Source organism: Nesoenas mayeri, assembly GCF_963082525.1.
Source record: "Nesoenas mayeri genome assembly, chromosome: 1".
Taxonomy (NCBI): domain Eukaryota; kingdom Metazoa; phylum Chordata; class Aves; order Columbiformes; family Columbidae; genus Nesoenas; species Nesoenas mayeri.
Genome location: NC_137541.1, coordinates 36,695,350 through 36,839,528, shown reverse-complemented (window position 1 = coordinate 36,839,528; position 144,179 = coordinate 36,695,350). Strand labels below are relative to the sequence as shown.

At 42.4% G+C, this 144,179-nt stretch overlaps 1 protein-coding gene across 1 annotated transcript; it reads right to left on the bottom strand.

Annotated features, from left to right (window-relative positions):
* Positions 1–26,822: 26,822 nt before the first annotated feature.
* HMGA2 (high mobility group AT-hook 2) lies at positions 26,823–143,012 on the bottom strand (the record flags this gene model as incomplete). The annotated part of the gene is made up of 5 exons (XM_080357995.1): positions 26,823–26,870; positions 48,113–48,145; positions 132,486–132,536; positions 140,199–140,285; positions 142,902–143,012. 5 exons carry the CDS (start codon positions 143,010–143,012, stop codon positions 26,823–26,825), a joined length of 330 nt encoding a protein of 109 aa, XP_080214121.1.
* Between the last annotated feature and the right edge of the window lie 1,167 nt (positions 143,013–144,179).

The window sequence follows — 144,179 nt, the reverse complement described above, 5'->3', positions numbered from 1 at the left end:
TGTGCTGGACCAGGAGCTGTCCTCCAGCTTGGCCCCTGCAGTTCATTGCTGCCCTCCTGCAGAGGGCAAGTCCAGCAGATGGGTTACCCAGATTTTTCTTAACTCAGAAGATCTCGTTTTGAGAAATCTCAAGTTGAGGGTCCTGGCTAGTGTGGTCTTTGGTCTGGAACTGCTTTGGCAGTGTTCCCCAAGCAGGAGCTGCATCCCGCAAGTGATGAGGGTCTTGGTCCCATGTCATCATGCTTTGCCATCCCCATGAGCTCCTTCGCCATGGGCTGCCTGCATGGGCTGTTATCTGTGATCCATATCTAGCTGCTGGATACATTATTCATCTCCAGTGACTATAGCTGCAGGCAGGGCTATGACGGTCACTGATCAAGCTGAACCTGAGGTGTTGTCACCAGGCAAATGCACAAAAGGTCAAAGATACTGACAAACTGTACCTTTTAAAAATCACTGAGGTATCTAACCTGTGCCACCAGAAAAGAATTAGATGTGAAAAAAACTCTTGGGTTCCCCACAGGGGCTTTAACCCTCTGCATGAGTTGAAGGCAAGCGGCTCTATTCAAGAAGGGTGCCTGGAAACTGAAGTTAGAGGAAGGAAGCATTGATTTAGGTAGGGGTTGGCAATGCATGGATAGGCTGTTGGTAAAACTAACAGCACCCCCAGAAAGAAATGTTTGCTCTATAGGGGTAGAAAGAGGGGAGGGCAGAGGTCTCCTGGAGAGGCAGGGAAGGAAACTCCCGCAGCCTGCAGAGCGTGACAGAGCAGGGAGCAGGGGAGCACCTGGTCACTATTTGCCGCTTTCCTGCGCTCTTTTGCCCTCTGCTCCATTTGGCTGTGAGCGGTGATGGTGTTTATCGCTTTTCAAAGATGGCATTTCTTCTGCATGACACTATTTACTCTCGGTGTAGGAGGAGGTGACCCACTGATTATACTAACAGACCAAAGGAGCAGAAAGTCAAGTTTCGAACTATTGCTGTGATTTAAGAAACATGCAAGGCTTTTGCCTCTGGACATAATCAAGTCAATGTGTTCAGTATTGGTTTATGCTTAAAAAGCAAAGTAAAAGCAGATGAAGTGTATTTATAGGCTCATCAGCCAATGAATGGATGAAAGGGAAAAAGAAATTAATGGGAAAATGTCAGCCAGGATAGAGGAGGGACTAACTGTGAAGTTAATGTCCAGAACAAGTTTTAAGTTAATTCCAAAGACCAGGGTATCTTGATTTATAGTAGAAGAAAAATCGACACTTTATCAACTCAGAATTAAAAGAACAAAACCAAATAACAACAAAAAACCAATAAACAAATAAACAACTGAAAAAATGGTAAAAATAGCCTAGTGCAAAGGAGATCCTCTTGTCAGACTACCTCAGGCTGGAAAAGGCTAAGGGACACTTAGGTCTGGCCACTTGCAAATGTGTGTCTTTGATTGAAAGCTCAAAATCTTAAATAAAAAAGGGAACATAGAAAGCAGTGCTACAACAATGAACTCTAGGCTCCTTTACACTCCTCATCCTCAGATAAACCTGGGTATAACTCTGAGAGTGATGAAGAGGAAGGAAAAGTGGAGGAGTAAAATACTGTTTCTCTCTTTCTTTGTGCTTTTCTGCTCTGCCGAAATCGCTGCTTTTTGTGTAGGCAAAAGTCTCATATTTAAAAGCTATTCTTGGCAACATGAAATACAGGGATGAGCGGAAAGAAACAACAGCCTTGTTAATTGCAATGTGAGGGCAGGCTAGTAACACAAGATATGATCACTGAACCATCCCCCTTTTAAAAGTGATTTAGGGAGCTGAGAAGAAGACTTTACGTTTCATAAAAATCTCATTGTCTGATCTAGACCAGTATTTAAGAGAAAGGGATATGAGAAAAGCAGCATAATGAAACCCAGCCCAAGGAGGCCAGACTAGAACAAAGGCGTTGCTGTTGATTTCGTGTCAAGCTTTGCCACGGTTTGACTGTGTGATCTGGAGCAAGACTTTATGTCCATGCTGCCATCAAAGGTGTGATTGCAGCTCATATAATCATGCCCTCAAGCTCTCTTTGCATCAGTTTAGCCATCTGTACCAAAGCCATCATACTCTTTTACCTCTTTTAAGGGCTGTAGCAACAACTGACGCACTGCAAGTTCGCAAAAACTTTTGTGGTCCTCTGATGAAAAGCATGGAAGTGCAAGACACTGTAATATTTCTATTCATTGACCCTACTGATAGAGGCATGTGTCTTACCACTGGAGGAATCCTTAAAAAAAAATCAATTCATTGCTCATCCACTTTCTTCTGGCTGCAAAACTATTGCTGTGAATTGACGCAGGCTCAAAAATGTAAGCCAGAGCACAGAACTGAGCAATAATACGCATATATGTGTTCTTGGCAGTGCCTTGATGCAGATCATGACCATGATCTGTTTAGCAAATGTATATTATTTAATGGTCTCATCCGTTGTTGATTTAAAAAAGAACAAATTGGAATATTTGTGCTCAAATGGCAACTAGGGGAAGATGACTCAAAACCAAACCATTCCCTTAATTCTGGTAGAACTCACGGCTAGAAACAACCCCTTGAAATGGCTTTAAATGAACTCGAATGGAGTTTACACACTGGTGTTCACAATTCAATTCATGTTCCAGAAAAGCAATAACAGAGAACACACACACAATAGAGGCTCAGTGCACAAAGCTTGTAATGTATTATTTGTGAGGAATATTTCTTTAAAAATGTAGAGCAGGGGTATCACTTATCGTTCCCACATGGAAAAAGTGGTGAAAAGATTGTGGAAATCATTTTTATTGTTATCATATGTTTTCCCTAAATGTTGCTATAGGAGTAAACCTTTTTCGGTATTACTTACAATATGCTATTGTTTGACATCCAACATTACACTTATGTTTGAATAGCTTACCCTTGTAGCATCCTTCTTTTCCTTTGTTGATTAAGTCTGAGATAAATATACCATTGTTCTCATGAAGGCTTAGAAACTATTCAGTCTCCTGCTGCATGACTGAATATTAAAAGAATGGCAGGAGCAATCTCAGTGGAATAACCCACTCAGCCAATTGTTCTTCAAGCTGAGAGATCTGGGTTTGATGGTCTGATCTAATTTCCTTCAATTCCTGTGCCCCAGGATGGTGCACCCAACTCCTGGAGTCACTGGGTGACTGTATGACTCTTTCTGCTACCCAGCTCCACCAAGAAGCAGGAATTTGCAGTCTGGAGCAGGTCTACAGGATTTGGGGATGAGTAAAGCTTCCTATAGTTGGTTTCATTTGACTTGTATGGTCAAAATGAATCGTCATGGGTCTTCTGTGGAAGAGGATCAAGAAGGCTGTGCTGAAAAATGTGTGTGTTAATGTCTTGCAGAATGTATTTCAAGTTTTGGGAAAATACAGCTTAGAGATGTAGGGGAGGTGATAGATTTCAATGTTCCATTTTTCTGGTTTTCAGGAGTATACCTGAAGGTTCATTAAAATAAATACGTATATTTTGATTTTTTGTTGTTGTTGGAAAATCTCATTTTCTGACTATATATTGCCACTTCCATGTGAAGACTATAACAGGTAGCACTTTTATTCTGTGTGAAACAGCTGCAGCAAGCCAGGCAGACATCCTTCACTAGATCCCAGCTGCTGAGAAACATTTGTGTTCTACTGATGTCAATGGATTATGATACTTAACTATATTTTAAAATACATTCACCTCCATCAAAAGTTAAGAAGTCTGTTACTGTCTGACACAACTCTTCTTCACTCTTCCCAAAGTGGGAACCAAGAGTGATTTTCTCATGCTTAAAGAGATACAATGCATAAATACAAACAGACATTAATATATGTAGATATTCATGTTTTAAAAGCTCAGTGAGTCTCCAAGGGCTTTAGATGAAGCTAGTGCTCTCAAGACACTGGTGGGATCACTGGATGAGATGCAGAATCACAGGACCATTGAAGTTGCAAGGGAAATCTGGAGGTCATCTTGTCCAGCTCCCCTGCCCAGGCAGAGCCACCAGGTTCAGGTTACCCAGGACTGTGTCCAGATTGCTTTGGAATATTTCCAAAGATGGAGACTCCAAAACCACTCTGGGCAACCTGTGCCTGCGCTCTGTCACCCTCACAGTAAAAAAGTGTTTCCTGATGTTCAGGAGGAACCTTCTGTGTTACAGTTTGTGTCCATTGCCTCTTGTCCTGTCACTGGACACCACTGAAAAGAGCATAGCTCTGTCTACTTTACACCCTCCCTTAAAATATTTATATACATTGATAAGATACCCCTTGACCCTTTTCTTCTACAGGCTGAATAGTCTCAACTCTCTCAGCCTTTCCTCATGGGAGACATGCTCTAGACTCTTCATCATCTTAGTGACTCTTCACTGGACCTGATCTACTATGTCACGACTCTCTTGTACTGGGGAGCCCAGGACTGAACTCAGCACTCCAGATGTGGCCTCACCAATGCTGAGTAGAGGGGAAGGATCACCTTCCTCAATCTGCTGGAAACACTGTCCTTTTGTTTTATTGCTACCAATGTTCCTTTTGATATAATTCAGCATCTAGAGGGTTTGCAGTGTTTCAGTGTTCTCACAGGTGGCTAATTCTCTGATTTGTTCTGTTGATCATGCCTAGAAAAAGCATGTCCAGGATCCACTGACAGCAGTTTGCAAGTCAACCACTGACAAAAGAAATATCTCTTAATCTAGAAAACTTAACAGGAAGAGGGAAGTGAAGCAAATTTATAAAGAATTTTCTAGGGGAAGTCCAGCCCATGCAAGCAAAATGGGCAGCATCCATCATCCACAAAAAGGTGAGTCCTTGATTGCTTGACACTGGCTCAGGCCAAACATTATTGAAGCACAGGTGGGACCCATCCAACCCAATGGCTTCCATGGTGTCCCAGGCACAGGGGTCAGTGCAAGCCCTAGAAAAACTTTAATTAGCCTTCCTGGAAAGAGCAAGTGGAGGTGAGGAGATAAATATTTTCTCTGGTCATCTCAGAGAGACACAGCACAAGCCAAAGTAGAGAGCAACCTGCTGCATGGCCATGCCGAGGCCCTTTTACCTGTTTAGCCCTCCTTCTGCCTTCACACACCTCCCTTGTCATGTGTCTTTAGTGTCCAGTATGCTGGTGTGATGCAAAGAGCATCACCTCGTACTGCCTGTATGTGCTACTACACAGTATTTCTTCCTAGACCAGGCTTGGTAGTACAAAAATGCAAAAGAGCAGGAAACATTCCCTGCAAACTGCCCAGAGACCGCTATTTCCCCCACCTTTAGGGGCATGAAGGGCCACAGAGGAGGGCCACAAAAATAATCTGGGTGATTGAAGCACCTCTCCTATGGTGAAAGGCTGAGAGAGTTGGGGTTGTTCAGCCTGGAGAAAAGAAGGCTCCTGGAAGAGCTTATTGTGGCCTTTCAGTACTTAAACGGAGCCTATGAGAAAGATGGGGACAGACTTCTTAGCAGGTCCTTTTGCAATAGGACAAGGGGCAATGGTTTTAAACTAAATGAGAAGAGATTCATGCTAGACATGAGGAAGTATTTTTTACAATGAGGGTGGTAAAATACTGTCCCAGGTTGCCCAGAGAGGTGGTAGATGGCCCATTTCTGGAAACATTCCAGGCCAGGCTGGATGGGGCTCTGAGCAACCTGATCTAGATGAAGATGCCCCTGCTCAGTGCAGGGGGGCTGGACTAGATGACCTTTGAAGGTCCCTTCCAACTCAAATGTTTCTATGATTCTATGAAGTAATTCGGCTTTGGGGCCAGTGGTACAGAAACATCACATCTCTGAAGGAATTGGCCATTAGCTGTGAATTACGTGCTGCTCTCTGATATGTGGGCTTGCATCCACAAAGAAAAAAGGGGCTAAAAATCTGACTGAGCCCACAATCACATTACACGTAGCTTCATGTCATGCCCTCTGAGGTGTGTTGCAGATATTTTATCAGAAAAGTAGTCCCTTGTGTTGAAGTGTATTGATTCAATAAAATTACATCAGTCTTGAAAGGCAACTTGCTTTAAATAATGGTGCATAATGGCAAAAATACAAGTTGTGTAGCTTACGTAAAGTTTTCATCTCATTTTCAGTAACCGTTTAAACAGAAATGTTTCATTTTAGGTAAATGTTAACATTATGTTAAGCTGTATTCTACTGCTGTGTACTAACAAAGGTCATGAATAGAGTAATAAGTGTTTGAGGTTTGCAAGATTGCTTTGATGTAAATTCTATTTGCCACCGGTATTCTCCATTTACCACATATCCCCCTGGTGAATGGCTTGCCTCCATAGCACATAAATTTGTTATAAATCATAATTCTTCTATTACATCATTTCCAACCTATCCAAGCTAAAAGCGCAGTGTGATTTTAATTGTTTTTTTTTCCTATGTAGATTTTCCAGTTTGGTGGCATATCTACTGCATAGTAAATTCTAGACAGTCATTCTTTCATGGTATATCTAACGTCTGCATTTTGGACCCAACCTAGTTGATTATTGAAAACTGTGAGAGTTTACCAGCAGTTATAGCGAGAACAGAACTGCATCCTCTCTGCATCTAACTTGCCTTTGTTGGAGCAGCATGCTGGTTTGGAACCAGCTTCTAATGAGGGTGTATCTGGAGCTGCAAACATCAGATGTGCTAATTGTCTGCTGAAATTCTAGGTTTGGTGCCAGCAGTAAGCGCTGGGTTTCTAATCCAATGCTGTTTGTTTTCTCTTATGATTTAGTGCCACAAAATTCTTCTGTTACAATTTGTAACAATGGCAAACGAGGAAAACGTTGGCTTACAATGAACAAGTCGGCAATATGATAAAATAATGACAGTGATATACGGTATTTCTGTTACGTTTCTGCTATGCATACTTTCACACTAAAATAGAGAAGGGAAAAAAATTATGTGATTTTATGTCACAGTATTAGAAACACTAGATATTAAATCTTGTTGAAAGATAAGGCTGTTAGCCAAGCAAACTGTAAAGTACAAGCTGCCATTTGCAAGCATTTTTACACACAAGTTAGTCTCCAGACATGCACATTCCATTGAATTCAGTGGAATTATCCATGTGCATTGTTATTCAGTTGTGTTCCTGTAATATTGAGACTTTGTTTGTTAGGAAGCAGAAAGCTCCGATAAAACTGCTGATTTATAGTATTCCGAGTTACATTAGCCTGAGGAGAGCAAATGCATCATAGTCATAGTAATCACATGCTCTGCTTTTGACCAGGGACATAATTTGGTGCTTACATGTGAGTCTACCTGTTTTCTGTTTATCTCCGAAAACAATATGATGAAGAATAAAACTAGCTAAAAAGCCCGAGTAACAGAACAGTGTTAACAGAACAGTCTGTAAAAGTGAACAAGTACAGCAGAACGTCCATCTTTCCTCAAAATTTGTACAGATCTCATTAAGAAACAAAATTGTATCAGGGAGGCCTTAGTTGTTTTGGGCAGTAAGATGGTGGAAATTTTTCACAGTGATTTTTATGAAAACATGTTCTGAAAAAAATGTTGAAATACTAGTTTTTTATTTCTTCATCTCATCCCATTCAGCCCATGCAGCACAAATGGAGCAGGATTTAGAATAAAGAGGTGGGACAAGCTGCCTCAGGCAGTAAGACTAGTGTAAGAACTAGGACAAAGGTGTAAAAGATAAGGCTTTTTAATGAATATTTTGGTATGGTGAGATGGCCAGGAGTGTGCAAGGCCTAGAGACTTTCTGGGTTTCGAGACAAGGGCAGCTTTGCAGAGAGCTCTCCAGAGATGAGTCTCTGCAATGCAGCCATCAGCAGAAGGCTGCCTGTGCCCAAGCGTTTTCCAGTGGACCCAGTGCAGGGACACAATAAACCATGGGAAATGCTTGGCCCACTGTGCTTAGCACAGAAAAGCTACGGGGAACCCCATGTGGTCCCTTTTCCACCTCTCCAAAACACCATACAAGAGAGTGATCTACCTGCAGAGCTGAAACAAGTGTTAAAAGACGTACACAGCAACGGGTCAATTAGGTACATTTTTGCCAGCAATTGCCCACAGATACACAAGCTTCATTTAAAACAGGAATCTCCTGTCAAGCAATCCTTTGAAAATATTTACTTTGTTATGGTTGCAAATTATGGCAACAAAATACCTTTAATGAAAACCCAAATAAGTGGCATATGCTGCAACGTGTCTACCTTTATGGCTTTATGGTCTTGATTTCTTATATCACATTCTGGTTAAAACTTTGACTTCAGTGAATGCTTTGGGGATGTAGAAGAGCATATATAGTGTTTTATGAAGGCATAAACTGATAATGTTTATTTTAAAAGTATATTATCATGCTGAGAGAGAAAGCAGGGGAAATGTCATAAATAATGAAAAGATTTATTGTTGCAAAGAGTTTTACAAGAGTTACTACACATTAAAAAAGAGTGGTCCCCAGGAAAGGTGCTGGCTGCGCAGGGCAGTCCCACTGGCATGGCAACAAGTACCACTAAGATCCTGTGAACTGGGGTGAAGTGGCAACATGATGATCTTCAGGCTGATGGCTTGTGGCAGTGAGCATCTGCCCTGGGGCTGTTTTGTCCAAAGGGATGACACAGAAATTTAGGCGTTTATGCAGACGGGGACATACGGGGCACACCTGGGTGTATCCCTATGCCTTGTTGGGATGAACTGTTATTAACTATGTTTATGCAGACCGTGACATCCTTATGAGTGTGCTTAGTGCCAGACCATAACCAGGCTTCAGTTCTTGGTGGGAGCCATTTTCTGCACATATTGCCAAGTTGAGACAACAGTATGTGACTGCTTCAGCTGGAAATGTTTTAAAACCAACTCTGGTGTGGCTCAGTGTTCTCAGCCTCTTCCCATCCCATACTACGTTTGTTTCCTTTTTTGTTTTAAAATAGTGTTTTCACAGTACCAGAAACATGATTTATTTTTCCCATTAACAGTTGAAATGAAATTCCTTTACAACGTAATAACTATCCCATGTATAACCTTCCCCTCCCCAAAATGTTAAGATCCCACACTGTTATGAGACTGTTCCACAACTGATGTATTTATGATCAAGCATTTCTTGGCCATATTTGGTGTGTGTTTAGCCATTTCAATATGTGTTCAGTCCAGATATACTCAGCAATTGAACAGTTGTTGCATGTGAAGAGCAATTACTTTATGAACAGCTTTAGTGATGGCTTTCCTATGGAGAGCCAGGCCACTGCCATTTCAGTATCCTACCCTGGTCCCACCCAGCAGAAGATACTGGGAAGGTGTGAGACTCCATAGGCATATAGAGATTAGGATTTGCAAAGTTTGTGGAGGAGATGCCAAGTCATTAGTGAGGAAAACCAGAAATCATCTATGAACCTGAATCCAGTTCTAGCCTGTCCAGGTGAATGCCTTAACTTTGTTACCAGAGTCATTTTTAGACCTCTTTAGACCTGTACATGTCACCTGAGCTGTGCTGAAGTGGCAGATCCCCCACACTGCAGTCCTGCTGATATCCCCAGTGGATCCAAGCCCCCTGGCGTGATCCACCTCTGCAGATGCACAGACACAGCAGGGCATCCCCAGGGTCAAGGTGGCTACTCTTCAGCCAGTGAGAGGAAAAGACAAGGTTTTTCTCCTGCTCTGAAAGAATGAGTCTGGCTGAGCTCATCACTCATCCCCAGCAGAGGGCTTGTGAACCTCGCCCAGGAGGGTTCAGGCTTTGGGCAGGGTGTGTGAGCGGCAGGAGGGGCTGGCAGTGATTGGAAATTATAAAGATCAGTGCCTTCGCCTGCAGAGCAGGCTCCTAAATCACAGAGTCAGAGAATCATTTTGGTTGGAAAAGACCTTTAAGATCATCAGGCCCAACCGTTACCCATTAATCATCTGAGGAAGGCATCTGACAGCTTTACCCTAACCCAACACATGTGGGATACTGTACACATTTTTCCCAAATAACGTTTTATGGGGAATACAAACCAGAAAATGCTGACCCAATCCTGCTCTGTGCTTCTACTGCTGCCCCCCTGCCCCCCAGATGGTGATGCCATCACTTGCCCTTGTGCCTTAGTCCAGCAGCCAAGATTCCCCACCATGTGTATGAAGCACCAGATGATCCTGCTAACAACATCTTTCAGCTCCCATTGCTTGGATGGCTACAACAAACATATCTACTCCATCCCTACACGGTGAGGGTGGAGGGCCTGCATTTCGGGGATGGGCAGCTGGTGGTCTTCTCCTGGGTTTCTGGGCACAGAAGCAGGGAAAAGCCCAGGGGGAAACTGCATCTCAGCACCCTTTCTTATAGCAGCCCCCAACCTGCCCACAGCCTGCCATGCAAAAATGATCTCCCGTTCTCCCTATATTTGGGACTGAACCAGTGCTCAGAACCACTAGTGTAATAGGTGCCCCTACTCTCTGTGGGGAAAGAAGAAATCTTGGCTCTGGTGAATTTACAGGCAAAACTCAAAGGCATTTGCTTTGTTCTAACAGCACATAGCAGATGGGTTTTACTGTCAGTACTGAAGCCCTGTACCTCCTTTCAAACTGTTCTGTGATGTGACTGCTAAAGTACTACAAAAACAGCATTTACTATGAAGTTGAAATGCTAATGTTTATACACTGTGTCCATTGGGATGGAGTAATTAATTTTTTATTAAGCAGCTATTAAAGAGTTTTTCTAAATTACCCCAAATAGGTTTCCCACCTTAAACAGGCTGTTCTTTTTTTCCCCTCTAATGTCTTTTTTCAGTGTATGGCTTTGATCTTGTGTTTGACTTGTGCTTCACAGAAAAATGCTCATAAACCTCCACAGAAAGGTTCTCTTGGCTTATAGCTTTATTCAGGAAATATGGTGGATCTGTAGCAAAACCATTTTAGGAGCACTTAGGAAGAGAAGTCTACTTGCTGAGTACCAGAACTAAAATATTTGCTTCCCCAAAGGTTTAGAAAAACACTTTCCAATACAGAGAAATCTATTCCAATTTTGGTTATGGGTTGTATCACACTTTATAAAGCTTGGCCCTTTAAAGTATGAATGAGATTTCATGTACTTCAATTCTTAAAAAGCTTTCAAGTATGTTGCAGCAAGCCCATGCAAGTCTTCCTGACCGCTTCTCTGGTTCAGACAAGCAGAAATCCTATGGCTACAAACACATCCCCGCCTGCCATAACGCTGGGGTAGGAACCAACCACAGAATAGGAGAGTGAGAGTTAGTAATTTGCTGTAATCCAAGATTACTACAGTTTTATTGCAGGTCTCCACAAATTACAGTTGTATGTGGAACTAATGTTTTTTCCAATTGCCAATATGTGCTCTGCTCAGGGGTACAGAATTAAGAGCAGAAGGATTATTTCTCAACAATTAGCACTTAAGCCCCTATTACTGTAGTTTACTAATAAAATCCAGGGAGAAACATTCATTGTATCCATATTGTTCTCTTTCTATTGTGCTGCTTTAGATTTTTTTGTTGTTGTTTTGTTGTTTTTGTTTGTTTGTTTGTTTTGGTTTTGTTTTATAATTTCACTTTCTTCTGCTAGAAGCAAATACAATGAAAGCAGTAATGAAAACCCAGGGCATGACAACACAAATCCAAAGCACTGTTGATGATCGTGTTTTCACGTTCAAGCTTTTTAAGAGATACTGTTTGCAGGTGCAGGAGAAAGACAGACTGGCCACCCTGTGAGGCCAAAGGAGAACTCAGGCAACAGGTTTTCCTTCACTTTTATCTTATCCCAAAGCCTTTGAATCGAAGTTAGACCCCGACCTCTGAAACCATCCAGGGAGGATGTCACTGAGTGCCATGGAAGACAGCCCTCAGCCTTCTCCACTTGCAGCTTTGGCTGCTCACATTGAATAGAGAAATTAGACTTGAGAATCTCATCTGGTTGCAGTATCTAATGTTGGTTAGTGGATGTAGGTGCTAAAAAGCTGCTCTTGGCCCAGGGACAAGGAACCATTCTGAGAAATGCACTATCAAAGTGGGCTGAAGAAAAAAAAAGGAAATAACCTTTAAAATGAAGTCTTCTCTTTCCCATGCAATGCCTCTACAGGATGAAACAGAAAAGAGTCTCTTTCCCACGTAATGGCTCTACAGGATGAAATAGAAAAGAGCTGTGTTTTTGGAGTTCCCCGGAGTTCAGAAATCTTCTTCTGTAGATTAATAGAAACATTTGTGCCTCCTGCTGAGGGCTGTAGTCTAATTCAGAGGTGCTGGAGAATATCTGTCTCTCCATGACACTCAGCAGGTTTGCATGACACCAGGGTCAGGGTGGTCTAGAGATGTAGCTGTTAAATTATGCAGGGTGCCAACACTGGTGACTTCGGGCTTGTGCACAGTTGTGTGTGCTCATAGGGGTTCTGCAGGGGGAGATACCTGAAGGGAGCAGAGTGACTGTAGAGCCCAAGATCCTCACTGGAAAAACCCATCCCAGTACTTTAACCAAGGAGTCAGTACATTCATAGGGTTTCCTTTTCTCATTGAGGTAGGTGCCAACTAAGATGAGCTTCTCTAGATGGTGTTGCGAGCCATGGCAAGGTGGGTGCTGGCAGGGCTCAGGATGTCATCTTCAGCCACACAGGAGTTACCCTGAGAGCCCCAGCTGCTCCTGGGCACTTGAATCCGTCAGAAACCCATTGCTGTCCTCCAAGCTCCCACCATCAGCTGCTGATCCCCCGCGCTCCTGCCTAACCACACAAACCCTTCCATGGCTGCTCCTGAATTGCATGAGGAGATGGTGTCTCTATTTCTGTAGTTTTGGTCATTTTCAGCCAGCTCAGCTTGAGCAGGGAAGCGGTGGAAATGACCAGAGGAGCCAGGAGAGAAGAGGCTGCCCCCAGCAGCAGCACAGATTTGTGCCCAGCTGAATTGGCTGTGCAGCTCTGACCTTGGGTTCCTCCACACCCCTTCTTTTGTTTTCTATTTTTCTCTTCTGATTTCTGAAATTTCAGGTCTAACTTGGCTTTTTCTTCGTCTGTCTCGGATGTTTCCTTTATTCCACAGCTTCTGTCGCTCACGTCCTGCCATTTTCTCTCCTGCAGACCATCAACTCCATCTCCTCTATCTGGCACTGTTTACTGAGTGTATGCAGGGTAACCTGTTTATGGGCATACAGCTGGGTGTCTCGGCAAAGCCCAGGTTGGTAGGTAGGTCCATGGCGCTGGATGAGGTATGGCTATATGAAAACAGGCATGACAGCTAGCACAAAATATGGTGGACAGCACACGAGTGAAGTTTCCATTTTGCTTCTTCAGACTGAATGGCGAAAAGACCTGAAGGGAAGAGACAACGATAACTGGCAAAACATTGTAATTCATGTAGTGTGTATTCCAAAATGCCTGGAGTTCTGTGCAAATCTCTGTATTTACTCCAAGCTTTGGCTTGAGAATTGTGGGTGAAAAGTGAGCCCATGAAACTGAATGAGAGGGCTCCCACTTCGCCCTTGGGCTTTGTCCTCTGTGAAGAAAGGGTGGTGGGACAGGGCTATGAGGTACAATAAAGGATACAGGGAAGGATGCTCGAGAATTTTATGTGCCCTTCATCACACTATGTGAACAAGGAGAAACGAAGTGGCTGGAGATTGAAAATGGATTAAAAGAAATACATACTTTTTAATCCTTTGCAAAGACTGATATTAGGATAAAAATTTTAAACTCATGGATAACAGTAATACCTGTATTCGTAGCAGCTGAATTGCTGGTTGTCCTAGTAGAGTTACAAAATCTTCAGCTGAAGTTTTTTCTGTACTTGCAGCATAAATGCTGACCCTTCTCCCTCCTCCCCAGTTAACTCTGATCCTATAAAATGGATAAGATACATTTCAGATTTGTCCTGGAAAAGTACTGTTGCACTATCCTAATGTTCAGAAGAGAAGTTGTGTTTATTTAACATACTAACATTAGCAGCGAGGCAGGACATTATGATCCATGGAGATCTGCACTTTTAAACTCAGGAAGTACAAATCAACCTATTTCTCATTAACCTTATCTCAAAAATCTAGTTGATGGGACATGCTCTTAAGTTTACTCCTTTTTCAAAAAGTCTTTCCCTCCTCCAGGACTGCTGGTGTTCGCTGCTTAGATCAAACTGCCGAAGTCAGCCATCAGGTTATCTGCTAACTACTTCTCGGATTAAGACACTCTTCTCAAATTGTTTATAGGCTGCTCCCCTCCCTTTCTACTCAAGTCCAGACCTCCGATTTTTAAATTACATACTGTGTTAGGCATCTTATCCCATCAATCCATGAGATCTTTGCCCTCTTGGTTTCCTTTTATTCTAAAATAGATGGGTGCCATATGACCAATCTTGCAACACAATTCATTTCTTGCAAACCTGTATAATTTTAGTGGTTTTCTACCACACCTTTCTAATCTTAGCAATATTCTTCCCATAACAACAGAGCCGGCCTCATGCGCGTGGTGCTCGAAAGGGCTCTCATCAGTGTGTTTGACACTGCTGGAATAGCTTCAGTGGATTAACATCAGGCCTATATACCCAAAGAGCTCGCTTGGCTTTCTGACAGCTGCCTAGCAGGGTGCAGATGGTTTTAATTTATTCCCCATTTACCACCAAATGATTTCCCCCTTAAAATTAATAGAAGAAAAATATTTGGAAAGTGATAGCTGGTTGTTAGATATTACTTTTAGTGTTCCTGTTCGTACTTTTCTTTCTTTTCTTTCCCATGTGCGCTTGTTCTTGTGATCTTGCAGGGTTGTAAAGCTATGATTCAGCAAAGCTCTGAAGGTGAGAGCATGGCCCCACTGATGCTGCAGCTGCCACTGCATCCAGGACCTTCTGCCCAATGTGCCTTATTGTGGGTGCTCAGCTTGGTCATCTCCATGACAGGCACCCTGGCTCTGAGGTCACCATCACCTCCAGGATATGGAGGAGGAGGTGGCACATGTGGAGCTGGGTTGTAGCCAGGAGGTTGGCGCCATCCCCATGTTTGCCATGGACGTGGTTTTGTGATGCAGTGTGTGGATAAGGGTGGTTTTCAAAAGGTTTTCAAAGGAGTGTACAAAGAAACCCCCCGTTGCTTGTGGTTTATTGCTTTTGAGGACATCCAGCCTCTCCATCCAGACCATCCCAAGGCTGGAGAGAAGAGGAGGCTTTTGGTTCATACCGCATTGATAGCGTCTATTGAAATTAATTCCACATGGGGAAGTAAGCACTGTCTCCGCATAGTAACAGCCAGCGTGGAGTATACTGCTGAGTTCAGGCTCTGACTCCAAAAATGCTTGAAGGCAGAACATATGTTTCAGGGGGTTTTGAAGATACCACAATCCATGAGATATCTAAGGCAGTATGAACGTGTTTCATATAACATATGAATGCAAGAAAAAAAAATCTCAGAAGGCTCGAAACTTTTCTCATATAAATTGTGCTCAAACAAGTGTAGCGGTGGTTTCTCCAGGGTCACTCCTCATTTATCACCATGTAATGAGAACACACCTTTGCCTTTCAACTAGATCTTGTTGTGATCTAATCTAGGTGTTTGGATGGGTGTTAGAGTACCTGCCCCCAGCTCCAGATATGTGCTGTTAGATATTACCTCTGCTGCTCCTGTGTATCTCCCCTCTCCTCCTGTCAGTCGAGCGAGGAGGCTCTGAAAGTGTTTTGGCCTGAGTTTGATTGTCCAACTTCTTCAGTGGCGTAAGGTAGAGAGGTTTCATTGATTTCCCAGAGCTGCACAGATTCACACCATCTGGGAAGCTGACACAAAGGATTTACAGTGAAAAAGGTACATCATATTTTTATTATTTCCTGATGTTGTTTTATTGTCATGACATCACGTTTGGGACAATGATAATTCAAAAACCTCCTTTTATAGCCTTTTTATGGGGCTGCCTAGATGGAGGTTTAGGCTCTGTTCAAAGGCTTGACTGTGTAGTTTTCACTTGAACTCAACCCAGCACAGGCAGAGTCGGAGCAGCAGGACCAAGCCTGACGGTGGTGTTAGTCGAAACGAACATCGGCTTTAACAAACCAATCCAAATCACAGGAAGTGTCTGGCGTGTTTTGATATGTTTAATCACGATATCATCTGTAGCTGAGGGAATCTGATCAGATTTGGGCTTGCAGTCTCCTATGCCCTGTTGCCATCATCTGCTCCGAATCAGAACGAGCAGCGCTGAGGAACTTTCCAAGTCCCAGAGAAGTTACTGGCTCTTATTTGAAATATTTGTCCTTGCTGTCTGTGACATAAATGCACTCACTGAGCAGCAGGCCTCAGATGAGATGGTTGTTTTCCATCAGAAATGTAAAACTTTGAGCACTTTTCCTGTCTCTTCAGCTCACAAGGAACATGACTGGACAGAAAGAGCCTGAAATTGTGTAGGTGCTACACTCACTGCAGTGAGACTTTTTTGGGAAGAAGACAAGGAAGCACGTCTTGTGGAGAGGTATATTTTGGAAGGCTCACTCGTGACTGAAGACACACAGATCTTTTAGTCTGTACCTCTAATTAGCCTTTCACATTCAGTGAATTGTTCCAGGTGATTCTAAGTGGAAACTCATTGAAAAATTAGAGAAATCAGATGAAGAAAGGCCAGAAGACAATTGTTTTATACTACACAAAATTATTCCCATTGACCTCTCAGTTGGTGCAGCCCACCTGATCCACCCGTCCTTTGGGAGAGACTGCAAGCTCCACGTTACCTCTGCTATTTGTTGTGACTGTTGATGCTTTGCCCCACTTCTTGAGTGCCTTACCAAGCACTGGACAAATCATAAGCGAAGTGCACAATGGTAAGCAAGTGTAGTGATACATGACACTGTATATTTGCCTTTTATTTCAATTTTTTAGATGTATATTTATGTTTATTTGAGGCTTGCACTGACAATATAACAAATGAACATCTCCTTTCAGGTATGTGACAGCATTATATAGCAGGACTTCAAAGCATGTAAGATCTTAGTGCCCTTAATGTAATGTGGACATCAAAGGAGGGGCTGGTGCATGTGAATAAATACCTCTAAGTTTTAAGTTTGAAATTACCCTGGCCCTTGATGAGTATCATTCAAGAGCTGGCTATACAAATGCCTGCCTCCTCCAGGCAATGGGTTGTTCTGGCTCAGATGGGAGATGTCTCTCTGTACCAAGTCTGTCCCTTTCCCAGTCTGTAGTTAGATATTTCTGTCAAATTGGGATGCAGAGCCTGAACTGTATTCTGAATTATATGCATATGATGAAGACAACTGGCTTATCTCCCCTTGGAGATAGAGCTGAAAGATGGCAAGGCTTAGAGCAATTGCTCATGAGTAGGAGCTCTCAGCTCAGCAATGTAATTGGAAATGACCCATGTTGCCATTTTTGGGGGCTAGGTTAACATCATTGTCTCAGCTTCCTGAACAGTCAGTGGGGAGGGATCAGTGATTCATCCCACCCAGCTTAAACCCATATTTTAGGAAGGAATGAATCGCCCTCTGGCTGATGAAAACCTTAGATGAGACATCCAACTTTTAAATGACTAAAGCTTGGTGACACAGATCTCCTTGTAAATGCAGAAAAGCTGTTTAATTCGGCTACTCTTTTGACCTTTATCTGGAAAGAAACTCACTAACTTTTCATCAACACCAAACATTTAGGTTTGCTTTTTATTTACTGCTATCCCACTGCTTCCTTGGGTCAGCCCTCTTTAGTGTGTGGGCATTTGCCTCTATTGAAACTATGGTGTAGCTGCTCTAGTACAACCCCCTACACTTCCACAGGCTACAAGGGCACCCGCTCATTTTATTGATGCTGCCAAAGAGTCTTCAGCTGTCCTTGTGCACATAGTGTGGGAGAAAAGCTTATCCCAAAGGTTTGTAGGGCTCTGCCACTGAGGGACTCAGTCCCCTCAGAGCACTGAAGCCTTTGGATTTTTGTCATTGGAAAACAGAGAGGACTACACACCCAAGGTGTCTGCAGCCTTACATCCCTGTGCATCACCTTCCCAGCAGCGTGAGATCATGTCAGTACATCTCAATCACCCCCTGCAAAACTGTGAGGCTGATGCAGGTGCATGAACGTACAAAAATAAGATGCGTTTTGGAAAATTCTCGGGTGAAGGCTGGCTTTTCTCTGTTTAGTCACCACTGGATGATTTTACTGAAACCTACAACAATGGGTGAAAGGGAAACCTCATGAAAACAAATTTAATGCTCTGTATGCAATACAGCAGCCTTAGTGAGGGAACTAAAGTGAGGCCAATTCAATTCACTCTGCGAAGTGTGAAGTCTCTCAGGTCCCAGGGGCAGGATGATCAGCATCATCTAGAATGAGGTCCCTAGACTGTACCATGCTTGTTGGGCTTTCAAAGGTACTTCAGAAAACGTCCTGATCCTACCAGCAATGGTATTTCAAAGTGACTCTGTTGTAGCATGTAACGGAGTTAGTGCCTCAGCTGTGGTAGCGTGGGCCAGGCAGGGAGATGTTACTTCTGAATGGTTTATTGATCTGTTTTCTCATTCTTAACTTTCTAGAGTAACTCATAGCTGTGCTTAAGCAAACAGCAGAATGTTAAGTTTATTAGGAGCTGTGTGTTAGCCTCTGAATTTCCATGAAGTATTTTAATGGAAGAGAAGCAAGGCATGTAAATAGCACAGTGTCAGCAGCCTTCCATCTCAGATGAGGGGCTGTCAGGAGGACCAGCGGTCTCAGCCTGGTTACCCACTCTGGGTTGCCCTCTGCATGGCTCTGCATGTTTGCATGTGACTGGTTTTGAACACTTTGCCCTTTCCAAGACAAGCAGTTAGCCAAAATTCAGGGCCATGGATGCAGTTTCATTTAGAAAGAGAAATCAAGTGAGGTATTGCTTGCTCTAAGCCTGCCTCTTCATCAGGAAGGAGCTGAGTCTGATCTGAGCAGAGCAGCAATGGACCAAGGAACTATATGCAGCTTATTTGCTCACAGGTTTAGTCTTTCTAGTCTGAACTTGGGCCAAAAGCGCTCTTGCCAAGCTTTCCTCCAGCCATGCTCCCAGCACCATTTGTGTCGGTCTGCTGCACCTATCTCCACTTCCGTTTTTCTCTTTTCTTTTTTTTTTTTTGATATAATGTATTATAATAACAGTAAAATGTGTTTCACTATTTTCTCTGTATGGAGAAGAGGTTGCAGTTTTAGCTGGTCTTAGATTTCATGAAATAGATTTATTATTGCTAACTAACACTCATTGCCATAAGCAACTCCAGTAAGATTTCACCCAGCTCTCCAGCAATGTTTTGTTTGCTGCCTCTGTCATTTGTGTGCATCCCTACCTGTGCCTGTTCAGCCTTATGATTTTGCAGGTTTTGATTTTACCAGAAAAGTCATTACTCATCCATAACCAGTTACTTTCAGGGCTGCACATCCCAGGAGTGTATTTAAGACCATAAGGTTCCCCATAATGTAGAGTTGAGAAAAGTACAAAGGTAAATCTATGCACAAATCAAGACTTCATGAGAGAAAAGCAATAGTAGAGGTCATCCTTTCCAGGTCAAGGCTGATTACTGAAAAGAATGGAAACAACCTTGAAGTTGTTAAGGGAAAGGGGATAGACAGAAGATTATAAATGCTTCCTGTGTTCCATAGGAAATAAAAACCTCCTATTTTCCATTCTTAAGCCCATTTCCTATTGAAATCAGGAGCTATACCATTTAATTGTGTGTATTGGTTTAGAAAGATGGGGACTATTTCCATGTAGCACACACATATAAAGCAAACTCAGGTGTTTTGTGTCAAATTCTGACAGAAGGAAGCCAGTTTCCATTCCCAGCAAGGATAATTAAGTGCTTGTGAAGCAATTTAATTACAAGTATTTTAATCAGAAACTAACTTTGCCCTTATAAAGCTGTGATGAATGATGCACTGAAACATATTTATGAAACAAATGTCCTTATTGATCTGTATAATTCAAGGCTTCTGGCATTCTTTCTCATCTCCTACCCTATGCTGTGTTGTTTTAAATAAAATATAACACTTTGCTGAGAGTGCCAGAGGCACATGTGTTGGAGAATCTCCAGAAACTTTTGAAAAATCTAAAAAATAGATTTATTTTATAAGGGTTAAAAAGAGACAGTCACAGTTATGGTTCTGCTGTGTAGTTTCACGCACACAAAGACAATCAGAGTTGTGTCTCATGATTGTAAACTGTTCGCAAAGGTGAGAGGGGGGTTTTATTATGGCCACCTCAAACACAAGTTCTTTGTCATGAGTTTTGCCACACATGGTGTTGTTTAGGGCAAGACCCCTTTCTCCCTGCAAAGAAGCAAGGTGACTTGTTGACCAGTCATGGTGGTACCTCTGAGACCTACGGGGAACATAACTGGACAGTGAGGTGGATCTCAAGAGCTTGCTAGTACCAGAAGAACAGCCATATGTAGTCCTGCTCTTCTTTTTTTTTGTGCTCTGGGGAGACCAGAAGTCTGGATCACAGGGGGAGACACCAGTGGGTGACATTCTCCAGGTCTTGGATCTCATTGAAGTCACTGTGTGTTTGTTGGGATATAAATGCCAAACCTAAACCATCCAAACTGAGCAGATTATGGAACTTTGTCAAAAATGGTCTTTTAGCAGCGCCTCAGATAGAGATTCATTTGTCTTGGCCTGAAGTGCAGCTGCAGTCTAGGAGTGGTAATTCATTGTAAACACCTTCAGAGCGTGTCAGGCCTCATAAAACCCCTTAGACTGTGATGCAGCTTTAAAGACAATACTCTGCAGTTATGTAGGGTCAAAGTAACTCCTTCTACGCATCTGCTGAGATGATTTGTTTTCAAATGTTGATTTAAATTTTTGTTTTTATTATGTGATATTGCTAAAACTATAGTTTTATGGCAAATGTGTTCAATGCAATAAAAAAGTGCTTATTTTTCTGCCTACTCCCTGAACTAAGAATAAAATGCCTTAAGGGACTATATATATTTAATAGATTTTCTGAATTAAAAACTCCTACGATTAAAATCATAATCTTTGGTGGTCCCACAGAATATTTTGTAGCTGACATTCATATGTAATGTAATGTAATCTTGTTTTTTGATGGGACTTCTGCCTCTGCTAAGTTTCCTCTCTGGCTAATTAATGTTTCTGCCTGCCATTGGTTTTTCAGATCCACCCAGCTTTCATTTGTTATTTTCTTTCACTGATTATTTTAATAGCATGCCTTAATGTAGCATGTGTTTGGATTGCTGCTCCAGTTTTACCCTAGCCATTATTAACAATGTAAAGCTCCTCCTTTATGTGACAATGCTAATGTTTCTAACTGTGCTTAATTAGCCCCATCTCAGTAGAGAAGCACTGTTGAAGACTTGTGTCTTTATCTTCTCATGTTTCAATTTCCCCTGTTGCTAGCAGATAAAAACTGATGATAATCCCATGCTACAGGTTTGGGGCACAGCCGTCTGCAGCCTTATTTAGAGTACAAACAGGCAGATTGCTTCCCACTTAAACTGCCACTGCATTGGACTGTTATCTGCAGGCTAATTGTAATTACATTCGTCTGTCTTCAGAGGATGTTAATTACAGGAAGATGCCTTCTTTTTCTGCAGCAATAAGGTGAGGGGAAAGCATTAAATCACAGATGGGAAGTCAGAAATGACAAGAATTCCTGATAGGCCAAGAGGTTGTTTGGGTGGCAAAGGGAAATAGAAGGTGGGCAGAGAAGAGACATATTAGACCTCACTGTCACATGGAGCTGAATCAGCTCAGAGGGTAAGAGCAACAGCAGAGCTCATCACACCAACTGAATGGTGTGAGGATGGTTGGAGCAGCAACTCAACTAGAGCAGGAGCTGCAAGCTGGAGATGTGCCTGAGCAAGGAGGAGTGAGGTGGGTCCCTGTCACTGGTGCCTCTGAGCATGGCACACAGCCCGTGGGTCTGGGAGCCAGGTGGGAGCAGGTCATCAACCCATGTGGGCTGTGCTGGCTATGGAATGTCCAGACAGCAAGGATGTCTGTATTCTTCAGACAATGTGTATCACACACAGTGGCAAACATTCAGTGTGTGACTGAGCAAGTAAATGTAATAAGGCTTCAGTAAACCTTGGTATTATTTCTGAGCCAAGAAGGCATATAGAGGTTGGATGTTTATTTGTATGAAGTTCTTTTGTATATTTAAAAATTAATGTGATCAGGAATATGGTAGGTGATAAAAAGGATTAATTGTGAGACAGGAATTCTATGTCCCTGTATGCAAAGGTGCCAGGGTGAGAAACACTGCTTCATCCAGGCTTCAGGTGAAGTTTGAGGTGTGATGAGTCTGACTCCCCTCTCGTGATCAGAGGAACACGTTGTTGCCACTACGCTGGATCCTGTCTCTGATGATGACCAGACTAGATGTTTTGGTTTTAAAAAAAGCTACAGACAATTAAATTACTGTGCCAGGCACTGGCAGCACCGCCTTTCAGGAATTCCCCATCTTTGTGTGGATGTGGTGTGATGGGAGTGGAAAGCAAAAGCAGAAACTCAATATGACCCTTGCCACAGGCATCCTGGATCAAGCACTCCTGGCTGCTAGACAAAAGCAGACCTCGACCCTACAGAAGCCAATTAGTTTTATACACACAAATAGTCTCACTGTGGCATAAAGCGTGCAGAAGTTTATTGGAAGATGCCCCCAGAAGGGAAGTGGGAGTGAAGCAAGCTAGAGGAATGACTAATAAGCAGTAGAGGGGAGTTAAGCACAGGGCAGCAGAAGTTCAGCCACTTGGCTGGTCCTTCAGGTGGGTGGGTTACAGCTGGAGCACCACATCACATAAAATAACAGGAAGAGCCAAGTGATGGCAACCACGGGAAAGAAGACCACCAGGAAGACTGAAAAGCAGAATGATCCTTTAATACCACCAAGCAGGGTGAGAAAGGAAAGGAGAAAAGGATACATAATATGATTAATGCAATTACTCACATGTCTGACTCAGGACTGAATGGGTGTTACTACTTAATGCTTTTTTTGTGATTGTATTTTGGTTATTTTACAAGTAATCAAGTCCAAAGGGAACATGCCATGAAGCCCGTGGGAAAGCAGAGGTTACTAGGCCAAAAGAGATGAGGTGGGAGAGTTTGCAAATGAGTGAACACAAAGCATGTGTAACCCTAAACATCTGAGGAATCAATATCTGAACAATCACCTTAGATGAGAGGCATGGTTGCAAATATGAATGAGCAGACATGTACCACAATCTTTACATCTCATTGCTGCACGCATGGGACCGTATAAGAGCAAATGAAGACGGGAAGCCACAAGAATCCTGTCCAACTTGCCTGTGACAACTTCAGAGGGATGGGTGTTTAATGCAGCGTTTCCTGAGCATCTCCAGTTGTGCCCTAGACCATACCCAGACACATCCCTGTCTCTGCTGCTCTGAGTACTGGCTTTGTTTAACCTAATAGCTGCATAATGGAAACTCCATAAACTCAGACACAAACTGTGATCTTGCCTAAAAACAGAAGGCGCATCATCTTGGTGGACGCCTGAGAGACATGTCCAAGACCAAGCTACAAAACCCATTTCAGCCTGGTCTGTGATATGGTGCTTCCCATCTGGTGGGTGGGATTGATACTCTCCGGTGCGTGGCTTGGCCCTTAGCTTGGCACAGTGGGTTCCACATGGGGAAGGGGCACCTCACCTTTTGTAGAGCCTCACAAGACATGTCCCTCTGCCGAGAGCCCATCCCTAGGGCCCCTAACAGCAAATGCACTTCTCAGGTACACACCTAAGGTCCTAGGACAAAAAAAGACTACTTGCATGCCAAACTTTTACAAATTTGGTCACTGTGACCAAACTTTATTACCCATTTTATGGAACTGTGACAGAAGTCTAGGAATCAAACAACATGGGGATCACAGAGGCTATTATGTTTATTGTGCTGAACAGACTGTGATAATCCATTAAAGGAACATTTTCAACAAGCAAGCGATTCAAAGTACAATCATAGACAGCAGCTCTACACGAAGAACAAAGCAAAAAGTTAGAAGACACTCAAAAGAAAAAGTAAACTGTAGTTAAACATCTTGAAGCATTTTTTTTTTTCCTGCAAACACACCTCTCTTGCAGAAATGGTAGACGAGTTCAATGTCCAGTCTTAGTTAGCAAGGACCAATGACAGCAAAGAACAGTCGTATAAAATTTATCTCCCACAAAAATAAACTATATATATAAAAAATTTTATGATGTTCTTACTGATTCAATGGCCACATGCAATTTTTCAGTCTGAAAAAATGAGGTATAGTAGGCCATAAGAGGTAGTAATGTGTTTTGATTGTACTACAACATATAGAAAATACAAGATTCAGTTCATCAGACTGGTAAGTCTCTTGGAGGTTGAAGTGTGACACACATCCAGAGATTATTTCTGTGTCATCCACCGAATACTGTGGTTTTAAAAAAATGCAAAAAGACAGCCCAAACTCCAAAAGGGACTTGCTAAGGCATGATTCCATGCCCTTTGAAGCCAGCAGAATTCCTTCTGCTGCCTTCATGTGACACGGGATTTGGTGTGTTGGAGCTACCGTATAGCTAGGATTATTTCCCTTTCACTTCATGTGTCTGGTTGTAACACTCCAATCAGCGCTTTCACAGCGATTACCGTCACTGAACCCTCTGCGGGCTGTCGAGGAGGTCCGTATTTCTTGACACTGCCTTTCGGAAGAAGGCAGTAAGTAGTTATCGCTAACTTATCGTTGGCTCGGTACTAAAGCCATCCCAACAGATGCCTTCCTGAGAAGCTACCCCTGGCCCAGTTATTAAAACAATGGTACAAAGTACTGACTAGGAAAGAGAGGAAGAAGGGAAATAGAACAGAAATAACAGAGAAAACAAAGTAGGAGGAAAGAGAGAGAAAGAACAACAGAAGTGAGAGAGAGAATAAAAAACCTCTACATAAGAAGCATTTAAAATAAATCTGGCTGAAACATATTACAAAAATCACATTTGTGTAAAATACACGAAAATACTTGTCAAGCATTTTCTTACAATCTACTAATTTTTTTAAAACACATATTTGTGATTGCATTATGCAAAAGCTGAGCTTGTTGCTTCCCACCTACAAAGCTTCAAGTTTCTTTGAAGGTTTTTTTTTGTTCTTTTTTTTTTTTTTTTAATATGAAAGTAATTTAAAATGTGTTCATTCTCAACAAGTTATTTTACAAAAATAGTTTTGAATTAGGGATTAGTTGCAGTCCTAACTGTTTCAAACGTCTCAAAACTAATGCTGAAAGTAACAAGTTCATTCCATTTAAAGTCTGGAGGTAGGTCTTTGTCAATCAATTAGTCCATTTCTTTAAACAATTCACTTGAGGTACAAACTTGGACAGTAATATTTAAACATTACAGCTAAATTTTTTTCTATGTCATGTAGTGTCATTGAAGAAAATTATCCTCACAAACCTATCAGCAATTCAGTACAAAAATATATTCAAGTTAACAGTACATTACACAGAAGTCTAGCAGAGAATAGGGTAAGTACATTAAAAACCAAAACAAAACCAAAAACAAACCAAGAGAAAGAAAAATACATAGTCATGCTGAAACACAATAAAGACATTGCTTCCTTAACTGCAATTAAGTGTTGAAGTAGAAGTAAGGGGAAAATGCAGATACTCATGATTATCTTACCCAGTAAAAACTTCCTGCATTGAATGTGTATAGCAGCATGTATTTATCAGTCTGTTGAGTTAATTGTAAAAAAATCAGAGGTAGTATTGAATAGTGGGGTAATATTGCATCTGGTGCTAAAAGTGCTGCTTCGAATGAAAAGATGGAGAAACGCCACTGACACAAAGGTGCTCAGTGAACCATCCTATGTCAAAATATATTGCTTAAAGTAATGCATGAACTTAGCTGAGGTATGTGGTGCTGGTTCTTACATCATGACTGATGAGTAATGAGGAGAGATTCAATTCTTTTGAAGTTCTGGTACGGGGCGAGGACAATTAGTCAAAATGAAGCAAAACATCTGGATTATTTTTGATCAGAGAAATTCACGATTAATTTCGAGGTACCTTTCTGTATGTTTGAAAACACTTTTCTCGATAGAGACTTAGTAATTAATGGCATAAGAGTGTTTGGTGTCAGTCATTTCTCTTTCCATAGAAAAGGCCTGGCTCTACAGAAAGCCGACTCCATCTGGCTTCCTGTTGTCCAGAAGATAAGGGCTGTTCGCTGTGTTTACTACTGCTTCTGCTGATATGTTTGTATCTGTAACTATACAACGTATCTTTGTCTTTCTTCCCTTTTGCAAAATGAAAGTACCTTTTTCATATTGATTTCTTTCTTCTGATTACCAGCTGAATGAAGTGAAAGATCAGCTTTCATTTTTTTCCTGAAATAACAGTAAATCTTTAAAAAAAAAAAAAGTCAAGTACAAGTCTACAAGAAGGTTACCAGAAAAAAAAAAAGGAGTAGTATCTATCCCTTATCTTTGGTGTTCTAAAACAGGGAGTTCACTAAGTAGGGATTGGGTTGCTGAAGTGTTGCAAGGCTTCAGCGTTTACACACTGAGCCTTTCGTATTTCAATGCCCATTATAATGACTATGTTACAAGTTTCTTGTTCATATGCAGTGCAGTGAATGATATAAACCTGATTCGGAGCTCTTCTTGACCCATTCACCCTTACTTAGCAGCTCAAACAAACTATTAGTAGGTTAAGAAAAAAGAAAACACTAATTAAAAGTTGCATCGTTAATCTGTGTCCCCTTTGTGTTACAGCAGTTTTTCACTAAACCTGGGACTGTGAAGGGATTACAAACAAGACAATTAGTCAGATCCTTTTTAAGGTTATGTGTTTTTTTTTTTTCCCCCCAGGCAAAAGTGGAAAGACCATGGCAATAGAAAATAAGTGGTCAAGGCAGTGTCTTCTCCCTTCAAAAGACCCAACTGCTGATGAGGTAGAAATTGCATGGTGCAGTCTCCTAGTCTTCCTCTGCAGACTCTTGTGAGGACGTTTCTTCAGTCTCTTCCTAGAATATAAAAACAGAAAAAATGAATACTGTGGCAACTGCTGCCAGCTCACTCTTCTCTCATGCAGCTGACAATTAGTCCTGAGCTGACAAAATGACCTTTACAGCTGCTGTGACATCTCAAGAAGCCACCTGGGGGAGGAGGGGAAGGTCTCTGGCTCTCCAGTCACCCTGCTTTGGTTTGCTGGACTTCCCTCCTACCCCAGGGGTGTCACAAAAAAGTAATTTGTACCATGCTCCGTCATAGCCCTCTTATGGCCAGCAGGCAGGGGCCACTAGAAAATGAAAAGCATTTTGAGCAGCTACCCAACGTTAAGCTTGTGCTCGAGGAAGCCTTCTCCTCACCAGCCATCCTCCTCTGGCCCACTGCTGCTGTTGCGTTCGACTTCAGCAAGCCTGCCCAAACACGATGCTCTTACACTGCTTATTTAACAAATGTGCAGTGCCTTTCAGGACGAGGGTAGTAAACCGGGGGCAATAAGCATTTCTGATAAAAGGGGCTGTCAGTGAAAAGTTGTTTTTTATCAAATGCTGCACATCATCGCCCGAGACAGCACGTGAAAAAGATCTAGGAAAAAGAGGAATTTATCCCCTCAGCCAACTGAGACCTTTTAAGAATGACCAGCTTAAAACAGCTTATAACAGTCTTCATACTTTAATAGATTTGATTTTCCACATGGCTTCATTTTGTCTGGGTAGCTAACTGACACAATTTATAACTCTCTTCCTTTCCCAGGCCACTACAGTGCACCATTCAGCAAAGCATGCCTTCAAGCTTGCCTGCCTTATCCGACCAAACTTCCATTCATTAGTGTTTGAAACACCTCAGCTGTGAAGGGCTCCTAAATGCTACCATGTGTGACACTGCTGCGGAGGAGCGGCATCAAGGAAAAACACGGGGCTTTAATCATCAGCCACTGCTCACTGCAATCCCTTTTCAAAAGGTTTCACTGCCCCTCCCCGCCCCGCAAGAAAAAACTGAAAAAAAAAAAAAAAAGAAGCTGTAAATCCAGGGAATAAACATAACTATAAATGAATGGATGACAGCTTAAAAAATATAACCATAGCAGCATCAAGCCATGAGATTTCACACTGGTTTTGTTTAGTCTGCTTTGGGTTATGTAGGAAATGTGAAAAGCATGAAGCAAATGCTCCCCCCTCTCCCTTCATACCCCTACCCCCCGCTAAAGCTTGAGCCTCAGATATTTAAGCCAGTAGGTTTATACCTCTTGACTAGGAAACAGGCCATGACCCTGGGGTGCTCTCTCGAGCACCAGGCACAAAGAAAGATGTTGCATGATCAAAGCCATGGACGGAGGAAGGAGAGCAAAGTCAAATGTCAGCCGCCCTCTGACTTTGAATTTTCAATTAATATTTAAATTCCAGAAGACTATCTATCATGTAGATGAACAATTTCTTCCTCTCAACAACTCATGTCCACTTGTAGCAGGGCTGCATTTCCAGTGCTGCTAGGAAAATGATCCCCAACTCACAAAATGATTAAGCGAATTTTACTCCGTCGCTGGCAGCACTGGGGGACCTGCGCTCACACTCCATCGAATCCCATTAACGTGTAATGCATTTTCCGTGCTTATCTTCCCTGCAGAACGGCACTGCGACTGTTACAACGTCAAGAAGAAAAATGGTATCTACAGGCACCTAACGAAGGGCTGATGTGGGCATGTGGAAAGAGTGTAAAATATGTTGGTTTGAGCCTTGGTAATTCAGAACTCGGGATGACAGTGGCAAACACCAGCTTTGCCTCCAAACCAAGTACTTCAGTTAAAAATTATGACTGTGGATTCTGTGCCCTTAACATAACACAGGTAGCCATGTTGTGGTATTTGATGATGATCACATGCTGAATTCCTTAGAGCGCCACGGTCAGCCCGGAGCCTCTTGTCATCGTCTCCCAGAAGACGGCTGTGCACACATGGGCGCCGAGTGGCAGCTCGCTTTGTTTTATGCTTGGCTTGCCAGGAGACTACTGAAACCTGCTGGACTCATTTTCCATGAAGGCGGGCTCCCTATCACAGAATAAGCAGGATGGGGGAGAGGCAAAGTATGTGGAAAGACATACTTCTTTTTAATTAGGGTTGCCCATTCTAGTGATTTTTACTGTGAAACTCACAATACTTTTTTTTCTTGTAGCTCTTGCTGCAGTGACCGAGAAAATCAGCGAGAAGCTCTTCCTTTTTGTGTATATATATATAAGTTCATGTAATGAAGGATAAGTTTTTGTCATCTGCATATGTACATGCAAATGTGTGTCCCTGTAGTACCTGTAAAGATGAGAAACCAAATACCAAGCTAAAAATCCAAAAATATTTAAATATTAAACTAATTATAAAAAAAACATTTAAGACTGGCAGACTTCAAATCCACACCAGTCTTGGGAAAGACCTTTTTCATGAATAAAAGCTTGCAAAGGAATCAGATTGTTGTGCAGCAAAAAGAAAACTTTCCTGCATTAAGTTCATTCCTTGCAAAAGCCTAAGATAGCTCAGTTACAGGTGGTTTTAAGCCAACCTATCACGTAAGTTGCCTCTGAAGACACACACGGAGACACATCTGCAGCTATGAAGGGCTTACAGTTCAAACAAAGGGATAATACAAATCAGACATGTGCATGGACCCAACAGAAGAAGCGAGTCGAGGTTCTGATAGAGGAAATGCAGATGAACAACACAGGAACAGTAGGTTATGCAGCCATGATGCTCAATCCTTTGCCTCTACAGCACGCACATGCACTTCTTCCCAAAAGATGGAGGAAGGCAGTTGTTTTGAAAACTGTGCACCCCCTAGAAGTTGCAAACTGGCTCTGCATTGAGTTCATTGAGTTCACAGAGGGTTCACTGAAGTGCACTGTGTGGCACATCAGGGCATTGGGTGCCTCAGGGGAAGGATGCTATACCATCACTTGGCATCCTCCAGGCACTTACAAGTCCTCACAGACCCACCAAGGTCAATGGCATAGCCACGTATCATAAGAGTAGTCCCTGAGTCAAAAGCCGATGGAGGAACTGGGGCTGGAGTTAAATACTTTGTAGGTCCAGACGTGCTTCCACTCAAGTTGAAGAGAAGGGCAAAAATCAAGAAGGAAAGCAGGGTCATTAGAGCAGACATGAGAAATCCAAGTCACTCAGTCACAGCGGGATAGCCATGCAGAGCATAAATTCAGCAACACCACCACAGGAACCGCTCAGCCAAGAAGCAAAGGTTTCAGGTTACACGGCAGCCTTAATTCAGGTTGTTCTCACTTTTGAGGTGCATTCACTGTAGTTGTGGAGCCAGAATGGTGACATGTGTTAATTGAGCGTAAATGTTCATCGACCCAGTTTTGCCTTGAACAGCTACTCCCCTGGTTATTTGTTTTCTGCCACAGCAAGCTCACAACAGGCTGGGCTGGCAGACTGCAAAGAGAAACCTGAGAAAGCTTCAAACTAATCAGGTCGGACCCAGCTAACAGGGAAGCCAGAGCCACGCAGAGCTCAGAGTGAACAGGACACGCACCCGAAGGGCAGGGTAAGTCCTCAGATGCACAGCTCAGGCTTTTACTCCCTGATACTAAGACAATATCCCAGGTGGCTCCCTGAACATCCATGTGCCCCGCATACATCCTCAGGGGCTGACACAGGGATGCACTGCTGAAGCAGTTTTACTTGGCACAACCTGTCCTTGGTGGTTGCACCTATCGGTACGTTTATTCTGAGTTACTACAGATCAAAGTGTGTTTTTATAAGACAAACTGCATGCCAGCACTCAGAGCTGTTTCCACTCTTAATTGCTATAACTGCCCTACCAAGCTGGGAGTGATAGGGAGCTGCTGTCTCTCCCTAAAAAAAGCAGCAAGAAAACTTTCTCCAAAGCTCCTAAGTGGACAAATTTTTAATGGGTCTTTTCTTGAGCGATATCACTGGTGAGGAGCTGGCAGACACGGACACTGGACTGAGAACCATCAGTGCAGCCCCCTCACTGCAACACCCTACTGCTGCTGGGGTGGGTCCCAGCAGGAGAGAAAAGACAGACGTTTTCCAGTGGCTCATAGCAGGTATCTGCTCTCAGAATGGCTACGCTGCAGTGGGCTGACACTGCTGTTGTTAGCCTGGATTTAACAGTGGTGAAGACAACAAAAAAGAACCAGGAGGCAGGACAGCGGGCTTCAGTTAGAAGTGCTATCTGCAGCCAGTATTCTTATTTGGGCTTGCCCAACACAGGATTTCAAAGTATGACATCCTTGGTGGGATCTGGTTGCTTGAAGATAGGAGCCTGGGTCTGTTTTAGATGACCTGGGTATCTCATCTGGCATCCAGCAGCCAGGTCAGAGGGTGCTGGTCTCCTGTGTCATGCCCACCTGCTCTGTGTGGATGTCTGTGATCCCCTGGGACACCTAAAAGGGCATACAACAGCAATGCTGAGATGCACAGACCCACTAACTCTGACCAGAGCCATGATGCTGCATCTCTGCTTTTGAAGGTTCTCTGCTGTGGAAAAACAATCTGGTGTATACTGTAGGAACATGGGACTTGGTAACCACTAGCACGTGCACCTCATTCCTAAAGCTCAGGGGTGGCATCATCCAGAATGGAGCTACTACAGTATCTTTTCAGGTCACAGCCACCTCATGTTCCAAAAGACCCCTTCCCAAGACCTCCATTTGGTGATCCACATTTGGTTGGTGAGGGCTATTTTTCTGGTAGTACAAGCAGCCAGTAGCATCCTGTTATCCTCAAGAAGAGACAAGCTTAGTTTGGTCGTTGTATGTCCTCTGCATTTCTTTTTTTTGGTGCATCCACACAAAGTGGTCACAACAAAACTCGATGACAAGACAATTGTTGGTGTTTGAGAGAAGTATTCCCTCCACCTGCAGAAGGGCAACCATTTGGCATTTTTGTAGAAATGTTGGTTCTAATACCCTGGTGCAAAGTTCCTTTATGGCTACTTCAAGTTTAATTGTCTTTGCCTTGAGAAACTCACTGGCAATTGTTTTTTTTCACTTTCTGCACATGAATTTCTGAACCACAGATTTTAAAAACTAGAACCGATTTTGTGAGATGAACTGCAGGATCACGGTAATGCTACATATGGAGCCTCTGAATTTGTCAGAGCTTTTATCTTATAACAAAGTATTAGCTATTGGCACAGATTTTGCTGGCTGCTTTCTAAGCCCGAGAGGGTATGCTTGAATAGATATGTCAAAAAGAACTGCTGACAAGAGCAACTTGCAAACTGTGGGCCATTGTCTGCTGTTAACTTGTCTGAAATCCCCTGGCATGCAAGCTAATATTTTCAGAGGAGTCCTTGAAGCCAGTGTCTCCTATTGCAGATGCAGGGGCCCAGGCTGTGCCCAGCTGAGACACAGTGACAACCCACAACTGCTCCACGGGCCAGTGCATCAAACGGCTTTAGAAATTCTTCGAGCACTGACAGACATCCAGAACAGGCTTGCTCTGGGTGAGGATTAGGGTGGGATCTCCTGCTTCGACCTCCTTCACTCTCTGCAAAGCTCACTGGCGAGCTCAGTGACATCTGTCACTTAGTAGTAAGGCAGTTTAATTTAAGAAGCTGGATTCAGAGCTCAAATTGTCACAGGTATTTACTTCATAAATCACAATTAAAAATTTTATTAGGGCAGAAGAGATCACCATGAGCACATATAGAAAGACCACACAACTCTTCTTGCTGCTGGATTAAAGCATGTTTTTAAGAAGGCCATCTAAAGAAATTATTTCAACACAGAAACTGTGCCTGGATACAGGTGAGTTGACCAGCCAAACAGCAAGCAACTTCTGTGCACTGTCACTGCTAGCATGTAGGAAGGAGCACAACTTCTCTAGCCTGGTGGTTACAAGCACAGTTAAAACCTCTGCCTACAGAGCAGTTCTGAGACCCCCTGCCCTCTCCCAGCACTGTTTCCACAGTCAGTGACTAAGGCACGGGACAGCCCTTGGAGCAGTAAGCAGGCAGGTACCCCCAAGGAAGCAAAACTCTCCATACTTAAATGACATTAAACAGAGCGATAAATAGAGAGGCGGCAGCTGATGGGGCAGGTTTGGGTTGAGATTTAAGGGGTGGAAATCAATATTCTTGCTTTAAATGTCTCAGTCTCTATGGACTTAGCCTCTAATGGTCCACCTTGTCACCTAAGGACCTTGGCCTTCAAAAGACTACAGACTTGGCCATAGTGTGAGTCCAATATTTCGATATCCGCAAGCACTCTTGTTGACCTGTTACTTAACTTTCCCAATGCCCAAGTGCATGCTGGTGGGCACGTGCAGAGATAACTAATGCTCTTGAGAGCAGTCTAATGGCTGGCAAGTCTCAAAGATCATTTTGACTTGGAGATGTCCTCAAAGTTTCCACACTCAGAAAGGCAATACACAACCAACAGCAAGAATATTTTGTGAGGGATGGAAAGGGAGCAGAAAGAATAAAGCAAAACACTGATGCTGTCCTGCAGGTGACCAGCCTGTGCCTTCTGGGCTGCATAGTTAGTAAGCAAATGAAGGGTGTCCTCTCACTGCTGGAACAGCACTGCTTGACTAGCAAAAACGCTGCTCACAGGGATTACTGGATAATTCGCATCCCTAGCTGTCGAAGGAAGTGAACAAGATCGGGCAGCCATAGCGAAGTTGCTGGGGCTGCCCTGGAACTCTGCTGCTGTTGTTGGCCTGGGCCTTGCTCACCAGCAGCTGAGGTCAGAGAGAGCTACACTACCATCCTTCCACAGCCAGGAACCTGTGCAATCTGCTCTAGGTGAACTTGCTTTAGCAGGTGGGTTGGACTAGATGATCTCCAGAGGTCCCTTCCAACCCCAACCATTCTGTGATTCTGTAACCACTCCTACATATCCCCTTCTTCTGCTGGAGGAAGTGTCTCACAAGGCTTGGCCAAGTTTTAGTTCTTGAGTAACAGGTTCAGATAACTGGAGGGGACCAGGACAGTGCTTAGGAGGATCCCCTCAGGAGAGGATGGGTCAGGACCTTTGTCTTTAAGTTAGAACAGCCTGCTTTAAACATAGCTTCAAGCTTCTTCTTCCTGTTAGATTAAGGGAGATAGAAAAACATTTCTCTATCTCCTAGCTTATCTCCTAGGAGGAGATCTGTTTGATGTAATGGAGTGATAATGGATGAGTCTCTCCGGTTACTTTGAGAAAAAGGGCTTATCTGACACAGGATTTTTAAATCTAGGAGGGCTCACACGGAGAACTTCCAGAGAGAGGAATGAGGCTGGCCTACATTTAGATACCCTGAAAAGTACCTGCCTTAGGCTCTGCCTCTAAACATTTCCTACAGATGAAAGCTTGAATGAACCTCAGCTCCAGGTGCCCAACTTTGCCATGGATTTTAGAGCAGCCCTGAAGTTAACTCAGCAATGAGGTTTCTGCAAAGCAGCAGGTCGCTCAGCACTGAAGCCTGTGCTGCTGAAGCCTTTTGAAACTGAGATTCAGCTGTCTAAATTACGTCAGGCCAGATTTCTTAAACGTGTTTTGGCATCTGAGTACAGCAAGTGCCTTTTTGACCTAAGCAGGTCAAAACACTTTGAAAAAATCTGTTCCCCATGTGATTAAAAGGGGAGTGAAAATTTCCAGCAAAATCTCAGTACCAGTCAGAATAATTTTGCAGGAAGCACCATTTAAAGTCTGCAAAGCACAGACCTAAAGTGAAAATGGTGCTTGAAGCAATCAAAGGTGCTATGCTAACACTGACAGAGATGTGTGTTGTCTTGGAGAGCTTCAACCCTACAAGATGTAAACAGTTGTAAGGGAAGGAAATAAAATATTAAGGAAAAGAAGGCAGCGGCACCGTTAGAAACATATACAACTGAGTTGGACTAACCCCAACTTTGAGAAGCTGCTCTTACAAACCTCTTGTGGAGGCTGTAAACCAGAGGAGTGGTAAACTGCTCTGCATTCACACAGCACACCACACTCCAGAGCCAAAATTCGGAGCAGAGGCTCTGATAATAGTCTCTAATTGCTACCATGTACGTCCATAATTAGACAAAAAAGCAAAAAAAGGTGGATTCCAGTCTTAAAAAATCCTTAGGCTTGTAGGGTCCACTGAAACGCTGCGGGTCACTGCATTAGCTCTGTTTTCTTGTGGCAATGGAGACGCCAAAGCCCAAAAGGACACTGGAGCCCACACAGGTGAACCTGAGGGAGTGTGGCTTCCTCCTGAGCCCTGTGGTACTCAGAACAGCACTGATTCCTGTGCGTATTTTATGTTGGGCGACAGAGGAAGAACTACGGTGAAGTTGTCCCAGAATGGAGTAGGGAATGGAATGCTAGGACAGGCTTTGAAACAAAAGTCAAACCCACTCCGTTTACCTTTTGATGCCCCACTATTTTAGGACATGAAAAGGAGAATAAAGTAAGGCCTGTTAGATTTCTATTCTCCTTTTTTTCCACCCCCTAAAAATGACTGCTTGTTACAGACAGGAAGGAACTGCCAGAAGTTATTCACCTCCGATCCTTTATCACTTAAAAAAGCATTTTGTCTCGGTCAACAGAGCCACTGGCAACTGCGGTTTGGGAACAGCTATCTATCTGTAATGATAACTAATAAAAGAAAGTGTCTTCCCCTTTGAATCCCAGCTGAGAGATTTTGCCAAGTGATCAAACTTGTCTGAACCTCGGAGCAGCAGCTTTGAAGTAATAAGAAAGAGATTGAAAACCTGCAGCCAAGAGCCGCACACACCTCATTAGGGCCCAGCCATGCGGGAAGGACGAGCGGCAGCCGCCGGGCCCAGGCCCGCGCACCCGCTGGAGAGGGGCTGCGGGAAGGGGGGATAAAAGAGCCTTTCACATGGAACTGCACCAGGGACATTTTTATGAGCGCCAGCCCTGAGGCCAAAAGGCCTGTACAGCCCCACCATGCTCCTGCCTGCGCCATGGTGCTGCCCATGCCCTGCTCCTGCCTGCGCCATGGTGCTGCCCATGCCCTGCTCCTGCCCACGCCATGCTGCTGCCTGCACCACACTGCCGTCACCCTTCCTCAGCCTCCCCCGGTTTTGTTTGTTTGTTTGTTTTTTTCTTTCTGAAGGACAGAGTTCAACATACAGGGCTCTACCTTCCCCAGGTTATGCTCAGAAAAGCGTCCCCCACCCCCCAAAATGAGAAACATATTTCTGCAAGATAGCGAGCTGGGTTCTCCAATCTGGTTCAGCAGATTTCATGTGAGACTTTGTGGCATAATTCAGCTAAATGATTTTCTTCTGAAAACAAAAACCTCAAACAAAACAAAAGCACTAAAGCTTGACAGACTTGTAAAATGCTTTTAAAAACGTCTGAAGAGTTTAATCATAGATCTTGCCACACAGACACTGGTGAGGCTGTGTGCTGGCAATAAAGCAGAGTATTTCACTTTGAGAGCTGAAGTTCTGGGTTTAATTTTCAGTTTCAGACTAAACAGCAGGTCTGCAGCACAAGGCAGGGTGAAGACTCCCGAGCAAAACACGGTAATGGGAATGCTTTTCTTGCAAACTTTACTGACTGAGTAACCATGGATCACCTCTTTGTGCAGGCGAAAATGCAAAATCAGAGAAGTTTGTGTTGGTTTTAATAAATTTGCCCCCCCATCCCCTGCAAAGAATTCTGCTTCTATTTTATTATGTAATGCTGCAGGCTAAAAATATATCCCTAATTTAAGCCATCTTGCCAATAAATGTACAAATACCAGGTAATCCAAAAAGGGTAGTTATGGTTTAATGACATACTCTTCTTATCTTCTTAATATGTTCAACTCCTAAAGGATTTAGAGCGATGCATTTAAAGATTTTTTCAACTTATTGAATATCTCCACAGAGTCCCGTGGAAAGGGTGATAAAGGACGGTCCTCGTCAGCATGGAGCAGCAACCCAACTTTTCAAGCTCCAGCTGCACCACAGTCTGTGCTACCACAGGGCAAAGCTGTTTCTTTCTCTAAGCAAGACAGTCTGATTCAAAGGGAGTGGGGCTGTCCAAGCAAACAGTTAATGATTATTTCCTTTTGATTACAGAACCTTTTATGGGAGTTTCTTTTCCAGTTGAACACATCTATATTCTATAATCAAATCAGAAAAGGTATCCTGGTGGAAATTGTGTTCAAAACCTTTTTTTTAGGAGCAAGGCAGATTTACCGCAATTTATATCTTAATATTAATCTATTCACCTCTTCCTAAACATAAAAAAATGCTAATATAAATTACAGTTAATGCCTCATTATTATAACACCATTCTCAGGAGACTATTAAAGTGATGGGCAAGCCGCCTAACATACTGTAGCTGTCTCTTTGCTGTTCTGATTTCAGTTTCCAGATTTTACCTCAAAATAAGCATGAGAATCAGGGAAAGGGAGACGGTAGAAGCCATTCACTGCCCTGAATCTGATATCTCCTGGGTCCTAGAGCTCACATGTCCCTTCCTTCAGACTCAAGTCTGGTTTCAATGGAGCTCTCATTTTTCTTCCCACTAATCCTGCCGTGAGATCAACCATTGGTAACTCTGTGAGAAATTAAATACCAGGATGTGGGAAATCTGAGATCTGAATTCGGGCAGAATGTGGGTGATTCATTTTTTAATTTCTCTCTTTCCCATGGTTGTTGTGTGGCAAATAACTCCACAAACCTGAGATCAGAGATCAGCTCTGAACAATGTGGCTACAATTGACAGAGCAGAAGCAAAGCAAGTACATTCATGATATTATATCCCTTTTTAATCTAAGCAACAGTCACTTCTAAAGGGAGATTTTGGCTAACATTTTCTGAAAACATTCTAGCATTTCCAGAAGTGCCTTACAATGGGATCAGCAGCAGAACTTCATCATGGTGATGCTCACCATCTGTTGGAGCAGACTTCATCAGGAATTTCACATTTATGGCATTGTGATCCCAATGAAACAGGATCCATGAGGCAGTTTGCTATGGTGATGTGAGTGCTATGATGTCCAAGTCAGGCAGTCATTTTGAATGGCTTCTTTCCTTCCTCAGTGTCAGAAAAGCACATTTATTTATTTAGGTCCTATAAGGATGAATTCAAGATTCTTGTAAACATTGGACTGCCCAAAGGTTTAGATCCTTCATACACTGCTTGGCAACGTGCTGATGTCTGAAAACCACCTATGTACCCCTGTAGCCTTCAATATGAAGTACCTAGGGGCACAATTCTCACTGCATAGTCTACTAAGAGGTTATGACACTCCCAAACTTTTTACTCTATCTATAAACACAGCAGCACCATGCTCACAAAATCCAAAGAGCAACCGAAGTGTCTCTCACAATTTTATTTCGTGCTGACTTTAATGAATCCTTTGCCTGAGTTGTTTTCTGCGAGCTGCAAAGGAGGAGGCATGCTTGTGGGTCCAGCTTTAGCATTTGGCACAGGTGTCACAAGCTGCCCAGAGGGGCCAGATGTCACCCGAGGGGATCATGGCAGCACTGATTTCAAGAAACTAAATTCACCGAATTCCACAAATGCTCCACAGTGACTGACAGAGTAGTTGAGAAATGCTGCTTCTTCTATTCCAAGACTGTTATTTCGGACTACAAGGGGATCCTATAAAACTCCCCAGATGTCATGGAAACTCCAGCATAAAACACGATATTGGCTTCTTATTACTTCCTTCCAGAACATGTTTAAAGATGTATATCGGTTAATAAAGGCTGAGCATATTGCTCTTTTCCCTAGCCAAATCTTTAATAGTTCTGGTAGGCAAATACTGTAACTGACCATCCTCACAAATTATTTAACAGATACAAAAATGTATTTTCATCAGTCTTAACTTCGATTTTCACTATGTTTACCTTTTTCCACTTCCATTGCAGCATACCTCATTTTGAACATACAATTTGCAACAGAATTTCTATGGCCCTGAACTGGCACAGAAAAGATGTAGCAATTTCTAGAAAAGGCTGCATAGAAGGTTCACATCCCCTGCTTTTCAGTGAGGCAGATCATCTGGGTTACAGCCCTGGAGTATCGATTAATAACATTTATGTCAGGAAATCGGGCATCTTTCAGTGACTTCAGACGGGTTTGGAGGAGTAACAATGATGCTGACTGTGAAAGATGTAGAGCTTTTATGAAAAGCTCAGTAACCAAGCTCTCAGCAAACAGCGCTTTCTTTCTGTGCTGCCTTCTGACAAACCTCATCTTTCCTTATTAGCGTTTTGATTATTTTTGGTGCTTTAAGTCCAGAGGCTGATCATTCTGGTAGTTTCAACTTTGTGGATATCATTTTAGAAACATCTTAAAATAATCCAAATTTTCAGAGGGTAGCCAAGTACTGCCTAGAATAAGATACCCAAGTGTTCACAGCACAGACACTCTTGTTACTTTTGGAAATCTTGGTCAAAATGCGTAGCATGTATATGCAAAAGTAGCACTGTTTAATTTACTCTTGACTGACATTTTTTTAAACACTGTTCCCGGCCCAGCCACCTTCCTCAAAGGTGTTTCCCCAGCACACGTCACAGCCCGTTCTCTTCTGGCTTAGCGAGATTTTGGTTCATGTCAATTGGAGCCAAGTTGTGAACTGGATGGAGTATCTCCCTAAAGAGCTTCTGTGGCCACAGCCATGGGGTCAAACACAAAACCATCCTATCCACAGCCATCACAGACTGCCTTGGACTTCTTCCCTAAGTAGGGAGGAGGCGAGGAGGGGGCAAAGAGGGGCACTGCTGACTTAGGGAAATGTTTTATCTCACCCCTTCAGCCTCCAGCCTTCTACTACCAACTGCAGCACCTGCTCCAAGTGCTGCACAAGGAGTGAATCAACAGCTGTAGTCCCTCAATGTCTCTGCGTGCTTTTAGGGACAGGTATTGAGCAGCACACAGGGAAAGAGCAGTGACCTGAGAGCATGTCTGTATTGAAAAACGTGTGACCAGCACTGCATTCAGAAAGCTGCCTCCTGCTCCAGGGCTTGTCTCATGGGAATTAAGTGTTGCATCTCTGAACAGTCAAAATAGCCCTTTTTTGCCTTGTCACTGTTCAGAGCTGAAGGTTCCTCCTGTGCCAGGCTATGCCATGGCACTTCTGCTCTTTGACTGACTCAGAAACTGGCTGACAAGGACACAACAGCTCCAAGTGGCACGTTCCAGCAGGCAAGACTCTCCGGCTCCCAGACCATCCCTGACAGGCCATGGAGCAAAAGTATCTTGCTAAATCTGATTCCTTTTTAGTCACACCAAATCAATGTGCCCTTGTGGACAAGAAGGCCAATGGTGTCCTGGGGTGCATTAAGAAAAGTGTGACCAGCAGGTCGAGGGAGGTTCTCCTCCCCCTCTTCTCTGCCCTAGTAAGGCTGCATCTGGAGTACGGCATCCAGTTCTGGGATCTCCAGTTTAAGAAGGACAAGGAATTATTGGAGAGAAAGCAGTGGAGAGCTACAAAGATGACTATGGGTCTGGAGCATCTTTCTTATGAGGAGAGACTGAGAGAGCTGGGTCTGTTTGGCCTGGAGAAGAGAAAGCTGAGAGGGGATCTCATAAATGTTTATAAATATCTCAAGGGTGGGTGTCAAGCGGATGGGACCAGACTCCTTTCAGTGGTGCTCAATGACAGGATGAGGGACAATGGACACAGACTGAAGCACAGGAGGTTCCATCTGAATATGAGGAGAAACTTCTTTACTTTGAGGGTGCCAGAGCACTGGAACAGGCTGCCCAGAGAGGTTGTGGAGTTTCCTGCTCTGGAGACACTCAAAACTCACCTGGAAAAATTCCTATCAATCTACTCTAGGTGAACCTGCTTTAGCAGGTGGGTTGGACAAGATGATCTCCAGAGGTCCCTTCCAACCCCAACTATTCTCTGATTCTGTGTGTGCACTCTCATAACTCCCTTAGGCAAAAAGGGAGCATCAGCACTTTGGTTTTAGTAGAAGGGGAATCAAGCCACTGGGGGACTTGCCTAGAATGGGACTTGCACACTGCAGCGCTCAGTGCTGATGGATTCGAAGGAGGCAAGAGGCTCACCTGGCACAGTGCTGATCAGGGGACCTCTGCTCCTTAGGCAGTGTGCAGAGACATGGGGACAGGCACCTCAGACTGCCTCATGTGCCAATGGTATGCCAAGCAAGGGGATGCTTAATTCAGTCGGCAAAAAATCTTTAACGGAAGGAACCATTCAAAATCCTGTTTCTTTTCTGGGACCTGGGCAGCTTGTGCTTCTCTCTGAACACCCAAACACTGCCTGCAGGGAAATGGGGCTGCTTGTGTATCTCTGGGTATATAAAAAGATTTAGTGCTGGATTACAGAGCTTATTTGCATATCTGAAGTGTAGCAGTGGTTTATGATGCACACTTGAATGTTAACTACCTTTGTAAAAAATGTGTCTGTTTCCTTTGAGTTCTCCACGAAATGGTGGAAATGTTGGGTGAGCTCTTTCTATATTTTCATTACTGGCAGGAAGGGTTCAGTTGAAGAAACTACTTGAATGAGCTGTGAGCAAAAGCAATTTTTATAAAATAATTGATTTGTGGTAGACGATTCTGTGGTCCCAGTGTGCAGTGTGTGGGACTGTACAGGCTAGCAAAGTGTTTGCCACCCCAGCACTGAGAGGCCAGCATGTACCTACCACCATCAACAAGAGAAACTACAAAATATAAAAAAAACATTGCCCCCCAGAGCAGCAACCTACATCTTCAGATCACTGTATGTATTTCTGATTTATGATTCTTTAAAAGTGACTGAATATCTGAATATACTCCTGTCTTGAGGATAGTTTTTTCCCTTTTCTTCCCTTCCTTCTGGTCTCTATTTATTTGTTTCATTTTTTACACCCACATTTCTGAAAGCAGCCATCTGAAAAATGTTACTCTATCATAGCTATGTAATAAATGACAATAATAAAAAATTAAAACCTTGGAAAACTGAATCTTTCACTGATTTTGGTATTTAGGTGCAGCATCATTGAATTATGTTATTCAGAATCTATTCAGAAATTGTGTCATATAAGTAACAAAATATTTGCTGTCAGAAATACCTGATTTCCTCTACCAGCCCTCACTCACAGCACAGGTTAGTGCTTCATCTCTTCATAGAACTGGTCATTGCAACTTCTATGTTTTTCCTCCCCTTTTTTGTTTTTATTTCAAAAAACTGTGCTTTTTTTTTTTTCTGTCATCACACAAACTATTCCATCTCCCTGTCACAATAAACCAACTATAAAAGAAGACTGAATATGTCCTCCTTTGGAAACCATATAATGCAGCTGTCAACATCTTGCCTTGGCAGAAGAAAGAAGGCAAGGATGTAAAGCCCAGCATCCTCCACAAGACTCCATCTACTGCATCCATAAGGAAAGCAAGAGACTCTCCTGATTTCCTTAAAATCAAATTCAAATCTCTCCCAGAGCAATGGTAGGTCTATTCCTGGAGTACAGGCACCCATTGATTGCTTAATGATTCTGGCTCTAGTCCATGAATTTATTATGATTCTGTTCTTTTTCATTTTACACCAAGCAATCCTTACATGTTGTTTGAAATATAAAAGGCAGAGCTGGTAACAATGAAATGTAATTTTCAAATTGAAGCCATTTTTCATTAGACTTCCCATGACATTTTTATGCATTTGTTAAAATGATGTTTTTGAATCAGAAAAAAAATGTTTGCAGAGCAAAATTTGAAAGGATTTTGCAAAGCAAATGTGTTCAAAACCAAAATCAAACCCTAACTGGATTTAAAAAACTCAGTCCCTAAGTGATCATAATATTGTGAAGTTTTGGAAAAGCAAAAATTCCAAGAACACTCTATGGGGAAAAAGGTTAATAAAAACAGGTTATTTCATCATGACACTATTTATGCAAAACCTCTGACAAATTCCAACAAGCATTGTCCCCCTGTCTGGTGGTGGTGGGAGGCAGGGCACCGAACTCGAAGGCCCCACAGCAGGTCTATGGCTCAGCCCCACTGGGAAAGCTTTGAGCAGCTCCACATGGGGAGGTGCAGCTGGTCTGGGCGCATGGAGCTGTTATATGCACTTGATCGGCACGTGTTCACATGGTACAAAGAGCCTCCAGCGCATATAGAAGATGTCCTCTACTGCTCTTTTTGGGAAAACTTTCAGTATTCGCTTTAAAGAAATTAAAAAAAAAGCTAACTCAGCCTTTCAAAAGATGTTCTGGAGTGGGGTATATAACACACACAGACTTGCCCTATGCTGAAGTATAAAATTCCACATATCACTGGAAAATAAAGTTTTACTCCTATGGGAACTGACAACTTTCACAGAGTCACAGAATGTTTGGGATTGGAAGGGACCTTGAAAGATCATCCAGTCCAATCCCCCTGCCAGAGCAGGAACACCTAGGTGAGGTTACACAAGAACGTCTCCAGAGAAGGGGACTCCACAACCTCCCTGGGCAGCCTGTTCCAGTGCTCTGTCACCCTCATCGTCAAGAAGTTTCTTCTCATATTTAAGTGGAACCTCCTGTGTTCCAGTTTGCACGCATTGCCCCTTGTCTTATCATTGGTTGTCACCGAGAAGAGCCTGGCTTCATCCTTGTGACACTCACCCTTTACATATCTATAAATATTAATGAGGTCACTCCTCTGTCTCCTCCAAGATAAAGAGACCCAGCTCCCTCAGCCTTTTAAATCTCCATATCAGTAAATACAGAAAAAGTGCATGACACAGCTTGCTGGAGGAAGTGGGAAGAGCAATGAAACCCTGGGGCACCAGGTCAACCCCAAAGGTGGAGGTTTTCAGTTCTCAGTTGAGTAAGGCCGCAATATTCTCAGCTCAGCAGGACACAGGGTGGGCTAGAACAGTGGCACATGCTCTCTCCACGTGTACATGTGCCTGCTTGGGTGCGAAGGGTCTCCCATCCTGTTTGTGACACTGGGAGCTTCTCTTCAACCTGCTATAGTGGATCTCTGGAGTATTTCTACCACATTTATCTCCAGGATTTCCCAGAAGGGAAAAAAAATGAATCCACATGTGGTGGCTAGCATGTACACAGGATGCCTGAAGCTTGTGGAAGTGCAGATTTGTTGCACATCACAGAGAGGTGACGTAGCACATGCACCCACCAGCCAGGGTGTCCCAGGGTGTCGGAACGGTCACACCACCACCACAAGTCCCAGGCTCAGCTCTGCTCACCAACTCTCCTGCTCTGGGGCTGCGTATGAGTGTGTGAATCACAGATGTAGCTCCTGGGCTGCAAAGACTGTCTGATGCTTTTAGCATTTACTGTGTCCTGCATTGAGGAGGCACATGTAACGGATGCAGCTGAGGAACGCATATAACTCGAGGGTGTGAGCTGTATATATGTTACGACTAATTAATTTGCATAACTTTATTGATAGCAAGACTGAGAAATGAGTAACAGGAAAAAATACAGTGAACCTGCATTTTCTTTCCTACCCAAAATAAAACTACCTTTTATTCCTGCTGAGATTTGACTTTTTTTTTGGGATGTTGTTTTAAAAGCATGTAACATTGGGCATTAGGTAGAAAAGTACACTTTATGTGTGCTTTGTGTACTTTTTTGGTACACTTCTTTGTGTACACTTTTCTGTGTATACTTTATGCGTACTTTTCTGACTGATCACTGCCTTTCTGACTGATATGCTGTCTTTCAGACTCACATACAAAGGATTCTCAAGTATTTGAGATTTTAATAGACCTCCCAAAGAGATTATAAGATTTTCAAAGGGCTGTTCTACACTCACAGTATTTATTCTCTCCAGAAATGATAAAAATAAAACATGTCCTGTTTCCAGAAAACTTTGATGGCTTTCTTGATGTTTTCCTAAAAATATCTATTTCCTTTGTATTACTTAAGAGTGTAACTCCCCCATATGGCTGAGGCTACAGCTGCTACAAATAGCTTAAAAATGAGGAAACTGAGAAATTTCTACTTCTATTTGGACTGCTTATTTGCACACCTTGGTAAGAATATTACTACATCATGCTTGTAAGATCTGGCTGTCCATTCTTAGGAGACAGAGCAGTTTTCAAAGGTGTCTTGGTTTTGAGGTTTAGGCACATATTTATGTGAAAGTGTTAAACTTGCCAATGTCACGCAGTTAGGCTCACTATCTTTTCCTCATTTCCCCAGAGAAGTGTGAGACTATGTGTCACTGATCATCACAAAGATGTGTACAGACCACAGGATTTAAAGGTTTGTATTAATGATACGGGAGTGCAGATTTCCTGTGGGTTTTACTGCTGCTTTTACTGTCTGTACGATGGTAAATTTTCAGAGCTCTGAGGATGTTTGAAGATATTGCAGAAGTTTCTATAGGTATGGCCCTAAACTGGATAGCAGGTATTCATAAAGAGATTTAGAGCATGGCGGAGCCCTGCACAATGCTTAAAATCTGGGAAACAGTGTGGTAATAGAGCTGTTATTCATAAAACGAGAATTTTATCTGGTCTTGCTGTTTTCCATATCTTTAAAAAGGACAAAAACCCAAGGGGCTTAGGTACTAGCGACAGTAACAGGAGTAACTGTGATGTAAACCGACGCTCATAGAAATCTTGGAGAATACACTAAAATTCAAGGCACGGCACTCAGTTTCTGCCACTTTTTCCGAGGCAGGCTTGGGGTAACACGCTCACCATTACACAGCAGTTCTCGACTGTAACCTCTCACAGTCCCCACTGATGAAGAAAGGATACATTTCTAACTTAATCCAGACTGCCACATGGTAAAGCCATCTGGGAGGATATTTTGAAGGAAACAGATGGAAAAGGAAGAGATTCCTCTGAATATAGTGTAAGATTTACATTATCCTCCATGAACTTCCATGTAGTCCCCATGTTTATATAATTTATCACTATTTCCTTAGACAGCTGAGATTAGGAAGCCTGCATGAGCTCATGCTCTTGTTGTTAATTCTGAGTCTGAACCTCCCTCCTTTAAAGGGAAATTCAGTAGCGTAAAAAGAAAACAGAGAAAGGCAACCAGACTTAAGTGAAACCCAGCAGCATGAAGCTCCTGATCATCCCAGGAATTACACCCTTTTACCTCCATCATCTTTCAGTCCCAACAAGACACTATCATGAGCCCTTGCTCACAGTGATCATTTTTGTTTTCTGCCATGCACACACACTCAGCAAAACCACAATGTTGTGCTAGCATAACCATGGAAGCAGGGTCTGTTAAAACCAGTAAGGGTTAAAGACAAGTCAATGATTTCACTGAACATCCCTCAGGCCAAGGTTTAAAACAAAAGAAATACTCTCTGAGTGAAGACATGGCACACAAATTATTTAAAAAGTGTAATTTCAGTACTTGTGTTGTGATGACTGGGGATTTCTAAAAAGCCCTCTTGCTCCTTTCATGCATTCTCCAGTGCCTCCTTGTTTTCTGTACAAACATTTCCATTACTACCGGGAATGCCAAAGGGCCTCCTCTTCTCTCTCTCTTTCTCTCTTGTTGTATCTCTGACCATAGAGATGCTGCCAAGGCATCGTGCAGCAGTGGCTGCATCTAGCTGGCTGAAACACCCTATGGCATCCCCACCACAGTCACCACTTTGGGAAAGAAGGGACGCAAACATCCATACAGGGAACCCTGGTGCTCCGATTCAAATGCCTGCATCCCTTCACCATCAATTAAACCTGTCGTTATTTTGTTCTGCTACTAAAAGATGGAGTCCCAGGTCACCTATTTGTCCTCCTACACCCCAGCCTAGCCTCAGCCCCAGCCATTTTTCCCTCTCTTGCACCGGGGCTTGCGCTCAGTTACCGTTCAAACAAAATCCTTGCAGGATTAAGCGCCCAGGGAGATCGGAGAGCCAGTAGCGTGACACATGCCATCAGCAGCGATGGCTTCTGCCAGGCTAAGCTGTGGCAAAGCCACCAGCTCTAGACCCTTTTATTCTGCTGACCATAGCGGATACGAGCTCTGCTACGTACCAGAGGAAACCACAACGCAAACAGCCTCCCAGGAGCCTCTGCCTCCTGGATTTGGCCTCCTTTGTACAGCAGGGCTTAAGCCTCCCTGTCTCTCAGGTGCCACGGAGGAGATGGCTGGCTTTGTGCCCACTGGCAGATTTACTACCATGTTGTAGTAGGAATAGCCTGATCGTGGCCATAAGAGTTGAAGGATATAAGTGAGACCAGGGAGAGGAAACACCTTTTATTAGAACAACTTGGTATGCTTTGAAATGTGTGGTGTAGTCAGATGGTGAGTCTTTGGGGACTGATGCGTTTCTTGCATAAGCTGGCCTAACAAAAGACATTACCTCTCTTTGAAAAACTTACCTCACTTGAAAATACTACTACATTCATCCTGTATGTTATCTCCACCATTCGGAGACATTAAAATTATTGCCAGTGCCATAGATCCATCATTGCTGTGAGTACATCGATTTCTTGTGTAGAAACCTGATTCCTGCACATGCTTTGGAGAGTTACATCATTTCATCCCTTTAACTCACAGCCAGGATGCTTTCTGTTTCTTATGTAACAGCTCCTAATTCAGATTACAGTAGATATTACAATATTGTACACTGTACAATAATGTATTAAAACCATAAGGTGGAAAAACAAAGTATTATTCCCTTCTGAAAGCAGACCTCTTTCCAGAAAAGCAATGGACCCTTTATGCTCTTGACTCAGCAGTCATTCATATTCATGGTGGTACCACAGCACAGCCCAATCCATCTCATGCCCACAGTCTTTTTTCTCTGCATGTGCGCATGTAACAAAATGACAGAGTTTGGCTTTGAGGTTTTTTAATACCGGGCAGGCTGGGGAAAGAAAATGGAGGTGATTGTAAATGCAGTGTTTGACCTGTTTCATGTCACCTTGTGGCTTGCACTTTGTCCAAGGTGTTAAAGAAGAATAATAACATCCAACAGAAAAAGTTCAAATTTGCTAGTCTTTATGATGGATCCCATCTAGTGACCAAGTTCAGCCTATTTTATTTAGTGGATTTAGAGATTCTTTTAGACCTTCGAGGAGAAAAATTTTATACCTGTGCCCCCTCCTTGGCATAAGCAGTTCCCCCATTACCGACGTTCAGGACATACTGAGATACCTCTCACATGCCAGACTCGTCATGCATCACTTGTGTGTGTGTCTGTACATGCATTATCATCCCAAGGTGGCTGCAGCAGAAAGAGGACATTTCTGAGCAAGCACCCTCCACTGCTTCCTCCTCTCCTTCCCAAGGGCCACCAAATGAACTGTCCCCCAGCTTGTATGATTGATGTATTTCCCTTCATTCTTTACAATAAAGGAGACCAGTTTAAATACCAAAGAATGATTTCACTTAAAATAGCCTAAAGAATTTAAATTAGCTTTTCTTACCTGAGCAGGCTTCTTTTGAACCACCTGTTGAGGCTGAAAAGTAAAACAAAGCACAGTGAGAAACAAAATTCACTGAGGTCACCTGACTGTGATTTCACAGATGCTAGGAAAAATGTTTTCAGCAATAGAAACAAAACACAGACAAAGCCCACAATTCAGAAATGGAGTGATGAACATACCCGGCTCTCACACTCAGCCTCTGCTACACCTATCTGTGACCTTGATCTGAAGCAGTTCAGATTACTGTTGCTGCAGAGGAGTAAGTTAAGTTTGTATAATTAAAACCAAGGTTAAATCTTATTTAGCATGTTACATCTTTCAGCTCTTCTATGGTACTGCTAGATTTACTTTGCTGCATTACTTATCAGACTGTGAGAGGCCTAATTGTATAACCAGATTTTATTGTCTCCACTGATGCTGTTCACTGTCTTACCACACTTTTCCAGCTGTGAGTGGAGTGTCCTGCTGTGGGGAGGCTGTCTCTGCTGGCCATGAGCAGGAGCACAGCTTGGGCAGGGAGGTGAGGGACACATAACCCCATCCCTGAGCCAGGGATTCCCACTAAACCAAAGTCATCCCTGCCAAAGCCAGGAGGCTGGGATGGGCAGCGGCTCCAGCTCTCGGAAGCTCTGATTTGACATCTCCAGCTGCATGAAGGTGATGCTGTGCTGACCCTCGTGAGCCTGTTGACATAATTTTGGTGATGCCCATCATCGGGCAGGTTGGGTGTGTGGGCAGGGAGAGCTGAAGGTTGTGTCTATCTGCCCATGCAGGACGTGATGGCACCATCACAGACTCCTCAGCAAGTCTGGCTGCTTCCACCCAGGAATGAGAAACATAGTCCCCACATGAGTCAGGAGGCCCACCAACATGCCAGCACCCTTCATTCCCAGCTTGGGGAGGAAGAGGAGTACCGATTAAGGAATTAATACAGGAGCACTTAAAATACATCACCACTGCCCAGATTATGTGAGGACCCTTGTGGGTTCTACGAGCAGCATGGAACAATCAGACCACAGATAAAGGATGAAATCCTGACACTGAGAACACAAAGGGGCTTTTCTCACTTCAGTGGGGCAAAGCTGCTGCCTTCGCCCACCCCCCAGGACTCTCTGTTTTCGAAGTATATGAATTGCACCCAATGATTTTCTTCCTCCCCTTCCTTCCTGCCTGTTCCTAATCCCAGCCGTGATTTTAGTGCCTCTCTTGGGCAGAAGCCAACACTCTGTCCCTCTGCATGGCCAAAAAACTCATTTTCATGACAGTGTAGTAGGAAATAACTGGCATATTTCTGAATAAACATTTTAGTGTAACTGGCCTTTCAGAGCAATATTTCAGTGGGAAGGATCAATGAAAATGTAAATTAAACGTAACTGATTCAATTCAGACTGCCCACCACAAGCATCCCATTTTAACAAGAGATGCTTTGTTTATTTGCAGTCTTTTTCTAATTCAGCCAAATCCTATTGCTGTTATATTTTTGTATTTGTGCCTCAGGCTCCAAGTCCCGCTCTCAAATAAATATGAGAAAAAAACCCGATGTGATGACTGGGTCCGTCTTTAACTTCAGGGTGGACCCTTTTGTAATAAATTCCCTTGCAATGGAGAAGCTGTTACCAAGGCACACATTTTACTGATGCCTTCTCCAGGTGGACTGCAAGCCTTTGCTGCCCTTGGACAAAGGAATGACTTGTTTCAAAGGAATCCCTCATAAGTACAGAACTCATTGAGCTCTTCAGTGATCTGCCACTAGTGCTTTTCCACTTTATTTTCTTTTTTTGCCTGCTGATTACACCTGTACACATGTTTATTCCCAAACCACATGAAATCCGCAGACATTCTTAGAGGCTGACTGTTTTCTCCTGCTCAGAAATCCCCATATATTTTTGGCTGCGCACTCTGCATTCATGTGACTCTCACACACTGTAGCTCAATGAAATCTTCTGAAAGAGCTGCCAACTCACCAAATTTTCCATGAATTAGGTCCTGACACTTCAATGAGAGGAAAGACAATGTCTGAAACAAGGCCAGCTCTGGCTTTCTGCCCAGTATGTGTCACAGTAATTCTACCAGCTGCCCTTCTACACAGCACTTCATACTTTTCAGACCACCAAAAAGCCCCTTGAATGCCTTCAGTGATAGCTGGGCTCGAGCTGCCAGCATGTTTTCCCAGCCTCTGGCACCCAGTGGCTCCGGACTGGACCTAGAAAGTTTTTTGTATGCGTTTGGTTTGTTTTGTTGTTATTTTTATGAATGGATTTCACAGGGGACTCTGACTCCAGCACAATCTTATCCAGCCATTCATAAAAAGCAGAGGGAAAATATTGTACTTTGCCCAGTTGGAAACTGTCTCTGATATACTGACCAAGGCGTTCAAGAATCTTAGTCATTCAAGACCTTTGCTATCGTAGTGCTTCATGTCGAGAGCTCCCTGGCAGCGCTTGCTTACTGCCAGCCAGCTTTCCACTGGATTTGGGATCGGGAACTCCGTGTGTGTTATGCTTTCTCCCTTCAGTGGAAGAAGCACAGCTATAAAGGTCCAAAGCCAGGTTCAGTCCCTTGGCCGGTGTTAACGGCACACACTGCTGACATGCCAGAGCCGTGCCACGCTGAGAGCTCCAGCTCGTGGTGGCTCAATCACTGCAAGCCCTGGTTTTCAGGGCTTTACTTTTCCTGCTTCAGCCTGGCTGGCTGGCAGAGCCTTTGGACAAATGTGGGCTGGATAGATCCAGTAAGATCCAGTCCTGCGAGGATCACAGTGTCCGCTCACTTAGGTCACCCTAGAACAGAAGAACTGAGGTGTACAGGAATAACGAGAAACCTCCCAAGCACTCTCTTTCATTTCTTTAACCGTTCTGGATGTGATGCCTTTGGAAACTTTTTGACATGCTATGCTATAGATACAAATGCCTCGACGCACTAAGCTTTGTGCTCACTGAGTTAAGAGACTTTTCAGGGCTTCAAAGGAGACACCTCTGATTCAAGAGAGTGTTGCAACCGCATGTTCAACTAGCTGGAAAGAAAGATAATCTGTCTTGGTTATGAAGAAGACTGGACGCATAAAAAGAAAGAAGGACAAGAGACTTTAAAGAGGTGCTTTGGAACAAAATAAAGTTGTAGGCAGGACAAGAGAGCTCTGAACTATTACGTATCCTGCCAGAAGCGTGCACAGTCAGATGGCAGACCTGCTCTGCCAGAGGCTCTTGCGCTTCTGTCAGTGATCACACATAAGGGGAGCTTTGTGCAACACAGGACTTTCAGAATTTATTTTCATCGTAAGTTTAAAAAACTGCTATTGTACACTGAATGTGTATCAACTGAAATTCCACACACTTGAAAGCAAAATCCAGAGTTTTTTACATCATATGCAAGTACAAGGCAACCTTAAGTAGCTTTCTTAGATCTGTATGAGACAGAAATAACAAGTGACAGTGTTGGACAAATCCTATGACCATGTCATTTAAATGTCTATCATACATGAACAAATCCAAAATATAGCAGAACGTATTTTGCCATCTTTAAGCTATTAAGTGTGTGAGCTAAGGCAAAAGATAATAATTTAAAATGTCAGGATAAGATTCCTAACTTTGAACAGAAAAAAATAAAGCACCTGAAGAGGAAAGCACACAAAGTTTCTGGTGGTTTTATCTTTGCTGTAAGCTTTGGATGTTTGAAGCCCAACTGTTTCTCTTCTACAAGAGATTTCTTCCACTCCTCCTCTGTCACCACATCCCTAATTTTATCTTATTTTCTGTTACTTTACTCTTCACTAATATATTAGATCCACCTTTATAGCCTATACAGACACTGGTCAAACAATTGTTTTGCCTTCTCTATGAGAGAAAACAAACAAAAAAAAAAAGAGCAGCCTCATGGGATGAGTCCATATTGTACCAGCAGTCAAAAGCAGTATCAAATTCAATTTGTCACACTTCTCATTTGCTGGCATGCTCCTTCCTACCCTGTGACTTTTCACAGAGTTATAAAAATAAGGAAGGATAAGGGTAAGTCTATGTCAACTAGTGTGAACAATGCTGGAACACATTTTTAACAATCAGAGAGAAAAGCACTGGTTTGAATGGAAATCATCCCGACTGCTGTGCCTGAAGCTCCAGGGACAAGGTGCACACCCACAGTGCTCCTAGATGTTCTGTGCACGTCTTCTTCTTCAAATTCACTATTATGAAGATGTGTGATGGATGCTCCTTGCCAACAGTGACTCTCCCTTCTATTCCCACAGCTTGACACAGACAAGACATTCGCAGGGAGGTAGCTCTGCTGGTGAGACTAAAGGACCATGATGGAAACTAACACCCAGTTAGGATGACATTTATAGTGCTGACAGCTCAGCGTTGTGCGGAGATCATTAAAATAATTTCATAGGTCACCCAAACACTTGTAGTTCTAAATTAAAAGATGAGTAAAACCATATTTAGTTTTTTTTTTTGGTCTACATATCCTAAAAAAATTAGGAAGTTCACGTTATACCAGTTGAAACCAATATAATCCAAAATAAATCATGTCTTCCAAGCAGTTCCATATGACAGCAGGGTAACTAATGTTCTGCCCTACAGCTTTAACTGGTTTGAGTCCAGCATGGAGGGATAGGATGCTGGGACCGGGGGCCCACGCAGCCAGCGAGAGAGACCTCGCCTCTGGGCAAAACCTCCTTTCAGCTTCACCACATCGGCTGGAATCTGCCCCAGACTGCATGGGATCGTGTGCCTGCCGTTCACTCCTCTGGCCCAGGTTTGCTCATGGATTGCTTTAGAAACGACCTTCCCTTCGAGGGGGCAGCAGAAATGCTTTTTTACCCCGTCAGTAGTGAGGGGGGTGCCCTCTCCATGCAAGCAGGACTGGCTTGTGTTTTGGAAGCACAGGTCATGAATTCTCCTGCCTCTGTCGCATGTTTGCAGTCAACTGGCAACTGTGGTGTCTGTGTACGCACACTGCTGTGGGTCATTAGGATCTAACAGCAAAACCATCTGGCCCTTAGAGTTCAAAGAAGATTTCACAGTCCTCTGTGCAGTCTCATAAATGAGGCTAATAGTAATCTGTGGAGAATTTTGGCAAAATCTGCAGAACTTTTATTCTTTATTTTCTATCCTACTTGGCACTCTTCTGAGTTTTTAATACCAAATACAAAGTCAGGTCATTCAAAAAATATTTATTAGCTTATTAAACTGACCTCCCCTGACTGCTGCTGGAAAACCCTGCAACATCTCAGGAGCTACACCAATAACTTTAGCTGATGACAAAGAGTACTTCTATTCTACTTACAGAAGAGAGCAGAGAGCATCAGAGTTTTCCAAGTACTTAAAGTGACTTTTAATAGTTATTTGACTGGCAACAAGATTTTGTATTTTAATTAGTGAATTCAAAATACACTGCTTCAAATTACTCTTTTGGTAGCCTGAGAATTTAGGCACCAGGACATATATCCAGTCAGGTATGTGTACCTCAAATGGAAGTAAAACAACCAGCTTCAGCAGGGTTGTAATTTCATATGTTTTGTTTACAGAAAGCTACCTTCACTAAAAAACATCTGTAGGTTGCTATATTTGCAAAGCTTTTGTGTTCTGAGAGAATGAAACCTAATAAATAAATGCACTAAAATCAAATCCCATTTTCTCTTATGCTTCTATAATCTCATTATTTTTCTGCTGCTTTGACACAGCCTTCCTCACAGTGGTAGATTTCCCACCACTACTGATCTTGGTAAGTAAAAATTTAATGGTTACAACAGGAAAACTATAATTTTTCTTCATCTGCTAGCTGCACTGTTAGTTCAAGCATAACAATACCCCATTGAGTTTATCAAGGATATAATCAAAATTCAAAGCACACTAGTTCAGTGCTCTTGAAAGATGCTATTAATTTTTATTTTCAGACATTATTGGTTGTATTTCCATAAAATAGTAATGGACATTATGAAATAACCATTTAATAGGCCTTGTATCTGTGGTTCAATACTATGAGCAAAGTTTAAATTGGCATATTCAGCTAAAATCAATACAGTTTGGCAGCAGGAGGATCTGTTGTTGTTGACCGCTCTTCTTCAGAGCCACCGCTGCTGTTGGGTTCCCATTACTTCATTATCATCCATCATGTATTTGATAAGCTTTCCTGACGCAATTTGCTCAGGTTTAGTTCAGCACCCTGTGTATTTTTCTGCTAAAAATATTAAGAAGCAATTTCTGCCTTTCAGAATAATTCCAGTATACAGCTCAGCATTGAGGCTTTCTTGATATCCACCTAAGGAAACATGAGCTGGCTCCTTTGTCTGGCAAACGTCATCTGTATCTGTGTATTTATAACCCCCTACACAGACAGACTATTGAGAAAGCCAAATGGGAGGCTCCAGTTAGTCTTAGTTATAGCGTAAGGAAAAAAACCTTACATTTTAGTAGACAGAAATAAATAATAAGTCATTTGTGAAGAAACTAAGCCCTCATGATTCAAGGACATAAACTTATCTGAAACTGCTCAGCTTTATACCTTGCAGACTTCTCCAGACAAATAACTATTGTGCAACTGTTTATCTTCAGACTATATTGTCTGTTTGGATACAGCAACCCCTGTGTTCACCATCCATTTCTCTTGGCCCATGTGGAAATGATTTTTGGTCACTACTAAACAGACAAGATTTTAATTGATGACCTAGAGGTGAAAAGCACCATATCACATTACCATCCGGTTCCAACTTTTGTATTAGAGTCTTCCCTCTCTTCTTGCTCAGGAACCTCCCACTTTATGGATCAAGAAAACAAGGGCAGTTCCTGCTTCAGAAGCTGTTCTTGGAGGTACCACTGATGGTGGCTGCATGGAACTGACCAGGGATGCATGACTGGCATCAGTGGACCCATCTCTTGGCTGGACTGACAGGAACTCCTGAATCCCCCACAACCTTTGCATTGGCCTCCAGTGAAACGAGAGAGTAAATATGGCAGTGGAGTCCCAAAACAGACAATCTGCTGCAAAATCTGCTATTGTGAAGTTTGAACTTCAGTCTTTTTGCTCAAAATTTAACTACCGTCAGGTAACATTTCTCTTTCTAGCCTCCTATGTTCATTCTCTCCTCCACATTTTAAGGTCACAAAGACCTTACCTTGTTCAGTAATAGCATCCTTGTGTCATTTAGAGACTGGAAAACATGCACAGCCTTATTTCCACAATGTAGGCTTAGATACAAACAATCAAATTCTTTTCCAGGCCTACGAAAGCTTCTGCCAACAACAGGCCCAAGCCTAGAGTCAGAGATGGAAAAAACCCCGAAGTGGCAGTGATGGAAAACAAGGGGTAAACTGCTCTGTGCAGCAGCCCAGGGACTACAGCACAGTCCCAGCAGTGACAGGTGACAACTCTGGCTCCTGCCCCATGTCTCCACCAGAAGCCAGAGCTGCATTTCTTCACAAGAGCCCCTGAAGGAGGACACTGGTGAAAATACAGTACGCACTTTCCTAGCCTGGGAAGGCAGCCATTCAAACCACTCTGAAAGTAGCAATTCAAGCCAAGGAGTCTCAGTGGCACGTCCCAGTGGCAGCCTGTGACATATTTCTTCACTTAGGTCCATGTTAAAAATACTGTCACCTCTAGAAACTTGCACTTTGTGTTTTAGCAAGGCACGTGTCAACCAGAGAAGAGCATCAGAGCAAGCAGTATGTAAAGGCAGGCGAACAAGGACATGATTATCACCATTTGTGATGATCTACCTAGAAAATCTGCAGCTTTCACATACAGGAAAAAACAATCCAGTCCATGTCCTCAGCCTGGCTTGCATCCATATCACCTTTCCTCCTGCTGTATGGGGCCATCTCTTCCACACTGCCTAGAGGGAAGAGCCCCTGGGCCATGCTATCTCCTCAGCCACATCTGGGCACCATGTTAGGTAGCAGAGGACAAGCTGGTGAAGGAGAGGAGGTGCCCAACTGCACAGCACAGACTGCAGGCAGGGCAGCACTCCAGGCTGTGCCCGGGCACTGTTCAGCTCACCCAGCACAGACACCACTCCAGATCTTGTCAGGAAGAGCTATCTGTCCCCTCATCTGTACACACTGGGGTGAAGATACAAGGGACCTAGGCAAACTCTTTTGTGTAGCCACTTCTGCCCCTTCGAGATGTAAACCATCTTGTACGGAGCTTATGTTGTCATCCCCAGGCCTGACCATAAACTCCTGCAGAAGCTTCCCTTTCCCATCCAGCCCACCGCCTCTGTGACCTCCCATTGCCCTGTGACGGCTGGACAGGGTTTTCCTCCAAAGAAAAGATACACAGTGCAAGGAAGGCAGATCCGACTGTGCCTGGCTGATTTTCTGCAGCTGAGGATCTGGCCCGAGGCACTTCTCTTGAACTTCTTTGTCTGAGCAGATCCATTGGTAGCCACATGGTTGGCTGGGGATGTTTTTGTACGTCTGGGATATACAGATGTCTGATGGCTGTCTGTCTGTCAAATAGATTTGATAATTATGACTGCCCCCAGGAAACTGATGCTGCTAAGAGTGTCTGTCAGAGTCCGACCAGAGCCTGCTGACATCCTGGCACAATTTCATAAAAAAGTCAGTGTTCAAAATAGAAATACATTTTCCATGTACTTGAAATATACTGGGGGCTTGGTGGCAAGTTTTTGTAATTAATCCACTTCCTGGCTTGATATATTTTGCGATCATTCTGGCACGATATGTTAAATACTGAACTCAGTTCATAGTGGTATTTTTAAATTAAAACTACATTCATCATGTCCAAAGGCATGATTTGTACACACTCCTTGCAAAGCAGAAAAAAACCATTTGCATTGCATTTCTGGTGTGCTTTTACCATTCACTCACTAATAGCAATTTCATCATATGCATCATTGTGAAATTCACATGACAGAGTAACATATTTTAAAAGAGGGTGGCAAAATTATTTCCTCTTTTAACCAGCTAGAACCCATTTACTAAAAGATTGCAAAGTCAATGTCTACAATATAATATCCTCAGTCTCTCGACAGCAGCAGAAACACAAACAGTGTGAGTGTACACATGCTTCCCTCTGTCTGGAAGAGCGAGAAAGAAGAGGGAAGAAAGAGAGGGAAAAGGACACTCTACTCTTGATAATTATGGTGTAATTTTGGATTTGTTTTATTTACATCCCTGGATAGACTCTGAATTTAGCCCAATCTAGGAGAGAAGAATTTTACTGTAATTTTTACAGGACAATTACCTGACTGTCTAGCTACAGTTATTTAATAGCCTTTTGGAAGCTACATCTGACCTGAAGATCCTATTTGTTGCTTGGCTCTAACAACGTGAACATCAAAGGTATGCGTGTTAGGTATGCACGCAAATCCCCTGCAGCTTTTTTCATAATCGTACTGAAACCCAATACCACATCAAGAATGCAGCGCCTGGAGCACCCTACTACAGCCCCACTCCCTGCTGCAGCTTAAAGTGGTTTCCTCGCTCTCAGAGCTCCGTCCACCACCACTTGGAAAGCTGCCTGCTTCTAAATGGTACGGTTGTGAGGGACTGCTTGTGAACATTTTACGAAACGCAGGTCATTTCAGAGAATAGGACTGCTCAATGTTTACTGCCAGTTCCTGGTAACTCTTCCATATTCTGTTGTTTCTGTTGCTTAAGTGACAAAACCTGACTTTTCACCTCACCAAAAAAAAAAAACAAAGCTAAATCCTGTCCTTGGCTAAATTTTGACCTTGGTTCAAACCAGTTGCAGAGCCTACCCTAAGAGGTAAATGCTTCCATCTCCCAACTAGTGACATTTTATTATGCTTGGAACCTATATGGTTTGGGACGTGCCAAAAATACACCAGTTGGCAGCATCTGTGGCTAGGTGGTCCTGGCAGCAGAGGTGAAAGCAGCTTGCTGGATGACGGGGGAGGATAGCTGGCCTCCAAATGCTGTAGTTGGCACAGAGATACATACCATTTCTGGGAATTAAGTACCTGGGGTAGGCAGAAGCTTGATTTGCAGCTGAACATAATCCGCTTTTGTGAGACCAGTATTACATCAGCACCAGATTGTTTAACAGCAGCTGCAAGATCATTTTAGCATTGGCAGCAATGTGGCCAAGGATACCCTGAACCTCTAGATATTAACAGCTAAAGGAGCTACTAATAGTGTGGAGCAATGGTGGTCATCAGGCTGCTCCCAGGCACCTACATGTCCCCATATTCCATGCCTGTGACTACCCAGGCTACCCTTAAGCAAGGCTTTATCTTGGAGAGTGAGACAAAGAACATGAAGGCGCATCTGCAGGTGGGCCCCATGGACACCAGAGGCTGCTGCAACCCATTGCTCTCCTAGGCAAAACCCATGGCCAGCAAGGAGGCCACCAGTGAGGGAAAGACAGCATTTGAAGAAAGGGCAAGGAAACAACAGTATAGCTTGGGACAGCATGTGTACACCTAAGAGCTTCTGGAAATCTTGGTTGGTAGGGACAGAGCTGGGAAGTTTTGGTTGGATTGCACAGTGGGAAAGATACAAAAAGATGAAGGGACGAAAGTTGCAAGGAGGGATGGTGGGGAAGAGTGGGACCAAATGCACCCCACCTTCCCCGCTTGCACACAAATGTACACACAAATGTATCTCTGCACTGCCTGTTATATGCAAGCAACTGAGAGGAAACACATAGAAGTACCTTATTAATATTTATTTTTGTCCACCAATGCACACATAAGGTGGCTGTATTGTTGTCATACTTTTGGCTTCTTTTATGGTCTTAAAACTCTGTGTGTTACTGACACATTTTGGGGGGTTTGTGGTGTTTTTAGAGAGAGTAATCAGGAAGTTTGGTCAGAAAGACTGTTTTTAGATGCCGGTGGGTTTTTTAGATTTTAGGATTAGATGCATTTTGTAGGCTTTATGGGAGTGCTTCATCTTCCCAGATCATAATAAGGAAGAGAGAAATAGAAAGGCCCTGGGACCGTACTGCCTTGGGGAGCCGAGGATTACACCCCTACCCGCAAGCAGAGCAACAACCTGTCATTGAAGGCTGATGACAGCAGGATCCGCAGGAGCACGTGCTCTTCCTGAAGAAGAACTCAAGCCATCTCTCAGCACGGCAATCTGTGCAGAAGCAGGTCTGCTTCAGCTTTGTGGTTAGACGGCGCTGGCAGCGGGACAGCCGGGACATGCACTGTTTGTTATACAAGCACTTCAAAAGGGTGGGGGACAGCGATGGGATAAGGAGTTACCCATGCCTCTTCGCTTTTCATCACCTCCCAGGAATGTCTGCCTTCAGGGCTAATTTAGATGCATTTACGTTAATAAATGTGTGGCCTTTTCCATCATATTTTTTTCATTTTAACTCCTGTCTGCCCTTGCTGGCACATGCCCTTGGCAATTTGTGGTTATTTTGCTCATTTGGCATTGTATAATTATCCTTTATTACTGAATATAGATTTTTTTTTTTTTTTTAGTTAAGCAAACACAGAGCTCATGAAAGCGATACAGTCTAGCTCCATTTTACTAAGCAAATACTGGGCTTTTTTTCCTTTCCTTCTCTCTCTCAGTAAAAAAGACAACGTTTTGCTAGCTGAAAACTCGTTTGAAAGCCTGAAAGGGATGATTTTGTGAGTCTTCCAGATGCATCATCACAGTTCCAGAAAGCTTCCTGACTGACAGGAAAGCCAGGACTTTTGTGACATCTCCACATCAGGATATTATTAATAAACATTCTGTACTTCAGAGGGACGCCCCAATATCACGAGAGCTCTATATGGCTCCCTGCTCAGCACTAAGGATGTCTCCTCCCTCTCCTTACTCCTAAGTGTGGTGGGGCCCAACCTTTTGGGCTGGGGTTGGTTGAACAGTCCCTTACAGAGGAATTCAAGGTCTCTATGCTCAACTCCAGGCATGACTTAATATACGAAGACACTTCTTTCACATCCATGCTTATCCCATGACAAGATGATGTCTGTGCTTGGACCATCCAATAGACATGAGATCAGATGGATGGAGAGCAGGATCCACACATCCTTGAAGAGACAGCACAGTGAAAACAGGGCTGTTGTTCTCCATCCAGGATAAGGGCCTTCAGAAAAGAGGATGCAGGGTAATTTTGCACTGTTTATAATTTTGGCAGAGATGCTCCAGCCCGCGAGCTTTAGTTTAACCAGCCCTGCTCTAGAAAACATTAGTAGGCCTATTTAAAATTTTGAACCTTCACTTTTAGCACTGGCCAGTAATACCTGGGAATGCGCTTTCCACCTGCCTGTCTCAGCCATGCTACACTCCAGCTACAGGGCTGCCCATGTCCTAGGGGAGTCTTCACTGTGCAGGAGCTGTGTTTGTCGAGGAGCTTGGGATGCCAATGAACCAGAGACTTTAGGAGCAAAATGCATAATACATTCAGTGATTACCATCCCCTAGTAACACAAATACAGACACACACATCTAGTTCCTGAACAGAACTAATCCAAATCTGAACCTGACCTACTGATACATAGTAGATATGGGCAAACTCAAAGCAAAAATACTTGAGAAGTGCCTGGACACCACCAAGTCAAACGTGTTTTTCTACCTCTTCATTCATATCACTTGTGGTTTATTTTTTTTTCCAAGTACATTTTTCTTAACACTCAGTGTTTCTCCAGAAACTGAAATCTAACTCATTACCAGGTGTCCTGTGGCAGAGCTGGGATGCTATATGATGGCTCATATCGATACTACTCTTCAGTTCAACATGGACTTCCTTATGAAAAACTTAAGAACATGTATCAGAAAACTAAAAACAATCATAATATTGAAATACATAATCTCTGAATATCCTTTTCATCTCTGCAAATCTCAAAGTGATTTACACACTGGAAGTGACATGGGAGCCTTATAAAGGGATCTGTTTCACTTCGCCGAAGGGCAGACATTTCTGGGATGGGATCTGGCAACTGTTCTAACGGCACAAGACAACGTTACATAAAGCTGTGGCACAAGGGGAGGAATAGCACAGCCAGTGCACATGGCAGGGAAGGAAGGATGTGATTATCCAAACCGGAGTTTGGCCATGACACTGGGGTCAAACCCTGACTCTTGAAAAGTGCCATGGGAAGTCTGGTGACCACAACTAATCAAGGGCCTTGATTTTACATCTCATCTGAGAAATGCCACCTTCAGTAACAGGTTTCTTGAATACCATGCAGAGGCATTCTTCTTAAGCAAATCAGAAAGAAAAGTGAACCCCAGCACGGCAGCTAGGTGTCCTTGGGGGTATTCATTTTGTTTCTCAGCTAGTCTATATAATCTGGGAGCCCAGGGGACACATTATCCCCTTCGCAGCACTGGTCTACAAAGAAAACAGGACACTGCTTGTGTTAGATGCATTTACCAGAAAATCAGAGCACAACCCCACTATTTTCAAAACAGTAATACTCCGCCCAGGACCATCTTGTGACTTCTGCTGTCTAAAATGTGAATCACCCTGAATATTTGACCTGTGAATAGCTACTAACCAACAAAACAACCTTCCATTGTGGTATTAGCGAGCTACTGCATTCTGTATGATTTAAGCACAATGAGCACATCACTGGCTTAAAAGGCATCTTAAAAGTCATCACCAAGTAAGCAGCAGTAACAGAATACATATGAGTTTCAGCCTCCTTCAGATGTGGGGATACATAGCATCACTTCACACGTATTTTACTAAGGTGAAGGAATAGTACCTAGCAATGAGGACAGGCTAGCAGCCTGTGCCTGGGGTAGTCAGTAACACTTATCAAAGCCCAGACAGGACATTATGACTCAGCTGTGCATGAAATATCTCAGACTAGAAATTATGACTATATCCATTATTTCAGATGCAGAGAGAGGAACTTAGGGAGAGCTAGTCTGTCTCATAGAACTACTGCCAAGATGGGTTTCTTTTTCACAAGCATTTCCTCACACAGCAGGAACATGCGTGCATGTGCTACATAGAAATTAAACAATAAATTATGATCAAGGACAATTGAGGGAGTTGACACAAAAGCCTCTAAGACCAGATGCACATAACTAGAAGTCTCAAATTTGTTTGAACAATCTCACAGAAGCGAACTCAACTCAAATCCACCAGTTTGGTAGCATGAGTAACTGCATGTGGGAGAGTGCAGGACTGAGGCACTGGAAGAAAACAAGTCTTGGGAGGTTCTACAGGTATCATTAGGTCTTTCAGCTATGAAGTTATATATAATGTAGGAATATGCAGCAATGCCTCTTCAGAAGAAATTTAGAATCAGTTATTGGTTTTTGCTTTAGGTAGGTACTGGTCTTGAACACACTTGAGGAAACAGCGTTGTGTACATTAGATCACATTAGACAGCTTCCACTCAAACGAGATATGAGTGACACAACATGAAGAATAGACCAGTGAACCTAATAGCTCATTGCCTTTTTATAAAATCAGAACCAAAATTGTGATTTTTGCCTGATAGTAACCAAGCACAGATTGTCCTATTTTCAAAGTAAAATCTAGTTAACAGAAACATGGGCATGTTTGCTCCTGGTCTCACTTTAGAAGCTCAAGTGAATGTTTGTCTGCTTTACTGGATGTATACAAGTATTAATTAACCTGTCACCCTGCTAATTGTTACTTATTTAATACCAGTAATACTATTAATTATTCTATATTATTTCCTTGTGCTCTTAAAAAGCAGCTGGACTTAATGTTAAACATTTTCTCTTATTTCCTTTCTGCCACTGCCTTTTCTGTAAAAGAGCATTGCTGCATCTTAACTGCACCAAGTGCCCACAGCATTATAAAAAACCCCAGCAATAAAGATACAAAACCCAAGTTTTCTCTTGCTTGTTGCTTTATTCAGTTTATTATCATCTTATTGTTTCACTTTAATTGCTGGAGCTTGATGCCATACTCATTTTCCTCAGTCAGTTCATAATATCTATTTCCCTGAAGGTCAGAAACAATATCTCCGGAAATACCACCTGCTATTCAGGGATATCACAGGAAATTTGCATTTCCACTTCGTAAAGTGTTATTATTTTGGACTGACAACCTATATTCATTTCTTTATCCCAAAGTGTTAGGATCTCTGCAAGCTAGAAAGAGACAGTATGGGTGTCCTGGCTGGCCTTCCACTAGCATTTCATGGTCATTAACAATCAAGAGCAAGAAGACAAACAACTTGCTGCTGAAAGATGGGTGTGCTTCACATGCCGCTCTCCCTGTCACTTCCACAGGAGTACAGGAGCAGCCCAGACTCTTCTCCGGTCTCTCCAAGCTTGGCCAGCCCTCCTTCAGGGCTGGGCTGCTGCCTGAACACGTTCTTCCACCCTCTGCAAACAGCACTGAGGAATGAGGTGGTAGATGCAGCCAGAGGATTTACTCCCCTGTGGGAACACAGGAGGCTTGAGTGCAGTTCTATAGGCAGTTGAACATCCTCTGTCCAGCCTTGTATTCATGGAGTGTGAGAATGCAGCATTTTGGGACCATTGGCAGGGGAAGGAAAGCTGCCCCCTATTAGGTACTCACAAGCCTTGCAACCTTTACACCAGCTGTAGCAGACACCCCAAAAACAAACTTCAGCCCTTCAGCATTTTTTCCCCTGAGAAACGTTTTGAGGCAGCTGCCTTTACAAACTCCAGCAATTTTATTCCTTAGCTTTATCAGTGCAGCCATGAGCGATCAGGCAGCAAAGAGGAGACCTGTTCGCAGGAATGTGCAGTCCTGCACATTTTCTACACAACATGGAGTAGGTTAAACTTGAGTGCCCTTTTTCCCTGTTCTTCAAACTCAAACTTATCTTTGGCCTTTCTGATTTCTCCTCCCAAGCCCTGCAGCGCAGTTACCTGCCGGGAGCGGAGGCGGCCAGAGCAGCAAGTGCCCAGGCTGCACGTCCCATCCCTCGTGCTCGCACCAGGCAGCGTGTGCTGCATGAAATGCCAGAGGAAGAGGAGTATTCACAGCCACCTATGGCTTCTCCCAGCAAGTCCATCCTGTGGCCCAGAAACACACCCAATGATGAGCACGAGGAAAGCGGACTGAAGGCAGAAATGTGCTTAAAAATGGCTTTATTTGTGGAGATCTGTCCAAATCCAGTTCTGTGGCTCAGAAGGAAGCGTGACTGTGGGAACTTTGTTGCACAGTTTCTTCTTGGCTGACTGAACACATCCCAGAGATTTTACTTCTGGGAGGAATGCCTTCAAGTGATTTTTTTTTTAAATGATGAAGTTGTTTCAAGGCATATCTCTATTTCAAGTAGCAGCGCTGGAGACTGCTGAGGGAGGGCAGTGAGCCTTACTGGCCAAATTAAAGGAAATTTCCCTTTTGGCTGGCTGCACGAGAGGGCACGACTGAGGCAGCAGCAGAGGAGCATTCTCACCGACAGCATCCCTGAGTCACTCTCCAGCCCTGCTGCACCACCAGGGCCCAAAGTTATATGGTTTGCTCCTCTCATCCAAGAAGAGGAAACACAAAGAGATATAAAGTCACCAGGACCTTTCCCAGACACAAGGACTATCACAAACCAGCTGAGAATTTTCCCCCTCTGGGACTCCTGCCTGGAAATTTGGATTTAGCAGTCCGAGTCAATGGCGAGGTCTTGCTGTCAGAAGAGAGCTGCGAGCTGGCACCGACTCAGAGGCTGTTTACACAAGACCTGTCTTTTAAAACTTCAGACTGATAAAACTAATGACTGTGTTGAGAGATGCTCATAAAACACTGAGTCAACCCTTATTCAATTAAGGAAGCTGTCAGTGATCTCTCAAGGAGGCCTGAATGGGTTATTCCCCTCTATGCTGTGCTGAACTCAGCAATATCAATCTGCGTGACACTTTGGATGACCTGGGCTAGCAGTCAGAAAGTTCAAAAGGTGAGGAACACCTCTCAACCGGAATAAACAGGGAGGAACATTTGGAAATAACACTTAAAATTACAATTAGGTGTCTCATACTCAATCCTGCCTGGAAGTTTTTGTGCTACTAAAAAGTTACCTAGGAGGAATGGCAAGAAATGACTGTAAATCAGCCCCAGCCTCCTTCAAGGATGATTTAAAAATCGTAAGAAGGATAAATGCCAATGTTTAATATTTAAACAAAAAAATGTTTAATTTTTAAACATTTATGTTCCTTTTATGACGGTTAAATCAATATTAATACAGAATGTAAACCATTTTATAGCCTCCACACAGGACTCCCCTGTTGCTCCCTTCCCACAAAGTCTGTTTTTTAGGCAGATGAGCACTACAAGAGGGAGGTTCAGAAATGCAGGTCCTAATAAATAACTCCAGAGCAAGACCTGCCACCCTTCTTCAGACACACTGCCTAATGACTTCAGTGAGAGTTCTGCCCCAATAAAAATACAGAGCTTTGGCCCATTACCTTCAAATGAACAGAAGAGTTTATTTGTGTTTTGAGGTGCTCCTCCTGTCTGAACTTCCAGTTTTCCAGGCTGAGCCAAAGATATACAAAGGGTGTTTCCTGTGATCCCCCAGGTTGTACGTGCACTCCGAAGGGCTCTCAAATTACTCTGTTGAATTTTGTGATTTGAATTTATACCTGCAACCCCTGCCTTCACTGAGCAGAAGCAGTGGGTGAAGATGGGATGTCTTAACAATGAGCTTTGACTGAGTTGGAAAACAATCTTTCTCTAATGCTAGCCTCTGAAGATAAAATCTTTATCTAACATTCTTCAGCCTTTATCCCCTCTGCAAACTATGCATACTGAGACACGCTGTGTTTCTAAAAAGCTCTTACAACCTATAGATGAAAACAAGTATAGGGCAGAAAACCAGGGGTAGAAACAATAGCCAACAGCCATTCTTCCCCCATTTATTTCCATGAGTTTGCTCTAACATGACCATCCAAAAAGCAGTCAGTAAATGCTTGCGAGCAAACCTCACACCAGCCCGCTGCCTCCTGCTAATGCCACGCAGCTGCTGCTCCCATCCATTCATTTCCTCACACATTTGAACTTCATTCATTCATTCACTTGGGAGAAGGTGCTGTGGTTCTCTCCCCCCTCGGCCCCTTTCCTTTCCAGAGAGCACCCCAGTGCCGAGGGCTGCAAAGCAGCCCCCCAGCTCCCCTCCTCAGCGTCCCCCTGCCGTGGTCCTCAGGAGGGGGGCATGGGGAGGAAGTGGTTCTGACATGTATTTTACTGATGTTTTAAAGCATATGGTCTGAATGCCCTGAATGCCGTGGAAGATTACTGTCACGTGTCCTAACCCACTGCCTATCTGTTGACACAGTATCACCTTTCATAAATTGCTGGATACCATTTTCCCATCAGCATCGCTCTAAACACAGGAATTACAGGCAGGACACAAATCCAAACAACCCTTATACGCTTAATAAAATAAATAAAAATCAGCCCTTAAATGTTTTTCCTTTAAAGGAATTTTCCTTATTTTAGATCAAACACTTCCTTGGGATCCTTGCTAATTTGTAATTTCCATTGCCATAAATAACTAACACAAAGGAAAAAAAAAAATACAGTGTATTCAAAATCAGCCTGATTTATATTTTTAAATTCTAAAATATGTGCTCATGTCATGCTTTGGGTACTGGCACCACTTCTGAATGAATGCAAACAAAGCAAGATCTGCTTGAATGCATCAGAGCCCCTAATGCATACTTAGCATAGCTCCAGGTCAGTGGAGCCAGACCAATTTACACCAGTTCAACAGTTGGCCCACAAACTCCACATGAGCATGGTAGATCTCTAAGTACCTCCTCCCTTCCCTCCTTCTCCAACTTGTGAATGGGTTAATGCCGCGTATCTCAGTATGCCTCTGAACTATTTGGATTCGGTTCAGGTCACGCGAAAGCAGGCTGGGAAACACACATGCACCTCTGGCATCTCCTCCCCGCTCCACACACACTTGCACACAGTGATGGAGGGATAACCTCAGCTTTTCATAGGGAAACTGGTTACTTGTATGCTAGTTCAGCATGGACTATAAAATGTTACATCTTGGGGTTTTCCACCAAGATAAAATTTTCTGAAGTGAGCAAGTACTTTCAATTCAAAATTTCATTTTCAACTGAAACCTGATTTTCTGATTCTGGCAGTAGCTAAGAAATCTTTATATTCTGATAACAGAGCACCTTTGTGTGCTTCCACTCCTGAAACCCGCCTCCTTCTCAAGCCCCACACATTTTGGCTTTCAACATGGCCTGTAGGTCCATGGATGGAGGCTTCACTGACTCGGATCCCTGAGTTCCTTGCTTTTATCCTCCCGTCACTTAAACAAGCAGAGGTTAGCATATATTAAACCACTGGATTTGTCTGCTCAAAGTGTACAGGGAAAGAACAGTGACGTGTTTGAGAGCCAAATGTAAGCCATCTGGGGATGTGCTTGACAAAATCAACACCTGGCAGCTGGTGATCAGCTAGGTTTCAGTTCAAGGACGCACTACTGGCTCGTGTCATGCAAGGAGACACACTCTGCTGTGAATTGCTCCAAGAGGAACACAAGTGTAGAGCCCCTTGCAGCAACTCACTCACTCACTGTGGCACAATACTGGGATCTCTCTGGCTTGCAGTTACATTTGAAGTGTGTATGAAGCCCCTATTGCTACAGTACTGATAATTTCCCACATAATAAAAAATATACATAAATAATTACTATTTTCCCCCCTTCCTGTTGTCTTCTAGGAACAGCTTAATTACTGCATTGAGTTTATCTCCTGTCAACAAATGTCTACAGATGTTCTCATGAGCACGCACCAAACTCTAGTGCATTTGAGCAGCCATGCTTATGAACCATAAAACAATCTCTGCCATATTCTAAGATCTCCTTTGGTCACTTCATGCTGCTGAGGTCTCTGAAGTACACACATTTGTATTCTAATCCTTCCATCATGTCTGCCTGAGCCTCTGTCACATCTGACACAATAGCAGTCTGGGAAGTGAAATGTTAAGCTGGCAGCCTATGCTTAACACAGGGATTTTCATAAAAGAGAAAAAAAACAACAAACCACCACCACCGAAACACAAACAAACCAACCAACCCACCAAACCTCCAGAAAGTGCCATTCACCACAGAATCAGAGAATGGTTTGGGTTGGAATGGACCTTCAAAGGTCATCTAGTCCAACCCCCTGCAATGAGCAGGGACATCTTCAGCTAGATCAGGTTGCTCAAAGCCCCATCCAGTCTGGCCTGGAATGTCTGCACGGATGGGGCATCTACCACCTCCCTGGGCAACCTGGCCCAGTGTTTCACTACCCTCATTGTAAAAAATTTCTTCCTTGTGTCTAGCCTAAATCTCTCCTCCTTCAGTTTAAAACCATTGCCCCTTGTCCTATTGCAACAGGCCCTGCTAAAATGTCTGTCCCCATCTTTCTTACAGGTCCCTTTTAAGTAGTGACAGATGCAATAAGGTCTCCCTGGAGTCTTCTTGTCTCCAGGCTGAGCAACTCCGACTTTCTCAGCCTGTCCATGTCAGTGTAGGTTACAGGGCCATTAACCCCTTCCCTGAGGGTTTGTCCTGGGGCTGCAGTGGCAGAGCTGCCCCAGCTCCCAGTGCTCCCCGCAGGACTGGCCCATGGGGCAGTCAGGCCACCAGCTCCAGCAGCACAGGACAGCCCAGCCTTTGCCTTGTGGGCATGATGACGGTGCTGGTCACCAGCACCATGCTCTTCGTGGCTCCATCAGTACAGTGAGCAGCTATACAGCTTCTGGCGTAGAGCTTAAAACCTGAGTAAAGATACAGCATGTGTCACCCAACTTTGCAGCACGTTTCTAAGTGCAAACCCTGCTGGTGGTGTCCCAGACCTGCTGCAGCAGCTCTTTGCTCCATAGGCGAGGATGCTGCAATTGCTGCTCATCAGAGCTCTCATGAGCAGTCACAGACTGGGGCAAGTGACCGAGCATAAAACCGTTTTGTTCCTCCTGATCAGGACATCAGCACACAACCGTTCCCCAGAATTATGGGTCTAGTGCCTTTATCAAGTAGCTATGATAGTAATGATAATATGGTAATGATAAAATCCAGCTGAAGAATTAGCAGATGAAAAACAATACAAAATACCGGGCAGTGAAAAACAGGCTGGGAAACACTGACAGCAGTTTTGTAACATAAAACAATCCTTGAATTTCCAGGTGAATCTAGTGGATGTCACAGACTAACAATACCTACACAAGTTCCACCAAAAAAAATAGTCCAGACATCAGTATATCATGGTATTCTTAGAGTTTAGAGAGTGTTACCTCTGTAGCCCCCAAACTGCCCACAGCCAGAGGGGCTGCACAAGCTGTCTGTGGGGCCAGCATCTTGCTTGTGGGTCATTTATTTACATCAAATTATCTAAAGTAGCTATAGAAACTAGAGGAGAATGGAGAGAAATGAAGAAGTAGACTAGCGTTGTTTGACATCCACATCTTTGTGTTTCAGGGCATCTGACAAGCATTAAAGGCTCGTAACTGTCTATTACAAGACTTTGTATCCTTTTCTCATGCTGACTACTATATACAGGACGTTAGATTCACAAAACCATGATCTAATCCTGTATTGCATATATATATTTTTTTTAAAAGGAGATGCCTACATGATACTTGAAAGTATAACAACCCCTATTCCCTCACTGCTGACCTTAAAACACAATCCTCTTCCTGAGGAGATGCGGAATTATGTTGTATTTTCACACATGTGGATAGCCAGTTAACTTGTACGCAAAATCTTTTTACTGTCCAGTTCCTTAATTTTGTTATGTATAAAAACCGTAAAGAAAATTATTGCCTATAAAATGTTTGTTTCTGTTTTAGCAAAAGAAATGTAAAATATGTCCAAGTGCAGCCAAAATCCTATTTTTGTCTTATTCTAACTAAACCATGGCCAAACCAATTTCCTTCAAAATTTAAGGAAAAAAGCAGTGTTCCTAGATCTCAGGAGAGAACTTGTGCAGTACATTTCAATCTAGAGAGAATTTTATGGCTGCGTTATTACTAATAAACAAAGTTTATAATGGAAACATTGACAGGATCTCCACCGAAGCGATACCAGCATGGGCTGCTGTAATAAACTCAATTAACATCTAACAGAAACTCTGATCTCATCACTTGCCAACTAACATCATGCTCGGAATAAAATAAAACTAGCGTAGACTGGCTTCTGTCAGTTCTTGAAGACCACCATCCTCAAATTCCTCCCAAAGAGTAGCAGGTTTTATAAACCAATGCATCTTCTTCAAATCAACAGAAACTACCAATGCTAGACTGGATTCCCTCTTCATTTCATGAGATTATACTCCTTTAAATGTAGAATATCACTGCTGGATATGCAAGCCCTCAGCCTCCTTACTGAGGTTATGACTACAGCTGCCTTTGGCTTGGTAGCTGTTGAAAAGATTAAACAAAAATTAGCAGTTCCTGTACAACAAAATATTTAGATATTAACCAGAGTTAAAAATCAAGCCCTAGTTTGCTTCCTGCCCATCGGACATGCTACACTGAACATCCTTTTTAAATTCCACAGGTAATAAAACTTGCACTAAATGAGGCCAGTCTCAGCACAAGCGTGTACCTATGCCAGGCACAGCAATCTCTTTCATGTGTGCTGCTTTGCAAACACCGAAGCTGCAAGGCATAGGGGCCCATGAAAAGATGCTGCTTTATAGGTTTGCTGATAGAGCTGATAATGCAATTATTGCTTACTGGGAGATGACAAGTTAAACGGATTTTCACAGTAATAGCAGAGTAATGCCAGAAACGAGCAGGAAAAACAAGGCCGGTACAACTCACAGGATGTGAACTTCTGTTTCCTAGATGGGTAAATAAAACAAATCCTTTTCAAAAGGATGTGCCTGTGACCTGGACTTGATATGACCGGAGTGTAGTCAAAATAATTACAGTGGAATTCAAGTGGTGCTCGGGTGCGTGCAAATATGGCAGCACAAAGCCTCGTGCCACATGATTAGATATGTAATATAAGGAGACTAATCATGTGTTCCCAGGAGGTTCGTCTCCAAGGTGGGAACTGAGCATCAGAGAAGGGGAGGGAGATTAAGCCCTGAACCCGAGGACAGGCATCTTCTTCCCGCAGGAGGACAGCACTGCTGCCAGCAGCCGTTCTCCCAGCTCTGCCACCGGCGTACCTCGTGGCACGGATCCCCATCCTCTTCAGACAAAACTGACCAGGCTCACTCAGATCAACCAAGTAAACTGACTGCACTAATCTGGCTGATTTTGCTTGGAGCAGATTCGGAAGCGCTCACAGAGAGCGCCCGGCTGCGGCTGGGCAAGGTCAGTCACCTCTGGCCGGGAGGATGTGACCTCTTCCACCGGCACAGCTGGATCTCGGAGGGGGGCATCTTCCTACAACTTAACTACATGGGGTCCTCCATCGGCAATGGGCAGCCAGGATGACTTGTCCTCTTTTCCAGGGAAATTCCTCACCCAGGGAATCATTCCCTTCTCGCCAGGATGCAGCTCTGGAAGGGATGAAGTTTCACGTTCAGATCATTTTCACTGCTACAGCAATGTGAGTAGTCCTCATGGGAACAGCAAATTGAATAAAACACTGAACTGAGGCACAGTGTAGGAGTCACAGTAATTAATAAATCCCCAAACGCCCCCCAACAGACACCAATGAGACCAAAAGGTACCATTGCTATCACCTAGTCTCACCTCCTGCACAGAACAAGTCACAGAGTCTTGCCTGGCAATTCTTGCATCAACATCATAACTTCGGGTTGAAGTATTGCATATCTTTTAGAAAAAATCCAGTCGTGATTTAAAGACTGCAAGTCTTGAAGAATTCACCACATCCCCTAAGCAGGCTGTTCCCATGATCAACTGCCTTCATTCTTCAAAATGTATACCTCATGCACATGTGGGAACTGAACACAGACACTGAGTGAGCCAAGTTCTGGTGCTCTGCCACGAGTGAAGAATCAAGCACATATCAGTTTTATGAGGTTATTACAATTCCACATAAGAAGCTATACTATCTTTCTGGAAGATGTCATGCAGAATTCAGCACTGATTAGGAAACATTTCCCCCACTTTGTAAGAACTTTTGAGACTGTGTTTCCTTCTCAAGACTAAAAGAGACTGTACAAGTTGCATAATTTTTGCACAAGGTACATGATCTACAACTGCTGGCATGATGGTAGTGGTACTATAGCTCTTCTCTGTCCCCCAAGTGGCTTGCTCGTCAAGCAGCTGGGGCTGAAAAGTTGGCTCCTAAAGCCAAGAGAGACCATGGCACTATCAGTCAAAGAGCATGGTTTTCTTTCCAGCAACATAAAACTTTTTTTAGCTTCAACTGAAATGGGAAATTGGTTGAAACAGACCTTTCCTCTTATGAATCTCTGATTAAACAATTGAGTGTTTCTGGATGAAAAAAAAAATCCTCAAAAAATTCCAATCCAGTTCCAGTAAACTCTTACCCAAACTGAAACCCACGCCAGTGTGTCTCAAATTTTGCTGCTGCTGTAATTGCAGCCCTGTGTGTAGCAGAGAGAGTACACATCTCCCTGCACTCAGTTGGTATTGCTCATGAACTACACCTCTGCAATGGAAAGGAAAAGGAAAGCCTATGCTGTGAACCCATGGCAATGGTGGGACATGGCTGCTCACAGCCCACCTGTGCAGCTGCCATGGGCAGGAGGGAAGCAAGGAGCAGCAAGGGACATCATTTTTGGAGACGTAAGTGTTGTGTGTCTTTTGTTTTCTTAACTGGGAATAACGTCCAAAATGAGCACTTATGTATGCTGTCTTCTGTTCTTCCCTTGAAGAACATGTCCACCTGTCAGCATCCCTAGGAAATAAGGTGACAGCTGTCATCATGCTCTTTCTCTAATGCCAGGAGGTTTTCTCCAATGTCAATCTGATCTTCCACACAGACCACATATTCTCCTTCAAGTTTTTTTTTTCACCTGGAAGAATCACATCACCCAAAGGGTATGGCTGTAGAGAAGACCATCAGCAGACCCTCATCTGCTAGTTCACTCCACTAAGCAGAAGCAGAGGTCCCATGTCTTTTTTCAGTGAGCTGGAAGAGGCCAATTGGCACACGGAGGCACAGCCCTCCCCCTCCTCATGCCAATATTTCTAATGTTTGATGGCACACGCAGCATTTTACTTGAGTCACCACAGTTTTCAACAGGTTATTCTTACCCTTTTTCAGTCAAACACATAGGAAACAGACCTGCAAGAAACCTAAGCTCATGGCTGGGGACTGACCTCTGGGGTGATCCCTTTATGACTCGACTCTTGGCTCCACGTAAACACTAGAAGGACTTCACCTTCAATCACTGTTAAATGTGACCTCACTACTATATTTGCCTGCATCAGTTTAGCTGCAGGACTGTGTTTTAAAGTTCAGCACAATAAAAAACCCCAGATTATTAGACACAATCAAGAAATAGACTTCAAAGACCTTTGTGTAATTAACATACTGAATCACAATTAAGCCATGACTGGCATTTTATAGCACTGGTTCTTTGAGGACAGCAAGGCTCATTTTTACCAATAGTCTTCCAGGAAAATACTTCATTATTTAACGGTGCCTCTCATTTCTATACCATTCAAGATATTCTCAGGAGGTATGAAACAGATAATTTCGAACAAAAAGTTGCTTTCACATTATTTCATTATCCCTGTGGTATTTTTGGCGATGAGTGTTTTGGATGGTGAATTTAAAAAGAGAACGAATAGAAAATAAAGTTGTCAGTGCACTGATTGGAATTATGACTACACATCCTTTAATCATGTGTCCCACTCAAACCACGCAGCTCTCAGTCCTACATGGCCCAGGCCTGAATCTCCCACTGCAGGCATTAAATGCTGTAATGTGTTTAATTAATTCACTAAAATGCATGAACATCCACGGACAACAGAGTGACTGGTGCCAAGTACGTGCTTATAGTTACAACAACTGTTAATAAAACATGATCCACTCCAGGTTTGGAAGCTGATATGGAAGAGCTGAGGGGCTCTGGAGCCTTGAGGTCATTCATATCTTGTGTCTCCTTACGGTTATGGAGACTGAATTTTTGTCAAGCCAGTGCCTTGGCTCCTTTCTGTACTCTCCCAACTCTCTGCAGCTGCCAAATTTCCACAAGTGAACGCAATTGGGGGTGGTCCCCTTGGAAGCACAGCACTTGGAAGCTGATGAAATACACCCAACAGGTCCTGGTCATGGCACAACCAAGGCAGGTGGCCCACCAGGGCATCCGTCACCTCCAGGCCAGCCAGCCTGGTTAGCTGACAGCACCGCAGTTTTTCTCACCCCACATTTACCTAAACTTGTCAGAGATGCAACCTCGTACTGTCACTTGTTCACATGCATTTTCACTTCAGAGCTGTCAGCTGAATCTCTAGGGGCTTTCCATTCCTGCAACTGTCAATTAGCTCAGGTAGACTTTTCTGTCTGCCGAGTACATCAGGAGAGCCCTGCCTCCTCCCACAGACTGAGACTGAGATGGATAGACAGACAAAAAAAGGAAGACAGAGTTTAGGAAAGTTTTCCCTAAAAGAGCTATAACTAGGTCCAATTACAGTAGATTTGTTACGTTTTCTCCAAGCTAAACAATCCCAACAGGTGCTTAAGGTTAAGAGCTAGAAGGGTTCTCCAGGGTGCAAAAAAAAAGGAGTTCTGGACTGCAGTGCATTCACTTGCTGTCTGTTGATCTATTGTTTAGGAGTCTAAGAAGAGCTGCCTAACACACTTGCGGTACACTCAGCTTTTCCACCGACACTTTCCAAACACAGCGTTGTTCCGCAGGATGGAAGTCTGAGAAGTTCTGTGCGACACATGGAAGACAACATGCTCATTTCCCTTCTGTCCGATTCCTCTCTTTTCAAATTTTGGAGAGGAAAATTCCAGTAAAAAGTCTTTTTGTGAAAAAAAAAGATCAGTTGGCTTACGGAAATTCTGAAAATAAAAATATCTGGTTTATGTTTATTTAATTGATTCATTATCAGCTTCAAAAGTAGATTAATTAACACTTTAAATAGTGAATCTGAAAAATCAATTGGTTTGAAAATGCCTGTTGGAAATGTAGTGGTTTTGGAACTCAGAATTTTAAAATAAAAGGTATTTTTAAGGAAAACCTTGCCATTTTTGCATTTTTTTTTTCCAAAAGGAGCTATACTGCTCACCCAAGCCATTGGTGTGATGCTTCATCAGAAGAGTGTGAGATGTTTAAAGTAAAGCAGTGTTTGTAGAAAGAGCATTGTGGTGTCTACACTTTAATGTGTCCCATCAGCCCACAAAGCTGAGTAGAAACAACTTCAAAAAAAAGATTTAGTTCTGTTTTATCTTTGGTTCCTGAGCTTATTTTTTATAAATAGAACTACTTTTGCATTACCTCTGTGACCTCAAAATATTACTTTTCACAACATAGCCCGCTACTAGGACAATATAGCACTTCTTAAAAAATTACTAGAGGAAAAAAAAAAAGCAAATGTGTTGTCTAAACCGCTATTAAGCCACTATTAGCGATGGAGTTTAATTGCAGTGGCAACTTCGGCTTTTATTTTGATACCAAGGTTGAGTCCTTCCTTACTTCTTTTTCACCCCTCCTCCCTTAATGTCAGCTACTGATGGGAATGGAACCCATTGATGGGAATGAAGCCCATAAGAGGGAAGAAGACAGGAATCGGGATCTATCTATATCCATCTATACACTGCTCTGCTGGTGTATAAGACCTCTTGGAGAAACCACAGAGCTGCTAAAGCCGGGCAGTTTACAAACTGGATTTACTGACCCTGCTGGGGCTGAGCAGCAGCGGTGAGCTAGCCTGAGGTAAGCAAGATCTGCCACTAAAAATGGTCCCACAGACAAAAAAGGATGTATGTTCTTATAAGCAAGGGGAGGATGAGGAAAAAAAAATAAAGGAAAATGGAGAACAGGGGGAAGCAGAGAGACCAGAGGGAAAAAGAACCGCACTGCCCTACAAGAGCAGCTCTGTGCTTCCTCCAGTAAAGTTACTCTGTTTTGTTTATCATGAAAAGCTCCCATTAATGCTTCAGCCCCATCAAACAGCAGACCAAATTTGTGAATGGCACCTATCAGAGCCCAGGGTAAATCCAATGATTAGAGGGAATTTGCCAAAGGGCCTTTGTAGCTGAGAAAAATGCCTGCTCCAGGAGAGGAATGCAGAAAATTCCTGGGAGGACAGGCCCTCCTTTGTTGGCAGTGGGGCGGTATTCTGGAGCAAATAAAGGCGCAAAAAAATGAGATCTTAGATGCAATGAACATTTGAAGAAACCATTCAAAGACCTCCTTGAAACATTCACACCTCCCCCCCCTTTCCCAACTGTACTAATTCTGTTTAGGATGACTGAACAGGCTATACGCAAAACACTACTATTTTAGGATTACATAATAGAAATGTCTCCCGACAGTAGCAGCTTTACTTAGTTTTTTTTCTACTGCTTTTTCCCCAGTTAAAACTTTTGTTGACACAAGCTTTTAGGGGCCAAATTCTCAGCCAGTGCAAATTGCTACAGATCCACTGAAATAAAAGGATCTCCGCTGGCTTACAGTGGTATAGAATTTGACCTCAGATTTAGCAAGTAAAAAGAAGAAATGCACCCAAACACCAGAATGGACCCACAGCCAGTGGAGAAGGGACATCAATTCCCCATCTCTGATTCACTCCACCTTGTTAATGTTTGTGCCAAATGAATATGCATCACCTATGAGCTATGCAGCAGCAGAAAGATTTGCCTGGATAGATTCATCTTGAGAATATAAACATATCCAGGCAGAAATTAAATTTACAAGATCAGATGACACAAACTGTCACTTAACAACTGAAGGGGACATGACATATGGGTGTTGATTCATTTCAGACTCACACAGTGGATGCTCTTTTACTTCTTCTAAGTTAAAAACTCATTCATAAGAAACACATTTAAATGAGCAAAGTGATACGAGAAACAAGAATTTCAGCCCAACATCACCAAAATTATATTAAATCTGCAAATTGTTGTGTAATGTTTTTCCATATTTGTTTACCCTGACCTTGTCAACTATATTACAGTAATATCAATTTATTTAAAATAGGTTTTGTATTTAAATAGCCCCAAACCATACTAAATGTACAGAGACAATGTTCTGTCTGCCACAGGCAAGGTTCTAATCTTGATTACATCAGTGTAAATCCAGCATATTTCCAACAATTTCACCGAACACCAGCGAAAGTGAGATCAGAATTTGGCCCTATGCCTCCTTCCCTCTGTTTTCTTCCAGAGAAAACAAAACCATTTTTTGTTATTTCTTTGGTGTGAAAAATCAGATACAGGTTTTATGGCTGATTTAGAAGATCTTATCTGCTTCTGAAATCTTGAATTGCATAAACTGCATGTAATCCTCACATAAACACATTCAACAAACACAATTTCCTCCTCCTCTCCTCACTTCCTATGCTCTGAACAATCCTAATGTCTTTTTTTATTCTCCACAATGTGCATTTAAACACAATATGCTTCCTCATAAACATTGTTAACGACTTTTATGTCCCGCCTTACAGAATTTGCTGTGATGACGGAGTGCGGTAATAATCCTGCAATTGGAAGCAGGCTCTGTAAGCACCCATGGGTTTGCACTGCCTCTGTTTGTGTGCGCCCATCTGAAACCTAACAAAAATATTATTTGCAATTTTGGAGACCGATACTCTAAACATTTTTCAAAACAGGGGCTAATTGTTTGCAAAGGTGTTTCCTTTATTGCTCTGCAAACGTTGTTCATTTTACTATTTGTTTTAAATGATCTTTTACTAGTCCAAGTGGATTTACCCTCAATACAGCAGCGCAGTGGCAGCAAAGGTGTAAAGAGCTGGGTGTTCAAACAAAGCTGGCCTGTGCAGTGTTTCACAGCGGTGTGTATAAAAGCAGTAATGTCTAAAAAGTTCTTTTCCTGTTTTTTTAAGGAACAAAAGCTACCAAAGGTTTCTACTACAACTAGGTTCTGCTTTCTCCTGAATAATCCCAAGCAAGCTGGTGAGTGGATGCTCTTGCTTTCCTCAGGGTCTGTGGGAGCACTGCTGCTGTAATTGACTGCAAAACTTGGGACAGTGACTCCTCCTTTGGTAGGAAAGGGAGAGCTGGAGTCTCTCACTCTTATTCATGTTGGCTCACTTTCTTCAATGGGATTCCCTGGAGGGTTAATATACCAGACTGCTCTTGCAGGTGAGAGGCCCTGAGAATGGGGCCTTGAAGAAAAAAAAAGGGCCTGAGGTAGACAGGCTGGGTGGGCTGCGCCACTCACGCTTAGCGTGGGCACTGAGCGAAACAACACTGTCTCAAGACAGTATACAACACCTACAGTGCCACTTAGATACAATGGGAAGGGCAGATATTCAGCATCTTCCCAGGTTAGACAATCAAAGCACAGTTAGCTATAGTAAAAAAATAAATACACTGAGAGATATTAATTAAATTCCTTCCAAACCAGGCATGTCTCCCTGGCCTAGTTCTTTAATTGCCATCATGTGTGTAAATCCTAGGAGCATCTTCTGCAAAATAAGTATCAGCTTAGAAAAATGGCCATTGGAGAAGTATGCAAAGCCTGCAAAACACACGCACACACGTGTGCGCGCTAACCTTTTCCTGCAACCTTGATTTATTGAGCCTCTGCCTGGCAGATGGCCGACATATTAAAATAGGCTCCTAAAATTACAGATCTGTTTGTTTGTTTGTTTTCCACCAAACAGACTGTAGCAACTCCAACCATAATCTGTTAAAATCCAGGCTAGTAGGGTAGATGACTGTCACTGGCAGCCTGACTTGTCACGCTGCCACGGAGTAGTGTGAAGCTCTGGGCTCTTCCTCCCAAGCTGGGGTTACATCATCTCACACATGCTCCTTTTACTAGCTGATGTTTTGAGCTCCTTTCAAAAACGTCCAGGAACGACGTACTGATTTACTCGCTGTTCTGCACCATCAGGGTCCCTCCCCTGAGGAGAAGTTCCTGCTCTACCACAGACTTCCTCTGTGTTTTTGGGAAGACGCATACACCCAGGCATTTAAAGATATTTTAGGAACGTAAAGGCACAGACAGATGTTTGCAATAACATGTTGGACCAAAAAAACCTGTGCTAATCCAGCAGCAGACACCTTGGCTGTTTAGAAGCCCCAGCTCAGCGAGCAGCACAACCTCCGGCAGGAAGGGTGACACAGAGGCTCAGAGTAGAAATGGGGTGAAACCACCCTGCATGAGGTGTCCGATGGGTGAATCATGGCAAACACAGACAGTAACACCCCGCTGAATTCTGCTCTAAAGGAAAAAATAAAGACTGGCTGTTTAAAGAAAGGATTTGGTTCAGAAGATTTCAAACTCCTGTTTCAATCAAAGGCAGAGTTATTTACCACTGCAAACAACCATTAAGTCCTAAGCCATTAAATCCCGTAGTGAAACAAGGACTGAAGAAAGAAATAACTGACTGGCCTAGATTCAGAGGCCAGTACAGATCAAAAGAGAAGTGGAAAGGCAGCTTGGAGGCATTTTTGTACCCTGTGATTTCTGGGGCTGGTTCAGTTTCTTCAATAGTCTCTTCCAAGGAGGTTGGTACTGCTCATGTCCATGGGAGACCTGCTTCTCCTCCAGTCTCTCAGCAAAGTGACCAGATCCCACAGCAGCAAGCTAAATAAAAAGGATGTTTCTCCAGCAAGCGTAAGAAGTAAGAGCATTTATAGAGGACAGAGAATGGGTCAATGTGCCACTGACTCTTTCTGCTTCCCACTTACCATTACCTCCTTCTGGGAGGTAAACCCGACTGGACACATTCCTGTGTGATCTACTCTAGTGAACCTGCTTTAGCAGGTGTGTTGGACTAGATGATCTGCAGAGGTCCCTTCCAACCCCAACTATTCTGTGATTCTCACAACAAGGTGGCCTACAATCTTTAGATTTAGAATTGAGAAGGAATTACTTTAACTAAAATAGTGGTGCCAAATGAGTGTGAGACCAGGAGGACTGTGGTTTATCAGAGCAATTTCATGATAGGGTTCTTCAAAGCTCCAAAGATGTTGGCACCACTCCTAAAATGCGCCAGAAACCTCTGAAGCCCTCACTGCAAACATCAGATTTTTCCTCCTTTGCTGTCACAGAGAAACAGGGATGGTGCAGAGGGGAAGGAGGATGAGGTGAAGAAGTAACTGGTCCTAGAGTTCTTTGACAGAGCTAAACTTGACATTTGCTCAGCTTTTGGTGCCGTGGCCCATGTTTGCACCAAGGCCTGGCCTCTCAGCCCCGATGCGGGAGGCAGGAGGAAGCAGTCACCGTCAAGGTCAGACACAGGATGTGGTGATTGCCCGTCCAAGCCACCCCAGAGTTCATCAGGATATGAATGTGTCTGTGCAGAAGTAGACACTGCTTCCAAAATTAAATCTGGACAGCGTTAATTTATCATGCCTAAGCCCCAGGCCTGAAATAACAGTTACCAGCATTTGTGTTTTTGTATACACTTTGAAAGTTCTGGGTAGCTGAAACTGGCTGTTTATTTTCAAGAATTAAAGCACTTTTGACCTTCTTTTCAAATACCATCTGTAAACATAATGATATACAGGCACACATTTACTGGCTTTTTTGTAAGGGGAAAAAAGCAAACTTAACATAAAGCAAACTGGTGAAGAGAGGGCAGAGGTAGCTCCAAACACAAAAGGTCTTGCTCTGTTTCTTAAAGGTTCTCCTGTACTAACAGCAATTAGAAAGTTCAGCTGTAATTTCACCCCTCATTCACATACGACCTTGTCTCACCTTCAACAGGAAACAGGGACTAAGTTAGGAGAGCCTGAATGTAATAGAAGCTTGTGGCTGTGGTGTACTGCTGCCATCAACATAAATCTGTCATAAACACACTCAGCTAAGAAGAGGAACTTCCATACACTGTGGACTCTACATTTTTGGATGCAGATGCAGATTTATGGTGCATGAGAAGCAATAAGCCTTTGAGTCAATGTGGGCCTTGCAAGTTCACAAGGCTGTGCAGACTGGTGTCCTTCAACTGAGCTACACGTAACTGCATTTGTAACCACCTCCTGTGGGACAGGAGAACGGGGTCAAAATAAGGCTAAGGAGATGGTCTCATTCTGTTGGAGTACTGTGTCCCGTTCTGGGATGCCCAGTTTAAGAAGGACAAGGAATTACTGGAGGGAGTCCAGCGGCTGGCGATGAAGATAGTTAGGGGCCTAGAGCACTTTTCTTATGAGGAGAGACTGAGAGAGCTGTGTCTGTTCAGCCCAGAGAAGAAAAGGCTGAGAGGGCATCTCACCAATGCTTATAAAGATCTCAAGGGTGGATATCAAGAAAACGGGACCAGACTCCTTTCAGTGGTGCCCAACAATAGGATGAGGGCCAACGGGCACAGACTGAAGCACAGGAGGTTCCATCTGAATATGAGGGAAAACATCTTTACTTTGAGGGTGCCAGAGCACTGGAACAGGCTGCCCAGAGAGGTTGTGGAGTCTCTTGTTCTGGAGACATTCAAAACCAGACTGGACACATTCCTGTGTGATCTACTCTAGTGAACCTGCTTTAGCAGGTGTGTTGGACTAGATGATCTGCAGAGGTCCCTTCCAACCCCAACTATTCTGTGATTCTCACAACAAGGTGGCCTACAAAAAGAAAACCGAAATTCTTAAGTCCATCTGGAACTGATCTGTTACACAGTCTTCTAACTGCCACCCTGCAGCTCTATGCACACAAAATGACATATTCTGTTTCCTTAATTCCTATGTGGGATGGGACATGCATGCAACACAGAGCTAAGCGGCGATCCTCTATAAGGAAAGGTGGAAGAATCAGGCCCATAAAGCCATCACAATTCCAGTACAACTTTGTTCACCTTTCCAGCACACATCTGACTCCTGATAAAGAAAAAAAACCCTATCTAGAAGGAAGTTACATCAAGTGACTGAATTAGGGTGACTACTCTGCTGACTTACGGTATCCTAAGAGTGTTTTTACATAATGGGAATTATAAATGAAAACAGTTTTGAGCAGATTAAAAAACAGCTCAGTGTCATTATTAATTAATTAAAAACAATTTTTTCAAGTCAGCCTAATAGAAAGCTTCCTCCATGCAACCAGTAACTGATTAAGTGAGTGACTCAAGCAGTAAAATCACAGTTGGGTCTATTTTCTTCATCCCGGAAGGCCAAGTTCAATATTTTTCCTATGAGGCATGCCTTACTATAAAAAGAATGTGATGTTTGAACGTGAGTGTCTCTGCTCTCAGTGCTGGCACCCGCAGCCTTTCCTAGCCCTCCTGCCACATTTCAAGAGTGCGGGATGAATCACAATCATGTGGCTCACCTCCCTGCCAAATTCTTTTCTTCTGCTACCACTGCGAGTTCCTCCCAGGCTGCTGCCAGCAGCAGCTGTCCCCCAGCCAAGACCACGGGGGTGAGCGTCAGCAGGGAGACAGGGCTCCCTTCTTCCTTCCTCCTTCTCTGAGGAAACAAGCAGGTGCAGCGGTAGAGACCTGTAATCAAGGGGCTAACTAAATACGTGGTGGAGTAGGTCAAGAAAAGGAATAAGTAGGAAGCTGAAATGGAGGGGGGGGGGGTGGGAAAGTGGGATACCTGGGGATGGCTGGATGCTACAGCCCACCCAGCACTGCAAGGTGGATGAACAGCGCATCCTCCCTGCCGTCCACCCATAAAAACGCTCTTCGTCTGTCCATGCCACAGCAGCTGATGAGTATAACACTGCTTTCAACCAGGCATGTTTCTTCAGCAACAGAGACCCCTGTGCAACAGAGCTGCAAGGCTCTATCATAACCTATTTTCTGAGGCTGTAGCCTCAGGGTCCCAGTCTATGGTAGATGGGAGAGTGGGAAGAAAGGCATGAACTGAGAGGAGCTTGAGGAACATGAGCGCATAGGTCACATATTTCACTTTGCAAAAAGTGAGAAAAGAGGATATCATCCTGATCTGTGTGCCAAGTTCATGCTTGCAGCCGAGGCAAGAATAAATGCACTTTACATGTGAATGAGGGGCATGCTGTAATTAAAGCACATGGGCTTCTGGACATTTCAACAAGTAGTGGACATATACAAAAACATGCTAAGCCATAGATGAGAGTTTTTCCTTCATTTCTGAGAGCTGCTCACCCTGTTACTGAGGGCTGAGGTGAAGGCTGGAGGGATCTGTCAGGACCAGCAAGCATCCTCAGCAGGTTGCAAGAGTCACCCTCACAGCATCACCCCAGAGCTACCCAGCCACCAGCCCTCCTGACAGCCAGGTTTACAAACTGTTGTCTCTAACAGCAGTTTTCACCTCAGCCACAGAGAGGAAATCAGAGGTTCTGTGCATTTCTCTACGGTCTCTGCTACTGGCATTGATGTTATGCAGAAGGCATCCAGGAACTGCAGTAAGAGATGAATGACAACACAAAATCCTGAAATAAGGTTTTGAGCAAAGAAAAGCATAGAGTACATTGTGCTTGCAAGTCATCATCAGATGAATCTACCTGCTAGCTGCTATTGAGCACCACAGTGAACATTCCTGGTAAAAACAAAATAACAGAAACTCCATGAACTCTTTGATGCAGAGCTTTCAGACAAAATAATCCTGCCTTTCAGATGCTTCTCAAATAATGTGCTGATATTATTGACCTGTGCAAAAATCACTGCCCATCTTAAAGAAAGTTATTTCCTTTTCATAAGAAGAATTGCTCTTACAGCCCAGAACACTAGATATAGGAGCAAGACTGGAGATCCAGCATTGTAAAAGGCTCATTCTTTAAGGCACAACTACGCATCTCTGTCTGGCCTTACAGATTGATGGTCTGCTACTAAATGAATGGAAAATTATTAACATAAATGCTTGGCCACTGGAAAAGCTTTACTAATCTTCGATGTTTTTACGTACTGTAAGGTAGTGGAAAGGTTCTACATGAATAATACTGAACTAGTTGTTTTTTTTTTCCCCAAATCATGATGACTCTTACACACAAACACTTTCCCAGTCTCTTTGATGGCTCTATACTGATTTACACAGAGCTGAAACCTTGAACTTTTACAGCTTACTTTGTGCCATAAAGAATATGAGACTTAAAACATGTACAGTACATCTAGACTTATATTATTCTCCCAGGTTTATTCATTGTCCATAAAAGCAAGGAAGGGAAAACACCCCAAAGGATATTAAACTCTGGAATTTCTGAGTTCTGGTGCTTTGTTCTATGTACGCAGCATTCCCACTCCAGAGATCCCAGGCTCATGGATGTCCCAGAAGTAAATGCCCACCTTCCTGAGACATTGCAGCTATGCTGAGAACGCTGCTAACGCTAGAATGAAAGTTTGAACTCACTTCTCTTAATTTACGTTGAATTAATCCCCTTTTTACTAAGCCTGTTCTCATATTGGTTATATCTTAAACTTCATCTGCCAAATGTCTCTCAGGTAAATTTTTACTACCAACCAACAATCTCTGGGTCAGTTCAAAATAGGAATCGCTGGCACACACAGTCAAGTTACTGACCACATGTTTGCTCTCTGAGAGCAGTTTAAGTGATGCCTTTTCCCTTCCATTTGCAGCAGGCAAACGCCACATATGGGCTGGCTGCCACAGGTCAGCCAACAGGCAAAAGGGATCCTCAGTCCCACTCCTTTTGTGAGCTTTCTCTACGAAATAACACACTGTGGCTGTCCCTGCTCTGACAGGCTTTGCAAGGAAGAGACACTGAATAAGAACACCTGAAATGCCCAGGGTCAACCCTTTCCCCTCTTCTGTAACACGAGCAGCTCATTGACTAGATTTTCCATTTTCAAAATATTCTTAGTATGGAGCCGAGACAGAAACTACTGGCAAGTTTCCATGTAAGAGAAAAGAGAGTCTTTGAGAAAACATACTGTTGGTTTCTGAAACACCCTCACAATATTCTTTTCTTCCAGCTGAGGGATAAAACTTTTCAAAATACATTATTTTTCTTGTAACCAATAAGAAAATATATTATGTACTTTACAACATAATTTAAACTCCTGAAATACACTAATGGGGAACTGAAGCAGCAGAGTCTATCAGGCAGGGAATGGAGAGTTGGAATGTGCCACCAGTTCCCTTTCCGCTGCCTAATTTCCTACATGGGACAACAGCATTCTCCTTTATACAATGCCTAAGAGACATACACATCAGAAATGTGCCATACATAGAAGATATAAATTTTTTCACTCTTGTAAAAATGTACTTTGCCAATTAGAGGTCCAGAGCACTGAGAACAAAAATACCAGCTAATTCAGAAGAAAAAGAGACTATTTAAAATGTGGGTCACTCCATTTTAAATAAATTATTATTAACCCTCTCTAGCTACATTACATTATCTTAGCCTAGAATTTCCAGAAAGTTGAATAAATCATTGTTACTTCTGTCTTAATGGGAGAAAGCAGTATTTGTAGACACCAATAAATTCTGGAAATAAAAGTGTCTGACTACCAGAAGATTCTACTATTCATGTTAGAAATAGTGCTTTCCATAATTCTTTATCAAGAATTCTTTATCAAGAAGCAAGTTGCTTTAGAAAGCACAATGGACTGATCACAGTCTGTGAACTACAGCTAGTAAGTGGTTCCACTAAAGTTAGGACTCAGCACCTTGGGTATACCTTGACTCCCATGGTGACCACAGAAGCAGGTCGCTCAGAATGAGTGGGTGGAAAAAAAATGGAAAGATCATTGTTCAGCAACTCTCCAGGAGCTGAATTCAGGTACTGTTCCCATGGGGGAAGGCTGGGATAAGCCTGTTTCTATCAGCAAATGTATCATTTCAAATTAAGCAGTCCTGAAACAATGAGTACCTCGACAAACAGCTTTTCAGTAAGAATTGCGTGTGTATTGCCACGGTTCACATTCAGCATCCCAAATGCCATTTGTAGGCTACTTCTTCGGACAATGTTTTCAATTACTTGGCTGTTCTTCTTGCTTCCCCACCCGTTCTGTTTCTCCCAACTATTATTCAGTCCTTATAAAAGTATTTCTGTTTTGGCTAGAACTTAGGCATGAGACACGTAAGAGTATACCCCTGTCCGCACATGCAAGTTAATGACTCAGATTCTCTCATTACAGGCTGTTTACAAGCAGCTTTTACCATTTCCTGATCAGAACAGATTTCTACTTTTCTGCTGTACCAGAACTCAATTAAACTACCTAATCAACTTGATCAGTTGAGACTGAGTTAATTCACTTCCACCTACATGTGAGTAGTGAGTGAGTCAGGGTTTTCTATTGTGGTTTGTTTTTTTTTTTTTTTTGTCTAACAAACTATTCATGTTTAGAGAAACATATGCCCATTTTTGCTTTTGACATTAAATAATTCTAATGCCTTTGTTGTGACTAAAGAGGAAGAGAAGCTCCAGGACACTGCTCCAATAGTTTTCAGCAGACTTTTTTTTTTAGTGAAGACAGCTGATTTGATGGGGTTGTTTTGTTTTGTTTTGTTGCTGGACCCACTACAAACACAAGCCATTGGCAGCTCAGCCAGCAACATATGAGAAGGAGCTTCCTCTCCCGCCGTGGTGTTCCTGGCTGCTTGAGCATGAACAGAAAAGGTGGATGGATGCCAATTGGCAAAACAGATAGAAATAGCAGCGCATTATTCTAATACAAGCAGCAAAAAGACCAAGCACAAAACATCTCTCGCTCTCCCATTGACTGAGGTTGCTTTTGGCAAACAGCAGCAGGCTTTTGAATGCTTATTTCCCTGCGGTTGGGGAAGATAGCTTTTGTTATGTAGCCACGCAAGGTAATACTGTACCGTCTCTGGCACTGTTGATGAACTGGGGTAGTAAACAGAGGGCAAAAGGACTGATCAGCTGTTAAGCAGCTCATAGATCCTCCCCACCTTGGCTTTCTAATGAAATTCCATCAGAAGGGGTGTAGCTGGAGGAGTCCTCTGACCAATTCGCAAGCACTGGAGAATGCATGGGAAAGGGTGTGCACCTACAGGGAAGGGAAATGTGTCAACAGCTGTGACGCAGGAATCCCAGCACATTTATGAAAGGCAGGTTCACTGGGATTCGCGTGCTTCCCTCATCAACAAATATTCACTAAAAACTGCACGGAGCTTGCTTTTTTTTCTTTCTCTTTCTTTCTTCCTTTCTTTCTTCCTTTCTTTCTTGTTTCTTTCTTTCTTTCTTTCTTTCCTTTTCTCTTTCTCTCTTTCTCTTTCTTTCTCTGTTTCTTTCTCTCTCTTTCTTTCTCTCTCTCTTTCTCTCTTTTGTTCTCTCTTTATTTCTCTCTCTTTCCCTCTCTTATCTTCCTTTCTTTCTTTCTGTCTCTCTTATTTTTAGATTCCTGCAGGATATTAGCAGCTAAAAACTGATGCAAACCAAGGCTGATCTTTCTATGATTTTGCATGGAATATGAGGACTTGCAGGGGGATTTTTTTCATAAATTTTTGTTATGACTATGATGGTTATTATAACTATGACTATTACTGGTTTGCTTTTAAGGATTCCTTCCCCACCCCACCAACCTTTACACCAAGGGTATCAAACTCATTTTCACGGGGAGGGGGGGGCACATCAGCCTCATGGTTGCCTCCAAAGGGCCGAATGTAATTTTAGGACTGTATAAAGGTAGCTACTCCTACATTTACACTGTGATCAACCAAAGCAAGATAGTTAATTCAGCGACTCCCCAGAGCAAGGGAATATAATGTAACACCATTCTCAAATCAGAGATGACTTCCCTGCCATTTCTTTCCTTTTCTGCCACTTCCCATTTCTTATTGGGCTAATTTGATAAAAAATGTAATGCTATTTCTTTGTAAAAGCCTCTGACAGACGTCTTGTTGCAAGAGGGATTGAGCAGAAAGGCATGATGATCAATGAAGTGTTTCACGCTGGACAGTGACAACTGATACAGATCTCCTAGGTAGACATGCACTCTGCTGAAGTACTACATTTGGTGTCTGCACATTGGGAGCTCACAAAGCACCAAAAGGCAGCACCAAGGGCTTGACCTAATCCTCAGTAAAGCCAACATTCCACTGACTTGGGTGGACTCTACATCAGCGTGATGGATGCACGCACTTACACTCAAGCCAGAAAAAATGTGCTCAAGTACAGTATGAGCTTGCAAGACATCCATTTTGACAGACAAGCACAGGTAGCTTGATGTTTACATTCAATGAATCCACGTATAAGTCCTCTGATGTTATTAAAAGACGGCAACTGTGAGATGTATTTGAGGATGCCAAGGGCAGCACTTAGCTCATGAGCATCCTGAACAAAGCATTTTAAGACTGTTCGCAGACTGGTCCCCTATCCAGGCAGACTTCCAATGAAGTCAACATGGACAATGATCCTGTATGGTGCTCATGTAAGAAGAACATACAGCAAAGTAAGAATGCTCATCATAATGTGTTTGGCATCTTCATGCCTGCATTACCTGTCATTAAGAGGGAAGGAAAGAGAAGCTGAATGCATTTACAAAGATATCTCCACAATTAGACTTATGCTATATATAAAGCAACAGTCCTATTAAGACAGAACAGGTGTTGATCTATTCTTGTATTTTTTTTCTGTAAGAAGACACCTAGAAAAAGGACATGCCTACTCTCCAAGCTTTTAGTTATTTTAAACTGTCAGGGCTTCTTAGCCAGATGTGGTCTGTGCATGTTTAGTAACCCTCAAAGGATCTCCCTTCCATTAATTTTTCCAGTTTTCCCTTGAACTCTCATAAATGTTAGCATCCAACATTCTGTGGCAAGGAGTTCCACTGCTCTACAACTTGCAGTGTGAAGAACCATCTTTGCATGTCCTGATTTTAGTTGATTCCACTCACTCCTGTCTTAGAAAAGCTAGTCAACAGCCAATTCCTACCAACTCTCTTCATGCCCTTCATGATTTCATAGACTTTTCTAAACCATGTCTTTCTCAGGCTGAAGAGTCCCAGCTGACTAAGTTGTTCATCACAACTCATATGGCAGCCGCCTTGATCACCCCTTGAGCTGCCGTCAGTTCTACTACCTTCTTTCTAGGATGAGCAGACCAGAACCACATGCCATAGTCAAGATGTTGATAAACACATCAGCGCACAGATTCCAGCTTACCTTCAACGCACACACAACAATTTTGATGGGGAGCTCAATAAAAAGGTAGTTTAATTACAGGAAATGGTGCCCTATAGCACCAAAAATGGTATCACCTTATTAAAAAAGGTTTCTCTGAAAGTCAAATTTAAATAAACAGCTCTACAAGTGAAATCTTGTCATCATGGAAAACAGTTCAAAGAAACAATTGGCTGAATAGGCCTCACTACACATATAAAGAAATCTCGGGCATTTTGCTTGGCTACATGGGTGGGTGGTGAAGAAGGATCGGTGTGGAGTGAGGGACGAGACAACAGTGTGTTTTGTTTCTAACTCGAGTGAATTGGAAGTGTGTGTGTTTTCCTGTGGGAAGTGCCTAGCTCTATCTCTAGTGATCTAAAATCAGTGTCAAAGGTTTGTGAATGAGTTCCAAAATGAGCAATGGCACCTCCCATCGTTAGCTGTCTACATTTTTATAACCACTTGCATACTTTTGGTCAACCACTGTAAAATAAACAGTCCTTCCCAAATGTTTTTGTTTTCTTTGACAGCACAGCAATAATTCATTTGGAATGCTGCAGAATATAATAGCATTTTAAAGCTGTTGTAAAGCTGCCTTTTTATGATTTATGTTTGAGTTGTTTTCAAGCAAAAAAGATGCCTGAGCTACAAAAGTGTATGAAATCAGAAGATGTATCATGTGTGCATGTACATGTTATATATGGGGGGAGGGGGATATTAAGTGGGAGAGACTATTTTAAATAATTTTCATTTTGTGGGGAAGATCTGTTCATTTGCCTATGTCTTTGAAAAATGACTCAATGTAACAGCCAGATTAACTTCTGCAGCTACCAAAATCTAATCAAGATGACTGGAATGATTTTCTTTCAAGAGGAACACTCAGGACCTCAAGCTTGCTACACCCCTTGAGTAGAAAAACAATAGATTTGTAAGTAGACATTGCATCTGACCAGAAGAAACATTTTACAAGATAGAACATTACATGACTGCAAATGCAATTGGGAAATCATATTCCAGGCTAGAGCAGAAACCTATGAAAATTACCCTGATGTCTGTTAACCTGCACTACCAGGGAGGGGGTCCATGAGACCACAGATGTTTATGTTGAGCCAGCATCACTGTGTTTCTCTTTTGCCTCCCTGAAAACTCTTGTCTCCAGCGTGCACACTGAAGACCCTAAATTGTGCTGTCTGGGGAGCAGGAGTAAGCCGTACATTGAGTTTGCTCTTAAGGGCTCAGAGGTTATCGGTTCGGCCATCACACCTGCATTCCTGACAAACAGCTGGAGACCCAGAGAGGTCCTGGCCCAGCTCAGTGCTTCTCCAGCAGAGAGCAGTGATACGCTGTCAGTGAGCTCAGCCCTGGAAAGCAGGGAAGCTCCCAGGCTCCAGAAAAGGCAAAGCTCAGAGCTGGCAAGCTCGCCAACCTGAATGCCAGAGGAGCTGGACTTGGAGAAACAGATGACAATGTGGGGTCATGTGAAAACAAAACCATTAAAAATACCTGCAAAGGCAGTGACTGAGCCAGCTTCAGGAGGAATATTCACATGAGCAAGAGCTCTCAGATCAGCTATTCGATCCTCGCAGCATTCTGCACTATAAGCCAAGAAGTGCAGGGAGCACTTGTATCATAAACTCCACCTGCCTCCACATTAGTGTCTAATACTCTCTGGCAGCATTGCTAAAGATGCTTATACCTGTTCAAGTGGTACCAAGGAGAAGATGCCATGATGCCAAGAGAATAGCTTCTATCTTACAAACTGTGTTTGAAATAGCAGTGTCGCTGTAAATTTTGACCAGCTCAGGTTGTGAGCAAGGCAAGATTTGCAAGCAGAAAGATCCTTTCTTATTAGATCAGCCAACACTGACTTAAAATAACCTAACAAACTCGTTTCAAGCTTTGTCCTGTATATAAGCCGCTTCACTTATTACCAAGATAGGCTTACATACACACACCCATACATATGGCCTCTTTATCCTTTACATCTTGTATGTATTTTATTCTGGTATATATTCTCAGTAGCCACTAGTAGTAGTAAAAAAGTGCCCTTCTTAGGCAGTAAAAGGTACTGAAAGTTAAATTACAGATTTCATTGCCGTAGTCTAAGCAGCAGGTAGATGATGGCCTGACCTGTTGCAATGCCAAAGGAACTGATCTGGACCCCTAGAAGCAAGCCTTCCCAAGTGGGAAGGTTTTCCTCTGTCCCATATGCTAGTAAAATGTTTGTTTTTCATCTAAAGATCTTAAAATGTTACACTAAGTGAAAGACCAGGATTACCATTCATATTTTACATGTGATGAAAACCGAAGCACATGAAGTACACTGTCTGGATTAAGGACACAAAGCTGGGCAGGCAAGTTTTGTGTTGTACACTGATGCTTCCCAACCTGCTTGTAGTGAGGACACCCTGACGCTGCTTTTTTTTTCCTGTCACATTATCTCAGCTCTCTGCCGCTGCTGCTTAAGCCTCCCTTGCCACTTCACTCTTCCCCACTGTCCTCTGACCATCAGCCTGCTCTCTCCTCCCCAGCTGCTGCCTCAGCTCCTCCTCACCCTCCCGTGCCAGCAGCGCCGGTGGGGAACCCACAGCCATACTCCCCCCGTGGAGCTGTCAATATGGTTCTCCCCGCAGCACCCTGGCTCAATGAGCAACCTGGCCTAGTGAGGGCCACCTGCTTGGGTGACACCAGCTGATTTAAACCATAATTTGTCTCTTTGGGCTTTGTGCACCACATGTAGACACAAGTCTGCTCTTACAGTAGAAAAAAACATGTAACATCCACACAAATTGCATTTTCTCGAAAGCACTGTTAGTGCAGCCTTAATATTGGCGCTACAAGGCTACTTCACACCAGGTGTCACCAAAAGAAGGCTATAATGTCAGCGGGCAGCTTTGTGAATCAAGAACATGCATGTGCACACACACACTCCATCCAACCATGGCCACTTCACCTTGCTTAGAGAAGCAAAGGAGTCTTTCTTGTCTTAATGAAACCCAGGCAGGAACTGCTCTTTAAGCAGTGACAGTTCAGAGCTGGCTCTGTGTTATTTATAGCCCTATAACCTGGCTAGTCTGTCTCTCTTTCCACCCATGTGCAAGATAAGGAAAGCTTGTGAATCCTGCTACATGCCCTGTGGCAGGGGATGGCCAGGGTGTAGGAGAAAGGTGGTGGTGAGAGCCTTGCTGGTACTGCTAAGAACCAGACTGGCTTCCCTTTTGCTGGAGCCTGTCTGGGTGGTAGCAGGGCTGGAGAGTTCAGGCACACTTGTAACCTCCTCTGCACTAACCCAGAGTGATGGTGGCCACTGGCTCCAAATGAGCAGCTCAACTTGATTCTTCCTACTTTTCTCCTCCTCATTCCTGCCTTGGTAGCCTCAAGATATTTCCAGAGCAGCATCTGCTACAAAACTTTTCAGTAAAACTGTTGAGGCGAGAGAAAAGTGTAAGAATTACATCAAGACAGAATTTCACAACTGTAAATATGGGATTCCGCTGTTTTCTCATTTCACCATATCCTGCCTGATGTAATCCTATGCTTTTTGGTCTCAAGTATGCATGTGGGCACAATTCCTTTTTTTTTACTCAAATAACCACATACTCTTTCTGCATCTTGTGGATACATGACCCTGAGGATACAGCATGAGTTGAGAAGGGTCTGAGAGGGATCTTTGTCTTCTGTAATGGTCCCCAGCCTTCCCCACGACTGGGCAGCAGCGCTAAGGAGAAGGAAACTCTTGCTTTCTCCATCAGCCTGGGCTGTACTGCCAAGTAGCATGTTGTATCTATGGATCACGCCAGCTGGTCCTGTAGTCACCATGTAGCCTGTAACCAGCAGATCAGTATCCTAAATGGTACGGAAAATAACCACAAATGCAGAAATGAAGAACTTTTTTTGTCAGATCCTTTGCCACGTGCTGACTTCAGACCCTCTCCTTGCAGACAACATCCTTGTTTCTGCCTGAATCTAAAAATGACACAAGCCTATCTGTTTGTCATCAACATTGTGAAATTTAAGTCTAGTGCCACCTGGAAAGTCAAAGAGCTACCTTCTTCTTCTTCTTATTATTATTATTATTATTGTTACAAAGAGAGATGATCTTATTCTAAGAGCAGCCTCTGTTAGAGCCTTCTGATATCTTTTCGGTAAGAGAGGTTGAGGAGGCAGTGACCTCCTTTCCCCAGATATATGGAAGGCATAAAAGGAGCAAAACACTCCTCTGTGTATATAGCAGGTGTAAAACTTTTGAGCAGATGGTTGCCTTCCATGTTCTCAGAGCAAAAATTCTGGGATTAATTGGTATTTTTGGTAGCTCACTACTCCTCAGTACCAATATGGCTTATTTTGGCACACCTTTGTAAGCCTCAAGCCCTTGTAGTGACCTTTCGTGCTTTCAGGAGGAGCAAGACAATGCAGCTTGTTCATAATATTGAGGAAATGTGGCAAAAAACCAGCTAGTTTTCATCCAGGATAGTGACCCACAGGAGAGTGAGGAGATACTATGTCTGTAACAGCACTTGCTGCCAAGCATGCAAGAGGCAGTGATGCTTTCAATATCCATTACACGTTCCACCTTCAGAGGGTGGTTCATGTGACAGCTGGAACCAAGAGCTTCAGGCTGCCTTCCTGAGTTAAACATTCCAGGACACAACAGGGGAAGAAGGATCAGGGTGGCACCTTTCCCAAAAGGCACACGCGCAGCGAGGTGAATTTTGGAGGGCTGGCTCAAATCAAGCGACACTCCGCATTTCGCATTCCTCTCAGTGACCGTGATCTCCTGCCACTATGCGAGATTCCCTTTGACGTGTTCCCACCCTGGGCCACGAAAGCATCAGTCTCCCTGCTCCCTCCTTGCCCTGCCACCACCCTGGGCCACGCTCGCTGGCAGCAGCTACGGAAGTGATGCTCCACACACCTCAAGCCCAGGCTCCCCAGCCAGTGAAGAATGCGGGCTGCTGCGCTGGCTGAAAGGCTTGGGAAAGTGCAGCCCTGCTGTTTCATGTCAACATTCCTCCCCCTCTGCCTTTCCCAAGGTCTCCAGCAGAAAATCCTTTTTTGTTCTTATCAGTTCAAACAAGAACAATGAATTCTTCAAGCCCGCAAGAATGTGACAAGGTGCCAACAAAGGCAAGCAGGAAGGTGATGTATGGTCTATAGGCTGCAGCTCAAATAAATCACTTCACAAACCAGTGCTGCAAGGAGGGAATTCAAACAGCTTAGAGCCTCTATTTCTAGTTCTCCCCTTCAGATTTTCACCTGCCAAGTATCCCAAATAAAAAGCAGTATGTGTGATGCTAAACTGCTGCATGCCCTTTGCTTTTGTTACCAGAAATAACTGTGCAGCATCTAATTAAATCGATATTACAGCAGTGTGCCTGCACAGCCTTGGTGGAGGCAGAGTTGCAGTTTCCATTGTAAACCCTTGTATTCAAGAGCTACAATTGTCTGTAAAACTGGATCACTGAGTTGAACCTGGCGGACACAGCTGTCAGTCAAGCAGCAAATGAGTTTTACTGTATTTCAGAAATAATTGATTTGTCTCTTTTAAAATCATACTAATGTTGGGGGTTCCTGTTTGTTTGGGGTTTTTTGTGTTTATGTTGCTTTGGTTTTTTTTAAATGTGGTTACTACCTCTGGATGCTTTTTAGAATATGTCTTCCATTTCTACAAAGAAACACTGATTTCCTAGTCAGCTAATCTGGGAAAATAAAAGAATAATGACCAACATATTCAGTCATAATAAGGCAGCTTAGCAGGTACATATTCTGTGTAAGCAAGGATTCAGAAGTCTCGTTATTTGTTTGGACAATATGCCTTCTAGGCAGAATTCACATGATGCTTGACACTGAAGAAATGAGAAGAATTGTTTCATGCTAAAACATACACACGATGGTGAAAATTCACCATCTGGACCAAACAACAATCAGGTGTCTAAGATGCTCAGCCCACACATGGGCTCTTTACCAGCCAGAGACTGAAATGAAGCACCCCTAGCCTTGCCCTAAATTAGGGACTCCTCAATTTGGTTTTGCCTGTGCATCCCTGTGGGTACAGCAGGGACACCCAGCCCTGTGCAGGCACCGTGCACGGGCAGGAGGAGCTCAGCTGTGCAGGCAGCAGCTGGGCACCCTCTGGATAAGCCTGTGTGCTACTGCTGGTACGTACAGCACAGCTCCAGCCCTACGGAGCAAACGTTCTGGAACAGCAACCCGTGACTCACCATTAAACTTTTTCATGTATTACCAACACTGCCACACTTGCACTACTGTTCTCACCTGAGACAGGGGGCTGCAGGAGATAATGGCTCACAGCTTGTCTGAGTGGATCTGTCACACCTCCCCAACCCCGCTTCTTAGCACCAACCTATATTACTATGAAAAACCTTGTTGGTGCTACACCTGGGATGTCCAGCTCTGTCTGCAGCTCCTCAACAGAACCCAGATACGGTGCTTCATTGATGCAGAGAACATCTTCACCATGGACAGATTTCTCCTATTTTACACCACCTCAGCTCAGCTCAGGAGACATGCTACTCAGCAGACACTCCATCATCTGCCTCATCTACATCCTGGCCCACCAGTGTACGTACAGTCTGGATGCCAGTTGCAACAGGTACACTAGGTCCGTGCATCCCTATCTTGCCTATGTATCCTCAGAAAAGAAAGCACCACCGTATCTCTTGCTATTAGCCTGTAGAAACCAGGCTTTGCTGGATTTGCTGGCTCTAAGTTGGCCCTGCTTGCCATCTAGTGAATAAGAAACACAGTAAAGAGGAAGAAATAACACACCTGACTGACGGAGCTTTTCAGATCAACTTTTACTGCTTGTGTTAATAACTGATAATGCACCAGCAAACATACTTCACAGTATCGAAAAAAAGCTATGACATATCCATAATGAGAAACCTTAGTATGGCTCTGGATTACTATATTTTTCCTAACAAATGGGGAGAGGCAGAGCTGGCATTGTGTGAGGCTCCCAGCCTACTGTCACTTCTTAAAATGGCTTCAGTTGAAGCAGGACTTGGTCCTCCATCTTTAATGGACAGACTTGAACATCTTTGGAGAAGTAGTTTTCTTTAACTATGTACAGATACGTTTTTAAAAAAAATATCCCTGCCCTAAATACATAGTTCACACAACATACCTAAGCACTCAAGTAAGTAATTGAAATGCTGGATTGAAATGGCTTATTTGGAACTGCTGTAGTCTGCTGAGCATGGCATACGGCTCAGGAAAAAGTTCTCCTCAGAGATTCCTGTGCAAAAGTCATTCTAGCAGAATGGGAAAAGTTCCCTTCTGATATTAACCTTGCCACTTGTACTCACCAGAGGACTACCTGTGGGCATGGATCTAAGCCTGGAAATACTCATGGATATGAGTGCCCCTGGCTTATACCAGTCAAAACCATCATTCCAGAAATGCAGCATTCCTGATGGGTGAGGTGTGGCAACAACAGAGGTGAGACGTGGCACGGAGCCCAAGTTCATTCCCTCAGACATCACAATCAGACTGAGCTCTGTGCCATCTGGTGGGACAGGGGGGTCGAGACAGGGAATGGGAGGGAAAGAGGACAGCTGGGCTACCGGGGCCAGCGAGGCAGGTTACAGAAGAAACAGCCCAGATGGGACGCTGAAGAGGAGGGAGGATGGGAATGAAGTCTGGTAGAACAACACTTGGGAAGTACCACCTTGAAAGACTGGTGCACTAAGTTCCATGACGTGTCCTGTGATACTTCGTGAGTTTCTTAAACTCTCAGATGTTGGAGCCAAATGCAGATTTTAAAATATTAGAATACATCACCATTAAACTATTTTTAAAGGAAAAGCTCTAAATCCTGAAGGTAAATATAAAAGCAGCTTCTCTTTTAAGTCTCTTATGATTCTCAGCCAATCTTATGAAGCCTGATGTATGTATTCTCTTTTATAAAAATTCTCTACAGCTACAGAAATGATACATGGGAGGCATCAAGGCACTTTTCAAAATCATGTATATAGTTTTTATACAAGAGAGATTTTGATGTTTTAAGATAAATGACAACTAAGGGGCAAAGAAGAGCAACACCAAGGAATAGAAACTATTTTTACATTATCACTACAAACTTACATTTTACATTACTTATAAAGCGTTGACTGTTTTTATCTGCTCTACAGTCTGCTGGCCCATCTAAACAAAAATTACAAAAATATAAAGCACTTTCAAGTAAAACATATAATTTTATTGTACGCATAATTCTCTTTGCTTTTTAATTGTAATTCAGACCTTACTAAATCATTCATCTACACCACATGGATAAAAAGGCCTGAAAGAAAAAGACATCAGCTCCATTCTTCTATTAAATCAGTTATTTATATCAAGCTTGAAGAATGCCAAGGGAATTTTAGCTAACAGAGACAGTATGTTAATGCATTTCACCTCAACAGCACAAGGCCTCAGCCCATATTACAAGCAGAAATGCTCTTTAGCATCCTCTTATTCTCACCTCATAAAACAAACAAGTGAATACACAGTTTGGCAGAAAACTCCCACCTCAAGAAAGGCCCCAAATGACACAAAAGCAGATGTCACAGGCTGGGGCTGAATTGCAGTAAATAAGCCTCCCATCATGAGCACTATCTTGTGTGCCTAACACAGATACATTCTGCTGCAGCATCTTACTCAAATAAATACATATTTGCACAGCAAATGAATGCACACTTTTAATATAAACAAATTATGTGGTATGATTAACTACCAATTTTCACTCTGAAACAGTGTCAAAAAAGAGTCAACTGACCACCTAAAAAAATTGCAGCTCAAAAGTAATGTTTAACAAAATCCTGTGTGCAGTTTATAATGTATTAATTTTGCGATGTCTGTTAAAGGAGAAACCCATTTTCCATGTGACCTAAATAAGCATATTCATCTGAGGGGAAGAGGGATAAATGACCTAATCCTGCTTGTTGCCAATTTGAATTCAGTGTGCTCTCTGAAGGACTTCACTGACAACCAACAGTACTCGGCACCTTGAGCTTGGAGACCTCACAGAGTTTCCAAAGAGTTGGAGCAAGGCTGCAATGGTCTCTCATAACGAAAGAGAGTGACTGGTAACATGGTATACTTGATCCTCTGCTGTTAATTACAGTAATGCCTTGTTTAGTTGGTTACTAGTCTTATGCTATTAGTAAAATCTCTGCATCATTATTCAGATCCCAAATCTACCTCTTCTCCATTAGTTCTTTCCTAAAAAGATGAGGACAGGCATTCCAGTTAGACTATCAGGACCCGTATCTCTTCTGAAATGGTTGCCAGCGAGGAACACTTCAGGAAGAGCATTTGAGTAAGACGAGTACATATTGATACTTCCCATAATGCTGCCTCAGTTTTCAGTGATTTATGGCTCTGGGACTTCCTGAACCTAAGCTCTGGTATTGAACAGCCCAAGATAAAAATCACATTCTTTGAATCTGTCCAATTAATCTTTGCATTTCCATAAAAACTTCCCGTTTCAGCAACATCTTATAAAAAGGGGTTTCAATATGCCTTTTGTGATGAAGCATCTTCTTTTGTTTCCTTCAGACATACCAGCTACTACTTTTATTGAATTACTGACAGTTCTGTTACCAAGAGGAATGACAGTGAACATTTCCCCTCCTGTGTGCCACGACTGATTCTTGAGACCCCTGAAACACATCGTACCTATGGTCATCTTCCCTCTTGGCCAAAGAGACCTGCTCTGTTTGAGTATCCACCTGAAATTCATTCTACACCTTCAATTATCCATTTTACTCTCCTGTGTGTCTTTTTGAGTCCTAATTTCCTCATAATTCCTCACACCCTCCACGCTCTAATTTTTGGCTAGCAGAGGAGAGCCTCCAGCATAGCCGAGGAAAGCTCAGGGGAGTCTGGAGGAGACCTGAAGTTTCCTTTGGTTGTGTCTAGACTGAGTGGTGGCCGAATGCCGTGGGGTGCCAACTGTCCAGATCAGAGACGTGGCTTGAGCATGCCATGACTCCCCTCTGGCCTGTGCCTTCTGGTTTCCTTTGCACGGAGAGAGGCGTGTCTGTTTTGGGGGAGGAAAGAGTCGGGGGCTGGTTCACTCCTGGGTCTTGCCTGGACATGGATTTGGCAGGTGGCTGGGGTGCACATCTGGAGTTAGGTGCTTACAACAGTCTCAAGCCCACTAAATTATATGCAACCTTCTTATTTTCATAAAGCTGCTAATGACTGGGCTAGCTGCTTGGGTAAGTAACAATTCCTGTTGCCCTGAGGGTCAAGCAGCACACATGAAGTCACCCTCACTTTGGTCTTTACAACTCGATGCAGAGTGGCGACAATTCTCTGGTGACAGTGTGACCTCAGGCATCCTAAAAATCCTGCATACCCTTTCAGCACACTCTAGGAAGAAGCCTATTGCTATCTCTAACATCCCAACGCCAGTCATATAACTTTGCCACCAAAACAGGGTATGAACTATATGGTAGTGGCTTGAAACGTGGTTCCAGCTCATCCCTTTTGTCCCTTTCCTCCTCTGGCTTGTTGACTGCAAGCCTTCCCTGTGGCCCATTTTGGAAACACCTGCACTGGAATCGCCACACACCAAGTCTTTCTCCTCCTCTGCAAAACATCACCTCAGCTGCAATCTCTCCTTGGGGCCTCTTCCTTCCCCAAAGGTTCATTCTGCAGAAGGCAGATGAGATAAAGTAAAACTGGGGACAGTCATGCGGATTTTACCTTGTTCTCTTACAGATCTACAGAGATTAACCAGAAACAAAAGTATAGCCTGTGGCTGTTTCATCGAGTTACCAGTGTTTCAAAGACTAAGCATGAAAAGTACGTATTCTCCAGGATTTATTTTTGTTTACGGTTTGTTTGCTTTTTAAACTAAGCTTCTTAAATTCTCATTAAGGAATCATGCACTGCACTTGCAGGCCCAGCTAAATTAGTTTTGCAGCAACCCGCCTTTGCCTTGAGCTGCTCTGAATCGCTCCTAACAACATCCCAGTTGTTTTGGGAAACCCTGGATCTGTCAAATGGTGACATGGTCTTCTGCTGTTCAACTGTCCCCTTCATCCAAGGCGACAGGAGCTCAAAGGATCTGGTTTCTCTTCTGACAGCTTCAAGTAACAGGACCTAAATTGGAATTGGAGTGGAATTTCGTGGTGAAAACAGAAACACTGTCATCACATTGTCTCTGCGTAGAGCCCCAGATAGATATGCACGCTCAGTAGGTTTTTATATCCACTTTTAACACCTGCTGCTCTCCAGAGAGTTAAGAAAATAGAAAAATTAAACTACCATTCAACTACATTAACATGAGAGAGTCAGGCACTGCATTATTTGGCTATGCTTTCATGGCTTGAGTTAACCCGACCATAAACATATTTTTTAAAATGTGTAACTGGTCCCTCATCTTTGAATGGAACCTCCATAAAATATTATATAAATCTACTTTAACATGTGCACAATTTCACAAATTGCTGTTTAAAGGCTTCATGTCTATGGTACAGTAGTTGATGGAAGAGGAACAACCCCGTAGGGAACAGGGATGTAGATCTCAATGCTGTTCCTGGTTATGCTAAAGACTTTCTATACTTCTCTAAGCAGGACAAGGAGACTGATTTTTGTGGATTGTAAAAGGCGATATTACTGCCTTGTATCTATTCCAGCTGAGGTCACAAACCTTTAGGGAAGTGCTTAGACATTGCTGCAGTAAGCAAAGACTCTGTTTTCAAATGTTATAGGGGATAAAGAGGCTATACCGGTTCAATATATTGGAATACAACCTCTACTTTATGCAGTCGTCCACTGACATAAACCAGAGAAAAGGGGAAAAAAATAGCTTTCTAATAAGGTGGAGACAGTAACTGTGCAGTACTGAAGAACATGCTCTATGCCAGTGCTTCCCCACCGTCCCTGCTGCCACCCCATGCAAGGCAAAGCATGGGGGGTACCATAGGGGTACCTTTGCCATCTGCTTGGGAACCTGCCTCCTCACCTGGCAGCCCAGCAGAGCCGTGCACTTCAACTCTCAGCATCCACTCAAAGTGTTTGGGTCGGAATCACATAATTCAAATTTTTTGCATTCTATTTGTGCAAAATCATCTGAGAAAAAAGTCGGCTGACTCAACAGACTTCTACCATAGGTATATCTGACTTGTCATTTTAAAAAGGTGCTTTCAATTCATATATCTGCACTTTTTTTGGTTGTGTTTTTTATTTTGGTTTGGTTCATTGGGTGTTTTCTTGAGGAGGAGGAGGAGGGAAAAGTAGTGCAGTAAGGGCATTATTTTCTCACTCTGCCTGTATTCATTACTTCATGTCATTGGGATGAATTTCAGTGAATCCAAATGTAACCTCTACCACGACACTGCCTGAAATTCAACACATTCACAATTCTTCCTATCTGATGAATAAGTACACTTCATTATGCATAAATAATCCTGAACATTTGGAAGTGTTTGGGTATCAATATGAAAAGTTTTTCATCTACAGAACTTACTTGCAACTTGCTAAGGGTTATTCTCTCACAGACACATATAGATGGATATATATATATGTAAGAAAATGGAAACGGAGATGTAGATAGACTGCTGTGGAACTGAAGATGTGTTGTTATGGGACAGCATGTTCATTAAAAATTATAATACTTTTATTTAGTATTCAGAAAAGTTCTACAGCATATTACCGTACACTGGCATATTTAAAGCAGATAAAGAACTAACGGAAAGCACAAAGAAACAATGGCAGATTCTCTGCATCTGAGAGAAGTTATAATATTGATTTGTGTTGTATTGAAAGATGTTAAAGTTGGAGACACTCTTCTAGTTCAGAAGTCCCAAATACTTTACATCCATCAAAATACATATTCTTTATTGTAAAATATGTAGGACCTGCTGTTTCAGCTGAAATCTCTTATTATTGAGATATTACCTATAATATAGAAGCATACCGAACTAGAAATTAAGACCTTAAGAGCACTTACAGTGAGTCAGAATAAAGTCTATTTCTAGAGTGGTGCCAGCTCAGACAGTGGCTCAGAGTGGATGCTGAGGAAAAATACACATGGCTAATATGGAATGACACTTCCTGCATTTTTGCAGTGGGAGATGGCATTAAGTCCACTGACTTTAAAAATACCTTTTGTATAAGGTCTGTAAAAATCCTTTTTCTTCATCTTACTTTCCTCTTTGAATTTGTCTAACAGTTTGGTAAACCAATTTACACATCTGACACAAAGAACTTCTGTAGTAATGAGCTCAACAACTTAACTGTGTTATGTGGAAAAAAACACTCCCTTTTGTTTGTTTTTACACTAACAATTTCTGTTGGTCTTCAAGTTGTTGTATTATGTGAAGCAATAAATAACGATTTTCCATTCATGTCCTATACAGAACTAATTAGATTCACAGGTGTCTGTCATATTTCTTCTTCAGTTCTCTCATTTTTAGTTGGAAGACCTGGTCTATCTATTTCCCCTTGTCAAGAAATAATTCTATACCTCTGAATAATCTAATATTCACTTGCCCTTCTTCAGGTCCATTGTTATTTGTAGTGTCCAAATCCACTCAAAATCCACGTGTGCCACTGAGTTATCTATGCCAGAATTATGTCTCTTTTTCTTTACTAGCAGTCATTGAGATTTTACTCCCTTCTTTTGACCACTGCTGTCACAGAACTGCCATTTTGTGAGACCTATCCATCCTGACTCCAAGTTCTTGTTCCTGTTTGGAAATAACTAATTCCGAGCTCACCTTTGCAAAGGCAGAGCTGCCTCTCGCCACCTCGGACACTGAACACAAAGCATCACCTGCCATTGCGTTGCCAGGCCATTCAGTACCACCTTCTGCAACTGCTCACAATCCCTTTTAGTATTAACTCATTTTTTATTATGACCAATTCATAACTTCGCACAACCAGCTTCAAAATAATGAATTTTGAGCAGCTCTGGTCCCAGCACAATTCCTACTGGTATGTCCCCTCCATCATCAAAGCAGCCCAGGAGAGGACCTTCTCTCTCACTCCCTGACCACTTAATTCCTTTAAAGCACTCAATGAATAACACTGAAAAAACCCCTATTTTGGAAAACCAGACATATCACATTGACTGAACCATCCCTAGACACACAGTTAGTAGTTTTCTTTCAGAGAATTCCAACACGTTTGTGGTACACAAGTCCTATCTAAAAAAGCTTATTGCTTTTCTACTTTTTTTTTTTTACTCATTCTTCTAATCGATATTATACTTGCCTGAGTCTCTACAATTTGATTCTTTTTTATAGCTTACATCTCATTGCCTGGTGTGGCGATCAGACCTACTAGCCTGTAGTTCCAGGAGCTCTCTTGGTGTCAGAATGGCTGTCACCACCTTCTGTGGTGCTGAGTCACCCACTCTATGCCCTACAGCTAGGGCTTTGCTGTGGGAAGTTTGGAAATTTCATATCTCAGTTTAATCTGACATCTTCAGAGAGCAGTATTTGGTCCTGACAATTTGTCACTACTAATTTATTGATGCGTTTGAAAACTCCTTCACCTGCATTTCAACACTAGTGAGCTCCCCAGAATCATTCTCTGTAAATAAGGTTCTGCCCTGGAAATCTTAAATTCTTCTATGGTGTCTAGAATTTGTACCTCTCTGCTCCTGTGGTCTTGCCTTACTTAAGCTCTCCTTTTACTTTTTCAAGATTCATTGCCTCTACAGACTCTTCAATGACCTCCTGTTTCCAGCAAGTTTGCAAGTGTTTTTATTAGTTCTTCCAAGCCTTTAGCAGGCTGTTCCTCAGCACCTTTTTAAGACTGTTTCATCAATGCTTCCCATTTAGCATGCTTCACATTTAACATAAACATATTTTCCTTTCTCCTTCATTTGGACATAAATTCTACTTTTTGAAGACTTTATTTAAAATTGTCTTCTCCACTTATCTCCTTAGAAATGGCAGCCTTTTCATAATCTTGCTAAAGTTGGTATATACATACTATACATACATTAAGATGATTGTAAGCAGTCTTTTTGTCGGCGAAAGTTACCCTTTTGACTCTTCCTTTTAATTCCCTTGTAACCTCAGTGTTATGCTGTTTCTCCTTATGAGCTCAGATATGACTGTGGAGAAATTACTGTGAAGTAGAAGAACAAGGATGATTCACTGGGTCATCTTTGCCCAGTATGACTATGACTGTATGGATTTTATATATGCTATTTTTATACAGGATACTGTGAGGTTCCTTTTCCCAAGGACCAATAAAACACTCTTTGCTCTGGATCATGCATTCAATTACAAATCCAATGATGAACGACTGGTTGTTGCTGCACTTTAAATGCTGGTTGATCGGCTCACATCAGATGACTCTGTGGAATCAACTTCACCTCCTCATAATACTATTCCTCAATTCAAGTTTACATCTTTGAAGATTTAAAGAAAAGACTCCAAAGCCTATATTTAAATCTACCCTTCAACAGCTTTAGGCAAACTGGTGGAGCAGTGTGGGCCAACCTGCAATTCTTCTGGCTATGATCAAATTTTTATTTGCATGCAGGATACTATTTCAGAGGCCATTTATCTGGCACCTTTAATTAATACCTTTAGTTTCATAAAGATTTTTATATTCTACACATGTATTGCTTTCGTCAATACTGTTAATCACTCCTTCAGGTCATTGCTTTTCCAGATTCATAAAATCTTTGTATCATCATTCACCTAACAAAAACTGTGGCAATAACCATTTTGTGAGAAAATTAATTTAGAGGCACTAGGCTTTTTGCTGTTATTGAAAGGGCTTGACCTCATTAATTCTTTGGTTGGAATTTTGTTTCCAGAAATACCTGTGAGGATTATTTCACAGGTTCATTTTCTAGTTCTTAGATGTCTAATTGCCTAATTTGTAGATGTGATCAGGTAGTTAGTGTTCTAAGCACCATAAATGGCAACCACAATTATTTCCTGAAGCAAATTTACAGGCAAAAAAAAAGAAAGGCCATTTTTCAAAAACAGACTAGAAATGTGGTTTTGATTGTAGATAAAAGCATCCCCAGCAGCACTAAAATACAGCCAGAGGTGTCATGGTGAAAGTGGCAAAGGCTAGGTTCATAATTGCTAGATATTGGCTACATTTAGTGAAGCTGTAAATGGTACATGGTGACAAGCACTTTGGCCTTTTCAAACCTTTTCTTAATTATTATGAATTTATTATCAAACCTAAAAAAGAGTTGGGCAAGTGCACCTAATATCTGTCTGCCTATTTGTACTTCACTAGGCAGTGTCTCTTGCATGTGTATCTGTGTACAAGCGTAAAAAAAGTGAAGCTTTCTATCTACACGAGGTGTGAAGACCATGAGCCTGGGACAAATGCTATTCTGAGTTTCTCCCTTTCAACTTTTGGCAATTTCAATAGCATCATAGGCTGTGGTCTGTCATCCCGAGGCCTTTATCTTCTGTAGATTAAAAAAATAAAAGGCAAATAGCATGCAAGATAAATATACAGTCATTTATGTCAGCTATACAGACATACACAGTCAGATCTAGTCATCCTTCTACAGGACATCTGGGCTGCACACAGCCCAATGCCTTGCACTGGCATCAAGACTTCCTCAAAATACCAAGGTTGGTTACGGGAGCTGACTAGTGACTCTACAACCCTGGTAGACCTCAGTGTTGCTGCCCTTCAGTTTTCTGATTATTTATTCCAACTTATAAAAAATGTTTTAAAGTAGTGAGTGGAGCATGCCGGAATCCTCAATTAGTATAAAACGCAATAACTTAGTGGAGCTATTGCAGTTCGTTGCAGCTGAGAATTTTTGTGCAAACACTTCTCTAACTCCATTCACTTATAGCCTGGCTTCTGCCCCAAGAGCTTAGCACCTTTGCATAAGAGAAGGTCACAGTACCACAGACCCCTGGATTTGCCAAAAACATTAGACTGTGTCTGTGAAATCTTTCCATGGGAATAAAAATCCACAACAGACAAAAGGCTTTCTGCCTGGTTTTGTCTTGGATAGTAATGAAGGAAAATTACAAAATCAACCCTCTTCAGTACAGAAGCAAAGCCCTCTTTAAGTCCCACTTCTTTAACTGAAAGTCCCATCTATGGAATGCTGGAACTCGGAAACTGAAAATCTGACTCAATGTAAAGCACTTAATTGTCATTAGATGTAAAAGCAAAAGGTATCTCTACTATACTTCCTGTCCTGGAACTTTAAATGGAACATATGGCACAAGTGGGTGGAGAGCCTGGATGTGAAAATACAGATACATTTTCTTTCCAGAAAGACTATGAAGATCACATGAAGTTGGAAACTCACAGCACACCAGATATGGTCAAGGAATGTCAGAGTTCTAGCAACTGCTGATTAGTTACAGAGACTTAACTTGCTTACAGTTGTTGGTTATCTGGTACCCATTACAGTTAAACCCATTATAAAGAATTAACCCATCTCTATTGAAAGGGAAGGAAACAAAGAGAAACTGGAAAACAGTATCCGGACTCTTAGTGGTAGCTGCCTTTCTAGCTGGTATTATTAAGGGACGGAGGTATGTTGCAGTGTTGAGTACCTAAGATAGGAATGCTATCTAAATACTACTTGAGTTATACTAGCGTGCAGTTTGCTGGGTGACGACGCTTAAACTAGTTCTGTGTTATTTCCCTTTCCCCTTAACCATGGACACTAATAGCAGAAATATTCTGTCTCATTGCTCTTATATAAGAGTTCTCCTCCTACACCAACATTTTAGTCAGAGGGCAGGTCAGTGGGCAAAACATGCTCATGACTATTTCCTTTGCTTCAGAAACACTTGCCAAATCATAATGGCAAAAGTTTTGCATTTGCCTTTTGGGCTGAGTGGTCTGGAGACCGTGGAAACAAGCCAATGTAGAGTGGGACAATTCTGCTGACCACAGTGAGTTGATTGGCCTGTGAGTATTGTCTTCAGGACTGCTCAGCACAGCTTCCCCAATGAGTAACATCTTACACAGCAGATAGCTTCACTGACTTTCCATTTAAATATGCAAGTATAAACTCAAAATTCTGCGAGTTTATACTCATAACCTCTGAGGTTTCCTCTGGAGTTGTGTCTTTTTTATGCCGCTCAAACTCTTATTTTCTCTGTTCTTTCTTTGAGCTCCCCTCCTTCCTTCTGCTTCCTTAATGTCACAGAACCACAGAAATCTGGAGCGTGAAAGGCTCCTCACCCCTACTGACTGCAGGAAAGCCCACTGACATTCTACTACATTTTTTTATAATGCAATGTAATCTCTTGCTTTTTCTTACCCTCTCTGGCTTTGCTCCACTTTTCCTTTCTTTTACGTCATACAGTAGGTTACGTCCTATCTTTCTTTCCAATTGTCCTTAGTGTCTGTTTCCTCTTTCTTTTTCATCCACCCACCCTCTCTTTTTTGTCTTTTTTCTTTCTGTGATACCTCTTCTACACTACCTCTGCATTTCCTGTTTTCCTCTTTCTGACACTAAATCTCTGCCACTCAATCCTGGTTTATCGTCTCATCTTCACACCGGAGGGCTAGATCTCCTGATCAGAGATACAGAGGAAAGAGTTGTCATGTCTCTGCAATCCCAAATATGACACTGATTACTTTACTTTTACAAATTATCCTTAGGTTTCTGACTGTTTAAAGAGTATGAAACCTTAACTGACTGGCCCTTTCAGCCTGTCTTGCTCTGAAAGAGAGAAAGAGCATGTTCGTGTTTGCCCCTTTTCTTTTTGTGCCTGCTGAGTCCCACTGGGCTTTTCTGGCTTGTCCACAATCGGTCAGATGCTCTTTCTTACTCTACCTCTTCTCAATCAGATTTTTTCCAGTTTCTGAGAAGAAATCCAGGGTCTAAAGAAAAAGCAGAACAAATGAACTAGGTGTTGGGAAAAGCTTTTAAAAATAAGAAGGTAAGGCAGACAGGAACAGTACTGATGTGAATAGGAGGCTTTATCAGGAAAGAGAAGCGTGTTTCCCCAGGAGGGAAATGTGTCTCACTGCAGAACAAGCTGAGGCAGATGGAAATTTACTGCCAAGAAGAAAGTGACTCCACAGATCACAAGAGAACAAAAGCATCAGAAAGGGCATCACAGACTTCGCACAAGGCTTTGCTCTTTCCTTGCAAACCTAAGAAGAAACTGAGGCAGGGAAAGAAATGTGGACATTCACTATTTTGCCTAGGTCTCTCTAAGCTGCGGCATTGTAAATTGCTTTCCATGTCCATCTTCTTTCACAGAGCACACATCTCTAAGAGCAAATGCAGATGTAGCACTGCTGTCAGGATTGGCCCTCTGGGACAATATGAACCTGAGGAAGGGTAAGGGCGATTCATGGCTGCAGAGGCCATCTGGCTTCCCATCTGTCAAAAGTCACAGCTGGAACAGTGAGAGAGACTCAGGCAGACCTTGAGAAATCCCTAGACCAAGGAAGCAGGGGAGCTCCTACACAGGGCATCACCAGAGCAGCCTGCCGTGATTCCAGGTGAGCATCTGAGATGGGTGGGTTGATTCCACCAGAGCAGCAAAAGGCGGTGGAAAATGAAACAGCTCAACTTGCTGCCATCTCTGCTGCCCACAGCTCATCTAGCAGTGGGTCAGCAGGCAGAGCAGAGCTTCACGCCAATTTTGTTTCAGTTTGGTAGCTCTTCTTTAAGTGCCTGAAAGCAATGAGGTTTCCAGTAGGGCCTTGGGGAATCTGCTCCATGGCCTAATACATTTTGCTTTTTTGGAAATATTCCTGATACTCAATTAAATTTTTCCTTTGTTCAGTTTTTCCTATTACATCCACTTCATCTTTTGTTTTTTATTGGGTCTTTGTTCATCATTACGTTAAAAGTGGCGAAAATGCTGAACCTCTGCTAACAGCTTTTATAGAATAAAGCTATAAGCATTTCAGATACTGTTCTGCATATTGACTCTCAAGCCCCTGATGGAAAAAAAACAAAACAAACTTTAATTACAAACATCTTTGAATCATGAATTTCATTACTGTTAAGAAAATATCAATAGCAGCAAAAGGAAAAAAAAATCGTAGTATACTTAATCAATCACTCTATCTTTGCTCCTGCATCCTACAGGATACCTTAGAAAGGCCATGCTTTCCTATCATTTGCTACCTCTTCTAGAAAAAATCCTAAAGAAACAATTTGAACTCTACAGCCATATCAACTTCTACTATAATCAAACATTAAGGACGTTTCTATGAAAGTGAATTTTCAGCCCTGTTCATGTAGAAATTCCTTCCCAGGGAAGAAAGTAGCAAAAATCACTGAAAAAAAAAGTACTGAAAACAAGATGCATATCCATTGGTGGTTTTCTGCATTCATTGTACGACTCATTACTACGAGTGCATCGATTACTGTTGCTATGCTGACTCTTAACACATAAAAGGAAAAATTTTTAAAGCCATAAAATTAAGTTACTGTTATATGAAGGAAGTGATTTTAATCACAACAGGCTAAGATAATTCAGCAATACTTGTGTCTGACCTACAAATGCCACTTTAAAATAGATGAGAGAAACACTTTGAAGCCCAAGTGAAGGGAAATGGTTTTCATGTAAAAGAGCCTGTCATCTTCAATTTAAACACAAAAAACATTTTGCAACCCAACCGAAGAGACAAACATATTAAAATCAAAGTATTGGACTTTAGCCGAACAAACAGCTTTTGTTGCTTAGCTCTGCTAACTGCATTCTAGTCTTAAGGAGCCATTTTGGTAGTAATTGCAAACTGACAATTTTACATCAGCACCTCATGACTATTTACAAATCTCCACTGACCAACATAGAAGGCAATGTTAATAAAGGTCAAAATTACCATCTATCTGCATAATCTCCTGTAAGAACAGTACTGTAAAGGATCAACCAATCTAATTGTTTAATGTATTTGTAGAAATCTGATTAAACCACACTAAAGTCACAGAAAACACTTCCATAGATTATAAATACTGGAGTCAAGCCTGAGAGATGAAGGTACAATAGGTTCTTTATGAAATATTTTAGTTTCATATTAAATTATTTCCATTCCTTTAAAGAGTACATTCGCTGACTTATTAAATCGACTAGTTACTCATTTAAAATTACTTCCTTGGTTTGTGGTACTAGGAAATGACTCTTTAACAAGTATTCTTGAAAGTGTATCATTGCTCATTTGCTCAGTAAGATAAGTAGATGCCTTTTAAATCAGTTTATCAACTTGCAATTTTTAAAAGAAAAAGTGAGGCAGCAATTATAATAGTACTAGAAGCATGAAAACAAGTAAAAGACAGGATCGTTCAATTCTTATTATCTACCTAACCTTAACTCTTCTCACTAACCCTGCCAAACATTTACCTTTCATATTTATTTTGTAAAGCGCTACATTATCATTATTTTCCTGAAAGAGATTAGTTGCTGCAAAACTTCCTTTTCCCAAGCACTTGAAGAAAACCATCATGCATGTCAGTTAACTTAATGGAAAAGTCACAGGGAGCTGAATGCCACATGTAGGACACGCCACATTAAATGCAGCCTGAGCTGCATGCACAGAGTGAGACTGTTTGCCAAATCATTAAACATTGCTCTTACCGCATTCCATACATTTTCTATATTCTGTACATAGCACTCCATATTAGTTATTCCATACATATTATTCCATAATTTAAGTATTTTTATCACATCATTTTCTATTTAGATACAAGATTTTTGTGACTAAAGACAAAGAAGTAATTGTTGATCAATGCTGTCGGGTTGTGTATTACTTCAGGAGCAAGATGGGCTCCTTTTTTTGCAAAGAAATACAAAATTAAATAACTTTGCTATCACTGGGTAGAATGCAGTGATGTCCTCCTCACAACCTGTGCGTTGGACTTGTCCCATGGACAACTCAGTCTCCAGACCTAAGTATGTTCCCCCAACAGCCGGGCAAAACCAGGAGCTGCCACAGTGACTCCAGGCAAAACGTGACCCATTAGTTGTGTTGGATCAACCCTGTTGAAATGGGAGTGAGAAAGGTTGACCAGCTCTCTTCAAATGACAGCAAGGTATGCATTTAAGATTCAAAGACAAGCTATTTGAAGATGAAGTAAAAAATCACAATTAAACAGAGAAAAGAAACAAAGTGGTTTCACTGGGGAGGTTAAAGTTTTGTCCCTGCTGATATCTGCCAGAGCTCTAGTGAAAAGTAACTTCTGAAAAAACATGTTTACTACTGCAGTGTGTCTACAGGAAAGATTAGCAGCAAAATTCTGGTCTTGAAGAAAAGGACATCAGGAGGAGATAAAGTTGACTGACCTTAAGTAGCGTTTGCATATTTTCTAAGCTTTGGGAAATAGCATGTGGTGGGGCTTGGGGTTGTTTGGTTTGTTTGTTTGCTTTCCAATTATAACCTGAATTTTGAATCTCTCAGGCTTAAAAACACTAAGATTGAAAAATTTTAACTGCAATATGACTTTCTATGCAATTTGATATTTTATATTTCTATATAATTTAATTTGATGTACAAATTAATATTTTCTGTTTCTAGTATCTATAATAAAAGGTTCTTGCCTTGGAATTTTTTTGGTTTCAAAATATGTCTGTCTGTGTGTATACATATGTGGAAGAATTGCTCAAATACAGGCACTTCTAAAGACCTCGCAAGCCACATCCTGTTCAATCTGTTCTTCCTCAGATGGCATACAGTTCACACAAAGACTGTCTTCTTCTCATTTCTCATTCACCATTTCATTCTGATCAAATCAGATCTGACTAATCCTTACATGACTTCTCACCACAGCTACTCACAGCCTCCTGACGTCTCTTTCAAACAAATGAAGGCATTATTCAGGTGTTCTAACTGCAGTCCCTGAAGTATTTTGGTAATTTACATGATTATACTATAATGCACTCATCAGCCACGGAGGTTTTACACACATAACATCTAACAAAATGAACACTAAAATGCATTCCCACTAGCCTCTGGAAGTACTCTTCACCAAAGCTAATGGAATACAATACTCATTTAAGAAAGAGAACCAGCTAAGGAGAGGTTGAACAAAAATCTAACCCACAACATGAAACTAATCCCAATTTTTTAGCATCTAAACCTCCCAGTGAACATGTTTGTCTCCAACCCTAGCTCCACAAGCTGCAGGAAGGTTGGTTTCCTTTTTAGCAGAGATGTGATAGTGCTCAAAATGAAACAGAAGCGACTTACGTGGAGCCTGTGGGTTAAGCGCCCCCGGCTGCGGGAAGCCCCAACGTGCAGCACAGCGTGGCAGAGGTGTGGGCACGGAGGATTCCAGCCCATGCCACTCATCACTGTCGCTTGCATTAAGATGTTTCACATTGTTGCTGGTGTAATCATCCCAGGTAGAGTTACTGTGAAACTGAGACTAAAATAACCACCCACATCACAGCTAAAATATGGCTCTGTGCATATAAAGGTGAATGACTTTGCAAAACCTGCAGCCAGGAGTTCAGAGTGCTTCGGGTGCATGCACAGACTAGGAATGTGGAGAGCATGAATGTTTGCATTTTTCCACTGACAACCATAGATTTTTGAGGTACCTGATAAAAGCAACAGGTTTTCTTTTTATCCTCTTTGTTCTTTCTGGCAGATACTACCTGATGATACCTGCACTTTTCCTTACAAAGCTGAAGGATTCGCTCTTTTATCTACAAGACCCAAAGAAAACAGTGCCTACTAGGGTAAATATTTCTAAGAGCACCATTCCCATACATCAGGCTTATGTAGGTGAAAGAGAACCAGAAAGAGGTGCCTACAGCAACCTACAGCAGGCCAGAAGACCTGGCTCAGGGTGAAAAAAGGAAAACATGACAGGCTAACAGAGGGAAGAGGAGTCAAACAAGAACCTTACAATTAGTCCTCTCACTTCTTGGCATGGCTTTATATTTGGACCACATAGGCAGCTCAAGAGATGGCTGATCATCTCTCATCTTGACTTGTCAGTCCATGAGGAAAAGCGGTTAATCACCTCAATTATACATCTACCCTAGTTTGGTAAATATTACCCACTAGGACTGAAAATAATCCACATCCCTGAAAATATGTTAATACCATTACAACAGCCCTAAAAACTTTACATTTACCCTCATACAACCTTAATTTTCAAGCACCTGAAGAAACTGTACTGGGGCCAGAGTTGCTAAAAATGCCTAATGATCAAAAGGGGAAAGGTACCATCGTGATAAATAACTATAAAGGTTACACAAGAAATCTGATTAAAATAGTCTGCACAAAAGGCCCTGCTCCCCAGGACTGTTCTACCTCATCTCTCAGCTCATCAAAACAAAGGGCAAACTCACACTGGATGCTTCCTCAGAATGGAGAAATCAAACGTCAGCAACCCCTTCCAGTCAATACCACTGCCCAAGAAAAGTCCTACTTGTATTTTGTATTTGTTCTCACTCTAATACCAGTTGTGAGAACGCCTTCTGCTGTCTCGGGAGCAGCAAACAGAACATTCCTGTATGAAATCTAGTGTGTATGACTCCATTAACGGGCCATGGCTGGGCACAAAGGATGTAATTATTAAAACTCCAGGAAGCAAATAGTCCCTGTCCAAACTTTGAAATGCTAGAAAACAAATGAGACAAATCCTGGGGGAAATATTTCTGAGAAACTAAGAAATTATGCCCGTGGGAAACTAAAGGGGAAAATTAATTTGGAAAGCATTTAGAGTTAGAATGACTGGCCCACACAGAAACCCCTCCTGTCATTATCAGAAGAAGGAAATGAGAGTAAGACAAAGATGCCTGAAGAACACAAATGCAATTAAATAAGGCAAGACCTACCATAACTGATCAACTTTATTAATTGACATGTCCATAACTATGAATTGAGTTCTTGAGGTCTGGTATGGGAAAAAGCTGAAGAACAAATGTGGAGAGAGGAAAGCTCCACCAGGATATGCTGGCCATGTAATACAGTCTCCATAAACTTGCTACCCCTTTCCAGGTGCTTTTTGGTAAAGATGCCCTGGGAGGGAAGGTTGGGGGCATGAGAAGATCACTGCCACAGGGAGAGGAAGTGGTTGCAGGGTCTGAAGTGAACCAGGGCCATGAACTCTCCACAGAGCCTCAAACAAAGGCCAAAGAAAGAGCATGGACAGACTTCCACCTCTGTTAGCAGCCAGGAAGAAGAAACATGCTCCCAGAACTGCTGTGATTTGTACACTTTTCTGGCAATGTGCTCTGGGAAGAAGAATGAGAACTACAGGGATACAAACACAAAGGGATGGCCACAGAAACTACTTCATTGTTGCAGACTCAGTCCTGCATCTACTGTCTTGTTTACACCAACGACTCCAAGGTCGTTTGGTAAGGACATAAGGCAGAGGTTCCTGAACCTTGAGGAGTGTCATGACTCCTTCAAGTGGGGTTTACAAGCTCCACTAGGCAGCAGAAGTGAAAGAAGAGACACAAACCCAAAAGTGAAGCTGGAAGTAGGAAATATCTTCTAAAAGATTTGGGAACTTCCAGCATCAAAGGTAAGATTTTTTCTGGCAAAATCCTTTCACCGCGTCACTCAAACAGCAAATGGGATGCCACTGAAGTTCATCTGAAACATTTGCTGCCCAAAATCCAAGGAATCTTTTGCAAGAAACCCCTTGCAACTGTCATCTACATGTGGATCATACTCGCAACCACGTCCTAGAGGAATCAATAGTGTCTTTTCCAATAACAGTTATACCTTGGGGGTTTAAGTTGTTTGGAAACAACACACAAGTCAGGAGGTAACTTCTTCCTGACAAACACCGCAGCTTTAAATAGCAACTTCAGCGTTTCTAATAGGGTTGTGAGAAATATATTTCTGATAGATTCATGTATTTTTATTGCCTTCAAATAACGCTATAACCTTACAGGAAATCCTAACAACTGTTGAGCTTGAAACACCTCTGTCAGTACTGTACATCATGTGTTTGGGGTTTTTTCCCTTTCCCTCTCATTCTTTATTAATGGGGCCATTTGCCTGAAAACCTGTTTCTTAAGAGTGTGTCTGTTCCTTCTGCACCTGAACTCATAATCCTTTGCCTGCAACCTCACAACCAATTGCTGTGGAAATGATTATGATGTCATTAAAGAAAGGATTAGTAAAACTGCAAGTAGGGAATAAACAGGTTGAGCAGATGAACTCTTAAAAACAGAGAGGGTGTTTTCCTGCAACTATTCACAGAAACAAAAACAAACAAACAAACAAAAAACACAAAAAAAAAACCACACAAAAAAAAACCAAAAAAAAAAAAAAAGAAAAAAAAGAAGTGCTGTCACAGACCAGGGATAAAAGAACTTCCTCTGTGATTTTTGGTCCAGGAGCAATGTTCAGAAACATCTACTGGTAGTGAATATATTTATTGCATCTTTCTAAGATACTTCTAGAACACAGGACCTTATGTTAAAACTACTGTGAACCTTGTGCTTCTCTTCGCTTCCCAACACAGGAAAAACAAATATTCTGTGGCTAATACAGAGATTTTACTTTCCCCCTGGAAAATGACACTTTTGTCACAGTGATAAAATTAAGCTTCTCAATGGACTTCAGATCAAACTAATTTAAACTAAACCCTCATGGCTCCTACCTTTTGCGAAATCCATCAGAATAACTGCTGCTCATGCATCTCCACCAGGAGATGCAAACTCTCTCGCTTTGACAGGTGCCGTGGGTACCGTGGGTCACAGGGCAGGGATGAGGCCGGCCAGCTGTGGGGCCAGGCTGCAGCACAGCCATTAGTCTGCGGCCAAAGCTTTGCCTGACAGGTCTGTCTCTGAGGGAGGACCCTCCTCAGCAGTTCACTGACCACCACAGCCTCTCCTCTCCACGACTGGCAGCAGCCATCTGTACCAGCCAGGTGGCACATCTGCCACTCCGTTGTAGCTGGCAGGTGAGGTCAGAGCAGAGAAGAGAGGCTGCGGCTCTGCACAGCCAGCGTGGGATGCACAGCCCACTCAGGAGGAAGAGCTTCCACCCTACAGGCCTCAAGTGCTGTGGTCAGCTGGGATCCCAGAGCCAACCGTGCCTTGACTGCATCCTAGATGGTTCCTGGACCACCAAACCAGGGGTCCAACCATGCCAATTCACACTCCTCTGAAGCAATGACGAGCTTCCCCTCCCTTGTACAACAGACACGGACATATAGCCTGTCTCTGCATGGACACAAGATGCCTGAACAGCAAGTACAGTAGAGGAACAAGAGCAGTATAAGGTATCTAACACCTTTATGGCTGGTCCTGTTGCAGGCACAGATCCTTGCTGTCCATTTCTCCCACTTTCCCAAGCCACAGGAACAAGCATAGGGCACTTGGATAGATTCTGGTCCCCCAGCTCTGCACTTCTGGGTGACACAAAAGAAACATAGACGAAATTGTATTTCACCTCTGTTTCACCATTTATGATAAAGAGCAGCAGATTCTTTGTACAAGAGGTAAAAATCCACTTAATAATAGGGAAAAATCTCTTAAAAGCAAAGAGCACACGCAGTGCTGGGATGCCATCTGGCTCCCACTAAGACTTTCCAGAACCACAGGTCTCTGTCTTCCTCCCTTCGCTTATTGCTGAGCATGATGGGCAGCTAAACTAAAGCTGAGGTCCAGGCTTGATCTGCCACATAAGAAAACCTGTAAGTAGTGAGGACTCAAATACCTGTCGTTTCACTACTGTAAATCTGGGAGAACACCAGAAAAGCTGATTAGCTTACAAAAAATTCCTCTACCCAGATACTTGGCAAAAAGGAACTGCCCTAATATCTAGCATCTCAAATCCTCTTTCTCCGTCCAGGTAAAACAGCAAAAGAGAGACTGACAGCAAATCTGACAGGCTTTTATCAGGCCTGTGCTTGATGGGGAGGAACTCAGCACACAGCTATTTTCCATTTATACACCAGAAGGGCTTTACATTGACCAAGCCTAAAATTTTACTGAATTCTTCCATAAAAACCTAATGGAATATCCTTAAACTTAATGCAGCCCCAACAGATCAACTAAGATTTTGTGCATAAATTGGGCCTTATTATCAACTTACTCACCTGGACAATATTCCCAGTCATTAAAAGACTTAAGATAGAACCAGCTTAAGTATGTTGGCAGGTATAGCATAAAAATACTGAAAATTTGGTTTAGAAGGCGCCTAGAGCTTATCTAGTGCAAACTCCTGCTCAAATCTGGGCTAACTTCTGAAGTGCAAGTTAGACCAGATTGGTCTGGGCTTTCTCTGGTTGACTTTTGGAAATCCTCAAGGAGGCAGATTCCCCAGCCTCTCTGCAGAGCGCGTCCCGCCCCCATCCTCTTCTACTATGGAATTTTTTTCCTTGCTCCATGCAAATTTCCCTCACCGAAACTTGTAGCCATTGCACCTTGCCCCTTACACCATTAGGTAACCTGGGAAATGCCACGGACTCAGTTGACCTGTGCAAGTTGGGGAGAACTGAGTTCTGTTTCTGTTAGGAATTTGGCTAATGCACAAATGACACTCACCAGTCACTTGCATCCTCAAAAGCCTCCACTCCCCATGGCCTGACTTTGTACATATTCTGTGCCTCCCAGCAGGCTTAGAATGGGGAATGCTGATGCAGAATGAGAGTGAGAAACTTGCACAAAGGCACAGCATGTAATTGTTTATCCCATCTTTCCACATGTCTTAAAGCCAATTCTTTTTCAAGGTTTTGACAAGCATAATGTATTGATGTTCTATTTATACTGTGGATCATTAATTTTAAGAGGATACAAGCACTCTGCATATAGAGTTGCAGAGGTAAATATTTTGTAAAGAATTAAAAATGACAATAATATTTAACTTTGGAAAACAGGTGCTAAAATGTTCTTTAAGAGATATTTGCATCTTCTCCTCAAAATGAATGTTTTAGCTGCACAAGCAACAATCACAGATGTGAAATAAGGAGATGCCTTGCACTTGGTAGCTATGCAGTGTTCATGAAAGCTTTGTGACCTCCTCAATGGAAGATTGGGTTTACTTTCATTAAATATATATATATTATATCCCCAGTAAAAACAACCTAAAAGACATCAAACACCAGAAAAAATACATTGAAATAACATTAAGGATCTAATATAAATCCACAAAAGCCAGGAAATTCAGAGATAAAGAAAGACTTTCAGACGAGGGAAATCTTTCCAATATATTAAACTGGAGCATAAATTCACTTCCTCTTCACATGTTTGCCATCAAGTCATTCCAGACACTGGGGGTAAGTTCGTCCCAGGGGTAATGCAAGTGCCTTCAGCAGTATCACACTAAGAATCAATTTGGCCCTATAGAACTATGTCTTAGTACTTTCTCTATTTCTGATAATTACCAAAGATATTTGAGTTTAAACAGCAACTTCCTCTCTTACAGCTCATTTTCCCATCGTTCAGAAACTGCTATAAAACCAAACTTGTGAGATCGCAATAGTTTCCATGATTACAGACTATGATGTCAATTGTGGGGTTATGACTTCATTGACAGACCGACGAGAAGGAGAACTTCTGCGTGAAGGAGAAAATCCACACTCAAATACAAATATATCTGAGATTAGCAAAGACAACACTGCACCTCACTGGGCACAGACATTTCCATCTGCATAAATAATATTCTCTGCTTTTCACTCGAGTCAAGTATGAAAATGCCCCTTAAAAATTTCTGTTTCATTCATAAGTCATTCACGGTGCTGATGTGTTGCCACCCAAACTCAGCCTTGCTGCTAGTGCTGCGCGGGCCAAGCTTGATGTCAGCAGCAGTTTAAATCATACGCTGCGAGTCCAGCTCTTTGCTGTACTTTCTGGAAGCGCAAAATCAAACGTGCAGCTTAAGACAGGATATGAAGGGAATGAAGTGATTTTGAACTGCCTTCAAACTTCCCATGATTCTGCCCTCATCCTCAAGCTGACATGGCTTTTGGCTCTGGGGTCTGGCTATTCCCTCCCTGATAGAAAGAGATAACCATAATGAACTAGTTACTAGAAGATCCCCAGGTGTCTGGCTGAGCAATGCGGTCCAAAAAAAGGAACGTGACGGCAAAAACTGGAAGGAGAGCAGACAGGAAGAAAACTGCTGAACTGTATCTTTCTAAAGCTAACCCAGCTACATGAGACAACTACTCTGAACCTTGAGATATGGAGCAGAACTTCTGTAAAGAAAAGAGCTTTCTGCATCACTTCTGCTTCTGAAAAACGACAAATGATTTTTCCTTTCAATTTCCTAGACTGCAAGAGGCAGAGGGGCTATGACCGACCCCACAGAGCCATGCAAAATATGAGATGGATAATTAGGCACTCTCTCACCCGAAACTCTAATATCAGCACATGGGACACACCTGAGCTGACAGCTGGTAAGGTCAGATTCAATCCAAGAACCCAGGAGTTCAGAAGACAATTCCCTGTTGCTCCAAGTCTTATAGAGACTTGGGCTCTGTGTTTATTCTTTTTGTCCATCTTCTACTCCTTGCTGATCTTCTCAAAGGTTACCTGAAATTTCTCATATTTAGTCTTGGACCAGATGTTTATTTTGTTGGAGAGTTTCCAAATAAATCCCGTCAGACATTTTTTAATGAAATCATGCTGCTCTTTCTTTTCAATTTTTCAGCTGCCTTGATGTGCTCAGATTACTCAAAATGAGAACTTTTTCGAAGCCTCTATCCATGACATCTCTGTAGCCCTGAATGGGAGAGTAGGAAAGCTCAGTATTCAAACATCAACCTGGAGAAGACAAACTGAGAATAGATGCACATACAGTTCACCTCGCCTCTGTAATTGTGCAAAGTGTCTGGAATGCTTACATTGCAAAAGTGCAAAGGAAGGACAGAGTCCCTCCCCTGGCTTTTTATGACTACTAAAAACTTTTATGAAAACTAACAAGCCATCAAAAAATGAAGCTAAATAAATCAACGGAGTTCTGCCTCCCAGTAATTACACACTAAGATTATGGCTTTTGGGGGTGTAAAGAAGGGTGTACAGAGCTTTGCAATGTACAAAACTTGCTCTGGGACATTATTTAATTAACTATTTGAAATTTTAATCATGCAAAGCAAAAAACAATGGTTTATAATTATTCAAAAAGATCATGATGACTCTAACTTCTCCCTTAAATAGCTTCCTTAGTGGTTTGGAAGGACAGGATTAATAATCTCTTTCTTGGAAACCAATGGCATCTGGCTTGCCTGCAGAGGCTTCTGAGACCTTCTGCTTCCTGAAATGAGCAATGAAAAAGATGAAGTAGCTTCTGCTTGGAGCAAAATTATTAAGTAGCATATAACTTTGAAATATTTTTTTGTGTGTGCATGTGTGAGCTTCAGCTACAATATAATTTAACTTTGTTGCTCTCTGTGCAATGGATATTGCCTTTAACTAATGAATTTGAACTAGTTTAAACAAAAAGTGCGATGCACAAAACTTTCTCCCTCAATATATGCTGCAGATGAAAAGGCAAATTCTTTCCCTTACTCAAAATCAAAATCAGTGTCTTTTTGTACTTTACATAGACTTGCCTGAAAATGAATTTGTTTGAATGAGTAATGTATACTCCATATTATCTACTTATGACCACAGCTGAGTATATCGTTAATGAAAGTTATACACACAGAAGCAGCAAGATTTATTCAGGCATTTTCAAAACCGCATCTTCATGTACCTTTGAAAAATTTGCTGAAGGTAAAAGTGCAGAGGTGTCTATTTTCCAGTTTTCAAATACTCCACTGAAGTGACTGAACAAGAAAAAATGTCTACTTTTTGAAGAAGCAATGCTGTTTATATGGCACACAAGTTGCTTTGTAATAAAAAAATGAATCAATATAAATCTGCTATCGGTATCTCTGTCCAAGTCTAGCCCACTTGTTACTCATGCAGTGACTGCTCAAAACTTCTTGATCCAAATAATCAATTTATCATATTAATAGATCAATTCAAGTACTATTCTTGCCATGTGATAGTCACTGTAAAGTTTCTGTTCACCTGGTGTCTAACTTGAACATAAATAGATCCTCTTCCTTAAATGACCTAAGTTTTGTGCAAACATGGCTATTTGAACAATATATAGAGTTTAGAACCAACTACTACACACAGCTATACACCCCATTAGGGGCAGATGGAGAAGGGCTGAAATCCAGGCAACTGATTTCATTGGGAGTTTGGCCAATGACTTCAGGAAGCCTGATTTTACCATGCTTCTCATGGCTGCATGCTCAATCAATACTTGACCAGAGGCACCACGTGCCACTGACAGACCATTTATCTATATCTCAATCAGACTTCCATATAAAGCTTGATAAAACAGTTGATTCATGCTTGAAAGGTCCTCCCTGACTTGACTGGGAAGTTTGCAAAAGAAGCACCTTTAAAACTGCAGACACCTCTACCTTCTCCAAATAGTTTATGATGTTAATGAATGCTAATGAATGCAAGAGTGCATGCCATGGCAGAGATAGCCTTGTCTCCTCCACATTTTTAATGCTGTGACCCAAGGACTGTATGTACTTTGTCTACATGTTGTGTGAGTTGTTGTTTTTTTTTTCAGACAGACACTCGTCTATGGAAGGAAGAGTCCCCAAGCAGACTTCTCAAGGCGTTTAGTGTCATTAACAGGAAACAATGCAGGAGGAGCAGCCAGAGCATGAACAGGTTCTGTGTGAATACTACGGAAACCCCAGGAACATGTTAACACAATGCAACTTTGATAAGATCATAATAGCGAAACTCACATATGTGTTCGTATTACGCCTTGTAAAAGGCCACAATTGCTGCCTATTAGGATAATTGATATAACAGTCAAAATGGATTAGGATAATACATTGGGTAAATTCATGATCTCTGCTGTATAAAGGAACTACCAGTCTTGGCGCTTTTTTTAAGATCCCAGCAATTAGTCTGAACAGACGGGATGGAAAAATCCGAAATCTTGCCAATTCACTGATAATCTTAAAGGCACCAAAATGGAGACTGCCACTACTGGTAAATCACTTTCAGTCAAAGCAAACCAACCTCTGCAGATCAGACTCTGTTCTCACTGACACTGATACAGATACACAAGTAATACATTAGTTCAAGTAGCATTTATCAGTACTATTATTTAAATTATTGTAAGTAGTGTTGAAGTCTGACCCTGCAGTTCCACAGTTCAACAGTTCTCAAGATTGACAGACAGGAATAAAACAAACTGAAGACAGCAAGTTTGTTTTTTTAAAAAGTAAAAAGAAAAAGCAGAATAAAGACATACATTATGAATAACTAGCTTCCTAAAACTGCTATGGAAACAGCATGCACAGAGATATATAAGTGAACTGCCAAAAAAACTATGAATCTCCACAATACTTGCAATAATAACAGGCAATACCATTTGAACTGGTAAGAGAAAGAATTAAAATAACGTGCAAAGAGATTACAGCAAGTTGTTGCCTGCAAATTTCTTGCAGTCATGCTATAAAACACATAAATGATGTCTCAGGTGTGCAGAAATTTCTCTAGGGTGGGATCTGATCCATCTATTCTCTGCAATTGTCTATCTCTGTAAGGTCCTCAGTTGCCTAATATTTTCCTACTTAAACTTAAAGCCCTCCGCAGACTGAAGTTTAATTAGCTGAACATGCTCAAAATTGTTAGTCTAAGGTAGCAAAACTTAACCTCCCAACTAACACTTCACCACATTTCAGGTTTCAGCTGACAGCCACCTAAAATCCAGCTCTTCCCTCTGGAGAAACCTTCAGAGTTAGGTAAGATCAGGACTGATAACTCCAGTCACACCAACGTGTACTTCAGTGTCCAAGAGAAAGAGTGCTCACAGGGAGTCTGCCCATTAGTAAACATGACAAAGATGAAAACCCACACCTCCCAGACAAGTGTCCTAATCACCAGCTCCTGTGGTCTCCTGGATGAGTAGTATTCTCCAGCCCTTCTCTTGAAGCTGAAATGCCAGGCAGAGAAAAGGCTTCAGAAGAAAAATAAACAACAAAGGGCTATTAGTTAAGGCTCATTCTGAAATTAAGACAGAAGTAGGGTTCCAGGCTATGTTCTCCACTGTCTGCATTTTAGATCAGAGAAAAAGCAGCCCTAGGGATGTCACACCCAGATCTTTACATGGATGCACCAAGCCAGGCTGTTTCTTGTTTTCTTCTTCCCCCATGTGCCCCCACTACTTTTTAATGCCAGCCCTGGGTCTAAAGAGTTCTCAGTCAGACCAGCTCATGGCACATCACTTCTCTTGGCACACAGGTTCAGCCCTGCCTGAGCAGTACCTAGCACCTAGGGTCTCTCAGTGCTTCAGTTATTAGCCTGTTATACTAATGATGGACTTCCAGTCTTCCTCCATGAAATGTCTGTCCTTATGAGATGGCGAAGCAAATAGGTCCTGAGCAGCACAAGGGAAGCACCACATTTCTGGTTCCTGACACCCAGAGTGGAGGAGTAGGGTGAGCTAATTCAGTGTAAGCTCAGTGGATCACAGAAGATGGTTGAGTGCATCCTGCCCTGCAGCCTAAGGCAGCTATTTCACAGCACTGACTACATAAAGACTAAATAAGAATGGGTTTTGTCGAGCCAGCTGTATCAACTGTCACTTTCCAGGGAAGATTCCTAAAATCCTAGTAAGGCAGCATGTAACTTGGGCTAGCCACAATGCCAGGCTATGAAAGAAAAGAGATGCAACCCAGAGATGCCTGTGTTCAGAAAACAAAAACACCTTCTCCTGTCTGTCAGCTCAGAGTGGCCAGAGGCTCCTGTTGCACAGCAAGGTTACCTTCCTAGGAAGAAACCACTACAACATCAAAACAATAGGGGAGAAGCCTCCCTGCCTCTCTGTGTTGCGAACAAGGAAATCATATCCCACCAACAACCTTCAGTAACGGCAAAGCTGATAAGCATTTTCTGTGAAACCCAAACAGGGAGTAACAGGCGATTGCAAAACAAAACGGTGCACTATGAGCACTATCAGCCTCAACACCATGATTACATGTTCCTCAACATACGGCTTTCTCATTCTGTCTTTCATCTTCCCAGGCCTCAGTGTTTTCTGTCTCAGGGTTCCCCCAAAGACTGAAAACATCTGGATACTCTCAGACCTGAAAAGATCTCTTCCTCCTTTAGCAGCAGTGTCACTACTGCATCTTTAAACCACTGAAGTGCATATTCCAATCTGACTATTTAAACAGTGCACCCCATGAAGTCACAATTATCAAATTTCAGGTTCTTGTCCGTCTATTTTTATTTTGCTTTTCATTTGCAGTCTGGAATATATCAGATATGTCTTGAGATAGAAAAACACTTGTAAATGCCATTGTAAAGTATGCTCCCTTTGTATTTTAAATTGGTACCTAGCACAAAATAAATTCAAGACAGCAGAGCAAGAATGCATCATGCTAACTAAAATCACATATGAAGTACATTACTGTTGATACAAAAATTATTTTCTTCCTCACTCCAAGTTGTGTGATACAGAACTAGAAGCCACCCCCTGGTGAGGATATTTTGCAGCTACTTCCTGAAAGCAACCCACTTTCTTGTTGAAAATCTACCCTCATTCCTAAAATGTAGTACCGAACTGCAATTTAAAGTGAGGCTTAGTCTCAGGATTAAGGAAGAGGAAATAACAATACTTGCACTTAAAGCATGTAATAACTTTCATTCAAACACCTGAAAGCACTCTTCAAATATTAATTATCACAGTACTCGCCTCTCCCAACCCTTCCAGGAGAGGATCAACCCTGCATTCCTTCAGCATCCACATCACCTGCATGGATCTGTAAAGAATGCAGAATGAAGCCAAAAGTATTACTCCTCTTTAATTATTATTTCTATTCTTAATCGAGGGGAGTAAATTCACCCACACAGGGACTGACTGACATTTATGAGACGGCCCTTTTCTATCACTGGCAGAGAAAAAGTGTGATATTGTCTTGTAAGGCTACTGCATTACTGGGGCTTGCAGTATAAAGCACAATTAAATTACATTAAATATGCTGCACAATTACTCAGAACTTGTAAGAGAACCTAAAAGTCTTGACTTGGAATCTTCTATCATAGATCGCACTTTAACACATGGGTTTTCATTCCCTCCGCACCACTACCTTTACCTTTCAAGAGGACAGGGAATGGAAATACTACCTCTGGGTTAGGTGATCTGGAATAATCCTGTCCCCCACAGCTATGGCTCAGATTGGCTAGTCCTGAAAAGCGAAGTAAACACATTCAAAACATTCAAGGAACACCTTGGTTTCATGACTACGTCTATCATTTACTGCATAAGTATTGCACTCCTATAATGTAATTAAGTTACAAAGATAAGAAAATACCATCAATACACCTCAAATACCTTTCAGGCTTATATGTGGGTTTGGTTCAAACTCTTCTGGTTCCAAATCTCTCCACTCTATCCTGTATCTAGAGAATACACAGACTTTTAAAATATCTTACTCCTACCCATCATTGCCCACCAGCTAGACACACGCTAGAGATGCTGAGAGACGTCCGAGTTTATAGAAACAGGTAAAAATCAGGTATTGGTTTAAGACACAGAATGTAAAAGCATTGTTTCCCTCCCTTGTTCAACCTGCTGGCAAGCAAGCTTTGCTGGAGGAGGATGGCCTTGAGCTGAAGGCACAGGGCAGGCTGCCAGGAAATCCGAGTTCTATTCCTGGCTCTTCTACAGATTTCCTTGGGCAAGGCAATTAACCTTGTGGAACACATTTTCAATGGAGGGGAGGCCCAGCTTCTCTTTCTGCATTCATAACATTTTCAACAGTGAAAATGGAATTGTAGGAGCAAGAACGAGTGCCTGTGCTTTTTACTACCTGATATGTTTGCTCTGTCAGGCAGTTGGATGCACAATTGCCGATAACTTGCCAACAAACCTGAGAATTCAGACACTGAAGGTGCAAAAAATACCTCCTGATACTGCCATGAGAAGCCTCAGTGCTCAGTTTCCTCATATGTAAAATCTGCAATGAGGCTTATGAAAATCAAAATACACAGCCAAATGGAAAACTAATTTTTAAAGTTCTTTAGCACTCATTATCTGAGATCATAAAAATGTAACAGCTCAGAATTTCAGTTTACCTTTCACTACAGATGCTGTATTTTTTACTTTCAGCACTTTTTGCCTGTTAGAATTTCCTCTTTGAAGCTCAAACAGAATAAAAGATTTTCCTTTAAGGATTCTGAAATGATAGCTGAAGTCAAAATATTTTTTTAGCTAAACTGGGTATCTTTTATTATCCCGTAACAGAAGTGGAAGTGAACTACAGAATGAGCGAAATATCCATTTGGTAAGATAAATGTATTTTAGAAAAGAAATACCATGGCTAAATTTTCTGTTGTGGTCCACAGGAAGATCTTCACTTGAAATAAACAGTGCCACATCTACTTATACCAGCAAAGAACAGGACTCTCATATTTCAAGGAAGGACACTATTTCCTTAGACAAGGTTCTAGAGAAATGAAGACATACACCTCTCTAAACACAGGTCAGACACAACATATTTTTAGTGAATTTTTTATGCATTTGGTACAAGCATGCAAGACGGTTTTTTCCTTTCCCAGAATACTGAATTTTTTTAAAAAGACAAAAATTGGGAAAAAAACAAAAACAAAACCCACAACATTAAGTATCTGTTAGTCATAGGAGAAGCTGCTTTTGTCAAAAATTTCAGGTCTTGAGAGATGATCTCTTTTACAGATCATCTGAACTGAAAAGTAAATGTATAGGCATTAAGCTTTTAAGGCTTTCAGTTCATGTCCTTCACCCACCTCTTAAGTTTACGAATTTTGAAGGCAAGAAGTCAATAGTCTGGGTTTCGTAATTATAAAAGCCCCTTCAGGCTCTTCAGACAACTAAAATGATGACCCCCCCCCCGCCTCAGGTGACAGTCTTGCCCACAGAGATGTAAAACATGTTCATCAAAGAAGGTATTTCACATTACCCTGTTACAAAATAATATCAATGACCTCCACAAAGAAGGTAAGGTAGTTTGGAAGATTAAAAAAACAGCAATGTGCAAATTTTCATGATGTGCTTCACATGAAGCAGTAACACCACAGATGCTACAGTCAAAAGTTGTAAAGATGTAAAGTAACTGATGTGACATTATGCTTCGAAGTACAAGAAACTGGATTATTATCTGTGCTATCTTCTATAATTACAAAAAAGCAACTTCCTTTTAATTCATCATCCAATACATGTGATTTAAGTCTTAGCTAAATCATAGTTTTCTTCAAGTGGACCATGAAATAATTAATTCAAACAAATATATGTTCTCTTAACAATGAAATCTCCAGTCTAGCTGATGCACTGGTAATCACCACAGCATTAAAGGGGACAATGGCTCACATGTAGCTTTTGCTGTCTACAAGTCAGATATGAGTCTTATTTTATCACCTAGGTCGTCCTTCCCAATGGCAGAAGATTGCCATCTGCAGCCAAGAATTCACCACACCTATAAAAAAGTCTTTTTTAGGCGGGATAGACTATGATCTCAGAGCATCCTCCTCTGTCTACCACACAACAAAGAAGCCAGCATGACTTTAAGCACCTCCTAGACTATGACTTCAGGTGAGACAAAAATGACCATGCTCAATGAGAAATAAGCAAAATTGGTTAAACAGCTTCACGTCACAGAGCATGGCACTACCAGACAGAAACTTCTACTTAGATAATGGTTCGTGAAGACTCATTATGGGCAGAAATAGCCTCAAAACATCAATGGGTCTTCAGAGTCAACAAGGTTCTCTTTGAAACTCAGAACTTCCATTTTCAAAATCTTACAAGTGAATGAGGATTAGGAGTCCTTGCCCTGACACAGACGTTCTGGAACTGCTGGCAGAGAAGCATCTCACAAATTCCATGTTTAAGGTTTGATATCTCAGCTATGTCAAAACTGCAGTGGGAAATAATCTAAGGGAAAAGTTACTAGGAGAAAAAAGCATTTTTGTAATCATTTTTTTAGATGTGGTTTGGCACTACTTAAACTGACTTTCAGTATAAAGTCAAACTCTGCTCTCAGTAAAAAGGGAAAAACCTTAGCTTCGGAAGTACTATAATGTCTGGCTAATCATGACTGGATCAGATAATGCTCCTGCTTAAGGAAATTAAGTTCATTTCTGATTACCTTTTATGTTCTACCAACCCAAAGTGTGCTATGTAGACTATCTAGCAGAAAGCAAAACTCTTGAGAAAGGTTTTCTGAACAACTCAGTTGTTGCTTGGGCATCAGTAACAAGATGTGTACATGGATGCTTCACATGCACCCTGAACTTGGAAATTCATTGATTCTCTTACGGAAGCTGCATGATTATAACAGCAGAACTGCATCTTTCCATCCTTTAAAACAGTTTTGTGGCACGGCATCAGCCATCTCTCCTCCCCACTAAAATCCTGCTCAAAGCTGTAAAAAGCTCTGCACTGTTCCTTGATTTTTTTGAGCAATTCTGCCATGCCACAGTACCTGGTTCAGTAACAATGTGATGGTGAAATCAGGCAATGCCAAAAATCTATCTAAAGACATAACAAGAACAATGGCAATTTAAAACAAATACACTTTCATGCATCAACTGCAAAATTTGGTTTCAGGTTTCTCCATTAAACTGATGCCTGAGAGCACTAGAAGTCTATGAAATTTCCAGGGGTTTTCATGCAGTTATTTGAAGCAAACAGCAGAATAATTGACTATTCAGTGTCCTGCTCTACTCCTAGCCCTTCAGTCCCCACCTTTCAGTTAACTTCTAGATATATGCATGAATTTTTTTTTAAAATCTCATAAAATAAAAGAGCTTTGACTGTAAACTCTTTCAACGGGGTTATGTGACTCCATTGGCAGAACTGTTGCTGATTCTACAAGCAGCAGCATGAGGTCTCCGTGGTGAAAACCTGGCACTGATGAAGTCAATGACAAACTGACTTCTGGGAATGTGAATCTCCATAGCTGCAAATGTCCATAGCTATGAATTTGACTTCTTGCCTGTGCTACATAAAATAATTCTGCTAATAAAAACCAGACTGCTTCATCTGCCTTTCCCAAGCATCAAAGGCTATGTCTACAACACACCATGTGGACCAGCAGGAGAAAAAAAGGCTGGTGCTGAGGAGCTAAGGTCCACACCACATACCTTTCAACAGGTTTTAACTTTGCTCTAGCCTAGTCCTATAGGTTGAATGCATACTGGATCCAATGTTGTTCCCCTTGAAAGGAATCCTGCCTGTGAGTTCTAGGACCCCTCCACAAGACATACTGTGAGTGGGGACAATTAGGAGATTCATTTCCAAAGCACACTCCTGATTTGCCCTAACTCACTAATGTAGATGCATTCAAAGAATTTAAAACACGTTCCTGCATTAAAACCTCTAAAATGAAGGAGTACCAAGGTCACAAAGGGGTTTACCTTCCTCATATTTAATAGGCCTCACAGGTAACAGGCCTCACAGTCTTCAATGCACTTCACATACGTGCAGCAACCTACAGTGAGGATAAGTTCTACAGCAGCAAACATTGCTTCTGATTCCAAGTATGCTCAGTTCCCAACTGTGTGATCCTTGTTATCTTCAGGATTTTTATTCAATTAGCTGTCCACATTTGAAAAGCTTTTCTATGTAGCCAAACATTTTCCTTTCAGAAGAGTCTGTCAATCTTTATTGTCTGTTCTACTGACAAAGGGTCTTCTTTTCCTTGACAGGTTTCTAAATTACACGTTACTGCATTAAAGAGACCATCAGATGTCTCGTGTGCTTGTGATAAACTGGGCTCCTTGCCTTCTTCACTTGGGCTCTCCCTCCTCTTCCCAGTTTTATACTAGTAAAAAAGATTTACTTCTAAAACATAATATATAAATAAATACATTGCGAGTCACAAATATTAAATACTTAATGTGAACTGGCAGAAAGACCAGCTACCGGAATTCTGTGGTGGTCTGTTAGCTCATATGTCTCTGCATGTGGATATTGAAGGAAACAGCAGAAATAATACTTTACAATTTGATGAACAACATATGACACAGAACCTCTAGACTTGCAAAAAAGGGTTACAAACTTTGGAAAATACTTGCCAATTTAGAATTCTGTTCTACAGAATTCTAAACTACATACTAAAACTACATGCTCCTTACTTTCACTGATATAGAACTGTCATAATTGAGGCTTGATATATAAACTGGATTAAAGAAGAAAATAACCAATAAGGACTTAACTGAAGTTTTGGTGATAAAAATGGATGTTTTCTGGGAATATGTTGGATGTCAAAACAGAAAGGATGCTACTATGCCATATCCTATTAGGTAGAATCCTCCCTTGATTTCAACTATACACTTTGCTTATAGTTGGTACCATAATGGCTTATAATAATTTAACCACATTTCTTTCTGGAGCAAAATATAACACCACTCTCCATTGCATCATGGACAGAGGAGGAACCCAAGAACCTAATTTAATCTGGAAAGAGAGAAGAAAGAGATGGAAAAAAGTCACATTTGATTCTCACAGTCTATAGAATTATCTCAATGCAAGTTGCAGACAGGAGTGTTACCTCTGAAAATCACAAGAAGCAACCATATAATTGGAATAAGTGGAAAAGAATACTATGCTTCCAACAGGCACAACAGCAAGTAATACCAAGTTTGCATATATAACTTAGTCTCAAAAAATGAGTGAAACTGTTGTATCGGGCTAACAACAAAGTAATGCATATGCCTACTAGATAACCAATAATTCCCATTTCAGCAAAACAGACTCTTCACCTGACAAACAGGCAATGCTAAACTTACTGCTGCTCCACTGACACTGCCTATTCTTTCTTCCCCATAAAGATGCAAAAGTAATAGGAAAACATTCTAGTAGTAGAGATGCCACAAGCACTCTGTATAGCCCTTTTCACTGAAAACTCCCCTTTATTTCCAACTCTGAGTGCTTGGGAAAGAAAATCTTCCGACATTTCAGACTACTGCATCTTCCCTTTTTGCAGAGTTCTTCAACCACCTCTACCCAACCACCACACATTCCTAATTCAGCGGGGATGGCCTGCCTGTTATAAATTACTCTCATAAACCAGCTATTTCTGCTGCTTCCCCTGGGACTGCACCCAAGGTGAGGATCAAGCAACACTCAGCATCCACATGTGCAAGCTCCGAGCCGGGCGGGAGGAAGCAGACAGGAACCGATCCATGTTTGACTGCAACTGGCATGTGCCTTCTGCAAGCCGCCTTTGAGAAGATCCCAAGCACAGGCATGTTTGAATACACCACGGTGTTTCCTAATGCCAGTGAGCTTCTTCGTGTACCTGAAATCTGCCTGACTTAAAAAGTAGAGGCATAAGCAATACATCTTGTGTGCAACAGCCTGTTTTCTCCACAGAAGTATTTTGGGGTACTTTATCACTGAACACTACAGAACTATTTCTTATAGTGACTGGTAAAGCCATCTCTCTTGTGCTTAGCTGCTGCTACTCTGGAGGACCACAACTGTAGTTGTAAGTATCTTCTGGTGCTGTTTGAGCTTTTGCAAACGTATTTTTACAGCCGTGTTAACAGCTATACAAAGGAGGGGAAAATGATGGAACTGCAGAAAAGAGAGAGAAGGCAGAGTAAAATAAGGAAGCAAAACTGAGATGGGAAAGGGTGGATTCAAAAAGAAGTTTGAAGAAAAATGTTGGCCAGAAAAATGGAAAGGGAACTGGAAAAGGGATATCACAAATGTTAACTTGTGATGGAGCACATGGCCACACCTTCATATCTTCTAATACCTCACCACGTTTTTCAAGTGACATATCCATCACTTTTGTTTTGAAAGACGTGCAGGGGAGAGGTGCAAAAGGCAGACTCGCATTAGCTGTTAACATGAGTGAGAATGCAGAATTGCAAGTATCTGAGACTGAAATCTTTCTGTGGCCAAATCAAAACACATTTGTCTGATAGCCACATCCAGAGACTAAACAGCCATGGAGAGAGGAAATTTCATGAAACATATTAACAGTCACTACAATTATATGAGGCATGAATGGCCCAGAATGGAAAAACCTAATTATAAATGCAAGTTTCCTGCTGTTCCTTTTCTTTCTCACTGGACTTAAGGAAAATATGTTGTGTTTCCAGGCAATGTAGGACAAAGAGTTTCAGTTTTTAAATTTTATCTTGTGCACACTACATCTGAATGTTATCAGCTCTCTTAATCACCTTCTGATGTCTGATAGTGCCCCTTTAACCTTTGTTACTCGATTACTGAACAAGTTATCTCATTGTTACTCTCTTTTGAAGGAAGAGTTGTGCCTCTTTTCATGCTGATAAGAGACACATAAATATTCACTCTCAGCAAACATTTAATAGTAAAGTGTCTTGAGCAAACTACCAGAGTCTAAAGGTAGGAAGCCCTGGTTAACTTCTCTGCTATCTTAACCCTTTATTCAATCAACCAGAACAAACAGATACAAAAGATGGATGCTCTTTTTTTACAAATGAAGCAGAAATAATTGTTCTCTAAAAGAATGGACTTTATAACATGCTTTATAACACCACAAATAAATCAAATGTTTGGAAGTGAAATACCTACCCATTTTCTGGGCCGGCCTCTGGGTCGCTTTTCACCAGTGGCTTCTGCTTTCTGTAAAGGCAAAAGAAACACAACATCTTTTATACCTCGGCATTATTTAACAGCCTCGGTAACTAGGAACTCCTTTCCTGTAACATTATCCATACTCGTATCTCTTGGGTGGCACCAAGCCCCCCTCCCGCTCTATGGGTTTTCTGGTGGAATGTGATTATGTTGTTTTTTCTGACATTTCTTAGCCAGCGTGGCCAGGGGACGCCTCTCCTGCGCCCAAGAGTGACCCTGGCCCGGATCCACGCTGAGTCCAGGGGCACGGAGGAGCATGCCCACGCACATCCAGCTGTGTGGTACCCACAGAACTGCCCCAGCCAGCCATGGTGCATGCAGGCTGTGCAGGGGGGCACAGGGCAGTTTGGGAACCTGAGAACCCCTGACAACATCACATCTAGTCTTTCACAGGCTGTCACAAACTACCCATAGATACTAAATGAAGAATACAGACTGTTTCAAGCCCAAACAAAGCAATTTATAGCAGCCACAGTTCCTTCCTTTAGTCTCATGATGTTGATGCATGAAATGGATTTGGACAGACTTTCACCATGAATGAGTGTTCACATTGGGAGGTAACTCATATTGAGAGATAACCTCTATTTCATGTGAAGTCTTCCAGGTAAAAGAACATCCTCAAGCTCTAAGCAAACCTTTTGCTGGTCCAAAGCACACCTTCCATTTTTACATTTAAGGAAACAGCATGCAAGGTGCCCTAGAAGTGACAGCTGTATTTATGTAAGCCCAGAAGTTGGTCCTGGAGCTCAAATTAAAGAAAACATGGCTCCTCTTACAGACTCTTCCATTAATTCACTGCATGACACTATGAATACTATTACTACTTATGTGCTACACTAAAATACTTAGAGGCTTTAAAATGAAAACTGCAGGTTATTTTCTCTAGATAGGCTCTGCCCATCCCTAAACCTTATCAGGTAAAGAATCCTGTCCCACTGAGGGTGATGAGGATTTTGTCACCAGCTTTAGTGAGTGCACTTTTGCTGCATACAAAGTCCCTGAGAATGAAGATTTTTAGTACATATTCTATAAATGTGCTTCCATATTTCCATGAATTGCTTTTTTCCAGTTAACTGTATGTGTATTTGATTTGCCCTTAGAAATCAACTGTGTCATTAAATAAATCACTTGCTGGTCAATCTCTGTAACATATACTGTAACCTAATGCTGTGTAAAGTGGATCCCTCTAAATGAGAACTTGAGCTGAGGAAGCAGTGGAGGAATCTCTACAAAAAAAACCTGCCCTGCAAGTTAAAAGCAATTCCTTTAAAACAAATATCTCACCAAGAAGAAAGCTGTGAAAAATAAAATTCACACTCTTAAAGGGCAAAATTATCACTCAGACTTGTTAAAAGAGCAAACTTGCTCTTTAATCGTTTATACCAGTGTTACATGTAAGGTGAAACCCTCTTATGAGAATACTTGTTAAAATGCATTTACTATATACTGTAGCTGTCTATTGCAAAGTTTTGTTTCCTTTAAAGTGTTCATTTCTTTATACCTCATAACCTGGAGGACGCAAACAAAAGATGTAGCTGAGTTTTGAAAAGCTGTAGCCCCCTGCATTTGTTTGTTTCACAAAACACTGGGCATAAATTTTAACAGAAAATATTAGTTACACTTGTTCTTAAGAAATCAACACCTGATCTGTTGTGAAAGCACAAATGCCATTTATTTTCTTCTGTATTTTACCACACCTGAAAGACCCTTTTCCAAAACTCTATGAAAAAAAAATAAGGAAGCTAAAACTACTTTGGTCTCACAATTGAAGTTCCTATAAACCTGACATGAATTCTAAGTTTAATTATGGCGTTTAACTTAGTTTGATGGGAAAGAGAACATGAGAGATTTCTTTGAATAACTAATCTTTGCTTCCTGCCATAAACCGTCACGGAGCACGGCCGCTTGCCATGAGCAATGCCACGCATTACCCTGAGGAAGGTCCACGTCAGAAGCGGCCAAGGGTTTCTGCTGGCTGGTTTGGGTATCAGTTTGTCAAGTGCTTGGGGACCTTTCGGATTGAAAGGCACTATATTCCTGCTGTATATGATTTCCACCTCACATTAGAAGGAAAACATTTCCATGGTTCTTATCAAAACCCAATCTTTCCCAGAGGTGAGCTGAGCAAACAGCAGGGCATGCCAGAGACGATGTTTTGGTACAGAGCGATTCTGTAAGTAAATAGGAAGGTTTCCACAAGCTAAACTGCAGAGAATGAACGACAAGAACCTCCAAAGTAGACGTTTTTATCTCCATTCCAAAGGAAGAGAAAGTCAAAACATTTCTGGAACAACCAAAAAGGAGTAGTGGCAGTCCCGTGGTGATAATAGAGACATGAAGTTTTGGAAAATATGCCACCTCTTTCCCTCTGGACTTTTTTCAGGTTGCATTTTGCAAACACAGGCTGTATTTTCCCTAACAGCACAAGACTGTATTTTAATTTAAGCACTTGAAGAAAGGTTTTATTGCACATCAGACAAATAATTCAATGTTTCTCCATATAATTTTCAAGTAATTAATAAGAAAAGGAACACGTAAGTGCCAAAGCATTGCTTTTCCTCTGAAACAGGTATTTGCATAATCAGAAACATGCCAGTGTGTTGGCTCTTTGCTTTAATTGAAGTGTCGCCTCTGAAGCTGGGAACAAATCCAGAGGGAGCCCCAGGCCACCCAGAGGTAACATGGATTCTCACCTGAGCAGCAAGATGCATGTGTTCCCAGCCACCCTACACGCAGCAGCTGGTACCTGCTTAGTCCCAAAGGAAGCTGCTGCCTTCAGCCGCTAAAGCACTTTTTGAAACTGAGATGTGTTTGGTCACAGTTTTCTTCCCATTTGGTGCTACGCTACGAGGCCATGATCTTGCTCTATACAGCTAAGACACGGAATCACGAAATTTAAAGGAGAGACAGGTATGTTATCAAACACAAGTCTACGATATTTACTGAAAAAATACGCAATTTCTTACAACCAATAATACACACACATCATTTTTGCTATGTCCCACTGTGGGAACAGTACTAGATTTACTCGCTTTTAAGTGTGTGATCTATATGGGAAATGTCGGGGCTTTTTTTTGGTCTCAGGTGAGAAAGATGACCATTCTAGTCATTGCTGTCTGGAAGCAGCTAATAGTCCCCAGGTTGATTTGCGATTCACCTGAGCCCTGTACCACAGGGCCACCAAACCCAGCTTCCAAACAGCTGCTGTCAGCAGCCCTAGGACCTGACTGCCCATCATCTCTGCCTCCTTGTTGCATAAATGTGCCGTGCCCAGACAGAAACTGAGGCTGTACTACTGAAGGCAATTAACAAGACAAGGCAAGTATAAATAATTCAACGCCTATAAAGTGCTCTTTGGGCATCTATCTATTGTCAAGGAAGATCTCAAATGCAACAGAATCCAAATTTGGAGAACCCTATCCACTTTGCAAAATGATCTGCAGGAGACCTCAGATAAAATGTGTCAGAGCTGTAAGTCGGGGAAAATAACCAAGAGTTCTCAGGAAGAAGATTGCTGTTGTCAAATTGTGTCAAAAGAACGTGCCCATGGCAGTGTCCCTCTCCTAAAAATTAAAAAGAAAAAAAAAAAAAGATATTTTGTTAAAAAAAACCCTCCTAAAAGAAACTTCGGCATTGGCTAGATACAAATCTATCACGCTTCCATGTCCTGTTTTTCCCATTTGAATTCTAAACTGGAGTCAGTCCTCTCCTTCTTCTTCCACCCTCCTCAAAATGTCTGATGTTGTGGTCCCTTATTTTGGGGCTACAATAACTATGCCATGATCACTTGATAAATCTGATCTTGTTTTCCCTTTAAGCCTATAAGGACTGGTGTTGGTGAGAATGAATGAAGCATGGAGAAGCCAAATAGATTTTCATGAACCAATTTAGGGCAGAGTCCTGGTCACATGCATACTTTTTTATGTTACCTTTGGACTGCTTAACTCAGGGACGTGCCTTTCTACATACCAAACTCTGGCCATGTAACATAGAAACTGTAGCATAGTCACACACAGTACCACAAGTTCTGGTTTTCAGAGGGTGATGTTTCAAGATCTAGAGGTATTTTTAGTGAATTTCACTACATCAATAACTACAACAAAACTCAAAATATTTTAACTGAAGGTGAATTTTTCTAAAAAGTGTTTACTTTTGGATATTCCTGGGACATCCCTTGATATTTTCTTTCAAGACAAATACATAGTAGCTACTACTCCTTTTTTTAACCTCACATTTGTGTTTCCTCCTTCCAAACAGGACAGTATTTACACCTATACAGTATTTTTGTCAAGACCAACTACAGGAGCTAAACAAAGAAAAGCTCTTGAATGCTTAAGGGAAATGTGATGGGCTGGGAACACAACTCAGCCTAACAAATAAAACTCAACCACAGAACACCCAGGAAACTAAAAAGGAACATCCCAACTAGGATGTTCCTGCAAAACTAGTTGTTCTTTAGGAAAAAAAAAAAATCAATCACTTTTTTTTTTTTTTGCTAATTTTTTACAAATATTTTAAATGAATAACAGAATGACTTGTTTAAAGACACAGCCTTCAATAACAGCCCAACTGTGGGGACTCAAGTACAAGGTGATTAGAGTCTTTTTGTGTGTCTCTCTCTTCTCATCTGCTAACGTGTTCCTTCTGTTGGTGAAAATTAAAGAATTGAGAAAGGGTTTGCTTTTCTACAAAATGCAGTTTACCTTTTGTGTCCAGTTTATAGCAAGTCAGGTAAATGTGATATGCAAGGCTTTTTAAAAAATGCGTATTACCTAAAATTAGAGTAATTGCCACATTATTAGCTGTCCAATTGGTCTTGCAACACTCTGTATGCATTGTCAAGTTTCACATTGCTAATTTCCTAACAAGCACAGTTTGTTTTCAGATGCCCCAAGGCCAGTTTACTAAGACCAAACACAAGCTCTGAAAGCTAAAAAAAAAAAATGCCATGAACCAAGAAATTTTAAATACAAAACACAACTACGATTCAGGGGTGACTTGTCTCTCAACTGATTTAAGGGTATTTCCTTTTTGAGGTATAACAAAACAAAGTCCCAGTTCTGGAGTATTTTTAACTCGCTGCCAGTTTGTGCAATACATTTTTAATTGTGATGTGTAATGGTTTGCAAGAGAACACCCAATCAATTAATCATGAGTGCCTTCTCATGGCTGCTCAGTGGGTTCTCCTGGCCGACGTTTTTCTTGCATGTTGTGAACACTCTTAATACATTTCAATGAGCTGCCTTTGAAAAACACAGGCCACACACACTATTCTTTAGACATTCCAGCAATTTCCAGTTGCGGGTATAGAACCCAAGTTCACATGTAGAGAGGCTTAAGCTGAGTTAGCCAGCTCTCCTTCTCAGAGCTGAGTCAGGCTGGAGGAAGCCTTAAACAAATATATGTATGCATATGTATGTGTAAATATGTTTACCACAAAATCAAACATATAGCTCACTCTTTTAAGAGGTGATACTCTCACTACCAAATGAAGCTTTCTTACAGTGCCAAAACCTTTCCATTCATATTACTGTTAGCAAATTAATATTACACAAAAAGATACTTTGAGATGCCTGGTGAGAAGTTGAACCATTTTAGAGAGGGTTAATTATCAATTTGGAAAAACAGCTAAAATATTTATTTGAAATGTGATCTCAGTGACTTTCTTCTAGTAAGGCTTTATAAGTCTTTTATGGTTTAGAGGATTTATCAAACATTTCTATATTTTTATCTATAAACCTAGAAACAAATAAGACTTGTAATTGCATACCCCTCAAAGATTTCTTTTAATGGTAAAAAGACGTGGTCTTTACTCAATTTTTTATGTTATCAACACCTGAAAGGGTTTGCTTTAATTAGAGCAGTAACTTGATGCATTCTGAAAATCAAAACCTTACAATGAAATTGCTCAGTTCATAAATTAGATTAAAAAAAACAACTATAGGCACCAGAATCATCTGGAAAGCTCTTGATTTTATATACCTCCATATACATTAATGTTTTAAAGTTATTTTCAATTTATACTGATTTTCAAATCACTCATACAAATGAAATAATGTTAATATTTCTTTTAGAAATATCTTTTTAAAACACATTTCTATGAATTACTTAAAATTTAATCTTATTACAAATATTTCTCCTAGGAAAGCCAACACTGCTAAGAGTAATATTTAAAATACTAAAGCTCACATTTGGACTTGCTAGACTAATAAAAACTTGCTCTCTCCCTTTTGAAGAGTGAAATTTAAACTATTTTAAAGTTAATCTGAGGAACATTTTTACTACATTAAGAAAAAAAAAAATCAACATTTTAAGCTCACTAGGTCGCAGTCTGGCTTTGATATTTTAAATACTGAACCAGTAAAGCATTTCTTACTAATTAATGAACTTATTGACAGGATATACTGCTTTTTTCCAGCTCAGAAAGTAAAAAACAATTTTAAAATTTAAAGAGAGTTGGAAAACCTCCCTCAAATAAATGTTGAAAACACTTATAACAAAACAGACGTGAAACCATAGTCACCCCCCTAATAATTTAATATTTATCCGTAGTTGCTATAGTAATTTTAACACTGAAAACTAACAAACTTAATATGGTCAGTACTATAGGCATATTGAAAAATGAACCATAATTAGATGACGCCACAAATATCTTCCACACACATTTTGTCACAGATCTGCTTAGAAGATACTGATACACTTATGCATTAGAGTTCACCACCAGATTTTGTAAGCTTTTGTTTCCAATTTAGTACCTGCAAATTAGTGCTAACTGCTGTGTAACCATCAACATAAACAAAACTCCTGTATTTATTTTCAAACCTACACACAACTATTTGCCTTCTCCAAAACAATTCTTACAGAAAGGTATTATTTGCCTTGATAGCAGAGTTTTCTAATGCTGAGCTTTCCAAAATGCGAATAAAATTAAGTCCCATTTTCACGTTGTACCTGTGATGTAAAGTCCACGCACTAAATGCAGTGACTTCAGTGAGCTTCTCCTATGGCTGAATCCATTCAGAACCACCAGAATAAGTGTGCTCCCTTCACCAAGCAGAAGTGATGGTTCAGAAGACTAATAGCACTTCAAGTAAAAGTCTCTTTGAAATTGATTACTAACCAAGATATGATGGGCTTTTACTGTAACTCACAGTTTACTTTACCATCACATTTTAAAGCTGTAAATTTCAATATATTCACTTATTTCCATCAACACATAATTGGATTTACTTCTAATTAACCTATGTTTGACAAAACACTTTAGCTTTAATATACAGATTTGGTCTGTACTAGTAACCACTGTAAGTGGGCAAGAAATTAATCTTCCTCCTTCAAATATCTAGAGAAAATAATATCCTTCATAATGATTTCCTTACTAGATACAGGAGATCTCAGTAAATACATCAAATAAATTATGTTATTTCACTAATCAGTACACTATACAAAAATCAAGCTGCCCTTACAGGTTCTCTACCTAGGGTCTTCATGCAGCATGCTATTTCCAGCCTTAAAAATGCAAAATACATGCTTGATGTAGCCTCCATTATTAAAAAGGTTCCAACCCCACAGTTCACAGTCTAAATTACTGGATTTTTTGCTACCAGTTGATGAAAAATAACATTAGGAACTCTCTCACATGAATAATCTCACCTTCTGAGCTGCTTTAGAGGGACTCTTGTTTTTGCTTCCTTTGGGTCTTCCTCTTGGTCTTTTAGGAGATGGTTCACCAGTTGGTTCCTAAATACAGGAAAACATGCTATTGTGGCAAGAGGCTACAACTAAGATCTGAAGGATAAACTACAACTGAGAAGTTACTTTAAACATATGAATTAACAATATTTAAAATGAAAAAGGAAAAATTAAACAGCTTGAGGTAAAATTAAAAAAATATTTTGCTGAATAAAAAGAGTTTAACTTCCCTTGGAATTGCATAAAAAACCTGGAAAAGTTATAGCAGAAAACACATTTTTAAAGGAAGATGGCTATGATTTTACTCATGTAAGAACGACTATTCAAAAAAATAATGGTTACCCATTTAATTTCAATTGTATTTCATTATAGCAAGATACAGTTACCATATGCAGTTCCTAACACAAACTTCTGGGGAAAAAAATACAAAAGGCTAACTACTGGAAAACTGCAAAGTAAGCTTAGACTGTTTTCTCTCTCAAGGGCACAAATATTTTGGGAGAATTGTTTTCTGTTGTTCTGCAGTCGGCATTATATTCACACCTATTCTAAACATAATTGATTTGTATTAAAATGCAAACGTTAAAGCTTCTTCAAACAGAGCACTTGCAAGCCAAAAAACATCGACCAAGGAAAATATCCAAAACAAAAGCTCAACTTTAAAGTGACTCGACAGGAACACTGATTATTTTAGCAATGTTCTTAACTAGCTCCTCTGCCTGACAGTAAATAACCAGTCCTTAAAAATGAGTATGAATTACTAAGAGTTCAGATTCCAAATATTTATTCAGTGAATCATAAATACTATAAAACTCTTCTAGTCTTAAATATTGTACATTTCATTCAGATTACAGGATGTGGTAAAACTAATTAAATGCAGTTCGTTAACTTAAACCAGCTTAAAACCCTTCAGCTTTTAAATTCCCGAGTAGGTTAAGGGGAGGCTGAAGAGGGGACTTCCTCACTGCTCTAGCTCTCAGTGGCACTGCACAACATCTGGGCTGAACACGTCTAAGAAGACCCACTTTTCTTTCTCTTCCATACATTCAAACGCTATAGGAAGGAGAGGATAAAAAAAAAGAAAAGGAAAAAAAAAAGGGCAGCCCCGGCGCAATGATGCCGGTGCTGGGGCCGGGCGAGGGCAGCCCGGGGGGTAAAGCGGGACAGGGGGCAGAGCCCGGAGCCGCTCCGGCGGGGGAAATGTCACCGAGGGCAGAGCGGGAAAACCAGGGGTCTCCGCTTTTATGGCTTTCCAAAAAAGTACTTTTCGGGGTGAGGGGGGAGGGAAAAAAAAAAAGAGTACTTTGTGCACATCGGTGGGAGAGGCGCAAGAGCATTCGGGTTTCCCCCGGCTCGGGGCTCTGCTGTTCAGCTCCCTGCGGGTTTTCGGAGCCCCTCGCAGGCTCTGGTGGGCTGATGCTAAATGAATGGAGTAAACATTTTTAAAGCCCGCGGAAGCTCGCTTTAAAATGAGGTCGGTAGGCAGCCCTACTTCCCAGTCCTGACTTCCGAGGGAGGAATGGAAAGGGCTGTGAGCAACTCCGCGCTGCTCCCGCGAAGCTGCGGGTTTAATTGGTTGCATCCGCGGGCAAAATCCCCCCTCGGCGGCACCCGCGGAGGGGCTGCAAAGCGCGGGGGCTCCCGGGCCGCCTCGCCCGGCGGCGGGGGCTGAGCACAGCGCGGCATTTCCAGGCGATGCGACAATGGCACTTCGGGAGAGGAAAGGAGGGGGGGGCGCAGGGGTGGAAATAATGCACGGATCTAGCAACCTTAGCGCGGATTCAGGTCCGGCAAGTCAAAAATATAGGAGCCCAGCGCGTCCCTTTCAGGGCCCGGGAGGAGGCTGTGGGTGCGGGTGGGTGGGAACTGGGCTCCGCTCCCCGCGTCGAGACCCTGGGAACAGTCCCCCTCGCCTCGACCTGCCTGGGAAAACGCCGGAGCAAAGGCAAAAGGTGTTGCAAATGCAGGGCAAGCCCCCTCCGGCTACCTCCCCCACCTCCATCGGCAACGGGGGCACCTCTCTGCATAGGATGACGGGGGTGAGGGAGGAGGTGGGGAAGGGGGGGACGCCAGAAAAAAAAAAAAAAAGGCGAAAAAACTTATGCGACTTTCTAGACACCCTCCTCTCCCCCCAACCCCAGGATCTAGGGGCAGTCAGGGGCTGGGCTGGTCAAGATCGGAGGCGGCAGCAGCCCCGGTGGGACCCGACACACACGCACGCACACACAGACACACACACAGATTGAGACATTGCAAAGGCTGAGAGAGGAGGGAGACAGGAGAGCCCCGTTCCCTGCTCCTCGCTTTCGCAATTTCAAAATCAGCTCGAAATGACCCAGCGAGCGCTGGTTGGTCGGAGCCGCGCTGCTCCATGTTCCCCATTTACATTGAAAAGCCCCAGCTCGCTCCCTGCACAATAGTGAAAGTCTCGAGGAGGCTCTGCGGCTCAGCCACACGCAGCAGCACCCCGCCGCTCCCGGGGTCCCCCCGCCGGGGCGCCCGGCGAAGCCCCTCGCTACGCTTCTGCACCACCTCGCCGGGAAGCAGCACACAACAAAGCCCCCCGCCCCGTCTCCAGGACTCCTTCACTTGCAGCATAATACGTACATGTACATGCCTATAATACTATAGATCTGCGGCTCTACGTATCTATACGGTACTGACTTGTGGTTGCTTCCTGGGTCTGCCTCGTCCTCTCTTCTGAGGCTCAGCGGTTGCAGGTTGCTCCTGGGCAGCAGTGGAAGGCTGACCGGGTCCCTCACCTTGTGCACTCATCGTGACTTCTGCTGCTGAGCCTTAAACCAGTCTCTCCAAAGCACCTTGGAAGGGGGGGAATCAAAACGAGCTCTTGCTGCTTTTGCTGCTCGCTGCCACCACCACACCGGACGTCCTGGTGCTGCCAAAAAGGAGAAGAGAAGGGGAGGAGGAGGAGGAGGAGGTGATGGTGGTAGTGGTGCTGGTGGTGGTGGAAGAGGAGGGGGAATGAATCTCTCTTACAATTTAGGAATGGTTAGTAACATGAAGCAATTCAAAAGCGGAGAGGTTAAAAAAAGAAAAAAACAAGAGAGAGAAGAAAAGGCAAAGTAAATTGCAACCCTGGAAATGCAAGGAGAGAGGGAAATACTCCGAGGGTAGTCGGAGCAAACCAAGAAGGGGAAAAAATCCTACAAATTGAAAGCAAGTGGTGGCTATCGCGCTTAGATCGGATCAGGACAAATTAAGATAAGACACACTGAAAATGGACTGAGACACTGCACAATCTTGCCAGAAGCATGCACCCTGCGAAGACAGGGATTTCGGCAGCAGCGGGAGCAGCGGGCAAAAAGAGCGATCATTTAAAAAATAATAATAAAACGATCTGGGAGATTGGGAAGGAAAAAAAAAAGGGGGGGGGGCGGTCCTGGGTTCGTGTCTGTGATGCGAGCTGCTGGGACTGGAAATATTATTATGCGAGTCCTGCCCACGGACTAAACTAGGATGAGGGTTTAAAAAAAAAAAAAAAAAGGAAAAAGAAAAGAAAAAACACCTTTACCCGTGGGTGGAAAAACCAGAAGGGGGCTGTGCAAAAAAAAAAAAAAAAGAGGAGGAGGTAGAGCGAAAAACCGAAAAACCCGGCGATCGGGGGCTGGCGCCGGGCCAGATAAAACATGAGCAGCACGGCAGCCGGGGCAGCGGCGCGGAGCACGCCGCGGCCGCCTCACGTGTCCCGCACCGGCCCGGCCCCGCCGCCGCGGCAGGTTTAAAGGGCCAGGCCGGGGTCCCGGCGCCCCGGCCCGCGCCCCTCGCTGCCCCCGGCGGGCAGGGGCAGGCTGGCCGGACCCCGCACGCCCCCCGCGGGCGGCTGCGCGGGCGGCTGCGCGGGCGCGGTGCCGCCGCCGCTGCACGTGGGCGCCGCGCCGCCGAGCGGAACAAAGGCGGCGGGGCCGGGGCCGCCCCTGGGAC